Below are 123568 nucleotides of genomic sequence, written 5' to 3'. Positions count from 1 at the left end.
GAACAAGAAGAGAGGGGAGAAGAATATCATCTGTCAGCTGGATATTCAGGGTAAAGAGTAAGAATTTTTCAAGTGGGGTGACATCAGCAACATGGCTGAATAAGACAGCCCTCACATATCCCTGCACTCAACAACAATTTGGCATCCATCCACAGACAGAAGTGCCTTGTAGCACCTGTGGGATCCAGCACCATGTACCAAGAGACCCAGGAGAAGTCTTACCCACCTGTGCATCAGGTAATAGGCATGCGGACCTCGGTCCTGGCTGTAGACCCTGCAGTGGCCTGTGAACCGGCTCCAGCCCCTCTCAGCCACAGTGTGGGAGACCCTGGAGAACGATGTCTTAGACAATCACCCACAGATGAACAAGCCTTTGTGGAAGTCCAGGTTTCCAGTGGAGAAGTTCCAGCACACCACTGGAGAAAGAAAACAGAGGTTGGGACACATTGGAGAGGAAAAGAGGAAGGGTTTGATTTTACCCCTCCCCCAAGGCAGCACAGCTCAGTACTGGGTGAGACGTTCTCGGCCGTTGATTTCTCCCACAGGGGAAAGTGAAGCATGCCAGTGCGCACCTGACTTCCCCAGCTGTGTGGGACATTGCCAAAGAGGCACATTCCTCTCTCATGCCATCCAGAGTACAGAGTCGTGAGCTGGCTGATGCCGGGGTGGGAAAAGGCTGGGAGAGTGGCAGATAGGACACTTGGAGGGCATTAAAGGATGCAGATCCTACTAACTGTGCTGCAGACTCCAAGGAGCCTGCCCAGGAGCTGCTGGGGACACCTTGCTTGCAGATCCCCCACTTGGCCTGTAGGTACCTCCAGTGCTCCGTGTGCCTCACCCACTCACACCTCTACCCGTGGCCAGCTCTCTGTGCACACTCCTGATGGTGGTGAGAGTGAGCTTTGGCAGACGGCTTGTAGAAAGCCAGCCTGAGTCTGCAGGCGAGGGAGAGACCGCACACTTGAGCTTTAGCTCAGCCCTTGGGAAAACAAAAGGGAGGCTGTCAGCACCTGGCCTGGTGTGTTGCAGGATCAAGAGAAGGCAAACAAGCTTAAGAATTCTGCCACAAGAGGGAGCAAGAAGCATGGTGGAGGTGTATCCATAGATGGTCTGAGAAAGCCTCAGAGTCTCTAGCAGGACTGATGGTAGGGATTTCTCTCCCAAAGTCAGTTAGTGAAAATTGGAGAAGGTGCCCACTACTGCAAGTGTGAAGACAAAAATGTGAGACTCCAAGGAACGTGAAAAACCAAGGAAACATGACACTACCAAAGGATAACAATAATCTTCTAGTAACTGACCTCAAAGACATGGAGATCTGCAGTTTACCTGATAAAGAATTCAAAATAGCTGTTTTAAGGAAGCTCAACGAGCTACAAGAAAACACAGAAAGGCAATTCAACAAAATCAGGAAAATTATACATGAATAAAATGAGAAGTTTAACAAAGAGATAAATCATTTAAAAAAAAGAACCACACAGAAATTTTGGAGCTGAAGAATACAATGAATGAAATGAAAAGTGCAATAGAGAGCATCAATGACCAGCAGAATGGAGCAACCAGGGGAAAATAATCTGTGAATTCCAAAACAGGAACTTTTAAATTACCCAGTTAGAGGGTAACAAAGGAAAAAGAATAAATAAGAATTAAGACTACAGTAATCAAGACAATATGGTACTGGCACAAAAACAGAAATACAAATCAATGGAACAGGATAGAAAGCCCAGAGATAAATCCATGCACCTATGGTCAACTAATCTATGACAAAGGAGGCAAGGATATACAATGGAGAAAAGACAGTCTCTTCAATAAGTGGTGATGAGAAAACTGGACAGCTACATGTAAAAGAATGAAATTAGAACACTACCTAACATTATGCACAAAAATAAACTAAAAATGGATTAAAGACCTAAATGTAAGACTGGACACTGTAAAACTCTTAGAGGAAAACATTGGCAGAACACTCCATGACATAAATCACAGCAACATCTTTTTTGACTCACCTCCTAAAGTAATGAAAATTAAAACAAAAATAAATGGGACCTAATGAAACTTAAAAGCTTTTGCAAAGCAAAGGAAACTATAAACAAGATGAAAAGACAACCCTCAGAATGGGAGAAAATATTTGCAAATGAATCAACAGACAAAGGATTAATCTCCAAAATATATAAACAGCTCATGCAGCTCAATATTAAAAAAACAAACAACCCAATCCAAAAATGGGCAGAAAACCTAAATAGACATTTCTCCAAAGAAGATATACAGATGGCCAAGAGGTACATGAAAAGCTGTTCAACATCACTAATTATTAGAGAAATGCAAATCAGAACTACAATGAGGTATCACCTCACACCACTTAGAATGGGCATCATCAGAAAATCTACAAACAACAAATGCTGGAGAGAGTGTGGAGAAAAGGGAAACCTCTTGCACTGCTGGTGGGAATGTAAATTGATACAGCCACTGTGGAGAAGAGTATGGAGGTTCCTTAACTAAAAATAGAATTACCATATGACCCAGCAATTCCAACTACTGGGCATATACCCAGAGAAAACCATAATTCAAAAAGACACATGCACCCCAATGTTCATTGCAGCACTATTTACAATAGCCAGGTCATGGAAGCAACCTAAATGCCCACTGACAGATGAATGGATAAAGAAGATGTGGTACATATATACAATGGAATATTACTCAGCCATAAAAAGGAACGAAATTGGGTCATTTGTAGAGACATGGATGGACCTAGAGACTGTCATAGAGTGAAGTAAGTCAGAAAGAGAAAAACAAATATCGTATATTAACACATATATGTGGAATCTAGAAAAATGGTACAGATGAACCAGTTTGCAAGACAGAAATAGAGATACAGACATAGAGAACAAATGTATGGACACCAAGGGGGGAAAGCTGGTGGCGGGGGAGGTGGTGGTGGGATGAACTGGGAGATTGGGATTGACATATATACACTAATATATATATATAAGATAACTAATAAGAACCTGCTATATAAAAAAAATAAAATTCAAAGAAAAAGAATTAAGAAAGCCTATATGATCTATAGGATACCATCAAAAGAAGCAACCTGCAAATTACTGGAGTCCCAGAAGGAGAACAGAGGGAGAAGGCAGAAATAACGGCTGAGAATTCCCAAATCTGGGGAGAGATATCGGTATCCAAGTTCATGAAGCTTGTAAGTCACTAAGCAAACCCAACTTCAAGAGATCTTCTCCAAGATACATTATGATAAAAAGTGTCAAAAATCAAAGACAAAGAAAGACTCTTAGAGGCAGCAAGAGAAAAGAAGCTTGTAACTTACCAGGGAATCCCCATAAGGATATCAGTGGATTTGTCCACAGAAAGCTTATAGGGCAGGAGAGAATGGAATGATATATTAAAAGTGCTAAAAGGGGCTTCCCTGGTGGCGCGGTGGTTGGGAGTCCGCCTGCCGATGCAGGGGACACGGGTTCGTGCCCCGGTCCGGGAGGATTCCACATGCCGCGGAGCGGCTGGGCCCGTGAGCCATGGCCGCTGAGCCTGCGCGTCCGGAGCCTGTGCTCCGCAACGGAAGAGGCTGCGGCAGTGAGAGGCCCGCATACCAAAAAAAAAAAAAGTGCTAAAAGAATAAAACTGCCAACGAAGAATACTTTATCTGGCAAAGCTGTCCTTCAAAAATGAAGAAAAAAAAAAAAAAAAATGAAGAAGAGATAAAGATCACCCCAGACAGAAGCTGAGGGAGTTCATTACCACTAGATGTGCCTTACAAGAAATGCTGAAAGGAGCTCTTCAAGCCGAAATGCAAGTATGCTAATTGGTGACATGAAAACATAGGAAAATACATAACACACTGGTAAAGGTAAGTATATAGTCAAATCCAGAATACTCTGATACTGTAATACAGTAAGTCCCCTATATGTGAAACTTCAAGTTGTGAACTTTCAAAGATGCGAACGTGCGTTCCCATGTCCAGTCATGCAAGTTAGTTCATGTGTCTGGCGTACATTGTCACATGCATGCATCCTCTATAAGTGGTTGTGCTTTTGTGTACTTTACTGTACAGTACTGTATAGAGTACAGTGGTACAGTATCATTATTTCAAGCCCAGGATGTCTGGAAGCAAGCATAAATGCAGTGGTGATGTAGCTGGTACTGCTAAGAAGCACCAACCGATAACGATGGAGACAAAAATGAAAATAATTGAGAGAGTGGAGCGACAAGAGGAAGAAGTAACTGAAGAACCGAAGAGATTCACAATGCAGGAAATAGCAAGGGGATTTTGTTTATTTGAGGAGGCACTGTTAGTTTTTGAGGCACAGGACCCGAATGTAGAACAGTACACGAAGGTTGCAGCAACTGTTCAGAATGCAATTCAGTGCTACCATGTCATCTATGACGAGAAAAAAAAAGAGCTACTACCCAGGCATAACTGGATTGTCTTTTCAGGAGGGCAGACAGAATTGAATCCAGCAAGGAACCAGAACCTGAGCCATCAACGTCAGGTGTGAGTGAAATGGCAGCTTGCCCTCCGTCTCCTATGGCTGACGATCCTTCAGCTCTACCGTCTCCCACCTCCTCTCCCTCCTCCAGTCAGTAACTCTTCTTGCCTGTTCACTCAATGCCAGCCCCTGTATGCCAGCTGTTGTACTGTACTACTGTACTTTTCAAAGTACCGTACTGTAAGATTAAAACTGTTTATTTTTTGTGTTTGTTTGCTTTTTATGTATTACTTGTGTGAAAAGTATAAACCTGTACAGTACAGTACTATATAGCCGATAGTACTGTACAGTACTATATAGCCGATTGTGTTGGTTGGGTACCTAGGCTAACTTTGTTGGACTTATGAACAAATTGGACTTATGAACGTGCTCTGGAACAGAACTTGTTCATATGTAGGGGACTTACTGTATGGTGGTGTGTTAACCACTTAACTCTAGTATAAAAGCTAAAGAACAAAAGTATTAAAAAATAATTATAGCTACAATAATTTGTTAATGAATTCACAATATAAAGAGGTGAATTGTGACATTAAAAACATAAAGGGAGAGAGAGTAAAAAGGTAGAGTTTTTGTATGCAATAGAGTGAAGCTGTTATCAGCATTAAATAAACTGTTGTATCTAGAAGGTCTTTATGTAAACCTCATGGTAACCACAAAGCAAAAACCTACAGTGATACACGAAAGATAAAGAGGAGAGAAACAGCGCATACCACTAAAGAAAATCATCAATTCGCAAAGGAAGGCAGCAAGAGAGGGAGAAAGGAACGAGGGAACTATAAAACCACCAGAAAACAAAAAGATGGCATTAGTAAGTCCTTACCTATCAATAATTACTCTTGTTTTTTTTTTTTTTTTTTTTTTTGGCCAAGCCATGCAGCATGCGGGATCTTAGTTCCCCAACCAGGGATCAAACCTACTCCCCCTGCAAAGGAAGCATGGAGTCTTTTTTTTTTTTAATAAATTTATTTTATTTTATTTATTTGTTTTTGGTTGTGTTGGGTCTTTGTTGCTGCACACGGGCTTTTGTCTGGTTGCAGCAAGCAGGGGCTACTCTTCGTTGCAGTGTGCAGGCTTCTCATTGCGGTGGCTTCTCTTGTTGCGGAGCATGGGCTCTAGGCACGCAGCCTTCAGTAGTTGTGGCACGTGGGCTTAGTTGCTCCGTGGCATGTGGGATCTTCCCAGACCAGGGCTCGAACCTGTGTCCCCTGCCTTGGCAGGCGGATTCTTAACCACTGGACTGCCAGGGAACTCTCTCAATAATTACTCTTGATGTAAATGGATTAAATTCTCTAATCAAAAGCTAGTTGGATAAAAAAACAAGAGCCAACTGTATACTGCCTACAAGAGACTCACTTCAGCTTTAAGAACACATATAGGCTCAAAATGAAGGGATGGAGGGACTTCCCTGGTAGTCCAGTGGTAAAGAATCCTCCTTCAAATGCAGGAGATGCGGGTTCAATCCCTGGCTGGGGAACTAAGATCCCACATGCTGTGGGGCAACTAACCCTGGGCGCCACACTACTGAGCTCGTGTGCCTCAACGAAGGAGCCCGCATGCTGCAAACTACAGAGCCCACTGCTCTGGAGCCCGTGCCACAACTAGAGAGAGAAAACCCACACACCACAACTAGAGAGAAGCCCGTGTGCCATACCACCTATACGGTATATCCATACTGTATGTGCTACAACATGGATGGACCTTGAAAATGTTATGCAAAGGGAAGAAAGCCAGACACAAAAGAGCACTTATTGTATGATTCCATTTATATGAAATGTCTAGAATTGGCAAATCCATAGACACAGGAAGTAGATAAGTGGTTGACAAGAGGGAATGGGGGGCTTCCCTGGTGGTGCAGTGGTAAAGAATCCGCCTGCCAATGCAGGGGACGCGGGTTTGAGCCCTGGTCCAGGAAGATCCCACGTGCCTCGGAACAACTAAGCCTGTGCGCCACCTGTGCTGTAGAGCCCACGAGCTACAACTACTGAAGCCTGTGCGCCTAGGGCCCGTGCTCTGCAACAAGAGAAGCCACTGCAATGAGAAGCCCGCGCACCACAACGAAGAGTAGCCCCTGCTCACTGCAACTAGAGAAAGCCCATGCACAGCAACAAAGACCCAACACAGCCAAAAATAAATAAAATAAAATAAAATATTGTTTAAAAAGCTTTAAGAAAAAAAAAGAGGGAATGGGTAGTGACTGTTAGTGAGTATGGGTTTTTTGCGGGGGGGGGGTGATGAAAATGTTCTGAAGTTAGAGAGTGCTTATGGTTGCACAACTATCTCTCTGTTCAAATAAATGATGTGCTTTCTGTCTCCTGGCTGGACCCTGACAGGTACACAGGGAACCTGGAATCAGCTGTGCAAGGGTCCAGATGAGAGACAGGGAGACAGGGACAGGGGGTGATTATAGTGAAGATGAAGAAGAGGGACTGGCCAGACCCCCATGACTGAGCGTCAGTGGGAAGGGGACCACTGAGGCAATGTGCACAGCCAAAGACATTGGTGGTAAATAAAGACGGAAGTGTTAGGAGCTGGTTGAAAAGTACCTATTCCACAACACTGTCTCCCGCAACAGTCTAACATTTCTAGACTCCCCTGATAAAAACAGTCTAACATTCTAGACTCCCCTGGATTCCTATTTAAAGAAACTCAACCAGTTTTCAGAAACTATTCCCCCAGACAGTCCCTGGATGGAGTGTTTGTGGGAGGGGGTCCTACAAAGACTGACCTCTCAGCTGAAAGAGACCCCATACCTCCCCAGGTTGGAACAGAGGTATTTGTACTGACTCAGGATGTGCAGTATAATAAATTGGGGTGATTTCCCTCATTAAAATAGACTGCCCAGTTTATAGAATGAGAAAAAAGTTGCCTGTGGTGATTTAGTTACGTGTTCTAATATCTAGATTTAAATCTTGGCTTAACTTGCAGCAATTTTGAACAAGTTACTAAATATCTCTGTGCTTCTACTTCCTCCCCTGTAAAGTGCGGACGTTAATAGTTCCTACCGCATAGGATTGTTGCTAGAGGATTAAATGAGATAGTATATGTAAAGCACTTAGAATGGCACCTGAATAAGGAATTATTCAGGCCCAGACTTTTCCACATTGTGGTTTTTGCCACTAAGCCCAGAAGCCCTCTATAGGAAGCATGGGAAGTAACAGGCTCTCCCGCTTAATGCTCTTCCCAGTCCTCCTGTCTCCCCCAACCCCCTTTTTTAAAAGAACAGTTTTAGGTTTACCGAAAAATTGAGAAGAATGTGGAATTTCTATACCCCCTTTCTTCCCCCCAGGCCTCCTTCAGTGTCTCCACTGTTATCATCTTGCATTAGTGTAGTACATTTGTTGTGACTGATGACAATATTGATATTTATAATTAGCTAAAGTCCGTAAGGGAATTCCCTGGTGGCCCAGTGTTAGGACTCTGCGCTTTCACTGCCGGGGCCCAAGTTCCATCCCTGGTGGGGGAACTAAGATCTCGAAAGCCGCGTGGTGCGGCCAAATTTAAAAATAAATAAATAAAAAATAAAGTCCATAATTTACATTAGGGTTCACTCTTTGTGTTGTATATTCTATAGGTTTTGACCAATGTGTGACTTGTGTCCACCATTACAGTCCAGCACACAAGTTTCACTGCCCTAAAATCCTCTGTGCTCCACTTACTCATCCCTCCCTACCCCCACCTCAACCCCTGAAACCACCAATTTTTTCAGTCTTCATAGTTTTTCCTTTTCCAAAACATCAGAGGGTTGGAATTATACAGTATGTAGCCTTTTCAGATTGGCTTCTCTCACTTGGCAATTTGCATTTAAGGTATACTTTCATGACCTGATAACTCATTTCTTTTTATCGCTGAAAATATTCCTTTGTATGGATGTACCACTGTTTATCCACTCAGCTATTGAAGAACAATATCTGGTTGCCTCCATATCTTGGCAATTATGAATAAAGCTGCTATAAACATTCACGTGCAGAGTTTTGTGAGGACATAGATTTTCAACTTATTTGGATAAATACCAAGGAGCTCAATTGCTGGACCATGTGGTAAGAGTACGTTTAGTTTTTTGTTTGTTTGTTTGGCCAAGCCGTGCAGCCTTCGGGATCTTATTTTTCCGACCAGGGATCAAATCCCCACCCCCTGCAGTGGAAGTGCGGGGTCTTAACAACTGGACCTCCAGGGAAGTCCCGAGTATGTTTAGTTTTATAAGAAACTACCAAACTATATTCCAAGTGGCTGTACCATTTTATATTTCCACCGGCAAATGAATGAGACTTCCTGTTGCTTCACAACCTTGCTAGAATTTGGTGTGGACAGTGTTTTGAATTTTAGCCATTCTAATAGGTGTGTAGTGGTAGCTCATTGTTTTAATTTGCAATTCCCTAATGACATATGATGCAGAGCATCTTTTTATATGCTTATTTGCCATCTGTATATCTTCTTTGGTGAGGTATCTGTTCAGATCTTTTGCCCATTTTGAATTGGGTCGTTTTTCTTCGTATTGTTCACTTGTGGGAGTTCTTTGTATATTTTCGATACTAGTCCTTTACCATATGTGTCTTTTGCAAATATTTTCTCCAAGTCTGTGGCTTGTCTTTTCATTTCCTTAACAGTGTCCGTCACAGAGCAGACTTTTTAATTTTAATGAAGTCCAGCTTATCAATTTTTTCTTTCATGGATAGTGCTTTTTGGTGTTGTTTCTAAAAACTCATCAAAAAGCCAAGGTCATTAGTTTTTCTCTTATGTTATCTTCTAGGATTTTTATAGCTTAGCATTTACCTTAGGTCTCTGATGCTTATTGAGTTAATTTTGTAAAATATCTGTGTCTAGATTTTTTGTTTGCATGTCCATATCCAGTTGTTCCAGCGTCATTCATTGAAAAGACTATTCTTTCTCCACTGAATTGTCTTTCTTTTTCAAAGATCAGTTGATTACATTTGTGTGGTCTGTTTCTGGGCTCTCTATTCTGTTTCACTGATCTATTTGTCTGTTCTTTCACCAACACCACACTGTCTTGATTACTCTATCTTTATATAAAGTCTTGAGGTTGGATAGGGACAGTCTTCCAATTTTGTTGTTGTTCTTCAGTATTGTGTTGGCTATTATTGGTCTTTTGCTTCCCCATATAGAATGTAGGATCAGTTTGTTGATATCCACAAAATAACTTGCTAGAATTTTGATTAGGATTACATTGAATAGACCAAATTGGGAAGAACTGACATCTTGACAATATTGATTCTTGCTATCCCTGTACATGGAATTCTTGCTAACCCATTTATTTAGAATTCTTGCTATCCCATTTATTTAGAATTTCTTTCATCAGAGTTTCATAGGTTTACCCCACATAGACCTTGTACATATTTTGTTGCATTTATACCTAAGTATTTCTTTTTATTTTATTATTTTATTTTGGTAAATAGTATTGTGTTTTAGTTTCAAATTCCAATTGTTCATTGCTGGTAAACAACTGACTTTGTATATTAACCTTGTATTCTGCCACCTTGCTATAATTGCTTATTAGTTTCAGAGGTTTTTTGTTTTTTGTCGATTCTTTGGGATTTTCTACCTAGATAATCTTAAAAATCATGATAAAAAAAGGAAATAAAATGTATACAGACTTGGAAAAAAGTAAAACTGATTTTTTTTTTTTTGGTCTTATTGCATTAGCTAGGACTTCCAGCACAGCATTGAATAGGAGTTGTAAGAGGGGATGTCTTTTCCTTGTTCCTGATCTTAGGAGGAAAGCATCTAGTTGCTCACCATTGAGTTTAATGTTAGCTATAGAGTTTTTTTGGTACATGCTCTTTATCAAATTGAGGAAATTCTCTCTATTCCTAGTTTACTGACAGTTTTTATCATGAATGTGTGTTGGATTTTGTCAAATGTTTTTCTGCATGTTGATATGATCATATGATTTTTCTTTAGCCTGTTGATATGATGCATTATATTAATTGATTTTTGAATGTTAAACCAGGCTTGCATACCTGGAATAAATTCCACTTAGTCATGGTGTATAACTCTTTTTATATATTGTTGAATTCAATTTACTAATTTTTTGAGGATTTTGCATTTTTGTTCATGAGAGATGTTGATTTGCAGTTTTCTTTCTTTTCTTATCTGGTTTTGGTATGAGGATAATGCTGGTTGCCTAGAATGATTTAGGAAGTATTCCCTCTGCTTCTATTTTCTGGAAGATGTTGTACAGAACTGGTATCATTTCTTCCCTAAATGTTTTGTACCAGTTAACCCATCTGGGCCTAGTGCTTTCTTTTTTGGAAGGTTATTAGTTTTGAATTCAACTTATTTAATAGAGATAGGCTTATTCAGATTATCTATTTTTCTTTGTGTGAGTTTTGGTAGATTGTGTCTTTCAAGGAGCATTGGCAACTTTTGATTGTTTCTTAGAGTTTCCATTTCTCTGCTTACATTATCCATCTTTTCTTGCATGCTGTCCACTTTTTCTATTAGAGCTCTTAATAATCAGTTGTTTTAAATTCCCAGTCTGATAATCCCAACATTTTTGCTATGTCTGAGTCTGGTTCTGATTCTCGCCCTGTCCAAGCTGTGTTTTTTGTCTTTTAGTATGCCTTGTAGTTTTATGCTGAAAGCCAGACATGATATACTATGTAAAAGGAACTGAGTTAAATAGGCCTGTAGTGTAAGGCCTTATGTTTATCTGGCTTGCAATTAGGCTGTGTTTATTATTTGCTGTATCTGCAGGTGTGAGAGACTAAAATTTCCTCTGGTGTCCACGTTTTTGTCTCCTCTGTTGTCTTTGTGTTTCCCTAGAGACTGCTTAAATAAGGTCTGTGATGTGCAGTTCTTTCAGTTGTAATCCCTGTTGTTAGGCAGGGGCCCTGTGGATGTGGTGGTACGGTGCTAGGGGAAAGGAAGAATTCTATAGTCCTATGATTAGGTGTCAAACCTTTAGTGACTTCTGCCCCTGGGCTTTGACCTTCACAAGTGTATCCCAGTTGTTGGATTCCACCCTCCTTAGTGGAGGGAGAAAGACTAATTAGGGCTGGACTTGGACATTTCCCTTCCTCTGCATGAAAGGTTACAGTGGACTGGAGTTGGGTATTCTCCCTCCCTGGGTCAGTTAGGCTCTGGTAAAACCCCAGTCAATTAGACCCTGGTTAAATGATTTCTCTTGAGAATAGGCCATGTTAAGGGAATAAAAGGCTTTGGGTGTAATTTCAAAATAGCTACTATTCCATTACCCCTGCTGGAAGTACAAAGGGTTTTTCTTTTCTCCACTCTTTACTGTGGGGAGCTGGTAGGGCTCCTAGAGGTAGAACTCACAGAAATGTTGGACTCCTCCCAAGGACTGGACCCCTGAAATTTTTAACTCTCAAGCTTGCCTACAAGCTTGAATTGCCTCCAGCAATTCGTCAACTGCAGTTTATGTTTTCCTACCCTGATGCTGGCTCCATTGGTGGGGTTTCCTTTCTTGAGTTTTGTTTTCGGTGAATCGTGGTTCTCTGTATCCACCTGTCTCTCCAGTTTTGCAGACAGCAGTTTGCCCTGAGGACTTCAATTCTCTGATGGATCTAAGAAGAGTAATTGATTTTCAATTTATTCAGCTTTTTTTTCTTGTTGTGAGGATGGGAATGTTGACTTCCAAGCCCCTTACCTGCTCTTCTCCTTTTTAGGAATCAGTCTGTGAAGGGAGCAGAAGGATGTGCAGGCACAAGGGGACAACCGGTCTCCTTACTAAGCTGGACCACATGCCCAGACCAAAGGCCTTCCTGGTTGGGGCATCAAAACAACGCAGACAGCCCCTTCTCCAGGAAGCCTACAGAACCAACTTGGGCTGGCCAGAACCCCTCCTCTGAACCCTGTGCTGACCTCTATCACTGCACTTATGTAAGGAATTAGGAGTGTCTCTCTCATTGGTCATCAGGTAAAAGCCAGAAGTCTAATGCCATAATTGGGTCCAAGGGAAAAACCCAAGCCTGAGCAGAAATATTTCTAAATTAGTTCCTTTATTTATTTATTTATGGCAGTGCCTCGAGGCATGCGGGATCTTAGTTCCCCGACCAGGAGTAGAACCCATGCCCCCTGCAATGGAAGCATGGAAGCTCAGAGTCTTAACCACTAGATCACCAGGGAAGTCCCTTTCCAGCTTTATTTATTTATTTATATCTATTTATTTTTGCCCATATTGAGGTATGCCAAGGCCATATCAGAGGTCTGATGACCAGAGAAGATAAGACCAGCAGAGCAAGCCAACAGGAGAAGGTCTAGACAACCTCCCTGCAGGGACCACACAGAGGGTGTGGTACTTATCTGCTTCCATCTTATATTTTAGGGATGGGTGGAGTCCAAGACAAGGTGGACACTTGGAAAATGTAATGAAATTGTCTATCTCTGGGGTAGTCTGTTTACTCCTTGAGATCAGGGCATATCAGATTCCTCAGAGCACAGGACTGGCTCAGAGCAGCCTCAGTAAGTACTTAACCTGAACTGATCCTTAGGAAGCCCAGGGCACAATATTGGGCAGTACAACAAACAAGTGGTCGTCCCACAAGCTCTCACATCAATTTATTCTGGCCCTCCTCTCCATGGAGAGTCAGAGAATGGGCTTCCCTGACTTAGGCAAGTGCTCCATCAAGGGGATTCAGAGACTTCAGCTGAGAAGATCCATCTCTCTTGGAACCAGACAATGAACAGTTGAAGCAGGACAAGTGCAGCACCCAGCCTGAAGCTGAGAGCCTGGGTGCATCCAAGCTGCCCTACTGGGAGGCCCCAAGGGAACAGCGCCAGGAAATGCATATCACAGATGCCCTTAGAAACAGAGAGACCCAAGGCCAAGGAGCAGTATGTAACAGCAAGCAGGCTTTAATCAAGGGTGAAAAACAGGGTGACCCTAGCTTCTTCGGTTACACTGACTTCTCTTTTATCCTCAGGACATAGACAGGAAGGAGGCCTGTTTTCTAACGACAACCTTTTTAGGAATCAATCTGTGAAGGGAGCAGAAATCAGTCTCCATCCCCAAACTGTTTTACGTGCTGGTTCGGATCTCTCTCACTCTGGTTGGCTTGCGGTCTGTTTTCAAGCATTTTCCTTCCTTGAGAACAGGAGTCTTCTCGCATTCATCTGTGTTTTGAGGCACTGGGTAAAAGGGAAGGAACCTGGGAATTAAGCTGCCTTTACACTAGCTGTTCCCTCTGCCTAGAGCGCTCTTCCCCAGATATCCACGTGGCTACTCCCTCATCTCCTTTACCCTTCAAATCTCCTCAAATATTACCTTCTCAACAAGGCTGTATTACAATCTGCTCCCTCTGCCAATCCTGCAGTTTTCCCAATCTCCCTTACTTTGCTCTATATTTTTTCATAGCTCTTAATAACTTCTGTCTTTGCTTTCCAGCAGTATGAATATGATACGCCTAGTTATATCATAACATTTTATATATATATACATATATATAAATATATTGACTGTGTCTTCGTATTAGTAGAATGTAAGCTCCATAAGAGCAGGAATTTTTGTTTGTTTTGTTGACTGATAAAGTGCATAGAAATGGCACACAAAAGGCACTCAACAAATGAGTGTCTGAATGAAAAGGGAAACCTAGGTTTGGATCTCGCCCTGTCGCTTACCAGCCAGCTGTGCACCTTTGACAATTTGCTCCTCCCTCAGGCCCAGTTTCTTCATCTGTGAGATTGGAGTCCAAGCACCCACCTCACTGGATTATGCATGTGAAGTGCCTGGCAGGGTGCTGGGCACGAACAGATAGTTAATAAACGGGCCGGTCAATTGACCTAATTACTGCCCCTCTCAAACTCTTCACCTTCCCATCTGTTACAAGTACCCTTTACTCGGAGCCATCGCTAAGGCAATTAAGACCTTTAGGTCTGGGGCTGTGATGGGGGATGAGGGCATAAGACCATGAAAAACCCAAAGATCTCAAGATTCTCTCTTTCCGGTGCCAGTTGAGCTGACTCAAGGGCAGCTGACCTCAGGCTCTCAGCAAGCCCTGCACCCCAATTACATGGCAGCAGAAGATCTGGAACCAATCTACTGGTCCTGTGAGAAATCTGAGCCCTCCTCTGACCTGCTAAACCACGTTTGACACAGTTGATTTTCTAAGCCCTCTGATCACCAGGGATCAAGCCTGCAGCAGGAAAAGAGACTCAGAGCTCACCAGGACCTCACAGGTGTGTGGAGAGGATCAGGCCGCTACGTGCACAGGGAACGCCTCCTACGCTTGGCACCTGTGGGATGAAGAGAGGATGCTCAGGAGCAGAGGTGAGGGTCCATGTCCTGCCTCCACCTCAACAGCTGTGGATTCTTTCATTTCCTAAGGTTGCCAAGCTTCAGTGTGCTTAGCTGTAACATGAAGATATTAATAGATTTTCATCCTCACTGGATTGCTATGGTGAGATACGCCTCTGAAGTGCTTTAGCACTTGCCTGGCCCCTAGCTATAGTAATAGTCATTAGGTCATTTTCAAAGGCCTTTAAACACCAGATGAGTTCTATGGGACCCCCTTGCCCGTGGTGGCTTTGGCCAGTAAGAACCATACAAACTGTGGCTGTGAGGTAGGAAGAGGTGAAATATAACCATGCCTTCAGGGCTGTTCAACTCAATCGGCCAGAGAAGAGACAGCTTTCTCCAAAATCCAAAAAAAAAATTTTTTATGTCAATCTATTTATTTATTTTTATTGGGGTAAAGTTGATATATAATATTATATAAGTTTCAGGGGTACAACATAGTGATTCACAATTTTTAAAGATTATACTCCATTTATAGTTATGATAAAATATTGGCTATATTCCCTGTACTGTACAATATACCCTTGTAGCTTATTTATTTTATATGTAGTAGTTTGAACCCTACCCCTATCCTGCCCCTCCTCCCTGCCCTCTCCCCACTGATAACCACTAGTTTGTTCTCTGTATCTGTGAGTCTGTTTCTTTTTCTGTTATATTCACTAGTTTGTTTTATCTTTTAGATTCCACATGTAAGTGATATCACACAGTATTTGTCTTTCTCTGTCTGACTTATTTCACTTAGCATAATGCCCTCCAGGTCCATGCATGGTGTTGCAAATGGCAAAATTTCATTCTTTTTCTTAATGCCTGAGTAGTATTCCATTTTGTGTGCGTGTGCGTGCGTGTGTGTGTGTGTGTGTACACACACCACATCTTCTTTATTCATGCATCTGTTGATGGACACGTAGGTTGCTTCCATATCGTGGCTATTGCAAATAATGCTGCTATGAACACTGGAGTGTACATATCTTTTCAAATTAGTGTTTTCATTTTCTTTGGCTATATACCCAGGAGTGGAATTGCTGGATCATATGGTAGTTCTAATTTTAGTTTTGTGAGGACACTCCATACTGTTTTCCACAGTGGCTGCACCAATTTGCATTCCCATCAACAGTGTACAAGGGTTCCCTTTTCTCCACATCCTCACCAATATTTGTTATAAAGTCTGAAATTTTAATTTCTAATCCTTTCTGTCTGCCAAACAAAACCAATTCTGCAAATTATAATCTTTAGTTGGTGGCCAGAACTCAGGGGTGTATGAATGTGTTGTATGTGTATATGTATGTGTATATCATAAACCAAGAAACACAATTTACTCGTGCTGTAGAGTGAATAAACACAATTTATTCACTCTACAAATGTTTACTAGACACCCACTCTATGCGGTGCCTTCTGCTAGGCGCCCCTGCAATGAGATACAGGCTCTGCTCTCAAGGAGCTCACGGGTTGTGGAGGAGATGAGCACACAGACAATCCCAATAGGACTGGCACAGTATTTCACCAGAAACACTCCGAGGGTACCATACAAGCTCAGTAGAAGGGCAATTATCCTAGAAGGGGAGTTCAGAAAAAGCTTCTTAGAAGAAAGGACTTCTGGGCTGTTTTGAAAGATGAGTAGAACAAGTGGAGAGGAAGGTACAGAGGCAAAGGTCATGCTCAGCTGGGTCACTTGGCTGGAGAGGTCACTGGAAGGGCCAGACCTTGCAGAGCCTTGAATACTAACGAGCATAATGTGCCAGGACTGGGCATACAGGCAGTCCCGTGTGCTACTGACACTGCAGTTTCGTAGACCCATGCATGACTCAATGCCAGTAACTAAGAGGGAGCAGCAGCTAGCTGCTCTCTATATTATCATATAGCTTCTTTAAGAAGATCTCCTGTTCTCTGTAAACTGGACATGAAACTCTTTTTCTTGGAATGGGAGGAAGAATGATCTTTGACTTGCCTCATTGTTGGAAAAAGCTTTGAAGTCCATTTTAATTCTAATATCCCAGAAAGTGTTTCCCAAACTTTGTTCCACTGAACCATAGTTTTTCCAAAGTGTTTAGTGAATTAAATAGTCTAAGGTCAAATAATTTTGAAAAAAGGTGTATAATTGAAAATCTCTCCCTCTTGGAAATTTATGATGTTCATTATAGGTGCTGAGAAGTCATGAAGTCATGAAGAAATCAGTTTACCTAGCTTTTTCAAATATATATGACTCAATAACCCCTTTTTTCACATAACACCCTTAAATAACACCCCCCTGACTTCCTTGGGAAAGGCTGTCCTTGGGAATATAGAAGATCTGGTTTCCTAATTATTACAATGAGAGTCAATCAATAACTCTAATCTGTTTTAAGGAAATGACACCCCCCTCAAATTTTTAAAGCTCTACATAACAGAGAAGTTAACAATGCTGTTAGTAATAGCAAAAACCTGCAAACAAATCAAATATCTTAAATAGGGATCAAGAAAATATGTAATGGTGTAACCATGTCAGAATATTATGTAGCCACTAATGATATTTATGAAGAACTTTTTAAGGGAATTCCCTGGTGGTCCAGTGGTTAGAACTCAGTGCTTTCACTGCTGAGGGCCTGGGTTCCATCCCTAGTGTGGCCAAAAAAAACCCTATAAAATTCATCAAATATATATGTTTTTAATATATCAATTATATCTCAATAAAGTTATTTTTTAAAAAAACCTATAAACTTGTTTGTAAAATAGCTGAAACACTATATATATATAGCATGTTCTCAACTACATATAAATATGCATAGAAAAAATGTTTTGGTTTAAATGTCTTCTGTGTCTAGTAATATTGTGGACTGGAGCCCCTGAAACCCTTCTGCTATACAATATCTAAAAAGAATTAAATTTTTAATGCCTCACTTTCATGTGGCTTAACAAATAAATTAAACCTGCAAGAAAGTAATGAAAGGCCAACGAAATTAGGAACTTGGACAGAGTGAGAGAACAGTGAGCTCTTAAGAGGCTGAAAACCTTTGAGTAGTCTAGAATACTCTAGAATGGTGGTTCTCAGCAGGGATGGCATTACCCCTGAAGGAGCGATTAGGAAATAAGTGGGGATATTTTTGGTTATCATAACTGGAGGCCACTGGTGGTACTTAAAGATGCTAGACATTCTGAAAGGCATAGGGCAGTTCCTCACAACAAAAAATCATCCTATACCCGCTCATGACTTTCAGATGAATCCCTGGCCATTGATGTAGGTGAAATACATGCTTATAATCATTTGAGCCTAGAGCTCAAATGATTTTAATATAGACAGAACTTTTCGGGAATTCAACCACTGTGGAAATCGAGGGAAAATTAAACTTCGTTTTATTTGGAAATTTGTCAAGAAATGTGTATCATTTTGGAAAACAATATTGCCAATGGCAGTGCCACCATGATATTCAAGTCACCAATAGGCATACATATATCACTTTACAACTAAAGTGAATCTACACATGGTGAGTGAGCACTTGATTACTTCTTTGTGTCTTCTAGTACGGTGGAATCTGAGCATTTATATGTATATTAAAATACTTAAAACTTTACACCCAAACTACTATTCTTCTTTATATCACATTTATGGCCTTGGGTTGATTTTGGTTGAAATAGTGCAGAATCATGTGCAATTGTCTACGAATTTCATTCCAATGAAGTAAAGGAGACATTACAAAATATTTTTTCTAAAAGGGGGCATTCAGTCTGATGGAATTAAAAATTACTGTAGCATAAAACTTGTTTTTCTCATTTAACAATAAGGTATAGAAATTTTTGCATATGTAGCATGCAAGTTCCATAGTTTAAATATTTACTATTAATGGACATATAGGATATTTCTAATTTGGTGCTGTTAGAAACAATGAATGTAATGAAATCGTCCCACGTTGTTGTGCACACGTGCAAGTATTTCTTAGGAATGGATATTGAGAAGTGAAGCTGCTAAATCAAGAGTAGAAATATTTTGGGCTTCCCTGGTGGCGCACTGGTTGAGAGTCCGCCTGCCGATGCAGGGGACACGGGTTCGTGCCCCGGTCCGGGAAGATCCCACATGCCGCAGAGCGGCTGGGCCCGTGAGCCATGGCCGCTGAGCTTGCGCGTCCGGAGCATGTGCTCCGCAACGGGAGAGGCCACAACAGTGAGAGGCCCGCGTACCGCAAAACAACAAAAACAAAAACAAAACAAAACAAAAGAGTAGAAATATTTTAACTTTTAAAAGGTACTTGGGGAATGCCTTGGCAGTCCAGGGGTTAGAACTTGGTGCTTTCACTGATGAGGGCCTGGGTTCAATTCCTGGTCAGGGAACTAAGATCCCACAAGCTGCACGGTGCAGCCAAAAAAAAAAAAAAAAGGTACTGCCAAATTTCTTTCTAAAAAGGGATACCATTGGGACACTGAGACTGACATATATACACTAATATGTATAAAATAGATAACTAATAAGAAGCTGTTGTATAAATAAATAAATTAATTAAATTAAAAAAAAGAATAATTAATTAACAGTAAATAAAAAGGCATACCAAGTTATGCTCCCACCAATAGTGTATAAAAAATAATCTTTTCCCCACATTCTTCCCAACACTTGAGTTTTTCGGTCTTTTCTTAAATTTTATATTGGAGTATAGTTGACTTACAATCCAGAATATATTTTTTAAAAATCCTTATACAACTTAATAGAAAAGCAAACGAACAATCCAATTAAAAAATGGGGGGCTTCCCTGGTGGCGCCATGGTTGAGAGTCCGCCTGCCAATGCAGGGGACGCAGGTTCATGCCCCGGTCCAGGAAGATCCCACATGCCACGGAGCGGCTGGGCCCGTGAGCCATGGCCGCTGAGCCTGCGCGTCCGGAGCCTGTGCTCCGCAACAGGAGAGGCCACAACAGTGAGAGGCCTGTGTACCGCAAAAAAAAAAAAAAAAAAAAAATGGGGAGAGGCTCCGAATAGACATTTTTCCAAAGAAGACATACAAATGGCCAACAGGCACAGGAAAAGGTGCCCAACATCACCAGTCATCAGGGAAATGCAAATCAGAACCACAATAAAATATCACCTCACACCTGTAAGAATGGCCACTACCAAAAAGACAAGAAATAACAAGTGTTGGCAAGGACGTAGAGAAAAGGGAACCCTTATGTACTGCTGGAGGGAATGCAAAGTAGTGCAGCCACTACGGAAAACAGCATGGAGGTTCCTCAAAAAATCAAAGCTAGAACTACCATATAACCCAGCAGATCCACTTCCTGGCCTTCATCCTGTCAAATACAAATTGGCACTTGCCATCTACCTCTACAAGGATTAAATAATGTGCTGCTGCATCTGCTGACTTTCAACACCCCCTGAAAGGAGTTCAGGGTGGAGAGCAGACATGAGGTTCTCTGTGCTCTGGGAAAACTGGCAGAACAGGTCTTCAGATAGTTAGGTATTTTCAGGAGCTGATTTTATGAGCCCAATTCTTATATCTCCTCATATCTAGTAAAGCACTAAAATCCTTCAGGGTGATGTCTGTTCCTCGTGACTAGCAGTAACCTTCTGCAAAAAAAATATGTACTTGATTGCATGTACTCCCCCTTCACCAAAATCACATATATACTGACCTCTCCCACTACCTCTTTGGAGCAGTTTCTCAGAGCTATCTGAAATGCTGTCTCCCAGGCTATAGTCCTCATTTTGCCCCAAATAAAATTTAACTCACAACTCTCATGTTGTACATTTTTTCTTAAGTCAACAATCCAAAAGAAACAAAATCACTATCTTGAAAATATATCTGGGGCTTCCCTGGTGGCGCAGTGGTTGAGAATCCACCTGCCAATGCAGGTGACACGGGTTCGAGCCCTGATCTGGGAAGATCCCACATGCCACGGAGCAACTAAGCCCATACGCCACAACTACTGAGCCTGTGCTCTAGAGCCGACGAGCCACAACTACTGAGCCCGCGTGCCACAACTATTAAGCTCATGTGCCTAGAGCCCGTGCTCCACAACAAGAGAAGCCACCACAATGAGAAGCCCGCGCACCACAATAAAGAGTAGCCCCCGCTCGCCGCAATTAGAGAAAGCCCGTGCGCAGCAACGAAGACCCAACACAGACAAAAATAAATAAATAAAATAAATAAATTTATTAAAAATAAAAATAAAAGAAAATATATCTGCACCCCAGTGTTCAATGCAGCGCCATCTGCAATAGCCAAGACAAGGAAACAACAAGAGTTCATCACGAGATGAATGGATTTTTTTTAAAATGTGGCACATATACAATCAAACACTAGTTGTAAAAAGAAGGAAATCCTGCCATTTGAGACAACATGGATGGATCTCGAGGGCATCACACTAAGTGAAGTCAGGCAGAGAAAGACAAATACCAATACTGTATGATCTCATAGGTGAAATTTTTTTAAAAAATCAAAAACAAAAAAATGAAACTGAAGCCATAGATACAGAGAACAGATTGATGGTCGCCAGAGGCAGTGGGTGAAATGGGTGAAGGTGGTCAAAAGCTACAAATTTCCAATTATAAAATAAATAAGTCACGGGTGTGTAATGTACAGCATGGTGAGTATAGTTAATAATACTGTATCACATACTTGAAAGTTGCTAAGAGAGACCTTTTTTTTTTTTTTTTTAACCAGTCATCTTTTCTTGGGTGTTAATTCTGCATCAGGATATGAAAGGATTCAGGGGTGCCGGGCAAAAGTCATAGTCAGGAATGCAGAGTGTGCCCTCTTCAGAGGTACTCACTTGGCTGCTCATGTTTAAGTTCCTTGTAAGAACTGCAGTAGCTGAAAAGCACGTAAGCTGCCAGCAACATAGAAAGCCCTACAATGCTCCCTTTCTTCATGTTGAAATACTTGTAATACCAGTAATAACCTCTTTGAAACGCTCCAGCAGTTCCTTTAAGGATGAAATCCCACATTAGTATCCAGCTTGCCAGCTCCCTTAGTTTGACATTCAGGAGCTTCTTCTTCAGTGGTACAACTGATTCCATCTTGGAGTCCTGGCTGTCTGCCCCAATATCAACTTTTCCATGTTGAACAAAGTCTGAGGCATCATCTTCATAGGGTTTCTCACCACTATGAATTCTCTGATGCAGAAGAAGAGATGAATGTTTTCCAGGTATAAACGTTTTGCTATCACTGATTATTTTATAACTTGAATCCAAATCTGTACTCCAGTTTCTTGTTTCTTCCCTCACAACCATCCAGGGTTCTTTTCCTTGCTCCAATAACACAATTATGTCTGGCTTAGAAATGGAATGGCCCAGTGAGACCAAGTTACTATAGTTCTCCATCATCACACTGCAGTACAACTTCTTCTGAACAAGGTCGAGAAATTCCCACTCATGCTGAAAGAACGCTATGGCCACATACTTGAATGTTATTGGTCCATGGGCCATGATTTTAGACCTGCAAGAGCTGATCAGTCCTCAGGGTTCCTTTACCAGAAAAACAGAGTCCAGAAAACCCAGACCATCCCTTGCCAGCTTGGGGCTACCTCTGCACAGTCATTTCGCAGCAACCTATGCTAGTTTCTCGCTTGGATGGATGCCACTTACAGGCAGCTCCCAACAAGGAACATAGAAAAAGGCCCGAGGTGGAAGTCACCTTGTCAATTGTCTCAATCATTTTCTTTTTTTAGTATTTATTTATTTATTTGGCTGTGCCAGGTCTTAGTTTTGGCATGCAGGATCTTTAGTTGTGGCATACGGGATCTTTTTAGTTGTGGCATGTGGGATCTTTAGTTGTGGCATGCGGGATCTAGTTCCCTGACCAGGGATCGAACCCAGGCCCCCTGCCTTGGGAGCGCGCAGTCTTAGCTGCTGGACCACCAGAGAAGTCCCTGTCTCAATCTTTTTAATGTTTGTAAATCTTTAGAGATAAAAATTCTCATTTCAAGTTACATTTAGCTAACACTAATCAGGTTGAACAAACATCTTTTCAAATGATTCTTGGTCATGCTATTGCCTCAGTTAATTGAGAATTCACATGTTTTGTCCATTTTTTATTTGGGGTTGATTTGCAGAAGTACATATATTCTGACTACAAACTATTTGTTTGTTTAATATATATGTTGGAAATCAGTTTCTCCTAGTCTCTTGCCTATCTTTTAACTTTGGTCATATAGAAGTTTCAAATTTTGTTATAGTCAAATTTATCACTGGTTTCCTTTATTTCTTCATTGTTTTTGGTCTTCTTATAGAAGGCTTCCCCTACCTCTAGATATCATTTTCAATGGCTGCATAATATTTCATTGTATGGATATACCATAACTTGTGAAATTCTCTCTCACTACTGAAAATTTAAGTTGTCCCATCCATTCACTAATATAAATAATGCTATGAAAAACAACAAAGTGTTCAAGTTGATATTTTTAAATATATATCTTAGTTCCTAGCAAAATGAGCATAATAAATGTTTCTTGAATGAGGGAGGGGAAAATGCAGGACATTTTTTCCACACTCACTCAAGGCATGTTAAAAAAAATGCAGCCCAATGTACACCAAATTATTGGAGAATTAGCTCTACAATTCTACTTCTTCTTTAGCCCATCTAATCAAGAGTTGACTCTGCCTCTAAAATCTAGGCATGGAAGTAAAGCTTCATCTTCCCTCTAAGGTTGCCTTTCCAAAGGGTGTGACAGCTATCTGAGACAGGCCTTTAACCACATACCTGAGTCATCCTTGTTATTGTGACTTCAGTTTTAGGGTGCCCTTTGCTTGGTGAGTCTTCAATGTTTACTTCTTAGAAGGTGGTAAATGAGCCTGAGAAGATGAGGTAGATGGAAGAGAAGCCTCCGGCTGGGCTGCCACAGATTTGTGAGAGGCAGCTCTATTTCCAGCAGGTGGAGCTTCATATGCTGGAGGTGGGGCTTCATTTCCAGCTGGTGGGACTCCATACCCTGCAGGGAGGGCTTCATATGTCACTGGTGGGGTTCCATATCCCGCAGGTGGGGCTCCATATCCCCCAAGCGGGGCTCCATATCCCGCAGGTGATGCTCCATATCCTGGTGGTGGGGGTCTGTAGACCACAACTGGGTAGGCTGAGAAGGAAAAATATCAGTTAGTCATTTTTTAGAGTAGACAAGGAATAAGTAAGAAGGAGGTAGAAGATAAAAAATAATACTGGGGCTTCCCTGGTGGCGCAGTGGTTAAGAATCCACCTGCGGGCTTCCCTGGTGGTGCAGTGGTTGAGAGTCCGCCTGCCGATGCAGGGGACACGGGTTCATGCCCCGGTACGGGAAGATCCCACGTGCCGCAGAGCGGCTGGGCCCATGAGCCATGGCCTCTGAGCCTGCGCGTCCGGAGCCTGTGCTCCGCGGTGGGAGAGCCCACAACAGTGAGAGGCCCGCGGACTGAAGAAAAAGAATCCGCCTGCCAATGCAGGGGACACGGGTTCAAGCCCTGGTCCGGGAAGATCCCACATGCTGCGGAGCAACTAAGCCCGTGAGCCACAACTACTGAGCCTGTGCTCTAGAGCCTGTGAGCCACAACTACTGAGCCCACGTGCCACAACTACTGAAGCCCATGCGCCTAGGGCCTGTGCCCTGCAACAAGAGAAGCCACCGCAATGAGAAGCCCCTGCACTGCACGAAGAGTAGTCCCTGCTCGCTGCAACTAGAGAAAAGCCCTTGCGTGGCAATGAAGACCCAATGCAGCCAAAAATAAATAAATAATTAAAATTAAAAATAATAATAATAATAATACTGAAGCAAACTGACACAGGAAGAGAATTCAGGCAGAACAATGCAGAAGCCATATTCTTCAGCCATCACCAGCTGAAGGCTTTATCATTTCTTGTTGTGGAAGAATTCAAATCAACATGAAAACAACCCTATAGTTATATCTCTACATTACTTATAGTTGTACCCAGATACATACTTAATAAAGTTTGTTTTGATGATACAAAAGTAATAAATGCTCAATGAGGAATATGTATTTGGGAAATAGAGAAGAGATAAAATTTTAAAAGTCATCTATAATTCCATAATCAAACACAAAAACTTAATATTTTGGTGCATTTATTGGTAGGATCTCTGTTAATCTTTTTTATACGATCATGATTATAACAACCATACAATTTTTAAAAAATCTGGCTCTTTTTACTTGACATTATGAGAAAGTTCTTTATATTATTAATGTATTTCATAAATTAAAAGCTGGACTATATTTTATCATGCTGATAAGTGCTACTTATGATAAGTGCTCCCTGGTTGTTGGAGAGCATGTTGCTTCCAAATTTCCAATTAATATTATAATAAACATGAGTTTTATTTATTTCCTTGGCTACATTCCCTAAGTGATTTGACTGTATCAGTGTGAATGGACTGTCAAGTTACTTTTCCATAATCCATATTTATGTTTAAGCTATGTAGAAAACACATTAAAAGAACTGTCTTAAAGATGCTCAAAGAACTAAAGGAAAATGTGGAGAAAGTCAAGAAAATTGTATATGAACAAAATACAAGTATCAATAAAGAGATAGAAAACCTAACAAGAAAAGAAACAAACAAAAAATTCTGGAGCTGAAAAGTACAATAACTGAAATGAAAAATTCACTAGAGGAATTTACATTCAGATTTGAATAGGCAAAAGAAAGAATCGGTAAACCTGACTACAGGACAATAAAAATTGTTGATACTGAGGAACAGAAAGAAAAAGACTGAAGAAAAGTGATCAGAGCCCAAGGGACCAGTGGGACACTACCAAGCAGACCAACATACACATTGTGGAAGTTCCAGAAAAAGAAGAGAGAGAGAAAGATGTAGAGAAAATATTTGAAGAAATAATGGCTGAAGACTTCCCAAATCTGATGAAAGACATGAATATAAACATCAAAGAAGCTCAATAAACTCCAAGTAAGATGAACTCAAAGAGATCCACACTGAGACACATTATAATCAAACTTTCAAAAGCCAAAGATAAAGAGAGAATCTTGACAGCAGCAAGAGAGAAGTGAATAATCACATACAAGAGATCCTCAATAAGAAAGTCAGCAGATTTCTCACCAGAAACGTTGGAGGCTAGAAATAAACTGTCCAACAAGAATCCTATATCTGGCCAAACTCCTGTGAGAGTGAGAAAGAAATTAAGATGTTTCCAGATAAACAAAAGCTGAGGGAGTTCATTACTACTAGACTTGCCCTGCAAGAAATGCTTAAGGGAGTCCTACAAGGTGAAATGAAAGGACACTAGACAGCAATCTGAAACCATATGAAGAAATAAAGATTTCAATAAAGGTAAATCATTGAGCAATTATAAAAGCTAATATTATTATAACAATGGTTTGTAATTCCATTTTTGTTTTCTACATAACTAAAGAGACTAATGCATTTAAAAGAATTATTAGGTTATGTTTTGGGGGGCACAATGTATAAAGATGAATTTTGTGACATCAACTGAAAGGGGTGAAGACAGAGGGGCTGTAAAGGTACAGAGTATTTGTATGTTACTGAAGTTAAGACAGTAAAAATTCAAATTAGTGTTATAACTTTAGGATGCTAGATGTAACCCCCATGGTAGCCACACACACACACACACACACACACACACACACAGAGAGAGAGAGAACAGCTATGAAATATAAACAAAAGGAAATGAGAGTAGTGGGAGTCAAGATGGCCATGTGGGAAGACATGGAGTTAGTGTCTCCCCACAACTAGGGCACCTGCCAGCCTCTGGTGGGGGACTCTGATGCCCAAGGAGACAGAAGGAACCCCAAAGTGAACCAGTTGGTCATAGGGGACTGAGGGGGGAGGAGAAGTGGAGGCCAGACAGGATCAGCGCCCCTGAGGCTGGGGAGATCAGGAGAAGCAGCTGGGAGGGACTCTCTGGGAAGAGCAGGAGAGGAGTGGAGGGTGACTGCCTGGCCCACTCAGGCCGGGGAGCCTGCTGAGCTCCCAGACCGGTACCCACCCCATCCAGGCCGCGTGGGTCCTGGGGGCATAGAAGGGAGGTCAGAGAGATCAGGAGTCAAAATCAACTAAACACAAAAGAAGACAGTAATGCAGGAAATGAGGGTCAAAAAAGCTATAACGCATATAGAAACCAAATAGTGAAATGACAGAAGTAAGGCCCCCATCATCAGTAATTACTTTAAATGTAAGTGGATTAAATTCCCCAATTAAAAGACAGAGATTGGTAGAATGAATAAAAATTCATGATTCAACTGCATGCTGTGTGTATGAGACTTATTCTAGATACAAAGACATAAATAAACCGAAAGTAAAAGGTTGGAAAAAGATATTCCACGTAAATAGTAACCAAAAGAGAGCAAAAGTGGCTATACTAATATCTGACTAAATAGACTTTACATCAAAAAGATTATGATATAAAGAAGAAAATTACATATTAATAAAATGTTCAGTACAGCAAAAGGATATAACAATTATAAACATTTACACACCTAATGACAGACCATCACGTATATGAAGCAAAAACTGACAGAACTGAAGGAAGAAATAGACAGTACTACAATAATAGTTGTAGACTTCAACATCCTTCACTCACAATGATGGCTAGAACAACCAGACAGAAGATAAATAAGGAAATAGAGGACATAAAAAATACAACAAACCAACTGGATCTAACAGACAAATATATGACACTCTACCCAACAACAATAGAATACACATTCCTCTCAAGTATACATGGTACATTTTTCAGAATAGAACATATATTAGGCAACAAAGTAAGTCTGGATAGATTTTAAAAGATAGATGTCATACAAAGTAGCTTCTCTGACCACAAAGGGATGAATTTACAAATCAACAACAGAAGTAAAACTGGAAAAATTACAAATTTGTGGAAATTAAACACCGCACTCTTAAACCACAAATGGATCAAAGAAGAACTCACAAGGGAGGTTATAAAATACTTAGAGATGAATGAAATGAAAACACAACATACCGGGACTTCCCTGGTGGTCCAGTGGCTAAGACTCGGTGTTCCCAATGCAGGGGACCCGGGTTTGATCCCTGGTCAGGGAATTAGATCCCACATGCCACAACTAAGAGTTTGCATGCCACAACTAAAAGATCCCACATGCCACAACCAAGACCCGCTGAAGCCAAATAAATAAATAAATTTTTTGAGCTTTTTTTTGTTTTTAATTATTTTTTTTTTTTTAATTTTTATTTTTTGCAGTACGTGGGCCTCTCACTGTTGTGGCCTCTCCTATTGCGGAGCACAGGCTCCGGACACGCAGGCCCAGCGGCCATGGCTCACAGGCCCAGCTGCTCCGTGGCATGTGGGATCTTCCCGGACCAGGGCACAAACCTGCATCCCCTGCATCGGCAGGCAGACTCTCAACCACTGCACCACCAGGGAAGCCCCTAATTTATATTTTTATACAGCAGGTTCTTATTAGTTATCTATTTTATACATATTTGTGTATATATGTCAATCCCAATCTCCCAATTCATCCCACCACCACCCCACATAATAAATAAATATTTAAAACAAACAAACAAAAAACACCATATACCAAAGCTCAAAGGATGCAGCAAAAGCAACGCTAAGGGGGAAATTTATAGCTAAAATCACAGTAAAAAACAAAAAAGATCCTAAGTCAACAACCTAACTTAAAAACTTAAAGAACTAAGAAAAGAAGAACAAACTAAATCCAAAGCTAGCAGAAGGAAGGAAATAATAACAATTAGAACATAGATAAATGAAAAAGAGAATAGAAAAACAATAGAGAAAATCAGTGCAGCCAAAAGCTGGTTCTTTGAAAAGATCAACAAAATTGAGAAACCTTTAGCTAGACTGACCAAGAAAAAAAGAGAAGATTCAAATTATTAAAATTAGAAATGGAAGTGGGTACATTACTACTGATTCTACAGAGATAAGAAGGATTATAATATGCTACTATGAACAACTGTATGTTAGCAAATTGGATAGCCTAGAAGAAATGGATAAATTCCTAGAAGCCTAAAACCGATAACACTAAATCATGAAGGAATAGAAAATCTGTATAGACCTAGTAAGGAGACTGAATCAATAATTTAAAAAATCTCCCAACAAAGAAAGCACCTGGACCTGATTGTGTCACTGCTGAATTCTACTAAACACATAAAGAACTAATACCAATCCTTCTCAAACTTTTCCAAAAAATTGAAGATGAGGGAACACTTCCTAACTCATTTTATTACCTATTGTGAATAATGCTTCTATGAACATGGTGTACAAATGTCTCTTAGACCCTGCTTTCTATTCTTTTGGTATATACCCAGAAGTGGAATTGCTGGGTCATTAAAAATGTTTTTAGGAACCTCCATACTATTTTTCACAGTGGCTGTCCCACCAACAGTATATAAGCATTCCAATTTCTCCACATACTTGCCAACATTTGTTGTTTACTGGGTTTTTTTTGATAGCAGCCATCCTAATGGGCAAGAAATGAAAACTTATGTTCTCACAAAAACCTGTACCAAAACCTGCAACCAATCCAGATATACTTGAGCTGCTGAATGGTTAAACAAACTGTTGTACATCTATACCATGAACTATTACTCAACAAAAAGAAGGAACAAATTATTGATACATGCAACAACCTGGGTGAATCTTGAGGAATAATGCTGAGTGAAAAAAGTCTATCCCAAAAGCTTACATACTACATGATTCCATTTATATAACAATCTTGAAATGTCAAAATTACAGAAATGGAGAACAGATTAGTGGTTGCCATGCGTTAAAGAGGAGGGGGAGGAAGGGAAGTAGGTGTAGCTATAAAAAGACAAACAGAAGTGATCCTTGTGGTAATGTAAATGTTCTGCATTTTTATTGTATCCATGTCAATACCCTGGTTGTGATATTATACTATAGTTCTGCAAAATGTTACCAGTGGGAGAAACTAGGTAAAAGGTATAAAGAATATCTCAGTATTATTTCCAAAAATGTATGGGAATTTACAATTATCTCAAAATAAAAAGTTTAATTAAAAAACCATAATTATAGCAATAGACAATCCAAAAAGGAAATTAAGAAAACAATTACATTTACAATATTATCCAAAAGAATAAAATACCTAGGAATAAATGTAACCAAGGAGGTAAAAGACTTGTGCTTTGGGACTTCTCTGGTGGTGCATTGAGAAGACTCCACGCTCCCAATGCAGGAGGCCCAGCTTCGATCCCTGGTCAGGGAACTAGATCCCACATGTGTACCGCAACTAAGAGTTCGCATGCCACAACTAAGGATCCTGCATGCTGCAACTAACACCCAGTGCAACCAAATAAATAAATAAATATTTTTTAAAAAAGACTTGTGCATTGAAAACTACAAAACGTTACTGAGATAAATTAAAGAAGACCTACATAAATAAAAAGAGTTCCTATGTTTATGGGTTAGAAGACAATATTAAATTAAGATAGCAATTCCCCCAAAACTGATCTACAAATTAAATGCAATCCCTATCAAAATTCTAATGGTCTTTTTGCAGAAATGTAAAAGTTGATTCTCAAATTCATATGGAGCTATAAGGGACCATGGATGGCCAAAACAATATTGAAAAAGAAATACAAAATAGGAGGACTCACACTTCCCTATTTTGAAACTTACTACAAAGTTACAGTAATCAAAATAATGTGGTACTGGCATAGGATAGACTCATATACCAATGGGAATAGAACTGAGAGTCCAGAAATAAACCTAAACATCTATTACCAATTGATTTTCAACAAGGGTGCCAAGACCACCCAGTGGGGAAAGAATAGTGTCTTCAACAAATGATTCCTGGACAACTGGATAAGCACATGCAAAAGAACAGAGCTGGACCCTAACCTTACTCCATATACAAAAATTAACTCATAGAGACTTCCCTGGTGGTCCAGTGGTTAAGACTCCATGCTCCCAACGCAGGGGGCCCGGGTCCGATCCCTGGTCAGGGAACTAGATCCTGCATGCCGCAACTAAAAGATCTTGCATGCCGCAATGAAGATCTTGCATGCAGCAACAAAGATCCCATGTGCCACAACTAAGACCTGGTGCAGCCAAATAAATAAATATTCTTTAAAATTAAAAAAAAAATAACTCGTAATGAATCAATAACTGAAATATAAGAGCCAAAATTATAAAACTCTTAGATAAAACATAGGGGTAGATCTTCATGACATTGGACTTGGCAATGGATTCTTAATTTGATACCAAAAGCACAACTAACAAGAGAAAAAAATAGATAAATTCATCAAAAATTAAAACTTTTGTGCATCAAAGGATATTCTCAAGAATGTAAAAGATGACCTACAGAATGGGCAACATATTTGCAAGTCCCATATCTGATAAGGATATCCAGAATATATAAAGAACTCTTACAACTCAAACAATGAAAAGACAAACTACCCAAGTTAAAAATGGGCAAGGACTAGAATAGATATATCTCCAAAGAAGATATGCAAATGGCCAAGAAGCACATGAAAAGATGTTCAATATCATTTATCATCAAGGAAATGCATATTAAAATTATAATGAGATATCTCCTCACAATCACTAGGATGGCTTTAATATAAACAACAAGCAAAAAAAAGTTAAGTAACAAGCATTGGCAAGGATGTGGAGAAATAGGAAATTGTACATTGCTGGTGAGAATACAAAACAGTGCAGTTGCTGTGGAAAATAGTTTGGTGGTTCCTCAAAAAAGTTAAACATTAAATTACCATATGACCCAATAATTCCAAATGTAGGTATATACCCAAGAGAAATGAAAACTTATGTCCACCTGGAAACCTATATACAAATGTTTGTAGGAGATATTATTCATAATAACCAAAAGGTGGAAACAAGCCAAATGTTAATCAGTGGATGAATGGATAACAAACTATGATACATGCAATGGAATATTAGTCAGTCACAAAAAATGAATAAAGTACTGATAATGCTACAACTTGGATGAACCTTGAAAATATTATGCTAAGTGAGATAAGCCAAACACAAAGGTCACATGTTGCTTGACTCCTTTTATGTGATATACACAGAATACGCAAAGCAGATTAGAGGAAACCAAGAGATGTGGGGAGGGGACAATGGGGAATGATTACTTAGTGGGTATGGGGTATTCTTATGGAGTGATGAAAAAGTTTTGTTTTGTTTTTTTGGCCTCGCCACGCAGCATGCGGGATCTTAGTTCCCCGACCAGGGATCAAACCTGTGTCCCCTGCAGTGGAAGCGTGGTCTTAACCACTGGACTGCCAGGGAAGTCCTGAAAAGCTTTTGAAACTAGAGAGAGCTGGCGGTTGCACAACATTGTGAATACGCTAAATACCACTGAATTGTACATTTTAAAATGGTTAATTGTACGTTATGTGAATTTCAACTCAAAAACGTTTTTATAAAACTTTAGCAACACTTACTTTTAGATCTTGAATATTAGATTTTAGTAACCCTTAAAAACTAAGGTAACTATTAAGACTATAGATAACTATCCTTCAGCTGTATACAAAACTAAATAAGCCGATGGACATGTACGTCATGCTCCAAGGAGAACCCAAGAGACAGCCTGCATTTGGGGGTCTGTTGGTAACCTGTTAGGAGACTTTTTGTGGTCCACCAACAGACTGTGGACCGTAGTTGAGAATCACCGATCTCTGTCTCCTGGGAACATGACTCAGCAGCTATGGACAGGCACGACTGTTAAAGGAAAGTGTACAGGGCATAAAGCCGAGGACTGGAGTCCTCAGTGAGGTTGAAGGGCATGGCACAAGCATGATGGCTATGCTTGTGTGAAAGGGGAAGGGGGAAGTTGGCAAGAGCACATGTTTCTGCTCAGGCTGTAAGCAGGAAGTGGCTGTTCCCACTGATGGGAGTTGCCCAGGTATGCTCCATATTTGTACATTATAGTTAAAAGTAAACCTGAAATGGAAGCCTGTCATTTACTGACTTGCCACTGAATTTTAGTCTGGAAATGAAGTCATGGACTCAACCATTTTCCAGCCCCCCACACCTCTGCTGCTTCTTCTGCAGCAGAATTGGAGGCAAGGTAGCAGTGAATAGATCTTTGAGCCCCTGGCGTACCTTTCCACCTCCCAGGAAGAACCTCCATGCCATATCTTACCTGGACAAGGCGTCTGTTGGGTGCACATCATGCCCCCTGGTGCAGTAATTATATAGGGTCCTGAAGTGCCGAACCAGTAATTTACACTTCCAAGTGGAATTCCTCTGGCAGCTGAGAAGACAAGTTTGGCAAAATAGGGACTCTTTAATTCTTTTAAGTCAGATGTACAGCAGCTAGCAACCAAATAATTAACAGAGTATTAACCATCACCTTACATGTGTGTCCAACAATGTCCCCAGGATACAAGATTAAAAATATACATTGCCCTTGTCCTCAACTGTATGCTTCTTGAAGGCAGTGATTGTGTATATTTGCCTGTGCTTATTGAAGGCCTAGCATAACACCCACCATGATAGGTATTCAGAAAAAATTTCCAAGTGAGAATTCTATCAAGTTGGCAAGTCCATTAAAGGCCAATGTAATGGCAGTACTAAAGAAAGCACTTCTGTTTGTCTCCCTCTGCCTCTCAAAAGGACACTTTTGATGGTATTTGAGGTCCACTTGAATAATCCAGAGTAATCCCCTCATCTCAAGATCCTTAATTATATCTGAGAAGGCTTTTTTTTTTTTTTTTTTTTTTTTTTACAAACAAGGTAACATTCACAGATTCTGAGGATTAGGACACAGATTATATCTTTGGGAGCCATTATCAGCCTGCCACACTAATTTCTGGCCTATGGCATATGACCAGAAGTAATGTACACTGCTTCCAGGCCTGACCCATGAAAACTTCCCAGGTGAGATCTTTACTCTCTTCCCCTCTCTGCTCGCTACCCAAAGAGGTCTTGGAAGCCATGTGTTAACGATGGCAGAGACTCTATTACCTTGGGTCCCTGAAGGGCTATGTGGAACAGAGCCCCCTTTCACCCCTGCTGATTGGCCTTTATATAAGCAGTAATATCCATTATCTTAAGCCATTGATAATTTGGGGTTTATCTGTTTCAATAGCTAGCATTATCTTAACTAATTATTATTACTTAACTAATTCACTCTGAATCTAAAGTTGTCATCCTTCCCTGTTACCCTCCCTTTCAATATTCTATTAGTATTCCCTTTCAGAATAAGTCATTATTTTATTCACTTACATGTTTGCTTATTTCTTATATGACTCTCACTAGACTGTAAGTTTAACAAAAGCAGGGACTATGTACTTATGTCTCGTTCACTGTTGTGTTCCCAATTGTCGCTCCTAGTGTTTGGCACACAATAGGTACTCAATACATGTTTGCTAAAAACTTAAATCAAAGAGCCCTGACAAAGCAACTCTGCTGAGGCGAAAGGAATCTTTCCTGGTCATATAATCAGCTCATGATGCATGATGGGTGTTTAATTCCAAAGGCCTCAAGGAAGCCCATTCACAAGACCTGACTCTTGCCAGGGGAGTAGGCATAGGCTTCCACACCTAAACCATGACATAATCAGACCCAGAGCAGTTTCAGACATTGGGCCAAGTTCATATAAGTTGCCTAAATCCTTTCCAAGTGGCTGTGCAATGGCTGAGACACTGACCTACCTTTGCAGGCCAAGAAGCAGAACTTAATGAGAGCACGAAGAGAATCCCCTGAAGTTGCCTGACCCTTATCTCATAATCCTAAAAATAAGCCCCCTCAGTACTGTGAGGCCAAAAATAAGAGTGAATTCAAGACCCAGAATGCAATTGTCCCGAGTTCCCCAGACATCTGTAGCAAAGGGGAACTGGATTTCCAAGTGTCCCCTGACCCGGATTCTTCATAGCTACACTCCCTCTGTCTGTAGGACACTCTGTTATCCAATGTCAGGCTTCCAGATGCTGTCTGCCCTCTGCACCATGAAGAGCTGCCAGTGGGGTACAGCTTGTGAACTCCTTGGCCTTTATATATTTGCACTGTATTTTTAACAGTAACTGCAACAAATTTTCTTACTCCTCAATTTTCTCTAACATCGTTCTTCATCACCCCTCTTCTCCAGCAGTTCACTGAAATCTCTTGATAATTCTGCCAAAACCTCAAATTTCCTCATGCAATGCACATTTTTCAGTCTTCATTTTACCAAACATCTCTCCAGCAGCTGACAGATGACTACCCAGTAATGCTTGAACCTTTCTCCTCCCTTGACTTCCAGGATAATGAACTCACTTGATTCTTCTCTCACCTCTCAGTCAGCCCCTTCTCAATCTCCATTGAAGGTCACCCCTCCCTACCTATCCTTTAAATGTTGAGGACCCTTGGCATACCATCCTTAATACCATCCTTAATACCATCCTTAATACCATCACTGAATGAGCCCATCATTCACATGGCTTCAGAGATGACCGATGTGCTGAGGATTTCCAAATCAGTGTCTTGATACAGTGCATCTTTGGAGCTCCAAGCTGCATGTCTACTGCCTCTAGCAGCTTGTGTACCTCACACTTAATATGGTGCAGGGGTTAAGAGTGTAGGCTCAAAAGGACACAACATCTTTTATACAGTATTCCTGCCAAAATACGTGACCTGAATATAATCATGAGGAAACAGACAAACACAAATTAAGGGATATTCTACGAAACAATAAGGCTGTATTCTTTTTAAAATGTCAGGGTCATGAAAGACAAAAAGAAAGGCTGAGCGCAGACTAAAGGAGACCAAAGAAATAGGACAACTGAATTCAATATGTGATCTGGGATTAGATCCTGGATTGGAAAAAAAAAATGCTATTAGAATTAGGAATAGTAATGGTCAATCATTTGAATTTGAATAATCAATAGTATTGTTTCAATGTTAAATTTTCTGATTTGATAAGCACACTGAGGTTAGATGAGAGAATGCCCTTGTTCTTAGGAGATACACACTGAAATATTTAGAAATGAAGGAAATGATCTTTGTGACTTACTCCCAAATAGTTCAAACAAAAGCAGGAAAAAAAAAGAATAACATAAAGCAAACGTGGGGACTTCTCTGCTGGCGCAGTGGTTAAGAATCCGCCTGCCAACGCAGGGGACACGGGTTCGAGCCCTGGTCTGGGAAGATCCCACATGCCGCGGAGCAACTAAGCCCACGCGCCACAACTACTGAGCCCGCGCACCTAGAGCCCGTGTTCTGCAACAAGAGAAGCCACCGCAATGAGAAGCCCGTGCACCACAATGAAGTGTAGCCCCCACTCACCGCAACTAGAGAAAGCCTGCGTGCAGCACTGAGGACCCAACACAGCCAAAAATAAATAAACAAATAAATTTATTATTTTTAAAAAAGCAAATGTAGGAAAATGTTAATAATGGGTTAATCTAGATGAAGGTCCATGTGAGTTCGCTGTAATATTCTTAAAACTTTCTATAGATCTTATTTTTTTTCAAAATGAAAAGTTTAAAGAGAGAGAGTATGTTTAAGGTTCAAATTCCAGCTCCACCACTTGCTAACTGTATAGCCTTGAGAAATTATATAACCATCACTGACTCAGTTTCCCTAGCTATACATTGGGGATAATGATAGAACCTACATCATAAGTTTTTGTGAGGATTAAATAAATTAACACATGTAAAGGCCTTGGAACACTGCCCAGTATATGATAAGCATTCAATAAGTGTTAGGTAGTATTAATTACTATGTCTAAAGTTGAACTCAATTCCTCTCCAATTTAGACTATCGCTTATACTCATTTTTTTTTTTTTCGGCCATGTGGCTAGCAGGATCTTAGCTCCCTGACTAGGGATGGAACCCGGGCCAATCCCCAACCACTGAAAGCATCGAGTCCTAACCACTGGACTGCCAGGGAATTCCCTAGACTATCTCTTATACACTTGACTATGGTCTATAGCATCATGATCCAGTCAGTCTTCTAAGGTAGAAAATTCATTACATTCGTCTGTGTGTCCCCAGAACTTTGCCCATGCCTCTATTACAGCACATGCCATAAGACAGGATAATGTATTTGCATATGTCTATCTCTACTGGACTGTGTTTGTCTCAGCTAGACTGGAGTTGGGGGTGGAGAAGGCAAGGGAGAAAGGGGAAGAGCATTCCAGACAGAGCAAATAGCATGAAGGCTCAGAGGTGGGAGGGCAAGGCACAAAGAAACCCAGTTGGATTGGAGTACAAAAGGTGAGAGAATGAGGGATATAAAGTGAGGCTAGATTGAATTAAAATATAACATAAAAAGATTATTTGTATCCTCTGGTACATCCATTAGATCAGTGCTGCAGGGCTTGATGGTACCTCTTCCCATGCTTTAGTCCCATGGAAGATGGGAATTAAACCTAAGAGAAGCAAAGGCAAAGTCAGAAAGGAGAGAAGACAAAAAGCCATGCCAGAGGAAGAAGAGCCAAGGCCACGCTACCGAAAACAAGACTACTCAGTGATACATGAGACCGGCACTTAAATGGACAAAAGACTATCAGGTATAATTAGCTGTTCAGGTGTCTGACGGTAAGCTCCCATTAGACTGCAAACTCCTTCAGGACAGGGAGGGACTAAATCTTGTGTTCCTAGCATGTAGTATGTTACTTGGCACATAGTCAGTAGGCTCAGGAAATGCCCGCTGAATACATGTGCAAATATCAACCGCCTGACCACAGAGGCCAGAAGTCTTCACTAGCTAACAGTCTTACTTCAATTACACAGGCCCCCAAACCCCAAAGTGCTTGATAATTTTATAAGCATCGCTCACCAGCAGAGGCAGCTTTCATCAGCAGCTGGGCAAATTCAATGGCACCTCCTTTTCTGAAGGATAATTTAAAAATAGCCTGTCCTTCCCAGCCACCTGGAGGAAGAAACGGCACACACTCACTAAGAGGCTGGCATGCTGTAACAGAAGGACTGCCACAAACAATAAGAGAAGCACTACCCAATGAAGCAGGGGCCAAGTCTGAATCTTAAACCTTCTGGAAGCTTTTGAGAAAAAATATACTTCTGAGGGGAGACACTTACCATCCGGAGCTGCCTGAATGGTTCCTTTAATGTAGTTGGGGGCAAAGATTGGTTGTTGAATGGTGCAATTACTCATCAGACCAAATGGCATCATAAAAGAAAGCATGGGGTCATTGACTAAGTGTGAAGTCACGAAGATCACCTAAGAGAGAAAAGAAACTTTGGAAAAGGAATGCAATTTATCCATGGATTGAGACATATAAGAGCAATTCTGAAGTTAAGGCTGCTTTGGCATTCTGGCCTAATTGAGAAGCATGACTAATTTTCTTCCATCACACTTCAACATGGAAAATCTCAAAGGAGAAATGGTTTAAAATACTTTGAAAGTCAATGTTTAACCTCTCTCCATTTTAAGGAAAAATGTAGAGTTAATCAGATCAAAGTAGAAGTAGAAATTACCCGGTATGAAGTGAGAAACAATGTTCCTCTTTTTGTACCATTAAAGAGATCATATCCCACTGGTTGCTGTAGGAAGGAGAGGTCCACATCCTGACTCTGCTTCAAGACACTGCAGAAAAGACAGGGCAGACAGCACACAATTTAGAATCTATATAAAATTATACAAACAGAGCTCGTAGCATAGTTTCTAGCCTGGAGGGAGATTTTAATAAAAGTTACTTGCTGCTGCTACTGCTACTACTATTTTATTAAAATAGAAAGGAATTTAAATGATCTTATTCTCTGACAATTCACACTTATTCTTCTTCTTTATCATTGGGTTCTTTTTTTAAAAAAAATTAGTTCCCCCACTCTTTTATTAATTAATTTATTATATTTGGCTGCGTTGGGTCTTAGTTGTGGCACTCGTTATCTTTCATTGTGGCTCACAGGCTCTTCACTGCGGCACGAGGGCTCTCTAGTTGAGGCTCATGGACTTAGTTGCCCCACAGCATGTGGGATCTTAGTTCCCCAACCAGGGATCGAACCCACCTTCACCTTCATTGGAAGGCGGATTCTTTACCGCTGGACCACCAGGGAAGTCCCATTGGGTTCTTCTTTCTTATCAAACCTAATTCTATTCTTAATGTATATTCATTAATTCTTCTACTTCTTGTGCAGTTGGTATAAAGCACTCTGTTAACGGAAATGTTTCTTGGACTCTGGTAAAGAACGTTAGGCACACGCAGAGTGCTCCCGAACGCTCTGACATGTTCCCTCTGTCTGTCATGTTCTCCCTGCACTCCTAACCTGAAAAACTTGGGCTCATCCTATTCTTACTCATAGAATCCTACTGGGTTTTTTTCCTTTCTTAGCAATTTGTATATATAAATTATAAATATATAAGTGGGTGCTACTAAATATTGAAAGAATGAGTGAATGAAAACATGAATATAGGTAATAATGCAAGAAATATATGACATACATCACATAAATGGAACAAAAATATCATGGCAGTTTGGTGGAAGGAGAGATTAGCTCTTGGTTGAAGTAATTAGGAATGACTTTACAGAAAGGTTGACATTTGAGCTGATTCTTTTTTTTTTAGGCCATGCCATGCAGCATGCAGGATCTTAGCTTCCCAACCAGGGATCCCCTGCATTGGGAGTGCAGAGTCTTAACCACTGGACCACCAGGGAAGTCCCATTGAGCCAATTCTTAAGAGATGAATAGTGTTTCAGTAGGCAGAAGTGAGGGTAGGGGAAAATCCTGATGGGGAGCAAACAGCATTAATGGAGGTATGCAGTGGAAAGAAAACTGTGTACTTGGGAGCAGCCTACCTATGTGGATTCATCAAAACAGCATGGAAGTGAGACCCGGAGGAATAGTGAGATAAAGCTGGAATCATGCTGGGACTAGAGCTTGGAGACATCATTCAATAGGCAAGGCAGAACTGTGACTTACAGCTGTCTCAGCAGGGAAGTCACATGATCAAGGAAGTGGTGGTATGTCAGAGGGATCCATTTAAGAGTTCCTAAAAATGTTGCGATATGAGGTAATAAGAACTGGAACTAGGATGGTGGTGTATGGATAAAAAGGGCTTTTTAAGAGACTATGAAAAAATAGGATGTCAGCAAAAATGGTGGAATAAGGAACTCTAAAGGTCAGCCTAGAACTCCAGAATCTAATCAAAAGTTTATAGCAACTAGGGGAATGTTTAATCAAGAAAAAAATAGTTGAATGTCAATAAGGGAGTTTTGTGCACTTTAACTTACCCTAGTACTATCCTCCACTCTCCAGTTTGGCAACAGCTTTGACAACAACAACCCATATTCTCAGTATAGGTGCCCACTCCTGGGCGGAGGAAAACAGACCTTATTGTGGTTTGACCTGTCCAGTGGCTTCCTGGAGGACTAGCTATAAGGGCATGTGCCTAACTCAGAACTCTCTTAGGACTTAGGCAGCTACCTAGGGCACATCTGTCAAAAACATTTCAAGGCAAATGTGTTAGAGCTGCTATCTGGGGCAAAGAATGACATTTTGGGCAAACAATAAAAAAACTGAAAAGTGAGGAAGGAAAGACTAGGAAATGAGATACTTTGAGGAATAAAGGCTTTGAAAACCTCTGACATGTTCATGGGAATCTAGAAAGCACCACACATACATTTTCAGGGCTGAGTTCATGCTCAGAAGAAACCTGAGAAGGCCCCAAAACTGTTATCTCTGGTTGACAGTGGCTCTGCTCTGCTCAAGCAGGCAGTGAAAGCTAAGACAGAGTTTTAAACTGCCTAGCTGAGTGATAAAGACAGGCTCCAACTCACACACACACACACACAGGGCATCTGCAAAGGCTGGGATTTTGTTGTTGTTGTTCCAAACATACAAGTAAACTGTCAAATCACTAGCTAGCCTCTAAATTAACATAAAAGAGGCCACACATGTCATTAGCAACACATAACAAAGAATATAGACTTTACAAAATTAGTTCAGGGGGCTTCCCTGGTAACGCAGTGGTTGAGAGTCCGCCTGCCGATGCAGGGGACACGGGTTCGTGCCCCAGTCCAGGAAGATCCCACATGCCGTGGAGCGGCTGGGGCCATGAGCCATGGCCGCTGAGCCTGCGCATCCGGAGCCTGTGCTCCACAACAGGAGAGGCCACAACAGTGAGAGGCCCGCGTACCACAAAAAAAAAAAAAAATTAGTTCAGAAAAATCACTAAACAATAACTACAATATGCAGCAACAACACCCTGTGGAAGAGGGAGAGTCTGATTTCCAGAGTTGCCACATTATAATTTTTAAAAATGTCCAGTTTTCAACAAAAGAAAAACATGAGGCATGCAAAGAAACAAGAAAGTATGGGACTTCCCTAGTGGTGCAGTGGTTAAGAATCTGCCTGCCAATGCAAGGGACGCGGGTTAGAGCCCTGGTCCGGGAAGATCCTACATGCCACAGAGCAACTAAGCCCGTGCGCCACAACTACTGAGCAGGCACTCTAGAGCCCACGAGCCACAACTACTGAAGCCCGTGAGCCACAACTACTGAAGCCCACGTGCCTAGAGCCCATGCTCCGCAACAAGAGAAGCCACTGCAATGAGAAGCCTGCACACTGCAACGAAGAGTAGCCCCTGCTCTCCTCAACTAGAGAAAGCCAGCACGCAGCAATGAAGACCCAAAGCAGCCATAAATAAATAAATTTATTTATTTATTTTAAAAAATTAATTGAAACTGCCCCTTAGGAAGCCAAGAAATTAGATTCACTAGACAAAGACTCTAAATAAACTATTTAAAATATATTCAAAAATTAAAAGAAACAACGACTTAATAACCTAAGGAAAAGGATGAAAACAATGTCTCATCATGTAGAGAATACAAAAATAAAAAGATAGAAATTATAAAAAGGAACCAAACAGAAATTCTGGAGTTGAAGACTATAATAACTGATATAAAAAGTTCAGTAGTGGGGGACTTAATGGCATATTTCAGCAGGCAGAAGAATCAGTGAACTTGAAGATAGGTCAATTGAGATGAATAGTTACTACCTGAGTAACAGAAAGAAAAAAGAATGAAGAAAAAGGAACAGAGTCTAACAGACCTGTGGAACACAATCAAACATATCAACGTATGTATTATGCGACTGGCAGAAGGAGAGGAGAGGAAAAAAGGGGGAATAAAGAATTTTTGAACAAATAATGTCCACAATTTTCCCAAATTTAATGAAATACATGAATCTACACATCCAAGCTCAACAAACTCCAAGTAGGATAAACTCAAAGAGATCCACACTGAGACACATTGCAATCAAACTGCTGAAAGCCAAATACAGAGAATCTTGAAAGCAGCAAGAGAAGAAAATTATCATGCACAAGGAATCCTCAATAAGACAAACAGCTAACTTCTCACCAGAAAATATGGAGGTAATGGGATGAAATATTCAAAGTGCTAAAAGGAAAAAAAAATTGTCAACCAAGAATTCTAAATCTGGCCAAACTATCCTTCAAAAATTAAGGAAAAATTAAAACATTACCAAGTGAACAAAAACTGACAGAGTTTATCACTACTAGATCTGAAATATAAGAAATGTTAAAGGAAGTCCTTCTGCCTGAAATAAAAAGACACTGGACAGTAAATGAAATCAACACAAAGAAATAAAAAACACTGGGAAAGATAATTACATAGGTAAATTAAAAATCAATATTAATGAATTTTGGGTTTGTTCATTTCATTTCATCCTATATGATTTAAAACACAATTGCATAAAACAATAATTATAAATCTATAATGATGAGCACACAATGTATAAAGATGTAATTTGTGACAATCACAATATAAGAGGGCAGAGCTATGTAGGAGTAAAGTTTTTGCATATAATTAAAACTAAGTTGGTATTAATTTGAACTAGATTGTTATAAATTAAGATGTTAAACATAATCTGTGGGGCAACCACAAAGAAGATAAGTAAAATACATGCAGCAAAGGAAATGAAGAGAGATAAAGATGGTATACTAAGAAATATCTGTTAAACACAAAAAAGCACTCATGGAGGAATTGAGGAACAAAAATGATATAAGAAATATAGAAAACAAATAGCAAAAGAGCAGAAGTTAAATTCTTCCTTATCAATAATTACATTAAATTAAATGGATTAAAGTCTCCAATTAAAAGGCAGAGAATGGTAGAATATATTTTTTTTAAAACATATTAATGCTATAGACTGTCTACAAAAACTCACTTGAGATCTAAAGACACAAATAGGTTGAAAGTAAAAGGATGGAAAAAGATACTCCATGAAACAGTAACCAAAAGAGAGCTGCAGTGGCTATACTAATATCAGAAAAACATAGACTTATTTATCTCTTGTAAAAATAAAATACAGTGTGTGTGAAAAAAAATTATTACAAGACAAAGAGGAATCTTCTATAATACTAAAAGGGTTAATCATCAAAAAGATACAACAATGATAAGCATGGATACATCTAACAAAATTCAACCAGACCTAACATATAAGGACACTCCCCCCACAAAGGTAGAATACACATTCTTCTCAAGTGCACATGGAACAGTCTCTAGGATAGACCATATGTTGGGCCACAGAACAAGTCTCACGAAATTTATGAAGACTGCAATCATACAAAATATCTTTTATGACTACAATGGAATGAAATTAGAAAAAAATAACTGAAGGATATCTGACAAAGTAACAAATATATGGAAATTAAACATCACATTCTTCTTCTTTTTTTTTTTTTTTTTTGCAGTATGCGGGTCTCTCACTGTTGTGGCCACTCCCGTTGCAGAGCACAGGCTCTGGACGCGCAGGCTCAGCAGCCATAGCTCACAGGCCCAGCCGCTCCGTGGCATGTGGGATCTTCCTGGACCAGGGCACGAACCCGTGTACCCTGCATCGGCAGGCGGACTCTCAACCATGAGCCACCAGGGAAGCCCTAAGCATCACATTCTTAAACAACCAATGGGTCAAAGAAGAAATCATAAGTGAAATTAGAAAATACTTCGATCTAAATGAAAGCAAAAGCATACATACCAAAATTATTTAGATGCAGCAAAAGCAGTGCTTAAGAGTGAAATTTATAGCTTTTAATGCCTACATTTTTTTTTTTTTTTTTTTTTTTTTTACGGTACGCGGGCCTCTCACTGTTGTGGTCTCTCCCGTTGCGGAGCACAGGCTCCGGACGCGCAGGCTCAGCGGCCACGGCTTGCGGGCCCAGCCGCTCCGCGGCATGTGGGATCTTCCCGGACCAGGGCACGAACCCACGTCCCCTGCATCGGCAGGCGGACTCTCAACAACTGTGCCACCAGGGAAGCCCAATGCCTACATTTTTTAAAAGAGAGATTTCATATTAATAATCTAACTTTCCACCTTAGGGAACTAGAAAAACAAAAGCAAATGAAACCCAAAGTTAGCAGTAGGGAGGAAATAATAAAGATTACAATGGAGATAAATGAAATAAAGAATAGAAAAATAGAATCAATGAAACCAAAGTTACTTCATTGTGAAGATCAACAAAATGTACCAATCTTTAGCTAAACTGACCAAGGAAAAAAGAAAATTCAAATTACTAAAACTATGGATGAAAGTGGGGATGTTGGGCTTCCCTGGTAGCGCAGTGGTTAAGAATCCACCTGCCAGGGCTTCCCTGGTGGCGCAGTGGTTGAGAGTCCGCCTGCCGATGCAGGCGACACGGGTTTGTGCCCCAGTCCAGGAGGATCCCGCATGCCGCAGAGTGGCTGGGCCCGTGGGCCATGGCCGCTGGGCCTGCGCGTCCGGAGCCTGTGCTCCACAATGGGAGAGGCCACAACAGTGAGAGGCCTGCGTACCGCAAAAAAAAAAAAAAAAAGAAAAGAAAAGAATCCACCTGCCAATGCAGGGGACATGGGTTCAAGCCCTGGTCCAGGAAGATCCCACATGCCGCAGAGCAACTAAGCCTGTGCGCCACAACTACTGAGCCTGCAAGCCACATTACTGAAGCCCACTTGCCTAGAGCCCGTGCTCTTCCACAAGAGAAGCCACTGCAATGAGAAGCCTGCGCACCTCAACAAAGAGCAGCCCCCACTCGCTGCAACTAGAGAAAGCCTGCGTGCAGCAACAAAGACCCAATACAGCCAAATATAAATAAATAAATAAATAACATTTTAAAAAAAGCAAGAAAGTGGGGATGTTATCACAGACCTTACAGAGATTTAAAATAAGATTATAAGAGAATATATGAACAATTGTATGGCAACAAATTAGATAACATAGATAAAATGGGTAAATTCCTAGAAAAAAACTACTGAAATTGACTAAAGGAAGAAAATTGGAATAGACCTATAACAGGTAGAGATTGAATCAGTAGTCAAAAAACTTCCAATAAGAAAAAACAGAAAAATACTCATGTAAAAAATCCTCAAAAATATACTAGTAAACTGAATATAACAACACATTAAGAGGATTATACACCATGACCAACTGGGATTTATCCCTGGAATGCAAAGATAGTTTAAGATACGAAAGTCAATCAATAACATAAAAATAGACTACCTTATGATCCAGCAATCCCACTTCTGGGTATATATGCAAAGGAAATGAAAATAGGATAGCAAACAAGTATCTGTACTCCCATGTTCATTGAAGCATTGTTCATAATAGCCAAGATATGGAAACCATGTAAGTGTCCATCAATGAATGAACAGATAAAGAAGATGTGAGATAGATAGATATGTATGGACAGAGAGAGAGAGAGAGAGAGAGCCACACAGAGAAAGACAATACTGCATGGAATCACTTATATGTGGAATCTTTAAAAAGTCAAACTCAAAGAAACAGAGAAGTAGGGTGTTGCCAGAGGCAAGGGGCCAGGGTGGGGGGCTGTGGAGAGAATAGGGACAGGTTAGGAAAAGGATCAAACTTAATATAAATTTTTTTAAAAATAGAGATTTTTTTAAGAAAATCAATCAATGTAATATACCACATTGACAAAATGAAGGACAAAAAACCACATGATCATCTCAATTGATGCAGAAAAAGCATTTGACAAAATTTTACACTCTTTCATGATAAACACACTCAACAAACTAGGAATCATAGGAAACTACCCCAAAATAATAAAAGCCATTTATGAAAAGCCCACAGCTAACATCATACTCAATGGTGAGAGATGAAAGCATTTCTTCTAAGATCTGGAAAAAGGTAAGGATGCCCACTCTCACCACTTCTATGGTAAAATGATCTTCAACAAGGGTGCCATGACCACTCAATGGGGAAAGAACAGTCTCTTCAACAAATGATGTTGGAAAAACTAGATATCCACATGCAAAAGAATGAAGTTGGACCTTTAACTTACACCATCTTAAAAATTCGACTCAAAATGGATTAAAGAACCAAACATAATCTCTAACACTACAAAATTTCTGGAAGAAAACATAGGTGGAAATTTTCATGACACTGGGCTTGGCAACAATTTCTTGCATATGACACCAAAAGCACAGGCAACAAAAGCAAAAATAGACAAATGGGACTATATCAAACTTGAAAACTTTTGTGCATCAAAGGACACAATCAACAGAGTGAAATGTCAACCTATAGAATGGGGGAAAATATTTGCAAACCATAAGAGGTTAATATCCAGAATATGTAAAGAACTCCTACAACTCAACAACACCAAAAAAACCCAAACCGATTTAAAAATGGACTAAGGACTTAAATAAACATTTCTCCAAGGATGATATATAAATGGCTTAAAAATATGAAAAGATGTTCAACTTTATTAATCATCAGAGGAATGCAAATCAAAACCATGAATGAGATAGCACCTCACACCTATTAGGATGGCTACTATTGAAAAAAGAAAAGTGTTGCCTAGGATGTCGATAAATTGGAACTCTTGTGCACTCTTGGTGGGATTGTAAAATGGTGCGACAACTATGGAACAGTATGGAGTCTCCTCAAAAATTAAAAATAGAACTACTCCATAATCCAGCAATCCCACTTCTGGGTATATATCGAAAAGAATTGAAAGCAGGGTCTCAAAGAGATATTTGCACACTCACGTTCATAGCAGCACTACTCATAATAGCCAAGAGGTGGAAGCAACATAAAAGTCTATCAATGAATGAATGGAGAAACGAAATGTGTTATATGAGTAAAATGGAATATTATTCAGCCTTAAAAAGGAAGGAAATCTTGTCACATGTTACAACATGGGTGAATCTTGAGGACATTATGCTAAGTGAAATAACCCAGACAAAGACAAATACTATATGATCTCACCTACATGTGGAATCTAAAAAAAAATTCAAATTCACAGAAGCAGAGAGTAGAACAGTGGTTATTGGGGGCTGATGGGATGGGGGAAGTGGAGAGATGTTAAGCAAGGTTACAAAATTTACAGTTAAGTAGGATGAATAAGTCTAGAGATCGAATATATAGGCATGAAGACTATATTGTACTTAATAATACTATATTGAACACTGGAAATACGCTAAGAGAGTAAAAAAATGATCATTATGTGAGATGACACGTTAATTAACTTGACTGTAGGAATCATTTCACTATGTATATTACATCAAATCACCATGTTGTATACTTAAATATATACAATTTTTATGTTTTTAGTGGCTAAGATGGTAAATTTTGTTATGTGCTTTTTACCACACAAAAAATGAACAACTTTGGGATTTCCCCGGTGGTGCAGTGGTTAAGAATCTGCCTGCCAATGCAGGGGACACGAGTTCAATCCCTGGTCCAAGAACATCCCACATGCCGTGGAGCAACTAAGCCCATGGGCCACAACTACTGAGCCCACGTGCCACAACTACTGAAGCCCGCACACATAGAGCCCGTGCTCTGCAACAAGAGAAGCCACCGCAATGAGAAGGCTGAACACTGCAACGAAGAGTAGCCCCTGCTCGCCACAACCAGAGAAAGCCCGTGAGCAGAAACAAAGACCCAACACAGCCAAAAATAAATAAATAAATACATAAATAAATATATTTATTAAAAAATGAATAATTTAGCAAAAAAATGGAGAACATTTATGAACCAAGAAAATTTACCAAATACATATAGTCAATAACCATAAGACAAAAATAATTTCACTAGCAATTAAGCTTTAAAAAAAGATATCAGTATTCAGATTCCATGATCAGACTGAGAGAGCTATCAAAGATTAACACAGGGTGTTGGCATTGGGCACTCAAAGTATTAAAAGGAATGTAATTTGATATAATTCTGTAGGGTAATTTTGCAATAAATATATTTCTGTGTATAAATATATTAAATATAAAAGATTTTTAATATTTTGACAAGATCTTTCATATTAAAAAGATATTTTTAAAATATTTTTTTAAAAGTCTGTGTCCTCTGCTCCCACAATTCCACTTTCAGGAATATATCTGAAAGAAACATTCTGACAGGTGGGCAAAGATAAATCTTTAAAAAGTTCACTGCAGCAATGTTTATAGCAAGGACAAATTAAAATCAGACTATCTGGGACTTCCCTGGTGGCGCACTGGTTAAGAATCCGCCTGCCAATGCAGGGGACACAGGTTCCAGCCCTGGTCTAGAAGATCCCACATGCTGTGGAACAACCAAGCCCATGCACCACAACTACTGAACCTGCATTCTACAGCCTGCGAGCCACAACTACTGAGCTTGCGTGCCACAACTACTGAAGCCCGCATGCCTAGAGCCCATGCTCCACAATAAGAGAAACCACCGCAATGAGAAGCCTGCACACTGCAACGAAGAGTAGCCCCCACTCGCCGCAACTAGAGAAAGCCTGTGCGCAGCAACGAAGACCCAATGCAGACAAAAAAAAAAAGAAAGAATATAGCCTCCTTTTTTAAAAAAAAAAAAATCAGACTATCCCAGATATGGGCTGGAGCAAATATGTATGCATACTGGAGGACAAGACATTGAAAATAATGATGTAGGTACCGACACTGGAAAGCATCCCCAATACATTGGTAAATGAGAAAAACAAGTTACAAAGCAGTCTGACAGGGGAAGGTGTGTATATTTCCACAGGGGAAAGTACAGAAGGATACATACCAAAATGTAAAAAGCACTGGATGTAGGAATTTGGGGTAATTTAAAATTTTTCCCAAGTTTTCTACATGGTTTTACCTGCACACATTTTTGAATATGGATTTAAAAAAAAACAAAACTCAATGTCTTCCCTTTTTACCAGTAGACTCTGGCCCGCACATTTATGACTTTTCAGCTGGGATCAGAAAAAAATCTCCACACGACACAGCCAAGCTGTGATGAATTTCTCAACTGTGTATTGTGAATAGTCCAGAGAAGTCAAAATATAACCAATCTTCTCCCTCTCAAGCTATTTCTTTAAAGTGTTTTTTATCCAGGAAGCCAGAGCACCTACAGAGACTTCTTTGCTGAGAAGAAAGAAGAGAAGCAGTCCTTTTCCTTTTAGAGGGGCAGCCAGAGTAGAGAAGTGAATGCATAGTACCTAAGTTCAGAGCTCTCCCACATGCACTGGCCATGTGATTTTAAGCAAATTACTTCTCTTTCAGTTTTCCCACCTGTGAAACGAGGAAACTAGTACTGATCCTTATTGCAGATAGAGCAGTTATAACTATAAAGCCCTTGCACAGTGCTCGGCTATGGTTAACCATTCAAGAGCACACAAGGGACCCCACAAAGGTAATCAAAGGACCATAAAATCAGTATATGTTACAATTTTTTAAAACCATGCGTCATTCCCTGCCTCCAGCACACAAACAGAAAAGCAGACAGACAGACTCGTAGCCTGAATGAGAAGACACCCGAACACCAGATTAGAAGTGGCTTCAAGGCACAGAGCCACAGGCACACAGGTCAGCGTTCTCTAGGCCAGTGTGCACGCGGTCAGAATGGTGGGCAATCATCTCCTACTACAAAACTGAACAAACAGCAGCGGTCCTTCAGGGGCAAGGGAGAACCTACCGCCTTGACGGCGCGTATAAATCTGTCAAGAAAATATTCTGGGGAAGGAAGCATAGAAAAAAGATCTGGACATCAGCGTGTGGTACTGACTTAAATGGTCTTCCTGACAGATGCATTCAAAGCGACCTAGGTGTGCTCTGCCTCACCTGAGCACAGCCCTGGGCTTCAGAGTCTCACTGCTAGGCGAGCGCAAAGGAAAACGAGGGCAAACCGGAGCAGAGAGGAGCACCTTTAAGAAGTGCCGGGGGCTGGAGAGGGCCTCTGGAAAAATGGGGGCGGGGGATGAAGGAGGGGAGCGGGGCAGAGTCGAGGTGTTAGGTGGGGAGGTGAAAATGGGCGGCTCCGGGCTGAGCCTGACAGAGGCGAGAGGAGAGGGGCGAGCGGTGGTCACCGCTAGCACCACACAGAGCGATCGGTGCGAACCCCAAGGCCGCCATGGGAGGCAAGAGAGCGTCATTCTTCCTAGACGCGTCTTCTTCCGGTCCTGATCTTTAGAAAAAAGTAAGACCAGTCATCTCCTTGGTTGGGGCGAAGACGAGAGAGGGCTTTTCGAAGTTCTGAGAGTGAGGAGAGGCCCCTGACAGTTCGGGATCCTTCCAGAAAGATTCCAAAGACACTCAAGCCTCTTCTACCTCCCAGAAGCCTGGCACCTTGTTCCCGTCACTCTACAAAGGTAGCGCACTAACAGCAGCCGCAAGCGACCCGGAGGGTCGGTGCGACTCCCCACTCCCACCACTGCACTTCCACCTTTCTTCTGAGGCAGCACGCGCCCTTCACACGTGCAACGGCCCCCGCTGCCGCCTTCCCATTCCGAACACCCGTGAGGCAGCAAGCGCCCTAGCGTCGGGGCGGAGCCACGCCCGCTGCGCACGCGGAAAAGGCGGGAAAGTCTGATGCGCTGAGAGTTTGCGAGCCGCCAGTTCCCCGTGCATCTGCTGCCTCCTCTGACAGCTCCGCAGGCTTCCTTTCACGCACCTTTCGCCGAAGGGGATGAGGGCCCAGCGACGGTTCTCGGTGTGGCTCCGGTTCACTGCCATCCTGCCCTAGGGCCGCTCCTGCCGCCCCTCAGATGGGAAGGGGCGGGGCCTGCGCCAAGCTGTTGGGTGGGGCTCTGAAGGGGAGGGCGGAGATTATGGCGTAAGGGACTGAGGCGGCTGGTCACGGGAGGGGCCTTGGTCAGAGGACCAGACGGAGTCAAGGTCGAGACAGCCCTGATGGGGAAGCGGGAGGGTCCAGGGAGTTGACTCCACCTCCGGAGCGCAGAGGAGTGAGTGATGAGTGGCCTCCTCGACGGTGATTCGCCGTCTTGGCCCCTATGTGGCTGCCCCGCTGCCCACGGGTATGAACTTGAATTGGTCCTGTTGGGAATCAAAATTAAAAGTGGAATTTTCCTACGCCCTCCTTGGCCTGAGTCAGGAAGCTGTTGCCCTTTGGAGAAAGGGTCCAGAACGATTCCTCACCTCTCCTAAGGCGAGCAGAACTTTCTTCCACCAAAGAAAGCCTGGGATCAGAGCCGATTTCTTGTGAGGCAGCATCCAGGAAAGGGTGCGTTGCTGGGTCAGGAAATCAAAGGGGGAATTTCGACCCTGTGTGAGTCTATTCCAGCTCCAAGATGGAGAAAGCCTTTTGTCTCTGTGGTACGCATCATACCTGCCCTGCCTCCTCCAAAGGGTGACTGTGAAGATCAGGTGGGATACGTTATACCAGAATTGCTTTTAAAACTAAAATGTTGTATGTATTCTTATTTCCTTTAAATTTCACCAATAGCACCAGAGGGCTTCAAACAGAAGGATGTTAACATCTTCTGGACCACCTACCATATTTCATCAAATTTAAGATGTTGTCAGTTGTAAAATGCACTATTTTAAAGTGTAACTTGAAGGAAAAAAAGTTGCCAAATAAACGGACATCTGTTGTAAGATGTATGCTGATTTCAGAAATATATGTATTTTTTTTTAATCTTTTTTTTTAGGGTGCACCAAGCATAATGCAAGATCTTCCCATGACCAGGGATCGAACCCGTGTCCCCTACATTGGGAATGTGGAGTCTTAACCACTGGACCACCAGATATATATATACTTTTAAAGCACGACTACAATAGGAATGGCGTGAAGCAGGGGAACAAGCACTGAGGTCTAGGCCCTGTTCTGCCTTGGTAACTAAGTGTACAACCTTGGGCAAGACGGTTATGCTTTCTAGACTTGTTTCCATATCTGTTTGAAGGAAGAACGAGAAGAACTCTTAGGTTTCTTTCAGCTGTGATATTTTATGATTCCCACACTGCTCTGTCACTCAAATCTTCTCACTTCCCTCCATCTTGGTGTGGCCTTGCCGTTCTAGTTCCAGTCATCATTTTACTTGAATGACTCCAAGGGCCTGCTGACCTCTCTTCCTCTCGTCTTGACTCCCCACCATTCATCTATACCTTGTACTCACCCTACAGAATGTTGAGGACCCAAACACAGTTGCACATGATTGTCACATTCAAATTCAGAGAGATAATATACAGGTAGAGTTGTGTTATTTGCTGGCTATAGAAGACAGTGTGAACCTCACGGGAGGAAGGATTGGTTTAAGTTTGAAAAAGACAATACAAGTTAGTGCTTTAAGTTTAGCTCTTAAAAGTCTTCACTGCAAAAAAGGCAGGTCTCAGGCTTCCCTGGTGGCGCAGTGGTTGGGAGTCCGCCTGCCGATGCAGGGGACACGGGTTCGTACCCCAGTCCGGGAGGATCCCACATGCCGTGGAGCGGCTAGGCCCGTGAGCCACGGCCACTGAGCCTGCGCGTCCGGAGCCTGTGCTCTGCAGTGGGAGAGGCCACAACAGTGAGAGGCCCGCGTACCGCAAAAAAAAAAAAAAAAGGCAGGTCTCTAGGCAAGATAGGTCCACTCCTTTCCTAGATTTGGTTTTATGCCTTCTGGAAAAAGGAGGGTGAAAGCTAGGAAATTAATTGAATGAAAATAGACATTGTTTCCATTAGAGGAGACAGGCTATGCAGAGCATAGCATCCCTCAAGGTAAAGTGTGATAGCTCCATCACTCACTTTGGATACAAAACTCCAGGGAATAATGACAGGGGTCCAACTTCATGCCCACTGAAGATGAACTGACCTCACAAAAACTTTTCCATCTCTAATTTCTGTGTCTACTTCTTACCAAGATGATCCCTGTCTCACCCTCCACACATGGGTGAGATGATGTAATGGCTAATTTGGCCAAGGATTGAGGAGCAAAAATAAAACACAGTTCAGTTATTGTTCAAACAGCAATGTTTAGTTGTACAACACATAAAGTCTAGCAACATTTACACAACCAGTTTGAGTGTCTGTTTGCTTACTTTCAACTGGGAAAATTAATCATAATGTCACCAAAAGGTTGGCTGGGACTGGTAACATTTAAGAAATGGGTCGTTCTTGCATCCCCTAGGCTTGGGCCTCTTGCTCCATCAGGACTTGGTTGTAGATGAATGGCCCACAAGTCACCAGCCTTTGAGCAAGTTGTGTCCAGGTGGAAATGGTGGGGCAGTGGGCAAGGGGTATTCCATAAAGACATAGTGTGTGGGGCGGTGGCAGCTGACATTCGCAAACATTCATGCATCTGATGCGGGGCTGTACCCTCCACTGGGGATTTTCCACTAGCCTACAGTGACCAACTGTGGCCAGGCTGATTCATTACTCACGTTAATGGAGTGGGGGAGGGGGTGGGGTGGAGTAGTCAGGGTGGGTGGGAAGAGATTCCCTCTTATTGCTAAGTGGACAGAAGGGTGCTTTTTTCCTCCTAGAGTTCACATCCTGTGACTTTCTGGAGTTTTGTGTGTGCATTTAGTTCTTATTTAAAGTTTGAGGATAAGGAAGTCAACTCCAGGAATGTCTCAGGAAAGCCACGCTCCCTAAGTGGCTGCATTATGGGGCAGGGAGGGTGTGTGACTACCCTCCGGGCCAGCCACAAGCAGTGATTTTTTTAAAAAGTGATCCTAGCCCTTGCTCCCCCAGATCTGTAGTGACCCACCCTTATAAATAAGCTTTGAGCAATGAAGGAGGCACCCTCGTCCCACCTTGGGGCTCACACAGCTGACGTCAACAAATCCGACAAGGAGAAAAGTTGCTTTCTTGACCCTCTGAGGAAGCCAAGAGTAGCTCATGCAGATGAATGGACAGGGAACAATGCCATTTCCCTTGGAGATGGTTACAAGTAGCCAGTATGGGTTTGCAAGGGCAGAAGGAGCTCTTGGTGAGCTCTTTCACCCTACAGATGGGCTAGGACCAGCTGACACAGATGATGGAGGAGGGCAGTGCTGGCGAGAACTCCATTCCACTGGGAGGAGAGGGGTGGTTTGGATGAATGGAAGAAGCAACTGTCCTAAAGGGGCAGCCGGCCCCTCCCACCGGCTGAGGGCTGAGAGGGGCCGTGGTGTTGGCTGGACACACACAGCACTAAAAAGGGCGTGGCCCTGCAGCAATAACAGCTGAGAGGAATGGAGGGAGGAGCGGTGCTTGAAATGGCCTTCATTCTGCAGTGGGACAGGGGGTGGCTGGCACAGGTGGAAGGACAATGCCCAGGAGGCCTTCTCCCTGCGGGGGGGTTGAGAACGGTTGAGGGTGTGGAGACCAGCAGCTGGCAGCAGACATATAAAACAGCTTCTCCAGGGAGGCTGAGATCATGATTTAGGGGCGCCAAGCATCAGTCTCCTACTCAGCCTCTCCAATACCCCCCCCCACCCCTAGACCTTCCCCGCTAGGCCGAGGTGTCTAGTCCCACGTCTCCATATAAGCTAGGGATCCCTCTTCTGTTGAAATGTAGCAACCTCTGGGCTCTAACCCTGCCGCTCTTCTATCCTGCCTCGAATAACTTTGTGGGTGAGGGAAGATGTGGGTTGGACTGGTAAGGTGCTTCCAGGAAAGACTGTGACCATGAGTTTTGGGCCACTGGCAACAGATCACCTGCCTCTTTCTCCTGGTCCACTGAGTCTTGGTCTTAAGTCTATGTGTTCTCCTAGCACCTGAGTGATAAGGGACTATCAACGCTGGGATCTGCAGGGGACCAGTAAAACACCTAGGGTTAGACCAGGAGATGGAACAGGAGGTTGTAAGAGGTTACTGTAAACTGTATCACTTGTTTTCCCTTGCCTAAGGCTAAACTGTTTCCCCAGCCCCAAATTTCAGCCACCTTACAGACTATAGGAGAAAGAGTAACTTGTTTGTAAAACAACAGGGGAAATACATGCATTAATAAATACAGGGCTGAAGGGAAAGGCAAGAAAAGGCTACATGTATGATTGTGGCTATCACTGGGAATGTCTACAGGGGTCAGGAAGAGGAACTGGGGAAAAGTAGAGAAAGACAGACAAAAATGCAATTAGCTTCAACATGAGAGAGACAGTGAGACAGAGAGAGAATAGAAGAGAAGTAAAGGGCGGGGGGTCAAGTATACACAAGAAGAAGAGAGAAACAGAAGCCAGCTTTAAGGAGGAAGAATCCTGATGGAGAGAAGGGAGGTGTGGTTTAAAATTGCCAAACTACCAAGAAAGACAAATACTGTATATTGTTCTTGATACTTTAGGCTCAGTTCTTCTAGAACTTAATGCCTAGAACAGGTTGTCTCACTTGACCAGGACATGTGCTTCTTTAACCCGTGGGCACCGCATAACTCGCTGTATCTCCTCCTTTGCTGGGCTGCCCACAAGCTCGGGGCCATTTTCAGAGCTCGACCGCAGAAACTTTCTTTCCCATGCCTCTCTATAAATCCAATTTCTCTTGAAATCTCAGTTTGTACTGTCCTGTGATTTAAGCGATGATTTTATTTTAAGTGGCCTAAAGTCGTTTTGGGAAGTAGACTGGGCATCAATCCTAAATATAGAAATGAAGCTAAAGGGGATTAGGGTAAAAAGAAGTGAAAAGTCAGAGGGGGTAGAATGAAGGAAGGAGGGAAAGGGGGAAAAGAGAGGAAGTGGAAGCCGAGGGGAGCGAGGCAAGGGGACTGCGGAAAGCAAGCAGTCTTTGGTGGTGACAGGTAGTAGCTTTCGGACAGTGAACGCGACACGGACCAAAGGGTGGAGCTCTCTCCTCCACTTCTAGGTACTACTTCTTTCTGCAGGAGCCCAGCTCTGGGCTACTTCTCTGCTCTCCCCTGACCTTTCTTCTCCCAAATAGTCCTAGCCTTACCCCAGACCAACCCGGACTTACAGAGAGGGTTAAGTCATCAACTCCCCGTCCCCTCCCAGGTCTAGCTCCACAGACTGTCCTTGGAGAATCTCTGCAGTCCCTGTTTGCAGGTGGGTTTCAGAGGTAAGAAAGCATTACCTGTGGCTCACCTGCTCCCATCATTTTTAAATAAAACCTCCCCCAGAACTTGAGCGAGGCACACGGCTTTGTTCTGGGACACAAGGAAAGGAGACAGATAATGGACAGCCATGGAGGAACCAAACTTACAAGGGACTTTCCAGGGAGGGCAGTCAAAATACCTCACCCCTGCACAGGCGCACACACATACACACACACAATCTCACACACACACTCTCTCTCTCACACACACACACACACACACACACTGTAGACAAGATGCTCCACAATTACCAGATAGGCCTGTGGGACAGGAGAGAAAGGAAGAAGGTGGTTGGTGGTGGTTTGGGGATGTGTGTGCATGGAGAAGTGGGTATGTGTGATGATACAGAGAAAGGGTCGTCATGGGTTACTGTCGTGGCTTTCCTCTGTGTCCACGCTCACCGGGGGGAGGCCTCCATTGTCATTGAGCCGCTTGGCCCTGTAGGTCTCATAGTGGATGTTGTGTGTCACTTCCTTGAGGTCCTGGAGGTGGGTCCTGAAGGACACAGGGTGAGAAGAGAGAGGGATGTGATTAGCGGCGGCAGGAGGAAGAAGGGACCCACGTCTGAGGTCCACACATCGCGTCCATGGCCTGGACCCACTCCAGAGAGCCCATGATACCTCTTGAGCCCCTTTTCCTTTGAGACGCGAGCCGGGACTGGAGCAGAAAGCTCTGTCAGAGAGACCTGGGGACTGAGGAAGTCTATCTGAACAGACGGCCTCCAGACCCCAAATAATTAAACCTGCCATCTGACGGGAGGGGTGCATCTTACCTGATGACAAAGTCTCGAAGCAGGGCAAACTCACAGTGGTTGAGGTTTTCCACTGTCAACAACAACAACAACAAAAAAAAAACAGGTGGTCATTTCACTAATGCTGCAACACCAGCCGGTGAATTTCTGTTCAGGTCATGGAGGCATTTAGGAGGGAGCCACGGGTCAGGCTATGGTCACCCTTTCAGAGGTGTGCTCATCTTGGCACTTCAGTGCATTGGATTTCACTCATTGAACAAGTATTCATTAAGTAGCTACAGGGGCACAATACTACTCTAGACTCTGTGGAATAAGCACTATTATATCGCCCATTTTATAGAAAAGGAAACTAATACACAGGGAGTCTAAGAAACCTGTCAAAGGCCTAAGACACAATTCCTATCTTTGAGGAGCTTATAATCTGATTGGAAGACAGTAACACACATAGAAAATAACGACGCCATCTTAAAAAGGTCACGATGGCTTTTGATAAATTTAATTCAACATAGACCGAGTGCCTACGATTTGCAAATCACTTGCCAAAGACTGTGGAAGCAGAAGAGGATTAAGCCACAAACCCTCTTGTCTCACAATCTAATGGGTAGGGCAGATATTCTCATGATTCAAGGCAGATGATGAGAAAAAGCTATTTTTAAAAAAATCCCCACAAAGGGTCATAGAAAAATGAGAGACAACACGATATAATGGCATGAACCTGGTTTTGGAATCAAAATATCTGGGTCTAAAATCCAAGGTTCACCACTAACAAGTCATGTCATCCTGGACAGGACACTTAACCTGTCTGAGACTCAAGTGCCTCAGGACGGATGTTCTGAGAACGGCCACGCCTACCCTGCTCCCCTCCGAGGGGTATCATAATGAATGTGATCAACTGAAGTGATTCTCTGAGAACTTTCAGAATCATTGTGACCTTCTCAAGGTCACACCGTTCCTCATAAAATGAAAATGGCAACATCTGAACAACCCTTCAAGGGTTTTTCAGATCATGCCTCCTTTCATGTGAAAACCTTTCTCTGGTTATTCCGATCCTTATAATCTCTCCATGTTCTGAACTCCTTTGACCCTCGAGCTAGTGCCTCCTGGTCAGGTGCTAAATCCAACTTTTATTGCTTCCTGCCTGTGAGCCTCATCTTCCCAATTAGACTGTAAGCCCCTTACGGCAGGGTCTGGCTGACATTCATTTTATATCTTACATCCTAGGACTGTGCCTTGACCTATAGATGCTTAATAAATAAGCAAAATGGACCAGCGGCCAGTTCTTCAAGAAGATGCACTGAATTACCTTCAATGATCCCCCAGGGAGTTTTTCTGCCGAGGACCCGCTTGCCATTCACTTGGTACTCCTTGTCACTTCCAACCACAGCGAAAGGCATGCTCTCCTGCTGACAAACCAGACACACGTGCATGTCATCCTCCTACCATCTGGGCCTCCAAGGGCAGGATGGAGTACGGTCCCGGGCCTCTAGCCTTGAACGGCACATTTCTGAAGCTCATTCAGTGATCCCATTGATGGCAAGGGCAAGGCTCTTGTCTCCTAAAAAGAGCATTGGACTGGGAGTCTGAAGGCCTGGGTCCAACCCCGACTGCTCCCCGTGCCTAGCAGGTTAACCTCAGTATCAGCTTCCCTACGATTGGAGAATGCTTCACGCCCTTCAGCGCTTTATCAGGTTTGGTTTGATTTGCAACAACCCTGTGAGATAGCCAGGAAAGACAGACCTCTTAAACGACACCTACACGACTGACTGCCAAAGTAACTGAAGCTTTACACTGTCTCCCCCACTGGCAGAGGCCCACACCCGCTGAGCTTCCAGAGCTCAAAGGCTGCTCTCTGATGTGCGTAGGCCCCTCTGCTCCACCAGGTATCTGTTCCCAAATCTTTTTGCCTGGTGTGTACTTGTTGTTGCAATTGGATAAATTAACTGTTATATAAGCTGAGGACATATCAGTGTGGAGAGTTGTTTCTCTGAAAATTAAGTTGAATGTTTCAGAAAGACTTGATAAAGGTGAGCTGCTTTTGCATTCAGAGCGGACTTACCTTCAAAGAAGAGGCCTTGTCTCTCTCTGAAAAGAATGTTTAATGAATGTATTAAAACACTCTTTATAAACATTTAAGATAAATAGGTTTCATTTTTAAAATAACTTCTTCACTTCAATTGAGTTTTTCAATTAACTGACCAACTACCTGTCTCAACTACATCAGGTAAGGGGCTTCTACCAGGTTACCACACTGGATGAAGGAGACTCAAGACCAAAGCAAATGAGTGATTTGTCCCAGGTTACAGTGGTTAATGGAAAAGCTCAGACTAGAACTCAGGATTCTGATGTAGAATCATGGAATAGTAGAAGTTTAGAATTGGGAGGGATCTTAGAAATCACATAGGTCCGTGGTTTCCAAGCCAGGTTTCATGAAACCTTAAGATTCCCAGGAGAGGGACTTCCCTGGTGGCGCAGTGGTTAAGAATCCGACTGCCAATGCAGGGGACACGGGTTTGATCACTGGTCCGGAAGGATCCCACATGCCACAGAGCAACTAAGCCCGTGTGCCACTAGAGCCCGCGCACCACAACTACTGAAGCCCGTGCGCCTAGAGCCCGTGCTCTGCAACAAGAGAAGCCACCACAATGAGAAGCCCGTGCACCGCAACAAGGAGTAGTCCCCGCTCGCCACAACTAGAGAAAGCCCACATGCAGCAACGAAGACCCAACGCAGCCAGAAAAAAAAAAAAAATCCCAGGAAATACCCCAGGGGCTGCTCAGAAGGTAGGGCTGTGCCTGTGTCACTTAGCCAAAGCAGTTCTGTTTTTGTGTTTTACATATTGGAGTCTGTCTGACATTTAATTTTTTTAAGGGTTCTTCTCGGGAAAAAAAAAAAAAAAAAGAGCCTATAAGCCTCTGAATTTTATAGAAGGGGAAGCTGGCAAGCAGAGCTCTGGTAGAGTATAGATACTGTGGACCCCAGGCTGAAGCTTTTCCTGCCTGTGCCCTTCCATCACCCCATACCTTGGTTTCACTTGGCCCTGTGGGGGAACGAGAGGCTTTCGTGTGGTCTGGGGATGGACGGAGCACTGGCTTCCTAGGTGCAGGGTTCACAGTCCTGTCCAGCGCCCCAAGTCCTCAACCTCTCCCCTGACACTTCTGGTCTGGGTCAGGCAAGGTGGGGCAGGGAGTATGGAAAGGGAAGAGCAGGTTGCAAAGCAGAAGTGGTACGTGACCCACAGCCCAGGGGGACTAAGGCGGGCATCCGTGTGATGAACAGAGTCCCAGGCACCTACCCGGATTTTGTCATTCTCTGTCTTGTCCTCCAAATCCTCATCAAATTCCTTCTGGGGGTAGAATTCAATGCCATTTACTTCAAGCTCCTTTCGAACCTAGAGGTGGGGAGGAGAAGCATGGTAAGGGGAGAGAGGGCCATGTGTGCGTGTGCATGCGTGTGCACGTGTGTGCATGCTGAAGGCAGAGGGATGAATGCAGTCTTTGATAATCCAGTTATCTCTGAACTCTGAGGCCCTGGGCAGCAGGAGGATCCTGAACACATGGGAGCCCCAACCCTACAATTACCATAGCCCACCCCAGCCTGCAATGAGGAAGAGTCTGGGGGTCTAGCTTGTTCACCTTAGGGTAAGATTAGGATTCAGACAAGCAGTACAGCTGGGAACAGATTCCACATGGGCAGTGCTCATGCCATACTTGTTATATTCCTGTTTGCAGGGAAGAGAGGTGCATCGCCCCCACCCCCAGCCTCTCTGTTTATCCTCTTTCAAAGCTCGGCTTAAGTCTCCTCCTCCAGGAAGCCACCCAGCATCTTTTCAGTAATCTACTTGATTGTAAGTTTCTTAAAGGCAGCAACTGTCTTTATACTTCCTCTGCGTCTCCCCAACCCCGTCGCCTGTGTGTCCAACACAGGATAGAGCTTATGGAAAATAACAATAAGGACTAGCAGGCAGTTGGTTAATTAGTCCTTCAAGCAGCCTAACAGTGAGGAGTGGTTTCTCATGCTCATGGTGATTTGTGTGTTCAGAGGTCTTTGCAGGTAAGTTTGGAGGGCAGCAAGAAGGCTGGAGCTGCACTAACTTCTCTTCACTGTTGGTCCCCAGATACCACCAGTCCAGCCTCTTTAATGGTTGAGTAGGGGCTGGGTGGGAAGCGGGGTAGAGGGTGGATATAATAATGAAGGATAGGAGAGGGCTTGGACCAGAAGAGGGGAAGGCAAGGATGGGGACAGGAAAAGGAGGAGGGGGCCTTCTCACCCTTTGCTTGAATTCAGACTTCTCCTCCAGGGTCATGGTGTCAGCCTTAGCAATGACAGGGATGATGTTCACAACTTTGCTGAGGTGTTTCATGAACTCCAGATCGAGAGGTCGCAAGCTGGGGCCCAGAGAAGGTGGGGTGTCAGAGCCACCGTGCCCTCCCCCACGCAGCCACTGCCACCATTCCAGGGGCACCCTTGCGACAGGAGGACTGGGCTGGGAACTGGCTGAGGCCAAGAGGCTGCTCCCTTTCCTATCCGACACACATCCACCATCTCAATGTGCAGAAGAGACCCCGACTCTCCACCCACACACGGTCCACCACCTCTCTTTCTCCTCCTCGGTTCCCATGCAAATCCTGCCTTCTTTACGCCCCACTCAAACCACGCCTTCATGACATCTTTTCTGACCTGAGATTTCTTTCTCCTGGGGACAGCTGTGGACTGCTGTCCCTACCCAAACGTCCTTGTGTCACGGTTACATGTCTGTGTCTATTCTGCCTACAAGACAGCACTTTTTGACAGGTCTCCTCCCAGCCCCCAGTTAGTCCTGCAGGGCTCCATCTGGGGGCCTGACCCCTCCCCCATCTGCGGGGCCAGCTTCCTCTGGACTCTGGGGCCCCCATCTGGCTCTAGTTTGCAGTCTAGGGGACTCGTTCAGTCAGGCCATCTGCTGGCTTGCTCTGACCTTGGGTCCAGGTTCTAGGGAGGGATAACGCAAACTTTTTATTGAGTTCCTGAGCTCCTCCATTGAAAACCTGCTGAATATCTGATTCCTCCAACACTGGGGGCCTGCCTTGCTTGTGCCATCTTCTCAAGAACTGAACTAAGCTGGGCTTAGTGATAAATCACGAGACCCCCGCCCTCTGCTCGCCTACTTGGATTGCTCCGTTCTCTCCTGGTACTCCCTAGCATGGAGCCCCGCCTGATACTCAACAACCAGACTTCCCAGCATGCCCTGCTTATTGCCAGTCTTCATCTCTAGACACCTGGCTCCTCATGCTGGGCTGGCCGCCCTCCAAATGCCTACACCTGGGTACCTCCCCCCGCAAACACCAGCCCCAATCCAGTAGCCCAGCCCCTCCCCATTTCACCCTTCTTACTGCCCCTGACCCCAGGCTTGTGCAAAGCAGGTATCTCTTGAACAAATGAGGAGCATCTGGGGCACATAAGCCAACTTCTGTGTGCCGGCACAGTCGTGCTACGGTGCCAGAACACCAATGGGCGGCGTAGGGGCTGACGGTCAGCTTCACTCTCCTGGCAAGAAACTCTGGGGAGTCACCGGACTGTGACTACACTGGGGCCCATCTGGCCCTCCCCAGCTGAGTCCAGGTAACAGTTACCCACTACAGGTTGGGCACAGATGATGCAAACTAAAGCCAGGCCCAGCAATAGGGGTGGGACTGGTACATACGAGTGTCCCGTCGGGGAGATGAAATAGAGGCAGCAGTGGACACGAGTGTCAGGGATGCGTTTCTTCCTGGCTATGTTCACCTCCTCCTTCAGGAATTTCTCATATTGTTCATTGATGTATTTCTCAATGGGCTCCCAGCTGGGGGGTGGGAAGAAAGCAGATGGATGTCCCAGAAGGACAGGACCTGGGAGCTCACCTTAGACACGGTCAGGTAGCAGTCCCCTCACATCCATCTCATTTCCTACCTCCCCTGGTGGGTCTAGGTTACCTGCTGACTATTATCCCTTGGCCTCCCATGGATGGCTTTCCCTGTTATCAAGGGCAGAGCTCCCCTGGGGACCTAGCTCTCTGACTGGGCTAAGGGACCCTGCAGAACCCCATCCCACTCCCGACAGCAGCGCACACTTTCCCCACATCCATTACTTATTAGCTGGGCAGCTCTGGGGAAATCTCTGCCCCTCTCTGAAGCTGTTTTCTCATAAGTAAAAAGAGAGTAACAATAGGTGCCTGGAGAGATTCATAGAAGAATCAGAAAGAACAGGTATAGTACTTAACAGAGCAATGGCACGTAGAAAGTACTCAGTCATGGCAACAATTCATTGATAACAATGAATAATAACCCTTCTCTGTCCAGAAGTGTGTGTATAGCCAGAAAAGAAGGCAACCAGCCACTTCTCTAAGATCAATACAGCCAGTTCCTACGTGTGCTGCTGAGTGGTCCTGTCTGTCTGGGGCAGACCCCAGCTCCCTCACAGAGGCACAACTGTCACCATCCCTGTCTGGGAGCAAACTTCTGCCTGGAACCTTCTGTAAAGTGGGGAATGTCACTTGCCATCTGGTTCTACAAGGATTAAGTCATTAGTCACTGCAGTCGCTGACCTCCAATATACCCTGAAAGGAATTCAGGACAAATAACAGGATAAGGCTTCTCTGCACTTTGGGAAAACAGGCCCTCAGATAGGTCTATTTCAGAAAAAAAAAAATTTTATGGACCCAAATCCTTGCACCTTCCCCTACTTAGAAAAACACTAAAATCTTAACTGAGATATCTGACCCTCGTGACGAGCCTTTTGCTGAGCTGTTTGCTTGACTCTCCGTATCCCTCAGCCAGAAATCACACATATATTGCCTCTCGCCCACCTCTTCAGAGCAGGTCCTCAGAACCATCTGAGAGTTTGTCTCCCGGGCTACAGTCCTCAGTGAGACAGTGAATGAAACCCAACTCACAGCTCTTACGTTGTGCTTTTTTTTCACAGTCGACCCTTCCGTCTATGCCTGGGCAGTGTATTTCACCCCTTCTTGGCGGGACGCTGACTGCAGCTTTGCTCTGTGGATTCCCAGAGGCAAAGGTTCTCCATGGAAACTCCCCTTCCTCCTGTTTTCCACCCATCCTCTCTTTGTCCAGGGCTACAACATCTGGCTCTCAGGTCAAGCTCCCTGCCATAGCCTTCAGGTCAGCCTGGATTTGCACCCCAGTTCCCCTTGCTCTGCCTCTCCTGCCTATTATGACAGATCCACTCCCATCTCCAGGCAATCCCTCAGCTGACATTCCCTCTGTACTGTCCCCTTCCATCCCCATGCCTGGGCCCCATGAGGACCTCTTCCCTCACCTCCTGACAAAGCCCCTCCGCTCTTTCAGCAAGCCTTCCCGCTTAGCCCCTCAGCAGGGAGGGCGCAGACGGCTCTCAGTGTGAATGAATCTGCGCCACATTCAGTATCTGCCTTGCAGAGTCTTTAGGGTGGAAATCTCACAGGCAGACATACCAGTTTTCATTGTTGATCTGGTCTCCAAAGCCTGGCGTGTCGATGACAGTCAGCTTCATTTTGACACCGCCTTCCTCTATCACTGAGGAGTGAACAGAAAAGGCACCAGGATGCCGCAGAGCAACTAAGCCCGTGCGTCACAACTACTGAGCCCACATGCCACAACTATTGAAGCCCGCGTGCTTAGAGCCCGTGTTCTGCAACAAGAGAGGCCACCACAAGAAGCCCACGCACCGCAACGAAGAGTAGCCCCCGCTCGCCGCAACTACAGAAAGCCCGTGTGCAGCAACAAAGACCCAATGCAGCCAAAAATAAATAAATAAATTTCTTAAAAAAAGGCACCAGGGAGATCACTCCTCCAGCTGACACCAGGTGCCCCTACCAGCCCGGGGGGAGCTGGGCTCCTTCCTTCTGCAGGACTGATTATTGGAAAAGTCGAGTTCAGGGTCTTCAACACCTTTGTCCATGCTGTTCCCTGTGCCTGAAATGCCCTCCTTACCCCTTCTGCCTGTCTAAATCCACCCAGCCTTTGTCATCCAGCTCAAATCCTACTTCATTCCTTTCTAATTCCCTCACCCCCTTTCCTGGACTTACAGTCTAAGGAGTTGGCTCCCTCGTGTTTAGGGCTTAATTCTATTCTGTCTTGAGATTGCCTTTCATCTGTCTCATTCTCCAAGAAGCCCCATTCTTTCCCTTTTCTGCCAGAGGCTCCTCTGAACAATGCCCATCGGGGTCCCTGCCTGGTCCTCACCGTGCCCGATAGCTTTGATCTCCACTGTCTTGGGAATCTTCTCTTCCCGGTTCCAGCTGGAGGCCTTGCGGCTCACTTGGGATTTGAAGAGGGTGTTGACTAGTGTTGACTTGCCCAGTCCACTCTGACCTGCAGCAAGACAGGAGGAGGATGAGAAGGCAGGGAGATCCCATGCCCACCCGCCGAGCCTAGTACCTCTCCCCTGAGCTTACAGAATTCTAGAGCTGTGATCCAGGCCCTTGACTGACGGCTCACTGGGGAGGCAAGGGGCTGAGTAGGGAGAGCAGGTGGGTGGGAACGGTTTCCTACTTACTGGTGAAGGACCTGGGGGAATGTTAGTTGGATTCCACATTCTCTCCTTCTGGAGCCCCAGGACCACTGGGAAAGGAACAACCTCTGCATTTGTCTCATGTAGTGGTTTTCGGTTTGGTTTTGTTTTTGCTTGACCTAAGTTTTTAATATTTAATCATACTAAAAGTAAAGACAGAATTACTTTGCATACTGACACTACAGTTCAGCAGAAGATTTCATTCCAAGGGAGAGCTCCACACTAAAAAATATTTGAAAACCACTGGTCTGAGCAGTGTTTCTCAAACATGCACCAGAATCACACCGGCAAGGCTGGCAACTAATGAATGGCACTTGGCATCACCTGGGTGCTTGTAGGAAATGAGGTACCCCAGGCCCCACCCCAGTCCTATGAATCAGAATCTGCATTTTAACAGGACTTCAGATGAATCAAATGGGCAATAAAGTCTGAGGTGTGCTGGTCTAGAGCATTCCTGTCATATATTAGGAAATGGGCCCGGCAGGGGGCTGGAGCCTAAGGTTCTAGACTCAACTGTGCTTCTTCCCTGAAGCCTTGGACCAGCCATGTTTGCTCCTCTGGGCCTTAGTTTCTCTTTACTGATAGGACGGTGGGGAGGGAGGGAACTGGATGAGACCAGGGATGGCAAATAAGGTCCATTTCTCAATCCAACTGATCAACTGGCAGTAGCCACGTGCCTAATATGTTTAAAAGGCTACCTCTGGGCTCAGTACTGACTGCGCGCAGTGACTGACCCGTGACGAATGCCACAGGCACTGCCGGGGAGAGAAGCGGCCCACCTTGCTAGAACGGGCGGTAGAGTGGTGAACAAGACATCATCCTCACCCTCAAGGAGCCATTGGGTGCCAGGGAGACAAAACATAAGCGGACAATGCCAAAGGGAACCTAATCCAGTCTCTCCGGGATCAAGGAGGACTTCTACGAAGAAGCAATAACTAAGCTAAAACCTAAGCATGACTTCAAATGACCCATGAGAAGCTGGGAGGGCAGGTTCTAGAGAGAGCGAACAGCATACACAAAGGCTAAGAGGTAGGAAAGAGCATGTTAAGTCCAGGAGAACTGTTCCCTGTAAGCGAGGAATCGAATGCTACATGGGAAGTGGTAAGAGAGCAGTGGAGAGGTAGTGCCAGGCCAGGCTAGGAATTTAACCCCGTAAACTTAAGAAAGATTTTAAGTAGGGTGTGTGACTTGAGTTTTGCAGGTTGGAAAAATTATTCAGTCACTGGTGGACAATGGATTGAAGGAGACAGGAGATAGAGAATCGGGAGAAAAAGAAGTTCGCACCAGAAAGTAAATCAACTTATGTCACCAAGCACAATGTTTAGTTTAGCCGATGTTTTTTACAGCAAGACTTTCCAGACGATTTACACTCTGGCCTAGCTCCTTATGTTTAAGCAGCACTGAGTCAGGTGGCCCTGGTAATCCAGGGGAGAGATCCACTCGGCCTAGGGTGGTAGCAGTGGAGATGGAGAGAGGTGGACAGACTTGAGAGATATTTACCAGGTAAAATTGACCGTATTTGATGATTGACTGGATTGGGGGATAAAGGAGGAGGAAAGAAGGATGATGCCCAGATACCAGTTTCGGCAACAGAGAGAATATCTCACTGAGGTCAGGCAAAGGCCCCCCTCTGCTCTTACATTCTGTGACCCAGTGACCCTACTTAGTGACCAGTGTCCTGGAAATTCTCTCTAAGCTTGAAAGCACACAAAAGATCAGAAAGAAGACCACCTTTCATCCGATCCTCCCCCAGCTCCTGAAGTTAGGGGAGGACACTGGTGATGCCCCCCGTGTGCCACACACACGACGGCAACTTGAGCACAGCCAGGTGTTGGTGGGGCCACAATGACCACCCACCCACAGCTCCCACCCTTGGATCAGCCAGCCTGTGGGGAGACAGGGCTCAGGCCTTTGTGATCTGCACAGCGAGATCTTTCCTCCGAGAAAGAGCTCATTCTAGAGAAGCCAGGGCTGAGGCCATCCTCGAGAAAGAATCGGGAGACTGGGTGCTGCCTGCCACCAGGCGTGGGTTCCCTGGAGGCCCAGGGAACCCACGGCCTCCAGGGAACCCACGGCCTCCATACCAACGACCATGATGTTGAAGTCGAAACCAGTCTTCATGGTCTTCTTGCGCATCTGCTCGATGATGGTGTCGATGCCAATGTAGCCCAGCAGGTTGGGGTTGATGCTGACGGGCTTCATGGGCACTGCCGGCTTAGGCCTGGGCTCAGGCACCAGCTCTGACATGGCTGCGTCCGTCCTGGTCTCCGGGAGCCCTGAAAAGCCAAGGTGGGAGGGGTGGGCTAGAGGAAAGCAGAAGTCACGTGGAAGGCACAGTATTATTCTCTGGATACAGAATCATACAGGGTTGGGCCTGGAAGGGACCTTACATGTCATCCGGTACAGGTCTCTCATCTCACAGATGAGGAGACTGACGCCTGGGGGGGAGGGGCTTGCCAAGAACACAGCAAGTCAGATGCAAAATCTGGACCAGTACCCAGACCCTCCAGTTGCTGGGGCACTTTCATATGCACCTCGCTGCTCCTAAGAACCACATCTGTGTCTCTAACCCAGGGGTTTCTCCACCTTGGCACTATTGACATTTTAGGCCAGATAATTATTGCAGGGAGCTGTCCTGTGCATTGTACGATGTTTAGTGACATCCCTGGCCTCTACTAGATGCAGGGAGTAGCCCCCCCAGTTTAATGACCAAAAATATTTCCAGACAGTGACAAATGTCTCCTGGGGACAACAGTGCCCCAGCTGAGAACCACTGATCTGAGAGATGTCTGGGGTTATTCTGACCTGAGTTCTTGCCTCCACCAGAAAAACGGCAAAGACCTTTTAGGATACTGGACCTAACATCTGTTGACTGCCTGTCACTGATCCAGTTGCTTGTCTTTTAGAAGCACATGGGGAGACTTCCCTGGTGGTCCAGTGGCTAAGACTCTGTGCAGGGGTCCCAGGTTCGATCCATGGTCAGGAAACTAGACCCCACATGCCACAACTAAGTGTTCACATGCCGCAACTAAAGATCCCACACACCGCAACTAAGACCTGGCAGCCAAGTAAATATATAAATAAATATTTAAAAAAAAAAAAAAAGAGGAAGCACATATAGGGCTACCCCATCTCTGCAGAGTGAGCATCACTCCTGTCTCCCAGCCTCCGTGTCCCCTCTGTTCCACAAGCACTGCTGCAAAGTAAGGAGGTCTGTGCCCTGAGGTGCCCCCAGACACCCTCCGAGCCTTAGTTTTGAGTCTGAGGGGGAATAAGTCTCCCCTTTTGACTGCTGGGGAGAGGATGAGACCCAAGTAGGGGCCATCACTGACCTAAGATGACATGACACAACGTGTTCTTGGGATGGTGGGTAGCAAAAGAAAGGCGAGGCTGAAATCACAGTCCTTCCCCAGTGGAGAAAGGCAAACATCCCTCTGTGTCTGGCAGATCATGGGTATATTCACATACAAGAGAAATCTGTGTGTTTCCTCATCAGGCCACTGTCCACCAGGGTGGGTTTCAGGATACAGCAACTCCATTTCCCTCCCCGTAAAACGGGGGTGTGTGGTGATGTGGAAAGAGCCTGGCTCTGCTGCTTGCCAGCTTTGTGGACTTGGGCAAACCACCCCCCCTTTCCACGCGCCTGCTTCCTCCTCTGTACTCTGTAAACCGGTTAGGATCGTGAGTAAGGCTGTAGTGAGCACTGCACATGAGGTATATGCCTAGAAGCGCCTCACTGTTCCAGACCCTGTTGCTCCTGTCCCTTTCAACTTCACAGCCTGTCAGGAGGGGAAATGAAGTGGTGCATATGAAAGCACTCGTTAGAGGGAGGTGCCCCAGATACTAATTACACAGCACAGTTACTGGACTCCACGCTCTCCAAAGGCCCTCTTCCAGCTCTGCCATTCTAGAATCCTATAGTTCACGGTTACTACCCTGCAGAGTCTCAGGCTCACAGAGAGAACTGATGGAGCAGCAGATGGGAAAGAGGGTGAGGGGACAGGAGTACCTCCCTCCCCCACCCCCAAACCCAGCCAGGAGTCTGTTCTTGTACCCCTACCACCTGGTCCTTCCACTGGTCCTGGCAAGACTCTCTCTCTCTCTCTCTCTCAATTAGAAACCATTCTTTCCTTGTCACTCCCAGGCACAGCCAAATCTGACAAAGTCTCAGGACCTCCCCAGGGCCTGGCGTGGCTCCCTCCTGCTTCCTAGGAAGCTGTTGCCAGCCAGGCGGCCCCAGAAGGCAGCAAGATTGGCTTAGCCCTGCAGCAGCTGACTCTCAGCAGCCTGGTCATCACATCCACTCTGCACGTGGCTCCCGGACCCAACTCAGCACACCTGCACTGGGGGCCAATGCCCCATTTTCCCTGCCCAGCTGCTCATCTCCCTCATGCCTCTACAGCCAGCCCATTTGGTCTCCACAACCTGTGTTGTGAGATAGATCCATCGGTGTGTATGTGTGTGTCAGGCAGGCAGGGTCTTACCTCATTTTACAGACCTGGAAAGTGAGTCTAGTATTTATTTATGGGAGTTTTTGTAAGTATTTTTATAAAGTGTGTGTCCTTACCATGGCCTGCTCAGCCCTGGTCGGTCAACTGCAGCATCTTCAAAGATCATTCCCAAAAAGACAGACCCTGGTTACAAGAAGGGGGCGGCCTACCAGATTCCCAGGCAACTTCTAGGGGCTACAGCAGGCCTGCTGCAGGTCCAGAACGGGAGCAGATCTCACCTTCATTCTTCTATCAAGCACCTATGAGCACCCATAGAGCTCCTGCTGGCAAGCTGCCCCTCCCAACCGCATGGCAATTACAACCACCCATCAGCCACAATTACTGCAAACCTGTGGTGGGTCACTGTGTCACAGCCTTTGCTGGAAGACCCTTTGCCCACTCCAGCCCCTGGCTAACTCGTCCTCTTTTTTCGCCATTCAGCCCAAGGGCTACCCCTCAGGAAACCTTCTGCTTTCCCATCTCGTGTGGATGCCTCTCTTCTGTGCTGCCTCAGCCCCCGACTAACTTCCTAGTCATCACATTCATTCACTCACTCACTCCATCCCATCCCTCCCATCCAGGCCTTCCCACAGGCTGTCAAATGGGAGCCTACTCCAGCCAAACTTTAGACTAAATGCCAAGGACACTTTTGGACCCCAGACAAGGTCCTTGCCCCCAAGGGCCCACTGTTTGGTGAGGGTGCCTGACAAGTGCATAAAGCCCTCCAGGGCACAGGACAAATGCAGCTCTGGAGCTGAATTCTGCAGCTCCATCCTCTGCCCTTACAGCTCCCCTGGTCCCTTCATGCCAACTCCAGATGGCCCATACTTGACTCCCAGCTGGATGACCCCTGTGAGCCTCAGTGTTCTCCTCAGGAAAATAGGTATAGTACCTACCTTGCTGGGTTGCTATGAAGCTTATACAAAAGCATGGACATCAATGACCTGGCACTGAACATATGCCAGTTCCCACCCTTCTTCAGGGCAGGAGCCACGTCTTATTGATTTCTGTGCCCCAATGAACCTAGTATAACAAGACACTCAACAATGAATGAATGAAGGCAGATGTTACTTCAGAGCCATCACTTTTCTCTTCCCTCAGATGCTGCTCCCTTGGCAGAGCAGCTGACCTCCACCCAGCAGATGGCTCTTGTGTGGGCCACGGTCACGGAGGTAGACTCTGTTACGAGACTTTCTCCTTCCCCTGCAACAGGGATTGGAGGGGGGCTCCCCAAGGGTGGGCAAGAGCTCAGGATGGGGTCACGGCAGGATGTAGCTCAAATATGCCATCCCGCCTAAGTGGTTCTGGGGGCTCCTCCTAAACTCCCAGCTCCCTCAGGGCCCCTGGAGAGGAGGGGATCTGTCTGCAGCACCCCCTGCCGGGAGCCACCTGCCCATCAGTGCTCCAGGAAGAGACATTGTCCACCCCACTCAGCTCTAGCTTAGTCTCCACAGAAACAGCACCTCCCCCCATCCCCGTGCCAAGCAAGGACCCTGGTGCTTTCTTTTACAGGCAAATGAATGGCTTTGTCTTTGTCTGGCCCAGGGACCCCACCCCTCTGTTGGGAAGGTGGCAGCAGGGGGAGGGGACCTTTCCAGAATAGCACCTTCCTCCCTGGCTTAGTGGGGATCCAGGGGGTGGGGAGGCTCTTCCATGGGGAGCTGCAGGTCTTCCTCAGCCCCCAGCCGCCTTCAAAACAGCGCCCCCACCCGCAGAGGCAATTCCAGTCCACCCCAGCTCCAGCCTCCGGCTCTCAGAAAAGGAATCACAAAAGATACCTTAGTACTTTCCCATTCACAGAAGCAAAGGGCCCTGGGATACCCCTGCCTCCATCCCAGTCCTCTAGAGGCCAACGAGTTCCCTTGGAGACCACCAGCTGGTGCCCGTCTCAGTGTGCGCCTATGTGTGGGGGAAGGGGTCTACGTGTCAGCGCACAGGTCTCTTGTCTGGCTGTAGGTGGTCCTGATACCTGTGCGTGGTGTGCATGTGTGTGCACTTCTTGGTGTGCTCCAGTGTGGAGCTTTCTGTGCGCATCTGGGTGCCTCCTCGCTTCTTCGGGGCTCTCTGTATCTCTCCGCGTTTCCATATGTGCATTTCTCCGGGCTTGTACATCTTGGGATGTGTGCCACCGTGTGTGCGTGTGTCCGTGCGTATGTCACCGCGCATGGGTTCCTCAGCGCATCAACCCTCCCCGGGTAGCATCTCCAGCCGGGCTTTGGGGGCCGCAGCCTCCTCTCGGCGCGCGCCGGTGGCGCCGCCGGCCTTCCTACCTTTGGACATGAATCCTCCTTTGTCTCCGTTCCTCCGGGAAGATGCTCAGGGCGCGGGGCTGCAAGGCTGAGCTGGACGCGGGCTCCTCCTGGGCCGAGCAGACCCTGCAGCCGGGCCTCGCCCCTCTGCGTTCTCCGCCCACCCGCCCGGCCCGCGGCCCGGCAGCGCCGTCCCCGCGCCCCGCGCTGCCGCGCCAGCCCGGGACTTCGACTCGGCAGGCTCGGCGCAGCGCTGCCCCTGCCCGCTTGCACCGATGCTGCTGCCGCCGCGCCGCCGCGCCGCCGCCGCCGCCGCCGCCGCTGCCACCCGCACCACGTGACCCGCCCGCCCCGCCGAGGGCCCTCCCCTCCCCCTCCCTCGGCGTCCTCGCCCGCACCGGCTCCCCTCCCGCCCGCACACGGGAGCGGGTACCCAGGGCCGGTTGCGGGCCGCCGGGGAGGCGCGCGGGGGCGCTGTGCCTGCAGGCTCGAGGTTCCGGGTGGGGCATGGTTCCCGCATCCCAGTCCCGGTCCCTCCCCCTCGATCCTGCTCCCGGCCTCTTACCCTCTAGGCCGGGGCGGGGCGGGGAGCGCAGGGGACCTGTGGGAGCTGCGGGAGGCGGTGCGCGCGCGAGAGTCACGCGGTGGCTGGGATGCTGGGCTGGTTCAACGCGGTTCTGCCCAGACGCGGGTGCCTGTAGAACCCTGACTGATTCAGGAGCCCGGGTTCCAGGCCTGGCTCTGGGATGATGAGCCCTGTGACCTTGAGCTAATCAGGAACTTTCCTGAGCCTCAATTTACCCTTCAGAAAAATCATCCTTGCATTCAGTCCACTTGAATGGACAGCATATTGCCAGGCCTTGAGGGGACAGGAATGAGGGTCACCATTTCTGTCCTCAAAGAGCTCTGGGTCCGGTGGGTCAAGACAGAAAGCTGGCCTGTCCTAACGGAGGGGGTGGGGTATGCACAGGGTACTGTGAGTGCAGGGTGGTGGGCACCCACCGGGTACTGTGGATGCAGGTGTGAGGGCCCTTGGTGAGGGCCAAGATGGAAAGGCAAATATAGGTGCGAGGGAAGAAGGGAAGCAGTCTATGGAGAGACCCAGAGGCGAGAGCTGCATGGTGCTGGGGACAACAGAGCTCCCGGGTGCACCAAAGCAGGGAAAAGTCCAGACAGGGATATAGAGTTAAGAGGCTGGAGAAGTCCAAAACCTTGGAAGCCAGGCTAAGGAGCTGGACTTATCAAAGAAGGTAACAGCGGGTCACCAACAGCTGTTAAGCAGGAAGTGCTGCCATGAAATATACGAGTCCCTGTGGCAGCTGTGTGGAGGGGCAGGGGGTGGCCTCACAGGGACAGAGGGATGGAGAGGAGGGGACAGACAGCCAAGGACTGAGGAGCTTGATCAACAGAGTTGGAATTAGACTGGATGGGAGGAAGGAGAGAGAAAGATGAGGAAGACGAGGATACTCAGGTTTCTGGTATGGTGCCTGCAGCTGAGGGAGTGAGATCAGGGAGGGCAGAAGTCAGGAAGAAAGGGGCTGCCTCTAGACATGCCCGGGAGTTGTCTGGGTAGAGGGGTCCGGCAGGCCACTGGGTGTCTACACCTGCATTTTGAGAGAGAGGGCTGGGCTGAAGATGGAGGGAGAGCTGAGGTCCCATAGGGAGGAGGGAAGACCAGAGCCTGGGTGGGCTCCCGCAGGCCGAGTGTGCAGAGGGCAATGAGAAGGGGGCTGACAACCCCCAACGCCAATTAAGCCACTGGACTGGATGCTTTCCAAGCATCTGCCAGACCCAGAATCTCTGCGCCTTTGAAATGTTGGGAATGAGACTGCCCAGAGTAGAATTCCAAGATCCGGGTTCCCATGGGCTTACTGCCATCAACAGCTGTGCGACTTTAGGCGTGTCACAGCCTCTCTAAGACCAAATGAACTTCTAGCCCTTGTGTTGACCTGTTTTTTCTTCTATGTAGGACTTCCAACCTACAAGTCCCCAACTCACCTTTCAGGACTAAAGGGCTGGGGGTAAGGGACCGAGAAAAAATTCCAGGTGAGGCACCTTTTAAGCAATAACCATCTTCCTGAAAGGCCGACTGGGGATGATTTAGAAGGTCTTGGGTGAGATCACTATTCACATCTAGAGGAGCCTGGCAGTGTCGACTGTTAGACAAATCACCACTTACTGAAGTGCTGGTCTATATTTTCGTGTAGGTGGTTTGTTTTCAAGCTGGACTCACCTATAGATCACCTAATTATTTCAGCTCTTCAGGGAACAAAGAAACAGTCATGGAAGATGCTAAAGGACAGACTCAGCATAATTGCTCTCCCACAAATTACCCCTGTAAACCCCCTTCTGATGGCTTCCCTCAACCTGACCTCTGATTGGCAGAGTGGGACCCAGTTCAGGGTGCACCCCCTGTGTTCTGCCACTCAACCCCATTCCCTTTTCTCCCAGCTCATTCAACTCTGACTTTAAAGTCCCCCAGATCTATCCAAGCGTAATCCAGCTCCAGGCTCCTACACCCCAGCAGTCCAGCGCATCCCCAGCCCAGCCCTTTGCATTTACCTTTGGTTTCTCTGGCCGGGTCCAGCATGGTGAGCTCTGTGACCCAGTCCGTGGCAGCATCTGCCGTAGCATGGTCCAGGGCTGCATCTGTGCTTCTGCTTGGCATTGATGGGTAGGTGACAGTGTCTGATCTCGTCAGCTTAATGATACTGTCCAGTGTGGTCTCACCAGTGACTGGGTCTGGGGTGACCGGCACAGCTGAATGCATGGCTGTGCCCAGCCTGCTTGTATCCAACACAAGAGAACCCGTAGTCATGTCCAGCTTGGCTCTGTTCGCCCCGGCCAACACCAGGGCTGTGTCCAGCTTGCCTGGATCTGGTGCTGCCACTTCCCTGGCTGTACCCTCCGTGGTTGTATCTGGCTTGCCTGTGCCTGCTGTAGCTATGGCTTTGCCCAGCTTTTCTGGGTCTGGGGTCACCGCATCCGTGACCGTGCGTGGCTTGGTTGTGCCTGCTTTAGCCAAGTCCATGGCAGAGCCCAGTTTGCTATCCAGAGGAGGGAACTCAGTGCTTGTGTCCAGTCTAGATGTGTTTGGTGTAGCCAAGTGGACAGCCAAGCCAGGCCTATTGGTGGCCATCGTGGATAAATGTCCGGATGTGCCTGGCCTCGTTGTATCCAGGGCAGCCAAATGCATGGCCGTCGCAGGCCCCGTGGCAGGGATGGCCCTTTGGAGATGCAGCCGGGGTCTCTGAATACCCCTGGGCCGGGGCTTGCCTCTTCCTGGAGAAGCTCTGGTAGGCACATGGGCGGTCATTGGGACAGGGTGCCTCTGACCCACCAAGCCTGGCCCTGCAGGACCTGGTGGACCCTGAGCTAACCGGGATTGGAAAGGCAGGGTCAGGCATGAGCTCACCAGGGGCTTCTCCACCGCAGGCACCCTGCTGGGCTTGGCCAGACCTGGGTGACCTGGGCCCTCGGAGTGGACCCTGTCCCCTGGCACTAGGGTCACAGGTGGTGAGTCAGGAGAAGGCAGCCTCCTTCCTCTGTGGGTGGCAGCCTCCCTGCCCGGGGTAGACACCTGTTCCCAGTGAGAAGGCAGGGGGCCCAAGCGCCATGCCTGGCTGTGCTGGCGGACTGTTAGGGAGATGGAGCTGAGCTTCCTGGGTGCCAGGCTCTTGCCAGTCTCCTGTGGGGGCACACTCCACGCCCTAGCTCCAAGGCCTGGTCGGCCGGAAGCCTGTGGGATGTGGCTCTGGGGAAAAGCATCCAGATGGATGGTCTTCTTGAGAACAGGGATGAGAGGCGACACCCCTCCAGGGAGCTTTGAGGGGCGGGCAGGGCGCCCCAGTAGGTGGCTGCGGGAGAAGGAGGTTCCAGCGCCTGGGGCTCCGTGAGGCTGCATCGCAAAGTCGTGGTCCATCCAGGTCTTTCGTCTTCCCCTGATCGACAGAGAAAAGGGGCCGAGCGGGGGTGAGGTGCTCGAGCCTGCAGGTGCTGGCCCTCCCCGTCCTGACTAGCAGCTAACACTCCTCTGAAGGGGCCTTGTTTGGGAGACTGTCAAGTCCTCAGTGGAGTACACCTGTCCCTTCCTACAGCCCTCCTACAGCTCCCACCTGCTACGTGCCTACACACCTCACACACACACACCTACCAAGATACCAGGTGAATGTGGAAGAATGTTCCAGCAATGGGTGGAACCCAATGAGCAGGCTGCCCCGGCATGAGGAAACCTCTCCCTTTGCAGGCCTGAGTGTGGCCTCTCTCTGGCCAACTCCATGGAGGTCACATATACCTTTTCAGGAGCCCCAGTGGAGGGCAGTGGTTATTGGAAGCTTATCTGCTTCTTCCAGAAGGGGCCAGAGGACTCTGAGTTCCCACACACAGCAGCCAGAATAGGAGTTCAGGCGTCCAGGTAGGAGACCAAGAGGTGACCAGTTTGGCTTGGGAAGAGGGTCTGCACCTGGGGCTCCTGCCCGGAACTAGGAAAGAGCCCTGGGCTGGCCTGCTGCTGGAGCTGAAATCGGAGCCAGAACTGGAGCTGAAGAGGGCCCTGGACGAGGTGAGGCTTGGGAAGTAGAGAAGTAATGAGCATTCACAGGGTACTTATCCAGTGAACAAGCCACAGTATCTGCCCTGGGGAGACCGGCCATCCCCAGGGGCACCGGACAGTGAAGCAGGCAGAGCTATGCTGGAGGTGAGCCTTGTGGGGGAAGCATTAGCTCAGCCTTTGGGGTTAAAGGAGGGAGGCTGGGCCTGGGGCTGGGGGAGTTCACACAGAAGGCCCAAAGGTGAGGAAATGTGGCATCTTTCTGGAAATCCTCCATGGGGCTCCCAGGCTGTGTTGTGGGGGAGGGGCGAGACAAGGCTGCAGGTGCGCTGGGGCCCAGGCCAGGCCACAGTGATGCTCAGGCCCTGGAAGATGACCTGGTCAGATCTGCAGGTGGCCACTCCAGGACTGTGTGACGGCAAGATCAGGGGGGAAGAGAAGTGGAGGCAAGGAGGGAGTTCCCTGGTGGCCTAGTGGTTAGAATACCAGGCTCTCACTGCCGTGGCCCCGGTTCACTCCCTGGTCCGGGAACTGAGATCCTGTAAGCCTCGCAGCAAGGAGAGCAGCGAGTTGAAACACTCTGTGAGCTGGGGGTGGGGCTGGAGAAGGCTGAATAGCACAGAGGAAGCAGCAGCAGGACTGCCAGGACATGGCGAGTCAGGGAGGGGGCGTCCAGGACTGGCTGGTGGTCTGCGTGGATGAGCCATCCCCTGACGGGGGCTCCACAGCTCCCAGACGGCCAGCTGGTGCACACTCTGGGCTCCCTATAACCCACCGTCTGGAGCAACGTTGTTTCTGTTGCTTTCAGCACAGCAGGTGGGGCCATGATGCCGCTGAGGGGGACTGGCAGCAGGGGCTTATGGGGGGAGTGTGATTTTATGGCTAGGGCCCTAAAGTTTGGAGCAGGGGCGGGGAAGGCAGGACACTGGAGGGGTCTTCGTCACGGTGGCACCCCAGCCCCTCATCCCCATCCAGTCACATATTTGTACCCAAGGCTGTCCCTGCCTTATCACCTCCCCACTTGGCTTATCCCTGCAGCCCTGCTTTGGGGCCCTTCCTCACAACCACACATACCAGGGTACATGCATGTTTACCCTGCACTTAACCACAAACATCTACCCTCAGTGTGTACACACACACACACACACACACAGCTGGCCAGAGGACAGAATTTCTGAGATCTATCTGTTCTAACATCCCCAGATCCCTTCCCCTCACTGAGCATCCACCCGCCATCAATCACTTGGTACTATCCTCCCCCCACACACAAATACTCACCTACCTTGATCAGAGAACAAGAAAGGTCTAGTGTTCTTCAGTCTGGGAAGCTAACTCTAGTGCAGGGCCCTCACCTCCTCCGCGCCCAGATTCTGGCTGTGATGACCAGCTCACGGATCTCATCTCTCTGATCCCCTCAGTCTCCAGGCTGTAGTCCCCAGGCCTAGGGCCCAGCCTTCTCCTGACCTGTACCACCAGCTCCATCCACAGCTGGGCTGGGCTGTGGGGCAGGGAGGGGCCGGCTTCTCAGCAGTGGGCGTCAGTGAATGGCTGCTCTGAGCCTCTGGAATCCCAAAGGGCCATGGGAGGCTCGTAACAGCCAGGCTTGGCTGCCCTGGACTCAAGGACACGTGGGGTGTGGTGCCCTGCTGCCTGCCCTCCCCAAATCTGCTCTGTCTCCCACAGACTCTGACCCTGGAGAGATGTCTGCCATAAGAATAGGGAGACTCCAAACATGGCCACGCTCCAGTGGTCCCAGAGCCGACCTCACTTCTGCTTTCCCTGTGCATTGCCCCACACCCTGTTTAGTTCTGTGACCCTCAGACCACCTTGGCCACCCATCTGAGGTCTTTCCTGGAGCAAGATGGAGTTCCTGGAGACTAAAGCAGGGGCTTTCTGCTTCAACAACTATCCCCTGAGCCCGTGCTCCCTCCAGCTGGACCCTGTACTAAGGCCCTGAGCCTGTGAAGATGACCCTCCCCTGGACCTGAGGAGACCCAGGAGGCCTCCCAGCCTGGCTCTGGCATTGCGGGCTGTCAGCAGACCCTGGCCCTTGGGCTGGGCTGGGTCTCCTCTTCTGCCTCTATCATAAGAATAGTAATAATAATGAAGGTGATAATAATAGCTACCATTTACTGAACACTGACTATGTGCCAGGCACTACGTCAGGGCTGGGAAGGAGCCCGCTTCTGCTCAGGAAGATGGAAACGTAAATAGATCCTTACAGTAACTATAATACAGCAGTGACGGTGGACATCCTCCGAGCACTCACCCTGAGCCAGGAACTAGGCTAAGCGTTCTCCTGGCATCTCCTTTAATCTTCGCCTCGTCACAGGGACCAAGCAACTGAATTTTTAATTTTATTTACATTTAATTTGTGGCTATGATATTGGACAGCACAGTTCTGAAGGGCCTGGATTTTATTCGTCTCTGGGTCCCAGGTCCTGGTAAGAATTACTCTCATAAGTTTCTGTAGAATGAATGAATAAAAGGAAAAAATGATTGAATGAATGGTGAATATGTGGACCTAGGAACTTCCCCTCTTCTTATTCATTCTCTCCCCTGCAAGCTTTAGGTTCTCAAACTTGGCTGTGCTCTGGTTACCGGGACAACCTGGTGGAAGTCCTAGTGGGTGGGGGAGGGGATCTGTCTGGAGTTCTTCCCCTTCTCTCCTTGCTTTGAGGCCTGAGGACCAGCCTGATTCTAGGAAGAAAAGAGGTGGCTGGGGGAGGGGATAACACAGCTCTCCCTGGACAGATTGAGTTGGGGGAGCCTTACCGCCCACCCCCACTGGATTGCATTATCTTTGAGATGCAGAAACCCTGAGCTGAAGTCAGGGGTCCTTACTCGTGGGCTTCTCTCCTCTCTTTGGCCAGTGACTCATTGTGCAACTTCTATCAGATCTCTTGCCCCTCTGGGCCTCAGTTGCCTTTTTAAATAGGGACCAGATGCCTTCATGTGGCCTCTTGAAGGTCTAGAATTCCTCCATCTTGCTCCCTGCCAGGCTGTTAGGGCCTTGAGAGCAAGGAATGGGTCTTGTTCATCTCAGTATTCCTGAGGCTCACCTGCGTCTCTCTCCTCCAGTGTTGGGGGCCTGGACGAAACTGCCTGCCTGTTAATTACGCGCTTGGGTTCAGCTGCCCTCTAGTGGCCCAAAGTGGCAATGACCTCCTTGTGTCTGTACACAAGTTCTTTTCCCACCAAAGGAAAGGTTGACAGGCCTCAAAGTGGCCTCAAAGGACAGACCTCCACCCAAGCAAAAAATCATTGTGGTGGCCTCCCAGACAAGTGGCACAAGCTCTAGAGTCTCAAATCTGGGTTTGTGACAGCTGTGCGATTTTGAATAAGTCACTTAATCTCTGTGAGCTCCAGTTTCTTCATCTGTGAAGTGGGAATCATATCAGTCAAGATGGGTTAAATTATGTTTCAGTAACAAACAATTCCAAAATCCCAGTGACTTATAATAACAACTATTTATTTCTGATTCATGCCTCATGTCCACTGTGGTCTGGGTCCACTGAGGCTCTGTTCCATGTCTCCTTCACTCTGGAACCCCGGCTGATGGAGCGACCGCCTTCTGGAGCCGTGTTGGTCTTTGTGGCAGAGGAAGGAGAGAGTGGTGAATCATATGGTAGCTATTATATGCTTTGGCCTGGACTTTTCTGATCACAACTCATTGGCAAGAACTAGTTGCAGGAAGGTTAACCCTACCATGCGCAAGAGCTGAAGAGACAGACATACTTGGTTAGCAGCACTACTGGCCCGCTCACGCGGCTGTAAGGATGCAGTGAGACGTGCCGTTGCACTATCCCTCATGCAATGAATTCAATCAACCTTAGTCATTGAAATTACTGTCTTGTAATTCTGATTTCCCCTTTCATCTACCCTCGTGATTTTCTGTGACTTCCACATCAATACCAACTGTTTACAGCTGCAGATACAGAGAGGGAAATGGACTTGCCAAGTTTCACACAATGAACCCGTAGCTGGACACCCACATCTCCAGGCTCCAAATTCTGAGCTTCCCGCCCCCCACCTGACGTGGTGGAGGAGAAGGGGCTTTGCCCTCCCAGGGTTCTTTGTAAGGGTGTTGACTGACAGTGTGACAGTCTTTTGAGGGAGCCTGGAGCCACTGCCTCCCTCCCAAAGCTGGTCTCTCAAGCCTTCCCAAGCCCTGCCCGCTCAGCCAGAGTGGAGAGCCGAGGGGGTAGAACAATGAGAAGCCTGTGCCGCCCTCCAGGGCCAGAGTCCGAACATCGCAGCCGCTCCTACGCAGGGACCCTACACATTCCCGCCTCCTGTTTCCCTGTCCTGGGCCCAGCCCAGACATACCCACCGTATCCTGACAGCAACCAGATGGTGGGAAAGGAAAGCTCCCAGGACTCTTCAAAACCTCCCAAAGCATTTTTAAAACCTGCACAAAACCTGACCCCCAGAAGGCCTCCTAGCCTCTCTAAAATCTTTGTCTCTAAGTAGATGGGTGGCCCCTGGCAAGACAAAGAGACAGGCCCCACTCATCCGACAAGCGTGCTTTCAGGGAGGCCCTGCCCAGTGCCATGGAGGCTGCAGGCTGAGATAAGAAGATGCCGTCGCTGCTCTCCACAGACATGTGAAAAAAAATCACAGCACAAGACTAGGGCTGTAATGGGGAAAGCTGCTGGTGGGGTCAGGGAAGCCTTCCTGGAGGACGTGGCAATTAGCAGGTCATCAGGTTCTCTCCCTGGACCTAGCCTTACTTGAAACACAACTTTCTGGTTGTTCATGCCCCTCTCCCACCACTTACTTGCCAGTATTCTGTGCTGCAATCACAGGACACCACTCACAATTCTCAGAAAGGTCTGCGTCCTCCCTAGCCTCCACGGCTTTGCACTTGCTGGCTCCTCTTCCCTTTATAGGGAAAACTCTTATTCAACCTTCAAAACCCAGATCAGTAGTCATATCCTCCTTGATAAACCCCTTCCCTGGGATTCAGTTCTATTTTCAGTTTCTCACACATACTTCTCTCGCTAGGACAGTTGTAATTTGTTTACATATCCGTCTGCCCCTCCAGTTTGTGAGTTCCTTTGATTCAGGGACTATATTGTCGTTGTCTTTGCATTCTTGGTGCCAGACCTAGTGCCTGGGGTAGAGCAGGTATGTGACATGCCTCTGCAGGGTTCTGGAGAATAGCTGTATTATGCATGGGATTTATACAGTGCTTTCCTGCCAACTACCTCCTTCGACATTTACCCTAACCCAGCGAGGCAGGCAGAGCAGGAGTGATATAAAAACAACCAGCTCTCTACAAGAATCTGACATGAGCTGAGCGCAATGCCAGGCACTGACAGAGGACACTTATCTGGGCTTTAATCATCTGTGATTCTCAGTGCCTGGCACACAGAAATGCTTGGTGAACTCAGTTGTGTGTCAGAGCAAGAAACTCGCCCTCCAAAATGCAACGTATTGTTATTTTTTAAAATATTTATTTATGTATTTATTTATTTGGCTGCACCGGGTCTTAGCTGGCACACAGGATCTTCGTGGCCATGTGTGGGATCTTCCTTATGGCGTGATGGTTCCTTTTTTTTTTTTTTTTTTTGGTGGCATGTGGGATCTTTAGTTGCAGCATGTGAACTCTTAGTTGCAGCATGTGGGATCTTTTAGTTGTGGCCTGTGGGATCTAGTTCCCTGACCAGTGATTGAACCCAGGCCCCCTGCATTGGGAGCGTGGAGTCTTAGCCACTGAACCACCAGGGAAGTCCCAAAAAATGCAATATTTTAAAATTTTTATTTTATTTATTTTTGGCTGCGTTGGGTCTTCATTGCTGTGCGCGTGCTTTCTCTAGTTGCGGACAGCAGGGGCTACTCTTTGTTGTGGTGCGCGGGCTTCTCATAGCTATGGCTTCTCTTGTTGTGGAGCACAGGCTCTAGGCGCACGGGCTTCAGTAGTTGTGGCTTGTGGGCTCTAGAGCACAGGCTCAGTAGTTGTGGCACATGGGCTTAGTTGCTTTGTGGCATGTGGGACCTTCCCAGACCAGGGCTCGAATCCGTGTCCCCTGCATTGGCAGGCAGATTCTTAACCACTGCGCCACCAGGGAAATCCCCCCAAAATGCAATTTAAATGGACAGTTTTATAGGATTTACTATTGCCAGGCCCTGACCTCAAGTTGCTCCCAGTACAGTCCTCTGGCATGCCCTAGCAGATGGAAAAATCTGGTTCCATGGGCACTGGCCTGTTTCTGTAGGCTCTGCTGTCTGGGTCAACCGTGCCCCTTGTAAAAAGTGCTGAGGGCACAGTCTACTGTGTTGCTCTTAACACTGAGACATTTCTTTTTAGTATTTGGAACCAGAAAACTTGTCTTTCATTAACAGTCAATTTCTCCTGCTATCATCTAACAGGAATAAAATGATCTCTTTGTGTTTCCCCTTTCCCTGTGGCTGCCAGGAAGCTCAGAGACAAGTAATAGTATTACTGTAGGAGTCAGAGTCAGAATATTTCCTTTCCACCCCCATGTATGTGGCTCCTTCAGCTAAAACCTTCTTGGGTCCTTTATGGGAGGAGCATGTATAAGTAAACATTTATGTAATAAGCCCTGGGGAGAGCACAGGGAAAGGATCCAGGTTTAAGAACAGAAGGCTTGGGTGAATCCCTTACCGTCTCTGAGCCTCAGGCTCCTCCTTGGAAGCCTGGGGTAGGAGACCCTGCTGCAGCTTTTGGACATTGCCAGCTTTCCTGCGATGAAGACTGGCCACTGCCCAGGCCTCAGGTAGGGTCACGGTCAACGTCCTCCCTGCTGAGGCTGTGAAGCCTGTAACCTTGAACACCTTCACACTTTAGACCCAGTACGGCCAGAATTTTTATTTTTAAAGAGGAGTCAGAAAAAAGATTTTTATGTGAAATCTCCTGACTTATAAATGTTGCCAATTAATTTGCATTTTTTCAGGAATTCTCTGGCGGTCCAGTGGTTTGGGCTCGGTGCTTTCACTCCCAGGACCTGGATTCGATCCGTGGTCAGGGAACTAAGATCCTGCCGGCTACATGGTGCAGAAAAAAAAAAAAAAATTGCATCTTTTCAAAACACTGTGTGGGACATACCAAACTTGGCTGCTGGCCAGATGTAGTCTGAGGCCTTCAGTTAAGCTGAATACATCTCCAATAGGGACTGTCTGGTGTGTTCAAGCTAGGGGTGGGGGAGCAGTTTTCATCATTTCTTCTGAACCCTGCCTTCCCGAGGTAATATCCCAAGAGACCTGACAGTAGGACTCGGCGTCAGGTTCTGAGATGACCTGTGCTCAGGTCATGTTGACTGGTCCAGATGGGCCCTGACCCAAGCTGGACCACACACAGGACCCTGCCCCAGCCTTGGGTGATGAGTTTAAAATGGGCGCCTGACCTAGGATGAGCCATGAATCCCACCCCTGAGATATTTGTGCTTGCAGCCAGAGAGAGGGACAGGGTAACTCTCCACTGGCTGGAGCTGTAAGACAAAAGTTGCCAGAAGTTGGCTGCTACATTTTCCATGATGGGGGGCATCGGGGTTGGTTAGTGAAGTAGGTATACAGAAGCAGGAATAAAAAATAGCTTGAGGGGCCTTCCCTGGCTGTCCAGTGGTTAAGATTCCACGCTTCCACTGCAGGGTGCACGTGTTTGATCCCTGGTCAGGGAACTAGGATATCACGGGACACTGGTGCGGCCAAAAAAAAAAAAAAAGGGGGTCTGAGAAAGAATTCTAAGGGGGTCTGAGTGGCTGCTTCTGGTTGTCCTGAGTCCCTGCTACTTTCCTGTCCTACAGGACCGGAACACTCCAGGGTCTTTGTGATAACTTCCCCTTCTCACCCAAGCTAGTGGAGGTGGGGCTTCTGTCCTTCACAGCCATCAGTCCTAACTCATGCACATGGTTCTGCTTGGGCTCTTCCAGTTTCCTGATGAGTAACAGCAGCACGGGGCTCCCAGTCCTGGCCTCCCAGCCACCACCACCACCCCCCACCACCACGCCTGACACCTCTACTCACTTGGGTTAGCACTGAAGGAACTCGTGAAATCCAGAGCCTCATAATGAAAGAAGTTCATCCCCTCAGGGAAGGCAGCTCAGAATACAGTGGGGCTGGCACTGCCAGAGAAACTGAGGCAGTGTGGGACTGGCTACCCAGTGGGTGGTGCTGGTTACCCCCATTCTTGTGTGAGGTGATCTGTAAGGCACTGGAAGGGCCCTGCCCTCCAATGGGTCCTACCTCCGCCACGCCCTGCCTGCCCTGGAAGTCCATACCCAGAGCACTGATTCACATGCTCACCAAATTCTGAGGGTTCCTGCCCACCCTCCCCACCCCAGACCCCCAGTCCCAAACCCAGGCACTAGTAACCCCCTGGGTCACCCCGGGTGGGTCATTTCTCTCCGTGCTTGTTTCCTCTTCCGTAAAGCAGTGTCCTCAGTCCCTCTTGGGTTTTGCCCAGCATCCCTTCCCCTCCTTTAAGTAACAGCTGCAACCTACCCCCACCCCCTCAGACCATGTGATCAGTAGAGCCAACTCCACCCCTGGATGCCGGGGTGGGTGCCAGAGCTGCCTGGTAATCAAGGCACCCCCATCCCCTAAGCTCGTAAGCCTTGGGGGATGACAGGAGCCCACCCCCTGAGGTTGTGCAGGAACAGATGCGTGCTCTCACCTGAAATCAAGGCACAAGGGCTGCATGAGCCTGGGGCTGCCAGGGCACCTTTGTACCACGTGGAGAAAATCCACCTGAAGGAAGCCCACAGGGCTTAACAAGATGGAGAGAGAGAAGGATGGAGAGCTGGAGTGACCCAGTGACATCCTTGAGCCCCAGGGTCCAGCTGAGCCTGAGTCCAGAACCAAACCCTATTATTGCAGCTGTTTTCAGTTTGGTCTCTTGTGCCTGCAAGAGTCCTGGGCGGTAGTGTGGTGGGGAAGCTGCCTGGTGTGGGGGCGGGGGTGGGGGGAATCCCTGTGGGCTGCAAAATGCTCTGCTGGGTCAGAGGTCAGGGCTGTGAGACTCAGAAACAGCAGGGCTGGGCCTAGGGTGAGGCAAGAGAGGTGCTGAGAATTGAATGAGGGGGCCCTCTTGCCTCACTCTAACCTGGCTCTGCAACACAGCCCCCTGCAATTGCTGGGTTGCCCCAGGGAGGAAGGGCAGCCTCGCCCCTGGAGATGAGAGAAGGCAGCTTTTGCTCTCGCTGACTCCTAAGATGGGGTGTGTGCAAGAGCGAGCCCGGGTCTGGGGTCAGGAGGTCTGGTTCAAATCTCAGCCTGTTGTCCTGTTGCCTTGGCAAGTCCCTGTGAAAATGGAATGGCAGCTGCCTCTGTGTGTCCTCCCCCTTTCAAGGAGGGGGACTTTTTTCTTTTTCTTTTTTTTTTAAAATATCTTTATTGGAGTAGAGTTGCTTTGCAATGTTGTGTTAGTTTCTGCTGTACAACAAAGTGAATCAGCTATATGTAAGGAGGGGGACTTTTTAAATGGACACACAGCCACCCAGCTCTTCCCAGCCTCCCTTGCAGCTAGGAGTAGCCACGTGACTATGTATTGACTGGTGAGGTGTAAAGGGATGTAAGAGGTCCAGCCAGCAGGAGTGTCCCTCAAAGGGGCAAGTGGCCCCTTCTACCCTCCCTCCACCCTGCTCCTCGGGATGCCGAAGAGCCCCCCTCGGGTGGCACCAACCAGGACAACAGCCCTGCAGCAAGAGAGGAGCAACTCCGGTCCCCGAACACTGCATGGAACTGTCCACCAGATCAGCTCTGGACAACCTCCCTATGAAGTGTACCGTAAGAAAGAAAAACGTTCTACTTGGTTTAAGGCCCTGCCGTTTTGCATCTCTGTGCCTGAATTTATATCCTAACTGGTTCTCTACCCCAGGGAATCCAGTTAGTTAGGGGGGAGGGCACAAGTGCTACTGGTTTCTAGTGGGTAGAACCCAGAGATGCTCATCACCCTACCACACACAGGACAGCCCCCCTACAAAGAATGATCTGGTCCCACAAGTCAATGGTGCCACTGCTGAGAAACTGCCCTTTCCTCTTGCAGATTCAGTGCTCCCATCCCCCAAACGGGGGGTATTGAACTATCAGGATTTTTATGAGGACCCAGTGAGATGATAGACACGATCCTAGGCTTAGGAAAGGAGACAGTCCTGCAAAGGTAGTCACGGAGCCTTTGTTATTGAGATAAATTAAGATGGACGCCCCAAAGGAGGGGAGTGAGCAGGTTGCCAATCTATGTCCAAAAAGGAGGCAGTGGTGCTCCACAGAGAAGGAGAGGCTCCAGGGTGGGCTTGGGGCCCCTGGTGCAGTGCAGGACCCGGAGCGGAGGGCAGGGGCTCCTGCCAGTGGCCTCAGCCTTGGGAAAGGGAAGGGATAGGGAAGTCCAGCCGAGGGAGGGGGGTGGGAACTGCTGGTGGTCCCCACACTGCCCACAAAGCTCACCCCATCCCCACCACCTCGCATCCTGCCTGGGGGCCACCCCCCTCACACAAACATGCTTCTCCTCCCCTCCGCACGCCTGACCCCAAACGTTCTCTCTCTCTCTCACACACACACACACACCTCCTTCCTCTATGGCCTTGCCCCTTGCACATCCCACCACAAACACTCGTCCATGCCAAGCCCGGGTCCAGAGTGGTAGGACTGGGCTGGACTCAGCTGACATCCCTCCAAAGGGGGCCCTTTCCTTGGGTCAGCTTTGAAGCCTGGCCCATGAAGCTGTAGGGTCGATACCATTGGCTGGAGTGGGGAGCTGAGTGTCCCCGAGGATCTGGTAGGGAAGTGGGAGATCTGAAGGCTCAGGACAGGCAGAGGCAGCCATGCCTGACGCCGGGTGGAGGGGCAGGAGTGCTGGGCAGCACAAAGGCACTGGGGGGCCGTGGGGCGTCCCCGGAGCTGGGGAGGGCAGGTGTGGGATAAGCTGGCTTGACCTGGAGAGCAAGCCCTGGGCCATCAGCAGCGACATCTCAAGGCACCCAGGTGCCCCACAGCCAGGGTCCTCCCAGAGCCCCTCCTCCTGGGAGGAGCCAGGCTGCGAGGGAGAGCCTGGACGACCAGAGATTCTCCTCCGTCTGCCCCGGGGTCTCCAGGCCGGGCGGGACGGGAGAGGGCACCCGGTGCCCGCCCCCCACCGCCAACAGAGCCGGTCAACTCAGACCTCGGGGCCCCCGAAGGCCAGGTTGTCGCGAACCATCATTGTCTTGCGGAGGTCACGGTCCACCAGGGGACGCTGCATGCGCCACTTGTGCGCCTCCTGCAAACCGGGCTCGAAGTAGTAGATGCAGGCGCCGAAGCCCACCAGAATGAGGACAGAGATGAACAGGTAAACAGGCACGAACCAGTCCAGGAAGTGCGGCATCGCGGAGGCCTTGGCTGCTGAGACGCGGTCGGTGAGAACCAGCAGAGAGGCTGCTTATCACACCCACCCTCCCAGAGGGGGACCCGCAGGCTTCACAGAGCCAGGAGGTCGGAGCTTCACCTTACGGCTGTGAAGACGGAGACCCTGGAGAGTGGAGAGCAGTGACTCAGCAGCCCCGGCCCCCTGACCAAGCACACAGCTGCCCCCACCCCAGGGGCCCACCCAGCTCCTACTCACCCTTCTACAAGGAAGCTTATAGCTGAGGGCTGGCCCTGGCTCAGTCCCTCAACAGTATGTGTGCCCTCAGGCAGGTTGCTTAACCTCTCTGGGCCTCAGCATTGTCCCCTGCAGAAGGGGACGCTACCAGAGCCTTGTGGGGATTCAGTGAGGTGACTGACCCCTCAGAGCACTCAGAAAAGGACAGCTGGGGCCATGCCTCCTCTGAGCTGTCCCTCCCGGCTCTGACTGCCACTTACTAGGCCCCTCACAGATGAGTGGGTCCCCAGCCACCCGTGCATCCTGGCTAGGTGTGGCTTAGTGAAGGCATGGTGAACAACTGCCCATCCCTAGGGGACCTGGTTGATATCAACAGGCTCTGCACAGGCTCCCGAATTCAGGCCCATGCCCCATTTTATAATTATAAGAGTATGGACACAGTGCCAGCCCCAAAAGACTTAGACATTGGTTTCCACATCCGTAAGATGGGAGTGAAAACAGTATCTAGGTCATAGGGCTGTTGTGACTGTTAAAAGAGTTAATTTACGTAAAATGCTCAGAACCAGTGCCTGGCACTTACCAAGTGCTACATAGTAGTTTGTTCTTAATTCTCTGGGCCTCAGTTTCCTTATCTGGAAAATGGGCATAGAAGTAGGACCCACTTCTTAGGGTCTCTGTGAATGTTTAACAAGCCAATGCCTAAGGAGCACTTAGCATCACGCTGCTTGGTGCAGAATCGGCACCCAGTGAATATCAGCTATTGTTATTTCCAGTGCACCAGAGGTGGGGAACACAGGAAAGTGGAAGCTAGCAGGTTTAAGGTGCTTCACAAGTTTTACATACACCCAGACTCTTTAGAATGGCCCAGAGATGCCCACATCTGCTCTCTGCCAACCTTGCCAGCCTCATCTCCCACACTACGTGCCATCACAGGGAACCACTTGTCAATCACCTATGTGCATCTGCATGTTATACAGTCTACATCTTTGCATATGCTTTCATTTTCCTTGGAATGTCCTTTGCATTCATGTTCATGTGGCAAACTCCTATACATACTTCAAAAGCCCCACCACAGGTTATCTCCTCCAGAAATGGAATAAATCAGGGCCCATTTAACCCACCCTCAGCCCTTCCTGAGGTGTGAAAAAGGGGTAAGGTGAGGAGCCCCACTTCTGCCTGTCAGGCAGGGAGACCACAGTCAGAATGCAGTCACAGACCTTACAGAAGGCCTATGGGGTAGGTGTTACTGTGCACATTTTACAGACAAAGAAACTGAGGCCCAGAGAAGTTCACTAACTTGCCCTGAGTTACCCAATTGAGAAGTGACAGAGCTGGATTCCAACTCCCCAGCGATGTCCTGAGGTTTGATGGGGAAAATACCTGAACGGAATGAAATGAGCAAAGGCCCACCTTGTCTTCTAGGGAGGGAAGAAAGGGGATGCATGGAATGACCTCCAGGGCAGGCTGAAGAGAAGCTCCAGCTTTTCAGACCTCTGTCTCCAAGCTCCAGCTCCTCTTGTCCCTCTACTGCCAGGTGGGTCTACGAGGTGGGCTGTGAGGCCAGGGGAGGGAGAGGTGCTGCTTCCCAGTCCTGTGTCCACCCAGAGCCCCTCCCCTGCCCTCCAGGGTCCCCACTGGCTGTTCTGAAACACAGTGTCTCAAGGTGCCCTATTCTCCTCATGGAGAAATAAAATGAAGAGTGTGCTAATGGCCCAAAGTCAGGGTTAGAGCAGTGTCCTCCTAACCATCTGTCCTTCCGTAGAGCCAAAGAGAGGGTTCAGAATTGCTTGGTGTGGCCTGGGTTTAGGGGGAGGTGGAGAAGGGGACCTACAAGCAGAAAGGCTGCTCCAAACTAGCCTGACTGAGGCCAAGTGATTCGTGCCCCCTCCCCTGGCCCCACCCAGGACCCCAGCCTCCTCTGAGCTTAAACATGAGAATGGGGAACTTGGGCAGGTCAGAAGCCATTTCAGCTGCAATGCTGTGGGCCTGTGAAGCAGTGTTCAGGGTCTCCCAACCTCTCCAGCCCTGTGAACAAAATCCCAGGCATTCTGGGGCCACTGAGGACCCCAGACCTTCTCCTGGCTTCTCAGAGGACTGGCTTAGCTGAAGCAAAACATTCACTGGCCTTCTGTGTGACCTTGGGCCCCTCCTCACCCTCTCTGAACTTCCAGGGTTCCCTGCACAGTGATGGGGTGGGGGCGGGGGCTATCAGATGATCTATAAGGAATTTTCTAGCCCCCATTCCAGCTAAAGTCCCAACCAGGACAGTGTGAGGGTTGCAGAGCCCCTCTCCCTGCCTCCCAAGCACCACTCAATCCTCCACCCCGACCCCCGTGCCCGCACACCCACCTCAAGCCCTGCAGATGCCTGTTCCGAGGGCTCCGGGCTGAGCGCACAGCCTCGGCCTAAGCAGCTCAGCGTCGGCCCGTGGACTCAGTCGCAGCTGCCGTCCCCAGAGATGCTGCCATCTGCAGCCGCCCCGGGTGCTGGAAGCAGAGAAAGGGCGAGGCCAACGCCCCCTACGGGAGACAGAGTTTCTCAGGCCCAGGGGGTCTGACTGGGCCAGGAGGGGGCAGTCCTGGGCTAGCTCCGGCAGCCTGTACCTCTCCCTGCCCGTTGGAGACCCTTCTCTCTGCCCCCCACCCTCAGAATAGCGGGAGGTGGGACCTGCCTTAGCCAATCAGCAGCCTGGCAGAGCAAGGGCTTTATCCTCTGTTGCCCTGGCAACCAGCCTTCTCTTCAGGATCCCTTGCACTGTGCACATGGTACAGAGATGACAGGCAGAGCAGGGTTGGATAAATTCGGGACAGGTGGGAGCCACCCAGCAGGCTGCTGGACCCCACGGCTACTAGACCTAGAGAGGAAGTGGCCCCTACCAAGATAACTAGGAGGATTTGGCCACTTGTCATTTGAGGGTAGGGAGAGATTGGGGTCCCTGGCACGTGGGCAGGACACAGAAGCAATGACCAGTAGAGCCAATGAGGGTCATGTGTTATAGAGGGAAGAACCAAGACTGAGATTCTGGACACATTGGTCCAAAGTAACATTTACCATATGCCAGACACTGCTTTCAGTGCTTTCCATATTTATGTTAACTCATTTCTTGGTCATCCAAGGTCACATGGCAAAAGTCTCAGTGGCAGGGTCGGAGCCCTAGCCTGGGCTGCAGGCCCGCTCGCAGGGGCTGCCCTCCTCGTTCTGCCTCACCAGCCCCGGAGACCCCCTGGCTGGGATACAGCCTGAGATGGTCGTGGCTCCCAGCCACGGAGCCCTCCCCGCCAGGCCAGGACTGGGCCCCACATCACTTCATCTGGTCCTCCAGCTGGTTAGTTGTTGAAGCCCACTTTGGGGTTGAGGCAGCTTCGGCTCAGAGACGTGAAGCTGCTTACCCTCTCCTTCTTCAAGGTCACTCAGCTTCTCAGTGACAAAGCCAGGGCGTGTGCGGGGGTGGGCTGGAGGTGAGGGTCTACCTCCCAAGCCTGGGTCCTCCCTCCTATGCTAGAGACAGAGTGTTTGCAAAGTTTCAGAGGCCCAGTGAGCATTCCATAAACAGCAGTGGTTGTCGTCTCAGGAGGAGAGAGCAGCCCCGGAGGCCCACGGGATGGGGAAGAGTCTTCGAGGAACCATCTCCCTGGAGAATCCGTTCCCAGAAACTGAGAACGGGCAGGTGGCAAAGGCTATGGGTCAAATGGCTTTGGGTCTCTGGGTCCCCCACCCTACAGACACCCTGCCATCTGTGGGACGATCTGGGAGTCCTGCAAGTGTCCTCTCCAGCATATGTGGGCCAAGGGGAGTGAGTTTGAGTTTCCAGAGAGATTTTTATTGAGATCTAAGGTACATACAGTAAAATACAAACCTTAAGTGATGAATGTTTACCTGTGTATACACCTTTGCAGTTGCCACCCAGACCATGTCTAGGATATTTTCATCATCCCAGGCAGTTCCCTCCCGTCTCTTGCCAGTCAGTACCGCCTTCCCAAAGGCACACACTGATATGATTTCTGTCACCATAGATTAGTTTTTCCTGTATTTGTATTGCACGTGAATGGAATCTTATGGTATATGCTCCTTTGTGTCTGACTTCTGTTGCTGAGCACAATGCTTTTCTCTGCACTGACGATGTTGCCTTACCAATGTACCACAGCTTATCTGTTCACCACTGAAGGACATTTGGGGCATTTCCAGTATTGAACTATGATGAGCAAAGCTGGCAAAGTGCCGTTGAACAGTTTGGAGTGGGAGGGCAGAGAGGAGGTGGGGGAGGATGAAAAGGGGCACAGAGAAACTTCTGGAGGTAATGGATACGTTCATTATAAATTGATTGTGGTGATGGCTTCCTGGGTGTATATTTATATCAAAACTTACCAAACTGTACACCTTAAATATGTGTGGCTTATTACGTGTCAATTACACCTTAATAAATCTGTTTTTAAAAGTGATAAACAGGGGACTTCCCTGGTGGCGCAGTGGTTAAGAATCTGCCTGTCTGGGCTTCCCTGGTGGCGCAGTGGTTGAGAGTCCGCCTGCCGATGCAGGGGACACGGGTTCGTGCCCCGGTCTGGGAAGATCCCACATGCCGCGGAGCGGCTGGGCCCGTGAGCCATGGCCGCTGGGCCTGCGCGTCAGGAGCATGTGCTCCGCAACGGGAGAGGCCACGGCAGTGAGAGGCCCGCGTACCGCAAAAAAAAAAAAAAGAATGCCTGTCAGTGCAGGGGACATGGGTTCGATCCCTGGTCCTGGAAGATCCCACATGCCGTGGAGCAACTAAGCCCGTGCGCCACAACTACTGAGCCTACGCTCTAGAGCCCTCGAACCACAACTACTGGGCCCGTGTGCCACAACTACTGAAGCCCGCGCACCTAGAGCCTGTGCTCTGCAACAAGAGAAGCCACCGCAATGAGAAGCCTGCGCACTGCAACGAAGAATAGCCCCCGCTCGCTGCAACTAGAGAAAGCCCTCATGCAGCAACGAAGACCCAACGCAGCCAAAAATAAATAAATACATTTATTGAAAAAAGTGATCAGCAGCCCTTAGATATTGTTTTAGCCACGTGATTCTTTATTCACAAAAAAGTTTATAGGAAGCTCAATATGTAACAGAGATGAAGCCAGAGCTGCTTCTGTTAACTGGTGGGGTGGGGTTTCTGGGCCCTACGTACTCAGCTTCTCCCCTGCCCCTCCCAGTGCCCCTGAGGCATCTCCCCAGGGCTTCGCAGAAGTCAGTTTGAAAAACACTGGCCCAGAGGGTCTCTGATGGCCCTGCAGGTTCTGGGTGTTGATGATACAAGAACCTCCAGGCCTGGGTCTGGGCTTCCTGCCAGTCTCTACACTTCATCACAGTATGGGTCTTACACACAACTATGTTCTATTGCACTACCTATGCGACAAGCACCCACTCACCTGACCCCTCAGCCAACAGTCACCTCCCCAGCAAAGTGTAATGGGGGCCCCCAGGGAGCCTTAATGCACCTTCATCTGGGCTCCAGCTGCTTCCCATGCTGGCTCTCACCCACTGTGCTGCCTTTGGCTGTTGTTATCTGTCCATCCACCACTGAAACCTCTGTGCCTGGGTCACAGTGTCCAGCACCAGGCCTGGCCCAAGGCAGGCACTCAGCACAGGTTGATTGAATGGACCTCAGCTCAGCCCCTCCTGGACCATGCTGAGCAGGGTCCAATGTCTTTCCTTGACTCTCTAAGGGCCTCAGTCACCTGGCCCTCGATCAGCTCTCTAGCTTCATCTCCTTCGCTCCTCATCCCACCTGCTTCAGCCACTGGCCTCCTTGCTGCTCCTCAGAAGTGTCAGGAATGCTCCCCCCTTGGGGTCTTATCACTTGCTGCTCCTTCTGCCTGAATCCTCTTCTTCACTATATTTATTTAGCATTTTTCTTTTTTTCCATTTTATTATTTTTTTAACATCTTTATTGGAGTATAATTGCTTTACAATGGTGTGTTAGTGTCTGCTGTATAACAAAGTGAATCAGCTGTATGTATACATATATCCCCATAACCCCTCCCTCTTGCGTCTCCTCCCACCCTCCCTTCTTCACTATATTTAATTGGCTCCTCTCTCACCGCATGCAGACATCTGCCCAAACATCACCTTCTTAGCTAGGCCTCCCCTGACCTAAAGTACCTCCTCCTACCCATCACGTTCTATCCCCTAGCCCACCTTACTTTATTTTCCTAGTACTTACTACTACCTGACTGTCAGGGAGTCCCCTCCGTGCCCCGTGCCATGGGGAATCAAAGCACCATCTGTGCTGGGGCAGGGGCTCCCTGAAGCCACGTACTTCCTGCTCTTTCTAAGCAAGGTATAACTAGTTTGGTTCGCAGTGAGAAGGATTTAGGTTAGACAGGAATATGCCTCTTTTCTCCCACATGTCACAGTAATGAACACACTGTGAGATCACGGTCCTACTCCCCCATCACACTGAGTTGGTCAGTAACATCTGATTCATCTGTGTTCCCAGGGTGGGGCATTGGGTCTTCCCTAGGAAATGAATGAATGAATCACTGCTGAGAATAAACAAATGGATGTAAATCGATTCATTCATTCATCAAATATTTCTTGAGCAACTACTATGTACCAGACATTTTTTAAAGTGCTGGACATACAAACTGACAAAATTTTGCCCTCATGTATCTTATGCTCTAGTTGGAGAGACAGACAATGAGCAGATATTATATAAGTGTTGGGAGAAGCAATCTGCTGTGGGCTCTGAGTCCCTGCAGGTTCTTGCTGGGCATGCCAAGAAAGCAAGGCTCTGAAAGCTCTTTACCCAGGCCATTTCTAAGGGTTTGTTTTTGCAGCAAGCAACCTTGAGGGTTGGGAAAAGAACAGGAAAAACAAGCAACCGGAAAAAGGACAGGCATGCCTACCACTCACTGTTTTACAGTGTTTGAATTTCTAACCTCTGTGTTCCTCTCCTATAAGGCCATCCACGAGGTGTACAGGCAAACATGATGGGTGGGTCCTTTGCAGGGCTTGCGGGACGTGGGGAAAATGACACAAACAAAGGTAAAGCCACAGCTGCTGCTTTTACCTTGAGTAATAATGTCCTTTGTCCCTTACCCAGGAGTTTCATGTCTTCTGCAGCATCCATGAAAAGGTAACAGACTATTACTAAACAGTAATAAAGAGTAACAGTTTATTAGTTTGTAAAATCTCAGGTGCTGCCCAGTTCTAGTCAATATGGGAAGTGCTATTGAGAAAACTGAGCAGAAAAGGGGAGAGAGGGATTATGGGAGGGCTTGCTATTTTAGATAGGGTCGTTAAGAAAGCCCCCTCTGATGAGGTGACATTGCAGCAGAAACCTGAATAAAGTGAGGAAACAAGCCATGTGACTATTTGGGAGGAGAGCATTTCAGCCAGAGGGAACCACAGGGCCAGGGGTCCTAGAGCCGTTGTTAGAGGGAGAAGGGCAGAAGATCAGGCCAGAGAGACTGTCAGGGGCCAGAACCCACAGAGCCTCAAAGGCCCCGTAAGGCATTTGCAATGTACCTGAGCGAGAGGAGAACTATTGATGGGTTTTGACCAGAGAAGGGGCCTGCTCTGATTTCTCTTTTTAAAGGATGACTCCGATTGCTGTGTGGAGAATAGCCAGTAGCCCTGGAGACCAGGGTGGAAGCAGGGAGCCAGCGAGAAGACTCTTACAGTAGACCTGGTGAGAGAGGAGAGTGGCTTCTCCTGGTGGTGGGGTGGAGGTGGTGAGAAATGGTCGGCTTCTTGCATTTTAAGAATAGAACCCACAGGCTTGCTTACGGATTGATTGTGAGGTGCGGGGAAGAGGAGTCAAGAATGACCCAAGATTTTGTTCTTTGCAGCTGCAAGGACAGAGTCAACTGAGATGGAGAAGATGTGTGAGGGACAGGTTTGGAAGGAATCAAGAGCACCTTGAATGAGCACGAATGAATGAAAATGAATAACTGAATCACTAAATATCTTCTTTCTCCTAGTCGTGAAATAAAAGTCTTGTCCCGCAGGCAGCACCCTATGTGCCTAGAGCCAGCGGTGGAACCTCCCCTCGGAAAAGGCGGTAGTGGTTCCTTTAAGAAGGCCCTACCCCGCCCCCCACGAGGTCCCGCCCAAGCACTGTCACGTGACCCGCGATTACGCACAAGGGGTGGGCCACTGGGTGGTTTGAAAGCCCGGCGCGCACCGCACGAGCGGCGGTTCGGCCTGTCCCTGGGATGTCGGTGTTGCGGCCGCTGGACAAACTGCCTGGCCTCAACACGGCCACCATCTTGGTAGGCGTCAGCAGCCCAGATTCTCCCGCCCGCCTTTCCTCCCAGGCTGTGCCTCAGCCGCCAGGTCCCCTGCGCTCTCTGAGGTGCTGGCGTGGGCTATTCTGGCTGGGGTGTGGTGGGCCGGAGAGCCACACTCTGAACCAATCGGAGTAGCCGCCCTTCTGAGGCTGAGGGACGTCCCCACCAATAAGTGCGCAGTTTCTGATTGATGGGGCGGCTGGGCGGGGCGACCGCGCGCAGGGCCGGGTGCCGGGTGTCCAAAACTCGGTTTTCCCGCGTAGAGGGATCGGACCTCCGGGAGAGACGAGGCCTTTCCCGGAAGGGTCCGGGGAGGTAGTGAGTGCTTTCCGGACAGGACCGGAGAGGGTGCAAACCTCGGGCCCTCTGCCGGAGTCCTCTCGGTAAAAGGGTGCCTCGCGCGCTGGAGCCAGAATCTTGGGTTCGCGGCCGTCCGGGCCCTCCAGCGGGACTGCTGTGTCCAGGTATCAGTCGGTCGCCTTCTCTCTCTGGGCAGCTGGTGGGCACGGAGGATGCTCTTCTGCAGCAGCTGGCCGAAGCGATGCTCAAGGAGGATTGCACATCGGAGCTGAAGGTGTAAGTAGCCTTATGCTGGGGGTGTCCGATCGCTGGCCTGGGCTCAAGGAAGAGCGGGGTTGGCTGTAGGGGGACCACCAGAGAGGCGGTCACAGGTGGAGCCGGTTGACCAACCCCTCAGAGACTCCGTCCTAACGCGTGATCTGTCCCCGTCCAAAGGCATCCTCCATCACTGTCACACAGTTTTTCTATTTTCCTCTAGCACTTGTCAACTATAGGAAGTTTCCATGTTTCTTTACTTGTTTCCAGTCTGCCACCCCTAGGGACCAAGGTCAGCCCCTTGAGGGCAGGGACTTTGACTTTTGCTCATTGGTGAATCCCCAGTGCCTTGAGCAATACTTGGCACAGAGTACATGCTCAGATAACCGCCAAATTTGGAGAAAAAGTAACTAAAGTATATTTTGTTTTCCTTTTTCTAACTGAGAGGGAGTAGAAACAGCTGCTGGCAGGAGTCAAGTGACTGAATACATGTGGGTGTCATTCTCCCTGATAAAGATTATGTTCCCTTATTCTACCTAGTATGGGGCATTTCCAATTCCCACAGAGGAAATACCCTCTAGATTTGGATCATTCTCCTTCAACGTAATCTTTCCCTCAAAATAAAGATTGTTCATATGTCCATCTGTGCTCTACCTATGTTGCCAGGCTCTTTGGCTATAGAACACCAAGCACAGTAACCAATAATCTCAAACCCATAGCTCAGAAATTGGAAAGGATAAAAAAAAAATTAATTTGGGACTTCCCTGGTGGTCCAGTGGTTGGGACTTTGCGATTCCGCTGCAGGGGGCACGGGTTTGATCCCTGGTCCAGGAACTAAGATCCCGAATGCCATGGGGCAAGGCCCCCCCCAAAAAAAAAGTCAAAAAAATTAATTTAATTAGCATCAGAGTAAATGGAAAACGTGGATAAAATGGCCTACATTCAGCAAGATGGAAACCGTTGGCAAAAAAGAGTCACATGACATGCAAAAAATCTGATGAAGAACCCACTCTGGGGAAGGGGGAAGAAAGCTCCTTTTTGAGTGCTCTGTGCCATTGAGGAATTTAATAGGAACATGAATTTTTTAAAGAAGAGTTCAAAGACCAAATAATAACACAACAGAATGAGAGGAAAAGGGAGGTTGCAGAGCTAAGGACAAAAAAGGTGAAAAATAATACCATATGAGATCTATCTAATAAATACAAAGAAACAGCAAGGATCAGAGTAGATGTGGTTAAAGACTTAATTATTTACAAAGAAGAAAGATTTGAGAAAATTACAGCAAAAGTATTTGAAGTGTAGTAGAAGAAGACTTCCCTGGAATGAGTGAAGAGTTGAATTTGTCCATTAAAAAGGGTACAATTTTACTTCTGAAGTAAATAATTCTTCAGACTTTTAGGTAGGGGAAGCAAATCACCCATATGGTCATCTGTTCATTCTGTTGTCAAGTATTTTCGGCTCTCTGCGTTTGTAGTATTTGGCAGGAACGAGGTTTGACCTTTTGTGGTTATGTGGAGCCACGTGACTAGTTCTGGCCAATGAGTTGTGAGCAAAAATGATTGTCTCTTTATTGCTGAAGCATTTAGTTGCCAGTGAGAGACCTTCCTCAGTACCTTTTGTCTCTCTCATGCTCTAGAGTGGCAACTTCATTAGCTGAGGTCCGAAGTTATGGTTAGAGCAAAATATAAATGTATATAATAATACCATTAATAATAGCAATATAAATTACATTTGTAAGTTTTGTCCAAATGGTAAGGTAGATTATAAGAATGCTAATTTTCTCACTTTTCTTAATAAGAGAGAATCAATCCCATATAGGTAGAATGAAAACTGTTAAAAATGATACCAACTTACTCATTTATTCCATAATCTTTTTTTAATTGGGTTCTTTGAGGAAATAACTTCTTGTGATTAAAAAATAATTTATCCAAAGTTCATCTTTTTTTTCAGTTCTACTTTAGTTATTTTGCTTCCACTAAATTCAGATAAAATTAATACTATTATCCTATTTTTATTTATTTTTATTTTTTGGCCGCACCATGCCCCTTGCAGGTTCTTAGTTCCCCGACCAGGGATTGAACCTGGGCCACGGCAGTGAAAGCGCTACATCCTAACCACTGGACTGCCAGGGAACTCCCTCCTATTTTTCGATTACATCTACTGTATTCTGGTGTCTGAATGTGTATACATTGTGTACATGGAGAGATGTTTAGAAAAATGTTCTAATGTTAATAGTAGTTATTTCTAGGTAACTGAACTTTTAGGAGTATGTGTTTCTTTTTTAACTTTTGTGTTTTGTATACTTTTTGGTATTCTTAAATTATAAGCTGAGGGGTGGGGGGAGATAAGTAATAGTCATATGTGGAAATGGGCAGAAGTAGAGGATTCAAAAAAACCCTTCAGGTGGGTATTTGACAATCCGAGACTAAGTCCAGACAAGAATGATGAGGGTGACTTGCCCAAGGTCACATAGCTGATAATTGGCAGACCTGGGATTTGGGGCCACTTCTGTCTTACTCCAAAGAGCTTCAATCTTAACACCTGAACTTCACAGTCCAACACCCTCCCTGCCTTCTGAGCCTGGTCTCCCTCCCAGCACGCAGTGTAGATGTCTAGCCTCATGCCATCTTATATCCAAAACTCCCTCTTGCCAAGGCAGTTACTAAACTTTCTGGCAGGGAGAGTAGAGCAGGAGTCATCTGGATAGGACCAGCTCTGCCCTGCCCCTGTGCTCACCTGAAAAGCCTTGCTTCAGGTGAATAGGAGAGGAGCTCTTGACAGCTTCTTCCCTGTGACGGGCGGCATGTGAACAGTCATTGTGATGTGGGTACGTATTTAGTCCTGCAATTTCTTGTTTTTCAGCCACTTGGCAAAGTCCCTCCCTCTGCCCTCCAATGTGAATCGGCCCCGAATTGACTTGATTGTGTTCGTGGTCAACCTTCACAGCAAACACAGGTGAGAGCCAGAGGATGGGGGCTGCCGGGCTCAGGTAGACCTGGCGCGGGGATGTGCTGGGACAGTGGCCTCACTTGTGATGGGAAGGAGAGGAGACAGGGAGAGGCTGCCTGGGGTTAACTTAGACGGTGAGGAGGGGGGAGCCAGTGGCCAATGCAAGATGTTTAAAAGACACTGATAAATGCCAGCAGTGTCATCTGTCATTTGGCTCTCTAAGGCCTACTGTGTATCCCTGACAGCAGGCACAGACATGAATGAAACAGACCCTGTCCTCAAGGTCCATTAGGGGAGGAGGCTAGACTTTTGAACAGACAGTTACAGTACCTGCGATGGGTACTGTAAAAGGAAGGAAGCAGGGGGCTGTGAGAGCCCAAACAAGACCTCTGACTCTCAGGACGTAGGTCAGGCTAGACTTCCCGGTGGAGGTGACATTTAAGTAGACACCTGAGAGATGACGAGAAATTAGCCAGGGAAAGATGAAAGTGAGCAGAACGTTCCGGGTGGAGGGTTAATGTAAAGGGCAAGAGGAGTGTAGTGTGTTCGGAGGACTCTCGAGGCCTGTGCAGCATCAGAGCCAGTCTAGCGCGGGGCCGTGGCAGTGGCAGCATGGGGGGTGTTGATGCTGGTGGCCTGATCCGGTCTCCCTATGGTGCCGGCAACCCTGGGGACAGGACTGCAGCCAGCCTAGGGAGTACAGAAGAAAGGTCTGCCCTCTCCCTCCTGGGTGACAGCAGGCTAAGAGCAGGACACAGGGTCCAGCACAGAAACCAAGGCAGAGACCTGGGCCTGTGGTAGGGATCAAGGGAAGGATGTGGTGGAAACACCTGGGAATCCAGTGGCATAGAGACACCAGATACCTGTAGCATCAGGACCAAGTCCAGACCGCGCTACCTGACCGGTTGGAACCAGTCAGCGGTGACTTAGGCCCAGGTGGGGCTGAGATCTGCCGTGGTTGCCAGAAGGCCCTGGCTCAGCAGATCTGTTGCTCTTCGGGTGAGATCTCTCTGTTCACCAGAAGGGACACTGGCCCAAGTCTTTGGAGAGATCCTGCTTCACAGCCACACTTAGGGGCAGGGCCGCTGTTGCTGTTGGCCTCAGGCTGTGTTCATTCAGGCTGAAGCCTGACCTTTGAGATGGCTTTTTGGCCAGGAGACCACAGGTTCCTTCATCGCTCCCTGGACACGAGTGAATGAAAGCCTCAACCCAGAAGGTCAGGGTGCCGTTGCTTAGAGGAAAAGAGTGTTTTCATATGATTGATATGACTTAAAATCACTGTAATCTTAATGCAAAGCAATTCAGCAATACTTATCTACACTTGAAAAAGACACATACTGTGACCCAGCCATTCCACTTCTAGCATCTGTCCTACAGAAACGTTTGCTTGGATATGTAAGGACCTGTGGGAAAGAAAATTCATGCAGCATCTTTCGTAACGGTGAACAACAGGAGACCGTTTAAATGTCCATCACAGGGAAAGTAGTTTGTGGTACTGTGTGGTCATTCCAAAGAATGTAACAGAGTTGTTGAATCCAGTTAGACCCAACTGGATGCTGGTACCTATCACTGTCTGTATTTGCATATGAAAAATATTCCAGAAGAATTACGCCCCCAACTGTCAGCAACAGTATCTCTGGGGAGTTGAAACGGAAGGTGGTGCTGGAGACGGGGACTTCTAGTTTTTACTTATACACCCATATTTACTGTTTGATTATATTACGAACTTGAGTCACTTTGTAATTAAAAGTAGTTTGGGAAATTCCCTGGCGGTCCAGTGGTTAGGACTCCTCGCTCTCACTGCCGAGGGCCCACGTTCATCCCTGGTCGGGGAGCTAAGATCTCACAAGCCGTGTGGAGTAGCCAAAAACAGAACTACCCTCTGACCCAGCAATGCCACTACTGGGCATATACCCTGAGGAAACCATAACTCAAAAAGAGACATGTACCACAGTGTTCATTGCAGCACTGTCTACAATAGCCGGGTCATGGAAGCAACCTAAATGCCCATCGACAGATGAATGGATAAAGAAGATGTGGCACATATATGCAATGGAATATTATTCAGCATAAAAGGGGACGAAATTGGGTCATTTGTGGAGACGTGGATGAATCTAGAGACTGTCATACAGAGTGAAGTAAGTCAGAGAGAAACAAATATTGTATATTAACACATATATGTGGAATCTAGAAAAATGGTATAGATGAACCGGTTTGCAGGACAGAAATAGACACACAGATGTAGAGAACAGACGTATGGACACTAAGGGGGAAAAGTGCCGGGGTGGGAGGGGGGTGGTGGGAAGAATTGGGAGATTGGGATTGACATGTATACACTGATGTGTATAAAATGGATGATTAATAAGAACCTGCTGTATAAAAAAATAAATAAAATTAAATTTTTTTTAAAATGTAGGGTTTCCCTGGTGGTGCAGCGGTTGAGGGTCCGCCTGCTGATGCAGGGGACACAGGTTCGTGCCCCGGTCCGGGAAGATCCCGCATGCCGCGGAGCGGCTGGGCCCGTGAGCCATGGCCGCTGAGCCTGCGTGTCTGGAGCCTGTGCTCCGCAACGGGAGAGGCCACAACAGTGAGAGGCCCGCATACCGCAAAAAAAAAAAAAAAATGTAGTTTAAAGATATGAAAGGACAAAGTATTCCTCTAGGGCTGTTTCCTGTCACCCTCCTCTCGTTCTCTGGCCTCTCTGGCAGCAGAGGCGGGGCGGCTTCTGCTTTCTCTGTTGTGAGGTTTGTCCTCTGCTTTGTCCTCTCGCCCTGGCCACTGCAGCCTCCGGAATGTTGAGGAGTCCCTGCACCATGTGGACGCCACCTTCTTCCTGGGGAAGGTGAGCTTCCTCGCCACAGGCGGTAAGTGCATCCCTCCCCCGCCGTTCACCCCCTCCCTCGCCAACCCAGGGCAGGCTGCGGCTGGGCCTGTGGTGGACTCCTTGCAAAGGCAGCCTGGGTGATGGAAAACACATGCATTTTGGAATCTGATGTTGTCAGTCTTTATAAAGCAAATCTGAGCTGATCCGTCTGCCAAGTTAATTCCGCTGAGATAACGGCTTAGAGGTGCCTAGTGGCTCTCTGAGGCTTTCAGAGTAAAATCCAAACTCCTGTAAAGGCACAAAGTATTTTGCAGTTTGGCCCCTGCTTCCTGTCTTATCTCCTATTACTCTTCCCCTCTTTGGCTCAGCTTACAGTTCTCTGAAACTTGGTAATATTAACAGTGGAAATAATAATAGCTACCCTATATCGAGCACTCAAAATAGACCAGACACTGTCCTAAGTGGTTTGTTTCTATATTACTTAATCTTCACGACAGGTACTACTGTAGTAGGTACTATTTTCTCTGTTTTGCAGTAGAGGAAACTGTGGTCACGAGGTTAGGTAACTTGCCCAAGGCCCCGCAGCTGAGCAGTGGTAGAGCAGAGATTCACACGTAGAGAGTCATATTCCAGAGCCCATGCCTTTAATGATTGTACCATGTGGCTTCTCTCAAATACTTTTTCCTCTTCTTTATCTCGCTAACCCCTATTTTCTGCCTCCTGGGGGACCTGACCAGCCCTGCAGTCTGGGCCCTCAGGGTATCCATCCCACACATGCCTCTGTCAGAGACTCCTAACCCTTCCACCTACACTGACGGTGAGCCTGCCCGGCCAGCTGCACTGCGAGCTCCTTGCAGGAAGGGCCTGGCGCAGATCATTCTCAGTAAGCACTGGTGGATAAATGGACACCAGGTCACTTCTGTGTGTTCATTCATTGAATCTCGATAGTAACTCAGCAGGGTAGGGGTCGTTACTATCCTCATTTCACAGATGAGGAAATTCGTGTTTTTACTGAGGACTCTCTCCAAGCCCCTTCAGCCTATTTTCTGATTTGATGATCTTGACTGCCCTGAAGAGAAGGTAGAACAGGCTTGTCACCCCACTGACTAGTAAGAAACTGAGGCCCAGAGAGGGGAAATGAACTACTTGGCCCAGTGCTTCCTAGATTACAGTCATGAAGGTAGAGATTACAGGCCGTGGCTTCTTTGCAGCTGGGCGGGAGAGCCACTGCAGCATTCACCGGAACACCGTCATGCAGCTGGCCCACACCTACCGGAGCCCCCTGCTCTTCTGCGACCTGGAGGTGAGGACCCCAAGCACGCGGGTTGAGGGGTGGGGCAGTCAGCACACAGTGCCCGTGGCAGGGATGCTCCTTGGAGGCTCGCTGAGTACGCTGGTGAAGGGGGTCCTGATGTGGAGACAAGGTCCTCATTTGAATCCTGGCTCTTCTGCTCGCTGTCCTTGGGTGGGTCACCGTAAGCCTTGGATTCGCACATGTAAAGTGGGGTGATGCTCCGTGTACATCTTGAGCTCTGCTCATACACCAGGCGCCATCACCTCTTGCTTTTGCGTCGTTCTCTCTACTCGTAACTAAGTCTTGTGTGTGTACCTGTGGGTCCATGTTAATATCTCACTTCCCTGCTGGGGTTAAGTGCTGTGAGGCCAGGCATCTTGTCCGCCTCATTAACCAGGAGTGAAGGTGCCCAGTGTCCCCCTTACATCCCTGGATTGCAGACCTTGTCTGGTCCCAGCCTGGGGCAGGGGGTCTAGCAGGCAGCAGAAGGGGAGGCTGGGTAGGTGGGCAGGTGGTTGGATGGATACATGTGATGTTAGTTCTTCCCTGACTTGCTTCTGTGGGTGTTTCTCACGAGGTGAATGCTCATCGTGGCGTCAGCGCAGCAGATTTCTATTTTGCTGTTGAATTTTGCTCTTCAGCCTCTCTTTGTGCGGTACGGAACCTGATGACTTTTTGCTAAAGGGTCCTCAGCAGGAGTTGATGCTGCTGCCTCTGGGCTCCCAGGGCCTGGGCTGCCCCACCCGCACGCCAGGCCTGCTCAGTTGGTTTTGAGATTCGTTTTAAAGATTGGTGTTTCTGCTCTGTTCTGGGTCTTGCACCCGTTCCCAAAAGCAAAGTGATGTCGTAAGAGGGAACTGAGTCAGTATGTGGTCCCTCATCACCAAGGGTTCTTACTCTGGGGTCTGTGGACCCCTCTGGTCGGAAGGGAGAACAATTCAGGGGATTTGCAGACCTGGACGAGGAAAAAAAATTACTTCTTGTTTTCACTAACCTCTAAAAGAAATTTATCATTGTGAATGTAGGCAAGAGATGTCAGTAGTATTAGCAGAACCTGTGACTGTTAGCAGTAGAAGCGGCGGACGTTGCCACATCCCATGGGGATTGGGGCAGATCTCATTACTACTCCGACACTGCAGAAGTCATTAGACCTGCCCTAGATCTCATTCGGCGCATCGGTTAAGATGTACAAATTTGTGTTTCACATTTGATGACTATTTTAAGAACCCCGACTAGACCGATGCTCTGATCTCACAGGTAGGACCTGAGGCCCGGGGCACCGCTGAGGAGCCTGTCCCTGCAGGCTTTCCTCACAACAGGAGAGGCGAGACGTGCTCACAGTCACACAGCTAGGAAGTCAGCGAAGAGCCAGGTTGGCGTGCAGCTGCCCCTTTCCTGTCTTAGCGGGCTGACTGTGTGGCTTTGAACAAGTCGACCCACCCCAACACACGCACACACACGCACACGCACACAGCCTGCCTTCTCTTGGCTCTGAAGGGGAATCGCCATCTTTGCTCCACAGCAGAGGAGCGCGTGGTGCTGCAGTTCTGTGTGTGGCCATGAGGTGGCAGGCTGTAGCAGGTCCTGGGTTGTCCTCTAGCCTGAGAACTTCTCTCAAAAAAAGGTCTGGGGGAAAAAAAAAAAAAAAAAGGTCTGGGACCGACTTTCTATTTCCAGCCAGCAGCAGCCCTGCTGAGAACCTAGACCTGGCATTCTCTCACACAAAGCACCCAGTGTCTGGACGGTCAACACTCCTCGTACCGCTGTCGTCCCGTTCGGGGCACCCTCCTCCGCTTAATCGACTTGGAGCCTCACCACATTCTGAGGCCTTTGCGTGGCAGGAATTATTAGCCCCGTTTTACATATGAGGAAACACCCAGGGAGGTGTGGGATTCGCCCAGTGAAATTATTTCCCAGCTCCGCTGATCGGGCCCTGTGCTGGTCCCTGAGAACACAAATGCCTCAGATATTGGCCCTGCCTCTCAGAGTCAAGCAAAATAGAACGACATGTAACATACGCAGCAGGAGAAGGATTTGCAGAGCTTTGGAAGCCTGGCAGTGGAATTCAGCCATTCCTTCCTGTAGGTGACGGGGCGTCATGATAGGGTCAGAAGTGGGATTTGCGGGCCACGTCTCTGAAGTATGATGTGTGGATGGGAGGAGGCCTGGCCACAGGCAGGAGGCCTCGGGACGAGGCTGCTGCGGGAAGTGGACTGTGGAGTCCAAGTGAGAGCAGCAGCAGTTTGGAGGGACAGTTCAGAGGCAGAGGCCACAGAGCTCAGAGGACTTATTCAGCAAGTATTTCCGGACTTCCCTGGTGGCGCAGTGGTTAAGACTCTGCCTGCCAATGCAGGGGACACAGGTTCGAGCCCTGGTCCGGGAGGATCCCACATGCCACAGAGCAACTAAGCCCATGTGCCACAACTACTGAGCCTGCGCTCTAGAGCCTGCGAGCCACAACTACTGAAGCCCGCGTGCCACAACTACTGAAGCCCACGAGCCACAACTACTGAAGCCCACGTGCCTAGAGCCCATGCTTTGCAACAAGAGAAGCCACCGCAATGAGAAGCCCACGCACCGCAACGAAGAGTAGCCCCCGCTCGCCACAACTAGAGAAAGCCCACGCGCAGCAACGAAGACCCAATGCAGGCAAAATAAATACACTAATTAAAAAATAAATAAAACAAGTATTTCATACATAACCTACAGTGCGCCGAGCATTGTTCTAGGCACTAGGGAAGCAGCATAGAGCCAGAACAGTTTTAAAACTCCCAGTTCTGTTCTAGTGGAGGAAACAAAGTGAGGAAGTAGAACCTATGGCGTGTTAGAGAATGGATGTGACCTGTCAGGTGGTGGTAAAGTGGCAAGATTTACATAGGGGTTGAAGGGGCTCACTAAAAAAAATGACCTGTAAGTAAAGACTTGAAGGAAGGCACCGTGGAGTCTCCTGGTGGAAAGGCCCACTAGGTTGGAGAAACAGCAAGTGCAAAGGCCCTGAGTTTGGAACTTGCCTGCTGTGTTCAAGGTCCACAGGGAGGCATGGGTGGCTGGAGCAGAGCTGTGAGAGACGAGTCAGAGTGACCGTGGGGCTTTATGGGTCGTAGGACAGGTGGTGGCTTTCACTCTGAGTTAGACTGGAGCAATGGAAAGTGTGGGGCTGGGCGGGGGGAACACAGCCTGACTCGGGTTTTAAGTGGGTCCCTGCAACTGTTGGGAGGAGAGTGGACTGAAGGGAGACAGGGGCAGAAAGAAGGAGATGGGCCTGGGGACTGTGTCTGGAAGAGTTAAGAGTGGCCTGGGCTCAGTGGTGTCTGGGGAAGAGGGAGACGAGATGGTCTGTGATGCTGGGTGTTTCCAGGGCGGGGCCGACAGATGTGCTGATGGCCTGGATGTGAGACAGGAGAGGAAGAAGAGTCAAGGTCGACTCTGGAGTTTTCAGCCTGAGCAACTGGAAGGATGGGGTTGCCTGTGGCTGAGATGGGGGGCGACTGCAGTTTGGGGGGACTCCCAGGAACTCCGTCTTAGACACACTAAGACTGAGGAGTCTGTTAGATGTCTACACAGAAACCAAGCAGGCAGCGGCACGTGTGTGTCTTAACATTCAGAGGAAAGGTCTGGAGATGCAGTTTGGGAATCCTCAGCAATTAGATGGTTTGAAGGTCACAGAGCTGGATGAGATCACCTGGGGACCGAGTGTGGGGGAAAGAGATGCAAAGGCCAAGCCCTGGGACCCCCAGCAGTTAGATGTCACACAGAGGAGGGAGCGGCCTGTGGGGTGAGAGGAGAAGCCACGGAGGGTGGGGTCCTGGGAGCCAGGTGGAAAAGACTTGTCAAGGGGAGGAAGCAGCTGCGTCAGATTCTGCTGAGAGGAGACTCAGTGCGGATGAGGCCATGGGATGAGGACTGACGTCGCCTCTGGATTTAAAACCCAGGATGTCGTGGGTGGCAAATGGTGGAGGACGTGGGGATGCCTGATCACTAGCTTGGGTGACTGGGTGGATGGTGGCGCCCTTTCCCCAGTTAGAGAGGGAACAGGGGAAGGGGGAGATGCTTCTGAGGCCACCTGTTGGTCAGGGGAGAACATCTGAGCATTAGTGTTTATTCCTCAACATTTCTAATGAGCACCTCATCTGCCCGCGCCATCTGATGCCAGGCCCTAGGACAGTCTTGTCACCCCTGCCTAATCCCACGGCTCCTCTGGGCCCGCCAGCCCTTCAGAGGCCCTGATATAGGAACCGTCTGTTGACAGTGCCTCCCTGTCCTCAGAAAGGGCCACTCTCTACCCACCCCTCCTTTCTACCCCTGTGAGCGTCTTTCTCAGACAGATCCCAGGTTGGGAAGCCTTTGGGGCCTACTGTACCCCAGCGTTGGTTGGGACTAGCCCTGGTTCAGATGCCAGCTCTGCAGGCACTAACTGTGTGCCTCTGGACAGTTGGCCTAACCTCGCCAGCCCAGCTTGCGGGGCCTTCATTTCTTCTGGAGCAAGGGTCATCGTCTCTGGTATCCCTGGAGGGTGTTTGAAGGATTCGGTAAACTAAGGTGGTTGGAAACGGCTCGGCGAGGTGTGGTGCGGACAAGGGCGTGGCCATGCTGGGCAGCGGTGCCCTGAGCTGTCCCCACATCTCAGCACCCCGCTCCCCTGGGCAGCCCGCGGAGCTGCTCCACGTGAGAGGAGCAGGCCCCTCACTGCTGTTCTCTGCTCTACCTCTGCAGATAGAAGACTTTCGAGCCACCATGGCGCAGCGCCTGGTCCGCATGCTGCAGATCTGCGCCGGCCATGTGCCCAGCGTCTCGGCCCTGAACCTGCTGTCCCTGCTGCAGAGCTCTGAGAACCCCTCCCTGGAGGACCTGTGAGGGCCACCAGCCCCTGGGCTGCCCCTCCCCAGGGCTTGGTGCCCGGCTCAGTAAACAGTCACTGCTGCCGGGGCTTGACAGGCCGGGGTCAGCAGGCAGTTCCCTCAGGGCCCAAAGTCCTCGAGCTCCAGCAGCACTGTGCTGGGGGCAGGGGGTGGGGAGGGAGCCCAGCTGGTGGGACTGCAGCCCCCCTCCCCCTCCCACGCTCACTCCAGCAGAGCCCCAGGTCTTCGTCCATCTGACGTGTTCTCTCGACACTTAAGACTTCAACTGAACAAAGGGTCCGTGGCTAAAAAAAGTTTGAAAATCACTGGTCTCGTCCACCACTCTGATTTTGCAGATGAGCAAACTGACTCAGAACAATTAGGAGTCGGGTAGGGGGAGCTTGGACTCTGTGAGCCCAGTCTGACTCTGCATCCTGGCCTTGCCGTGCCTGGTTATAGGACCTGGTTGTTGCCTCTTGGGGCCTCAGTTTTCCCAGGTGTGAAATGGAGATTGTTCTACCTACCCTGTTGCGTTGTGAGGACTGTGTGATGTGGTGGAGGTGAAGTGCTTGAGGCTGTATGACTCTTGCGCTTGTCTGAGCGCCTGCTGTATTTCATGATAAACGTGTTGATGCTTACACAGTGCCAGGTGAGCACTCAGTGAACAGTTATTTGAACAATTATTTGAAATCACACAGAGCTAAGTTCAAAACCTGGTGCACATCCAGGAATTACACTGTGAAGTCTTAAGGTTGTGAGAATTCAGTGAGAGAATCTGAGGGCTGCTTTCTGGGTTGGCAGCAAGAGATTGTGCCATGACCATTGCTTTCCTTCTCCTTTGGGTCTCATTAGAATTTGTGGAAGTGCCGGGATTAGAATCCAGAAACCTTGGCAGCCAGATCTGGGCTCCGGCTGCTCCCCCGTGGCCGGCTGGGCATGCATGTGAGAGCTTGGGGGTGAAGAGGAGGCCTGGGGGGAGAGGCCTCAGGAGGAAAGCCAGGTCCTGGCTACCTTGGAGCGTGACAGCGCCCTCCCAACCCCGCCCCTCCTGCTTGTGCCCCGGCCTGTCCTCCATCCTCAGGCCTCAGGACCGACCGGCCCTGCTTGTTGCCTTGGACGGTGCCAGCACTGCAGGGCCTCTGCTTTGACGTCACCATGGCAGCCGCAGCTCATGCTCTCCACCGAAGGATGGGCCAACCTGAAACTCGGTGCAGGCGTCATAAGGGTAGGGCCCGCCTTTCTCCTCTCCTTGGGTTCCTTCCAGACCTGGCCCAGCACCCGACCCCTCGTGCGTGCTCGGTAAGGTTTGCAGATGCCTGGCTGTCTTCCAGGGAGCCCCCTCAGCCCACCGAGAACCTCAGCTGCCAGCTGTGGAGACTCGGTTCAGGTCCCAGACATCACCCACCCGACGTCGCAGAGCTTCACACTTCACAGAGCCCTTCTCACACAGTCGCTCCTGCCACCCTCCCCGCAGACCTGTGAGGTTGACAGTGTTTCCCCATTTCAGTTAATGAAACTGAGACTGTTGTCATCAGAGGCTTATCCACAGTCGCACAGCTAATCGGAGGCAGAGACAACCTCTGGCCCCAATTCTCTGCTTTTTCTCTCTGGTTGTTCTCTTAGGCACCTAATCGTTGAACAAAGGTTTGGGCATCTCTGCTGGGCAGGCCCTGAGCTGAGAACACAGAAATGGTGGACACACAGGCCTTGAGCCAGAGAAAGCAGCCATTTGGAAGGGCAGTCTCCTATTAGCACAGGGGGAGGCTTCACAGAGGGGAGGGCGGAGAGCAGGCCAGGGGCCCGGCCCACCGCAGGAGGAGGATGTTGCAAGCCTCAGGCTCCAGCAGGCCTGGGGCACAAGGATCGCCCAAGGACTCGCAGCATCTGGGAAGGGAAGCCAGCTTCTGTGCTGAGGTTGGGGTGGGTCTGGCTTGAAGGAAGAGGCTGGCAGTAAAGGTGGGCAGTGAATCCGCGGGGATGGGCTGGATCAGCAGAGGTCCAGGAGGCCAGCCTTCCAGAAGGACCCTCAGCTCCTAGAAAACCGGCATTGTCTTCAGCCCCTCAGGAGCCTGGGCCACAAAGGGCAGGGCTTTGCAGGGCTGCGGTAGGTGGAGGGGGCGGGGGGCCAGGGAGGAGGCCTTTGGGGGATGGAGCGTGGTGTCCAAGCAGGAGAGTGCAGCGGTGTGGGCACAGTCTGCCTGCCTCTTCTGGGCTAGTCATTTTGCCTGGAGACAGGTGGGGTCCTCCCCATACACCCGCCCCCACCCCCAGCCAGCATGAGGCACTCTCGCGCTCTCTGGTCCCTATGCCACGTTTTCTTCGCCACCTGGTACCATTTAATGAGAAATGGCGTGGCATCACGTTCTCCAGCCGAGGATCTGGGAGCCTTCCAAGTGCTGGGGGAGCGTGACGCTGTCACTGCTGTCAGCTCCAGCGAGCTTGGCGTGGGGCCCTGGAACCCAGAGGCCGCCTCTGCCTCACAGCAGAGCTGACCAACCCCTAAACGGCTGCCGGCCACCCTCAGGCCCACTGCCCCCAGCCGGGGAGTAGGGGCCAGCAACATTGTCCAGGAGACAGTTTGACTGAGGGAGGTGACGGAAGACCAGTCTTTACGCCCCCGTGGTGCCCAGAATTGGCGCTTGGTGCTGTGGAGGGAGACGGGAGAGGCTGCACTTGGCTTCTTACTGATCTCCCCATCTCAGGCAGGTCACTTATCCTTGATGTGCCTCAGTTTCCTCATCTGTAGAATGGGGTCAGGCTAATTGATGCCTTTCTTCCAGCCGGTTGTGAGGACTGAGAATCAGAAGCTGTTATCTTAAACATAAAACTCCAAGCAAATGGAAGACTTCTGGGGCTGGCCATGGTCACAGGGTGGTCATGTTTGAGGCAGTTATTGAGGGTTGGCATGGACCCCTGGGCAGCAGGTCCGAGTGGGTGGGCAGCCCAAGGCTCCCGGAAGGGATGCCCTTCTGCTGGGCCTGGGAGCTGCCCGGTCCAGGCTCTCTGAGAGCACAGAGGAGGGAGTGAGACGTTTGGGCCCCCACCTTGTGGATGAGGCATCCAGGCTGTCAGAGGAGCTGGGCTTGTTCAGGGTCACAGGTTCTTTTGTGTCCTCAGGCCACCTCGTTGTGGGCAGCCCTGGAGCCCAAGCCCAAGGAGCTCACATTCTCCGTAGGAGGCAGCCCAGACCCAAGCATTCAGGCCCGGGTCTGCCCAGGAGGCAGGGCCTCCCTGCAGGGAGGGGGCTCCGCAGCATGGCACCTGTGTCTCCACCCCTCAGCGAGCAGAGGCAGGGGCAGCCTGGCCACAGAGAGGAAGTGATGCAGTGGGAAAGGACCTGGCCTCTGAGTCCCATTGACTTGGGGTCTGTGGCCAACCTGCAGTGTGACCTGGGGTGGCTTACTTCCCATCCCTGAGCCCCACGGCCTGCTGAGGTTCTCCTGAGCTCAGAGAAACTGAAGTGCCTGACACCGCAGCTGCCGCATGCTCACCCTCCAGGCCCTCCACAGAAGGTGGCCCCGAGGGTTGGGTGGTTGGGTGCAGGGATGCGGTGGGCAAGGTGAGCGCAGGAGGTTCTTGAGGTCAAGGCCCCCTCACACCTGGTGCCAGGCCAGCACAAAGGGACCCTTTCCAGAAGGTGCCTGCTGACTGAAACACTGCCCCCACCCCAGCCTGCCATCCGTCAGTCTCCCCTGGGGCTATGCAGAGAACCATTGTGAAAGGACTTCTCACAGACACTTGGCGAGGCTGAGGGAGACAGTGTGGTGGGCTCTGCACATCCCAAATCTGTGAGTCCTGATTGAGTGTGACCCTATGGACGGGCGGGTCCCTGACCGGCTCTGGGAGGGAGAGGGGGTGGGCAATGCCCAGGGCCCCTGGTCTGGGCAGGAGGCAGCCTTCCCTGGGGGTTTCTGGGAGCTAGCATTTGGTGGAGGCTTGGTCTGACTGCATAACAGCCCTGCCAGGCCAGGCTCAGAGGGGTTGCCCAGCACTTGGTCCTCTTCTGTGCCGGACCTGACCCCACCCCCCCAGTGTCATCGACCCCCAGATGTTGTATCGTGGGAGCGGCGGTGGGAGAGCTCAGGGGCCGGGGGCTGCCTGGCTCATCCCTTTTCCTTCTGAGCTTGCTCTGTTCTTTGCAAAGTAAGAATCACAATTCCACCTCCCCCCACAGGATTGAGGCAAGGGATTCAGGTGACACGCAGGGCACAGGGCCAAGCAGGTGGTGAGCGTGCACGCTGCTGGTCCCTGGGCCTTGCCTGCTCCTCCCCAGACATCTTCCGGGGTCACTCGCACCTCTGTCCCCCTGTTCTGAGGTCTCACCGGGCCTTTCCCAAGTCTCTGGCCCTCCCTGCCACCCTTCAGTCCTGAAGTTTTCTCCCCAGCACTTCTCACCTCCTCATCCACTGTATGGTTTTACTGTTGGCGTTTTGTCTCTGTGGTTCCCTGCTGTCTCCCCAGAACCTAGAACAGTGCCTGACTCATAGCAGGTCTCAGTAAGTACCTGGTGTCTGCACGCGGAGTCGGCCTGTGCGTCACAGGGGCCAAAAGCCCCCAGGAGGCCCCGAACCAGCGGCCTTGTCCCTCCTGTGTGGTGCCCCGAATGGTGCCTGCGGAGGGATGACCTCTGGGGAGTTCCTTGCTCCTCTCCCCCCCCACCCTAGCCTCACTGCCTCTGTCCACCTTACACACCTGCAGGCCTGGCCTCAGGAGGTGGGGACTCTCTTCCCTGTGGCCGTGAGGCTAAAGGGCCAGGTCTCCTTTCTGACCTCCCATGGAGGGCCCACGTCCCCCAGCCTAGGGCCAGGCTGAGAGAACTGCCGGGGCTGCTCTGGCCAGGAACCCCTGGACTGCGTGTGTGTGCGTGTGTGTGTGTGTTTGTGTGCAGGGAGGCTGGGGGCTTGAGGCTAGACAGAGAGGGCCTGGAAGAGCCTGGGCAAGGATTTTCTAACTGTTTCATGGACAGGCATGACCTGCCCTTGTATAACGTGTTCAGGGGGAGAGGGGCCCCAGGGTCTCTCTGGCCTCACCAGGACTTTGTACTGATCTCCCTGCCTCTCCCACCCTCTCCCAGTGTCCAGAGGCCCAACATCGCATCCTTCCCACTCCCCGGTGAGGGGCCCTTTCTGGCAGTGTGCTGTATGTCAGAGCTAATACATGAGAAAGGCAAAGGGAATCACTACTCTGGGGGCTCCAACCGCTGTGACAAAATAAGACGGAGCGAGCGGGACTTCCCTGACAGTCCAGTGGTTAGGGCTCTGCGGTCTCACCGCCAAGGGCCCGGGTCCATCCAAGAAAAGAACAAAAGATGGAGCAAGAGAGCCAGCACAGCGCTCAGGACGGGCCCAGGGATGGGAAAGGCCAACAGAACCATCCACACCACGTGGCCCGTCTATGAAACACAAGACCTGGTTTCCTCTATGCACGTACACGAGAATTTAAAGGCATAAAAATCAGACTGGGATGAAAGGCTCCAAAGTGAAAACAGACTCCCTCTGGGGGCAGCAGGGAAATGCCCCTTCTTACTCATAGGCTTCTGTATTGTTTGAGGGTTTTTTCATGAGACTGTGTTCAGATATTACTCACAAAATGACAAATAAAACTAATTTTTAAGTACAGAATACACGCATCCCGGGTCTCAGAGCACTTTCACATCCAGATCTGGGGGGCTGGGTCTCTGTGCCCCTGGGGACTGCCCCCACCATGACACTGAGCTTGTCCAACAGGCAGAGTTCCCTCACTTCCCCAGTCCTGTCCTTGAGGCACGAAAGGCACAGGCCACACTTCGTAGTCGGCTGGACACAGACCCCACCCAGGCCACCTCAAACGTGCTGGGTCATCCCTTTGCCCCTCAGAGCCCTTATTTCCCCATCTGAAATACGTACATGATGATAACACCTGTGTCAGAACCATGGGGAGGGTGTTTTGGGGGGCATTTCAGGGATACAGATCAAGGGAGACTCCCTTTTCCCTGACAGACTCAAACTAATCGTCTTTTTAAAAAAAACTCGTCATTGAATGAAAACTTGAGAACACGATAGATTCCATCCGAAGGGTTTTTCAGCAACAAAGTCCCTCGTTTTCTGCTTCAACATGCATTGAGGTGATGATACCAAATTATTTAAAGTAAAAACTATCAAAAGAGCAAGGGAACTTTGCTTGAACCACGTTGATTTTTAGAAAGTTTAACTCTTCTCTCTTGCTCACATCTCATAGTTAAAAAGTGACGTAGAAGACGAATTTTAAAAATTAATTGACTTAAGAGCTATGTGAGAAAAAAAAAAAAAAGAATACGTTGAGGAATAACTTTTTACTACGTTGGTCTGATGGTGAAATTTCTCTTCTTAACTCCTAAGTTGTCCAGAGATTCGAGGCCTCCCGCTTCCCTGTTTAGGAGGTGCAAGTGAAAAGGTTTGTTCTGAGCCAGGTGCCCGCACGCTCCATCGACACGTGTCCTGTTGTCTGCTCCGTCCTCAGCGCCTGGCTGTTCAGGCACATGGGAGGCACCCAGGAAACCTTTGTGTCAAACCTTTGAGTGTCTCCGCTTCTCCCTCAAGATGGCCTGCGCCAGGGTCCACGACCAGCAGCGCCACAACCCTCCCCCAGAGTCAGAGCAGCCACGGTGAGATGAGACAGAGGCCGGGGCAGCCCCTGCAGTGATGGCTCCAGTAAATGATCCCAGACCTGGCTCCACCCTCACCCAGGAATAGCTTCCCCCTCCAGGCTGCCGACACCCAGCCCCCTCCACTGGGGTTAAAAGAGATGCCTGATGCAAGTCAGGGCCCTGGGGTAACAGGTAATAACAGCTTCCGTAGCGATGGCGATGGGGCGGGGCTTGGGGCGCAGTCTTCCAGCCTCGCCGCCGCCCCTCTGCCCCATAGGAGGGCCTTCCCTGCCCTGACTCCTCTCCAGCTCTGGGCTCCCCACCCCCTCACCACACACCCACTCTCACACCCACACCCACCACCCCAGACCCACTTCTCCTTTGCAGTTGCCCCACCGCCCACACCTTCCTGCCACGGAGTTGCTGGCCCGTAGGTAGGGGACGGAGAGGCAGTGGGCCAGGGCTCCCCAAGGCCGGCCAACTCAGGGTTCTGTGTGAGTCCTAGGGTCCCCGGAGCCAGAAACCTGGGGGCTGGCCTTGCTCCCCTCACTCCATGGCATCCCTCTTTCCTCCTAAACAGCTGCTGGCTCGTCCCCTGGCCCTAGGCTATGGTGCCAGCTCTGCTTACTTTGTCCAGTCTCCGACTCCACAGCAGCCGTGGAGAGGGTCCCTTCTAAGGCACAGCTCAGAGAATCTCTCCCCCACTCAGACACCTCCTGGGGCCCCTCACTGCCCCAGGCCTGCGGCTTGAGGCCTGGCCCTGCCCATCTGCAGCCTCCCCCTGAGGCAGTGGCCATGCCTGTTCCCAGAGCAAGCTTCCCCTTGCCCTTCTCTGTGCTTCTGCCCTTGCCCATCCCCTCTCTCTGCCTTGAAGGTTTCCCTCCCCCTTGAACGGCTAAAGATCTACTCCTACCCCTAAGCCCCCTCCCTGCCCCCGGGACAGTTACTCTTTCCTCTGTGCACCTCCAGCCCTGACTGCTTAGGGGTCTGGTATGGCCCACCATGAGGCTCTAAGTCCGTGCTCCATGCTGAGGCTCTCTGCCAGCCCCTGCCCCCAGGGAGGGGGCAGCATATGTCCAGGAAGGTCGAGGGGGCTTGTGTGTCTGTCTGAGACTCAGTCTGAGAGACACAGGTGAGAGACAGGTGGGTCTGCCCCAAACACCAGGGAGTAGAGACAGACAGGAGGGGCCTCGGTGAGACACAGAGGCGAGAAAGCCTGGACACACACAGCCCTGAGAAAAAGGAGTCGGGTGGGTGAGCTGCCTCCTGCCTACTGGGCCTTGGTCTATTCGTCTGTCTGTTCATCCGTGAATCTGAGTGTCCCTCCTGCTTAGGAGCTGGAGACCGAGCTGTCCCTGAACCTACCCAGTCTGTGCTGTCTACTCCAGCCAGTGGTTCCTCGCTAACCATAGTCAGGCAAATCTGACTATGACACGCCTTGCTTAAAGCCCTTCATGGCTCCCCAGTGCCTTTCCAGCCGGAGTCCCAGCTTCTCTCAGTCAAGGGCCTCTGGTCCCAGTACTCCCTGGCCTTCATATTTAGGCCCTCGCTCACACTGGGCGCTCCCCTAGACCTCACTCCACCAGTAAACACGTTCTCATCATCTCCACAAAGCTTTCCTGTCCCCTCCGTGGTGATCATCTTCATTGATGCCGCTGCCGTGAGGCATTGTCTCCCCCATCACCACCTCCAGTGTGGGAGTCGTCTGGGGCCTGGTACAGTATGGCCACTCAGGATGTGTTTGATGAACTGAGCAGCTCTGCCTGAGAAGGACAGGAGGGCTCCCCGGAGGAGGCAGGTGGGGGGGAGATGCCTGGTGAGCATGGTCTAGGACTCTGGACTGGCCTTGGGAAGCAGGACAGAGGAGGCCACCCAGAGGTCTGTGTCCCGATTAAGGGGCCCATCCTCTGCTCCCCAAGAGCAGGCCCTGGTTTGAGCCCCAGCCTCATCTCAGTGCCCAGCAGAGGGCCCGCCCAGTGGTTGTCTGGAGGTGATGGTTGAATGGAGAAACCACAGATAGAAGGTCTGGGGTGCCGGGGCCCTGGCTAAGAGTGGCCCCACCTGGTCCCACCCCAGCAGGCAGGAGGGCGGGGTGGGTGGTGGCCCCGCCCGGTTTCCTCCCCATGGGGCAGCAGAGGCCAGACTCAGCCCCAGCGGGGTAGGCAGACAGGCATGGGCTTCGGCAGCATGAGGCGAGGGGCGAGGGGCCTGAGGGGCAGAGACATGCCGGCCACCCCGCAGTGCCTGCGGGCCCAGTGCTTCGACCCGCTGGTTCGCAAATGCGTGGCCTGCAGTCTCCTCCGGACGACAGAGCCTAGACTGGGTAAGAGTTGAGCCGCGCTGATGGACGGCACGCAGGGCGGCCCTGAAAGGGGAGGGAGGGTTCTGCCGGGAGGACCCCGCCCTACCAGAGTCGCAGGCATGACCCCCACCTGTCCCAGGACGTCGAGGGGCATCGCGTTAACGGGCGAGGAGGGGGGCCTGTGGGCTGGGGCCTGGATGGCGACCAGCCATCGCCGCGTGGCCCTCACGGCCCCCTCTCTCCCCCTCCCCCTGCCCTGCCCCGTCCGGCTGTCCCTCCCCTCCGCGGCCCAGCCTCGCCTCCCTCCGACCCTCCCCCTCCCCGCTCGCCTCTCCCCTCTGCCCCGTGCTCTGCCTGCCCGTCCCCTCCAGCAGGTGGCCCGAGCAGTCTGGCGCCCGGGACGGCGCTGCAGCCGCAGGAGTCGGTGGGCCCGGGGGCCACGGCCGAGGCCGCGCTGCCGCTCCCGGCGCTGCTCTTCGGCGCCCCCGCGCTGCTGGGCCTGGCGCTGGCCCTGGTCCTGCTGGGCCTGGTGAGCTGGAGGCGCCGACGGCGGCGGCCCGGCGCGGCGGCCGCCCCAGAGGCCCTGGAGGCCCCGGACAGAGACCAGGATGGTAAGTTCCGTGTCTAGGGGAACCGAGAGGGCTGGGGGCCGTCGGAGGGGAGACATGGCCCTTGAGGGGCAGGGGCAGGGGCAGGGTAAAGGCGTGGGGGAGGTCTGAAGCAGAGGCAGGGCTTTAGGGGGTGATGCAGACAGAGGGGACGAAGAGTGCGCTCGGAGGGTCTCAGGCTGAGCAGGGAGAAATAATCCTGTCCCAGACCCTGGTCCAGGCGAGGGACACAGCTCTGGCGTCCCAGACTTGTGTGAGGAAGAGACACAAGGCTGGGGAGCCCGGTCGAGGGAGGGGGTCTGTCCTGCCCTCTCTCTGGACAGCCAGACTGGTTCCCACCCCTCCTCGCCCTCTCCCATTTTGCCAGCGCTCTCAGCACTTCCTGTCCTGAGGGCCGATCATGTGCCACCCTCCCCAGTCCCGCCAGTGGGGCTTCATCAACTGACTTCTCTCTCATAAGTCAGAGGGCTGTTCCTCCAGGGAGGCTTCCGGAACAGGGATGGGGGAAGGCTGTGACCCAATCCTGACCCTGCATTCCCCTGCCACCTCCCCAGAGCCCCTGGACGGTGACAACGTCCTCTCCCTGGGAACCCTGGATGCCACAGCTCCCATCTGGCTTCCGCCCAGTGAAGACCCAGCTACCACCCCACCTGCCCACAGCGTACCTGTGCCAGCCACAGAGCTGGGTTCCACTGAGCTGGTGACCACTAAGACGGCCGGCCCGGAGCAACCATAGCAACGGAGGGGGCAGGAGGTGGTCCCTGCCCTCCCTGCGGGCCATCAGCCAGGGGCTTAGAGATTGAATTCGGTTCTTCACCCCAGTTCTCACCCATCCCTTTTCTGGGAACCATGCTGCTCCCCGGCTAACCCTGCAGAACCACAGGCACCGCAGACCACAGGGTTCAGACTGCATGGCATCGTATGGCATGTTAGCATTTGGCTTAAAATCATACCATCTATGGCAGCCCTCAAAGGTCGTGGCTGAGCTCTGTGCTTTCGAGTGGTTGGGGTACTCTGACTAGGAGGTTTTTTTAAGCATGGGGAAGCCACCAGAAACCAGAATGAATCTAGGAAAATTATCGAGTGGGAGGATGCTTAATTTGTAGCTGGGTGTTGTATTTTTTTAATACTTGCTCTCAGAGCTGTCCTGCTTTTAAACTGATGCAAATGGAAGCAATGGGTAACCAACTGACCTGTTTTCTTTGGGATTGAGTACAAGATGATTTTAAGAAATAGCCTGAATTGTGTTGATTCTTTGGTATCTGTATCCTAGGGTCACCCCTGAGCTTGGCCCAATCTGCTAGGACCTATGATGCCATTTTCACCCTGGTGGCAGCTTGCAGAGCCCCAGACTGTAGCCCTCCCTTCCCTTGGGAGGAAGCCCTCTCTTCCCTTGGGAGGAAGTCTACAGCCTCTGGAGCTGGACTGCAGATTCACACTGAAGGCACACTGACAGGCATCTCCATCAGAGACCACCTGGAATCCCAGCTGCCTCCAGGGCACACTGGGCTGTACACAGGGCAGGGCCCAGGACCTGCAAGAGGCTCCTTGTTAGGAGGCCAGGGCAGGCCTCTGGCCTTGAACCAGCTGGACCTGATGTCCCTTGAGTGTCCTTCTCTTTGTGGCCTGTCCTCCTCAAGTGCTTGGGTCACTTGGCCACTCTGTGCCAGCCCCCTATGGTCACCCACCATCCCAGTGGAACTGTTCCTCTGACAGTGGTGCCCCTTGCTCTGGGGCCTGGAGCTGAGACCATCTCTTCCAGTTCTGGACCATCCTGTGCACTCAGTCAGCCGCTGACTTTCCTGCCGATCCTCCTACACAGGGACACAGGGTTAGAACCTCCTGGCCTGGACTCCACCCTGGACAGTGTCCTTGGAATTTGTCACAGCTTAGCACCCTGGGAAGGCACGATGGACTGGGAATCAGCAGATGGGATTCTGAGTACCATTTTGTCCCACTTGTAGGTTCTTGACCATGTTCCTTTTTTTTTTTTTTCCTTTGCCATGCTGCGCAGCTTATGAGATCTTAGTTCCCTGACCAGGGATTGAACCCAGGCCTTCGGCAGTGAGAGCTAGGAGTTCTAACCACTGGACCGCCAGGGAATTCCCATCTTGACCGTGTTCTGTTCCATGCATCAGTTGCTTTCTGCCCATCAAAGCTGCCCAGCAGACACCTGCCTTTCCTGCCCACCCCTTTCCCAGCTCAGAAGATAGTCAGCGGCCAGCAGTAGTTGGAGCCCCAGAACCTGGACTACTACATCTAAGCCTCTTCCTCTCCCTCCCAAACCCATCTCAGATGCCCCCTCCCCGCCCCCAGGCCACCAGGTGGCTGAGGTGAGGTCAGTGTGCGGGCACAGGCAGGAGGGTGGGGAGCAGGCCCAGAACGGGTCCAGCTTTCCACTTCCCTCCATCTCAGGATTCGGGGGGTCTGAGCTGTTCTCGGCCATCCGTCTCACGCCACCTTTTCTACCACAGCCAGGGGGTGGGCCCTGGAGGCGAAACAAGTGGGTGAACACCCCTGGGGTCCAGACACGCAAACCTCTGGCACCACCGTGTCCCCAGTGAACCCCTAGTCCAGTCTCAGTTTCCTTTTCTGAAAAATGGTGGTGGGGGGTTGGACGCAAAGTTGTCCTCGTGGCCTGTGGCCCTCCGAGTAGGACTGGGAAGGCAACGTGGAGGATCCTCACTCCCCCACCCCCATTTTACAGATGGGGAAACTGAGTCTCTTTCCCAGAAGGAGAGTCATTGCTTTAAAAAGGCCTTGACCTTTTTTAAGACCCCTGTTGGTCAAATTGCTTTCCTGAAAATCTGGACCCGTTCATGTCCGTGAGCAGGATGATATGGCGCATTTTGCAGGTAGGGAAGAAGAGGCCCAGAGAGGTGAAGGGATCTGGCCCAAGATACAATAAGCAGCGGTGGAGCTGGGCTCCACCCGGGCGCCTACCTGTCCAGAAGTACCCTGGCCCAGGTGCTCTGCTGGGGAGCAGCAGACTCCAGGCGTTGATCCCAGGCTTTACTCCTTGTTTCTATCACTACTCAAAGATTTCCCTCCCCAGCTGGTCTCTTTCTGCAGTAAGAGGGATCCACGATAGACTGGGAGAGCTGCTTGTTGGGATGGGAACTGAGGGAAGTAGCCCGCCTCCCACTAGCCTGTTTCTGGACAGTTTTTCCTGATGGAGGGTCAGGTGTCCCGGAGGTCCCCAGGGCCCCACGTGGGGGGGGGGGGGGGGGGGGCGGGGTTGGCTGAAGTCTCAGTTCCTCCTGGGGCTTCCTGCAGGCACGTCTCACTTCCTGCCCTGGCAGCCCTAGCTCCCGGCTCAGGCTGGGGGTGGGGAGGCCCAGCTGGTGAGGCCAGGGAGGAAGGACCTGACCCCTAACCTCCCTCTGTCTCGGCAAGGATGGCCCCCTTGCCTTTAGACGCTGCTGCATCTCTTTGGGCCTATCTCCCATATTCAAAACGGAGCCTGAGGACCAACCAGTTGTCCAAGATTAGAGAGGTCATGTGGAAAGTATGGTCTCCACCTCAGAAGTGCCTCTACTTCCTTCCTTCCCTGGAATGAAGACACCTTTCTGCCCAGGGCCCCCAACCCTTAGAAATTCCCTCTGGGAAGTGAGTTTCCCAGTGAGTTTCAGAGCCTGAGGCTCTGGTCTCAGGAGTTACCACTCCCATCGCTCATCTATTTACTGCACCGTTGATCACACCAGATGCCAGCACGCCTGCTTTGTGCCAGGACCATTCTGGTCAGTGCCAGGAGGTCAGCCTCAGACCCTGCCATTAGGTCCTATTCCAGTGGGAGAGACAGAGCGGGACACAATGACAGGACAGGGTCCTGATCCCTGCCAGAGCCAGGGAATGCCCCAAGCGCGGGAGTGACTAATTTTTTTTATATATATATAAATTTATTTATTTATTTATTTATTTTCTTTGGCTGAGTTGGGTCTTCGTTGCTGCACGCAGGCTTTCTCTAGTTGTGGCGAGCAGGGCTACTCTTCCTTGCAGTGCGCGGGCTTCTCATTGCGATGGCTTCTCTTGTTGTGGAGCACGGGCTCTAGGCGCGCAGGCTTCAGTAGTTGTGGCACATGGGCTCAGTAGTTGTGGCTCACGGGCTCTAGAGCGCAGGCTCAGTAGTTGTGGTGCAGGTGCTTAGTTGTTTTGCGTCATGTGGGATGTTCCTGGACCAGGGCTCAAACCCGTGTCCTCTGCAGGGAGATTCTTAACCACTGCGCCACTGGGGAAGTCCCGGGGAGGGTGTGTGTGTGACTCATTTAGCATTTAGAGTGCTTTGGAGAGTAGGAGGTATGCCCTGAGTTCTGTGGAGTTTTCCTGCTGGAACAGAGCAGAGAAAGGGCATTCTTGGCCCAAGGAACTGTGTGCAAAGGTGCAGAGAAGAGGGGGCAGGAGGAGAGGCTGGAGACTTGGGCAGTGTGGCCCCTGAGTGCCAGGTGAGGCTGTCAGAACCTTCCCTGTGGCCATTCTGCCCCCATGGCACACAGGGGCACCCACTTCAGGGAACCCAGTGCTCCTCCAACCCCATCATTTGGTCTCACCCTTTCTGTCACCTCCGAGAAGCCACCAGACCCCTCTGGCCCTTCTCTGGGCACAAGGTGGGAGCTCATTCCCATTTGCTCTATTGTTGGTGGCTCAGGCCAAATTCTCCCTCACCCAGAACGGAAATTTGACCTCTCTCCAATCTGAGCCAGCTCCCCAGCTGCCTGATCCTGACCTGGGGGTGGGGAAGGGGGGGTTGGGGGGTAGGAACCATTGCCCAAGGTCACATGGAGAGTCGAGGAGAGGAGAAGCCAGGAGGACACCCATGCCAGTGTTCCAGCCCATGCTCTTTCCAGGGACTCTGCAGGGGTCCCGGGGCCCAGGGGGCCTCTGAGCATCTCCTCACTCCCCTGAGCTGCAGAGACTCTGAGGACCAGCCCCGGGTGTCCTGCATGGATCTAGGACGGTGCCAGCGACTCCAGGGCAGGTGAAAGTCTATCTCGGCAGCTCCTGCGGTCAGCGAGACCGGTGGCACTTCAGAAGGCGGGGCTGTGGGACGGAGTGGGTGGGGCCAGGGCTAGAGGCGCGGCGAGGGCGGGGTCAAGAGAGGTGGGGCTGAGGAACCCCGAGCCTCCAGGTAACAGGAAAGGGGCGGGGTCAGGAGCATGTAGAAGGGGTGGGTTCAAGGCCCACCGCAGGGAAAAAGGGAGGCCACGGATAAGCGGAGGCTACCAACTGTAGCCTCTCTAAACTCTGGACCACCGCGCTCACGCGGGGTCCCCATCCTCAAGCGAGGCCCGAGGACCGCGGCCCGAGCCAGGAGGGGTCCAAATGCAGGGCATGGCCCCGACTCTGGGGAGAGGTGGCCTCCCCCACTCCGTCCCCCGCCCTCCGGCTCCGGGCTCGGAGCTGACCTCGGAGGTGTGTC

At 48.5% G+C, this 123568-nt stretch overlaps 5 protein-coding genes and 1 long non-coding RNA gene across 12 annotated transcripts; 2 read left to right on the top strand and 4 right to left on the bottom strand.

Annotated features, from left to right (window-relative positions):
* Positions 1 to 21350: 21350 nt before the first annotated feature.
* On the bottom strand, positions 21351 to 22362 carry LOC113621336 (zinc finger protein 607-like). Its single transcript, XM_027108260.1, has one exon. It carries the CDS (start codon positions 22144 to 22146, stop codon positions 21478 to 21480), a length of 669 nt encoding a protein of 222 aa, XP_026964061.1. The 5' UTR covers positions 22147 to 22362; the 3' UTR covers positions 21351 to 21477.
* A 1307-nt stretch (positions 22363 to 23669) lies between these two features.
* On the bottom strand, positions 23670 to 50531 carry WBP2NL (WBP2 N-terminal like). Its single transcript, XM_027106024.1, has 7 exons — positions 50470 to 50531; positions 38074 to 38182; positions 37675 to 37816; positions 37415 to 37507; positions 32815 to 32905; positions 26730 to 26757; positions 23670 to 23753 (listed from the first exon to the last, which is right to left on the bottom strand). The coding sequence occupies exons 1-7, from the start codon at positions 50529 to 50531 to the stop codon at positions 23670 to 23672; spliced, it is 609 nt and encodes a 202-aa protein (XP_026961825.1).
* Positions 50532 to 53485: 2954 nt separating this feature from the next.
* SEPTIN3 (septin 3) lies at positions 53486 to 75748 on the bottom strand. 4 transcript variants are annotated; one of them, XM_027107838.1, is made up of 11 exons: positions 74389 to 75748; positions 67172 to 67363; positions 64760 to 64888; positions 64009 to 64090; positions 62245 to 62382; positions 60832 to 60949; positions 59857 to 59952; positions 57868 to 57967; positions 56586 to 56637; positions 56215 to 56308; positions 53486 to 54063 (listed from the first exon to the last, which is right to left on the bottom strand). In XM_027107838.1, exons 1-11 carry the CDS (start codon positions 75746 to 75748, stop codon positions 53998 to 54000), a joined length of 2427 nt encoding a protein of 808 aa, XP_026963639.1. In that variant the 3' UTR covers positions 53486 to 53997. The 4 variants fall into 4 exon arrangements, with proteins under 4 accessions (XP_026963639.1, XP_026963640.1, XP_026963641.1 ...); XM_027107839.1 differs by lacking the exon at positions 74389 to 75748 and adding an exon at positions 71848 to 72126 and having other exon boundaries at positions 53486 to 56308; XM_027107840.1 differs by lacking the exon at positions 74389 to 75748 and adding an exon at positions 71848 to 72126 and having other exon boundaries at positions 53486 to 56308; positions 57868 to 57964.
* A 12004-nt stretch (positions 75749 to 87752) lies between these two features.
* LOC113621335 (uncharacterized) lies at positions 87753 to 90374 on the bottom strand. Its single transcript, XR_003433128.1, has 3 exons — positions 90264 to 90374; positions 89325 to 89466; positions 87753 to 87842 (listed from the first exon to the last, which is right to left on the bottom strand). It is a non-coding gene; the product is annotated as an uncharacterized LOC113621335 (long non-coding RNA).
* Positions 90375 to 96032: 5658 nt separating this feature from the next.
* On the top strand, positions 96033 to 109307 carry CENPM (centromere protein M). Of its 2 annotated transcripts, XM_027107835.1 has the most exons (6): positions 96033 to 96160; positions 96675 to 96754; positions 99596 to 99688; positions 102467 to 102546; positions 103718 to 103809; positions 108514 to 109307. In XM_027107835.1, exons 1-6 carry the CDS (start codon positions 96104 to 96106, stop codon positions 108652 to 108654), a joined length of 543 nt encoding a protein of 180 aa, XP_026963636.1. In that variant the 5' UTR covers positions 96033 to 96103; the 3' UTR covers positions 108655 to 109307. The 2 variants fall into 2 exon arrangements, with proteins under 2 accessions (XP_026963636.1, XP_026963638.1); XM_027107837.1 differs by lacking the exon at positions 103718 to 103809.
* Positions 109308 to 117375: 8068 nt separating this feature from the next.
* On the top strand, positions 117376 to 119394 carry TNFRSF13C (TNF receptor superfamily member 13C). Of its 3 annotated transcripts, none has more exons than XM_027107834.1 (3): positions 117376 to 117565; positions 117919 to 118155; positions 118707 to 119394. In XM_027107834.1, the coding sequence occupies exons 1-3, from the start codon at positions 117415 to 117417 to the stop codon at positions 118886 to 118888; spliced, it is 570 nt and encodes a 189-aa protein (XP_026963635.1). In that variant the 5' UTR covers positions 117376 to 117414; the 3' UTR covers positions 118889 to 119394. The 3 variants fall into 3 exon arrangements, with proteins under 3 accessions (XP_026963635.1, XP_026963634.1, XP_026963633.1); XM_027107833.1 differs by having other exon boundaries at positions 117916 to 118155; XM_027107832.1 differs by having other exon boundaries at positions 117838 to 118155.
* Positions 119395 to 123568: the final 4174 nt, after the last annotated feature.

Source organism: Aethalodelphis obliquidens, unplaced genomic scaffold (genome assembly GCF_003676395.1).
Source record: "Aethalodelphis obliquidens isolate GAN/ISIS:26980383/991018 unplaced genomic scaffold, ASM367639v1 scaffold8, whole genome shotgun sequence".
In the NCBI taxonomy this organism is placed as follows: Eukaryota; Metazoa; Chordata; class Mammalia; order Artiodactyla; family Delphinidae; genus Aethalodelphis; species Aethalodelphis obliquidens.
Note: the sequence above shows the minus strand (reverse complement) of the source record. Positions and strands in the feature narration are given on the sequence as shown.

Bases quoted from the DNA above. Each gene is read 5' to 3' on its own strand.
- LOC113621336 (XM_027108260.1), bottom strand. From the start codon at position 22,146: ATGGCCCATGGACCAATAACATTCAAGTATGTGGCCATAGCGTTCTTT.
- WBP2NL (XM_027106024.1), bottom strand. From the start codon at position 50,531: ATGGCAGTGAACCGGAGCCACACCGAGAACCGTCGCTGGGCCCTCATC. The intron at 38,183-50,469 runs GTGCGTGAAAGG...TCTTTTCTGCAG, and splicing joins CTCATCCCCTTCGGCGAAAG to TGTCTTGAAGCAGAGTCAGG. The intron at 23,754-26,729 runs GTTGATTTTGAC...CCCCACCACCAG, and splicing joins ACTGTCTTCTTTTGTGTTTA to GATATGGAGCATCACCTGCG.
- SEPTIN3 (XM_027107838.1), bottom strand. From the start codon at position 75,748: ATGGACCACGACTTTGCGATGCAGCCTCACGGAGCCCCAGGCGCTGGA. The intron at 62,383-64,008 runs GTATGTCTGCCT...CCCACCCCCCAG, and splicing joins CAGATCAACAATGAAAACTG to CTGGGAGCCCATTGAGAAAT. The intron at 57,968-59,856 runs GTAGGTGCCTGG...CTGGTTTGTCAG, and splicing joins CAGAGAATGACAAAATCCGG to CAGGAGAGCATGCCTTTCGC.
- CENPM (XM_027107835.1), top strand. From the start codon at position 96,104: ATGTCGGTGTTGCGGCCGCTGGACAAACTGCCTGGCCTCAACACGGCC. The intron at 96,161-96,674 runs GTAGGCGTCAGC...CTCTCTGGGCAG, and splicing joins TCAACACGGCCACCATCTTG to CTGGTGGGCACGGAGGATGC. The intron at 103,810-108,513 runs GTGAGGACCCCA...CTACCTCTGCAG, and splicing joins TGCTCTTCTGCGACCTGGAG to ATAGAAGACTTTCGAGCCAC.
- TNFRSF13C (XM_027107832.1), top strand. From the start codon at position 117,415: ATGGGCTTCGGCAGCATGAGGCGAGGGGCGAGGGGCCTGAGGGGCAGA. The intron at 117,566-117,837 runs GTAAGAGTTGAG...TCCGCGGCCCAG, and splicing joins GACGACAGAGCCTAGACTGG to CCTCGCCTCCCTCCGACCCT. The intron at 118,156-118,706 runs GTAAGTTCCGTG...CCACCTCCCCAG, and splicing joins CCCGGACAGAGACCAGGATG to AGCCCCTGGACGGTGACAAC.